At 41.3% G+C, this 117,577-nt stretch overlaps 6 protein-coding genes across 10 annotated transcripts; 5 read left to right on the top strand and 1 right to left on the bottom strand.

The window, feature by feature from the left end:
* The first annotated feature begins 2,557 nt into the window (after nucleotides 1-2,557).
* mob1a (MOB kinase activator 1A) lies at nucleotides 2,558-8,406 on the top strand. The gene is made up of 6 exons (XM_080050089.1): nucleotides 2,558-2,751; nucleotides 3,511-3,677; nucleotides 4,136-4,229; nucleotides 5,530-5,663; nucleotides 5,967-6,130; nucleotides 7,031-8,406. The coding sequence occupies exons 1-6, from the start codon at nucleotides 2,738-2,740 to the stop codon at nucleotides 7,106-7,108; spliced, it is 651 nt and encodes a 216-aa protein (XP_079906215.1). The 5' UTR covers nucleotides 2,558-2,737; the 3' UTR covers nucleotides 7,109-8,406.
* Nucleotides 8,407-10,080: 1,674 nt separating this feature from the next.
* On the top strand, nucleotides 10,081-17,859 carry trafd1 (TRAF-type zinc finger domain containing 1). Of its 2 annotated transcripts, none has more exons than XM_080049182.1 (12): nucleotides 10,081-10,473; nucleotides 11,111-11,159; nucleotides 11,246-11,381; nucleotides 11,921-11,974; nucleotides 12,072-12,489; nucleotides 13,078-13,368; nucleotides 13,458-13,522; nucleotides 14,799-15,059; nucleotides 15,530-15,671; nucleotides 16,183-16,387; nucleotides 16,549-16,606; nucleotides 16,737-17,859. In XM_080049182.1, the coding sequence occupies exons 2-12, from the start codon at nucleotides 11,125-11,127 to the stop codon at nucleotides 16,773-16,775; spliced, it is 1,704 nt and encodes a 567-aa protein (XP_079905308.1). In that variant the 5' UTR covers nucleotides 10,081-10,473; nucleotides 11,111-11,124; the 3' UTR covers nucleotides 16,776-17,859. The 2 variants fall into 2 exon arrangements, with proteins under 2 accessions (XP_079905308.1, XP_079905307.1); XM_080049181.1 differs by having other exon boundaries at nucleotides 12,072-12,507.
* A 1,689-nt stretch (nucleotides 17,860-19,548) lies between these two features.
* Nucleotides 19,549-71,302, top strand: smtnb (smoothelin b). 3 transcript variants are annotated; one of them, XM_080046198.1, is made up of 21 exons: nucleotides 19,549-19,910; nucleotides 33,613-33,770; nucleotides 41,409-41,487; nucleotides 41,587-41,665; nucleotides 42,437-42,516; nucleotides 48,537-48,627; nucleotides 51,875-52,560; nucleotides 53,800-53,851; nucleotides 54,725-55,348; nucleotides 57,525-57,598; nucleotides 65,301-65,486; nucleotides 65,749-65,824; nucleotides 65,986-66,018; nucleotides 66,922-67,101; nucleotides 67,366-67,428; nucleotides 67,519-67,600; nucleotides 67,695-67,865; nucleotides 67,962-68,088; nucleotides 68,261-68,412; nucleotides 69,923-70,100; nucleotides 71,164-71,302. In XM_080046198.1, the coding sequence occupies exons 1-20, from the start codon at nucleotides 19,860-19,862 to the stop codon at nucleotides 70,068-70,070; spliced, it is 3,192 nt and encodes a 1,063-aa protein (XP_079902324.1). In that variant the 5' UTR covers nucleotides 19,549-19,859; the 3' UTR covers nucleotides 70,071-70,100; nucleotides 71,164-71,302. The 3 variants fall into 3 exon arrangements, with proteins under 3 accessions (XP_079902324.1, XP_079902325.1, XP_079902326.1); XM_080046199.1 differs by lacking the exon at nucleotides 65,986-66,018; XM_080046200.1 differs by lacking the exons at nucleotides 19,549-19,910; nucleotides 33,613-33,770; nucleotides 41,409-41,487; nucleotides 41,587-41,665; nucleotides 42,437-42,516 and adding an exon at nucleotides 44,787-44,961.
* Nucleotides 71,303-73,036: 1,734 nt separating this feature from the next.
* On the bottom strand, nucleotides 73,037-75,489 carry selenom (selenoprotein M). Its single transcript, XM_080041248.1, has 5 exons — nucleotides 75,251-75,489; nucleotides 74,434-74,469; nucleotides 74,296-74,330; nucleotides 74,112-74,190; nucleotides 73,037-73,710 (listed from the first exon to the last, which is right to left on the bottom strand). The coding sequence occupies exons 1-5, from the start codon at nucleotides 75,347-75,349 to the stop codon at nucleotides 73,516-73,518; spliced, it is 444 nt and encodes a 147-aa protein (XP_079897374.1). The 5' UTR covers nucleotides 75,350-75,489; the 3' UTR covers nucleotides 73,037-73,515.
* A 3,300-nt stretch (nucleotides 75,490-78,789) lies between these two features.
* inpp5jb (inositol polyphosphate-5-phosphatase Jb) lies at nucleotides 78,790-105,114 on the top strand. Its single transcript, XM_080037796.1, has 13 exons — nucleotides 78,790-79,149; nucleotides 91,405-91,919; nucleotides 93,495-93,602; nucleotides 93,838-93,946; nucleotides 97,993-98,109; nucleotides 101,748-101,923; nucleotides 102,095-102,206; nucleotides 103,327-103,436; nucleotides 103,654-103,861; nucleotides 104,069-104,206; nucleotides 104,337-104,420; nucleotides 104,501-104,605; nucleotides 104,732-105,114. Exons 2-13 carry the CDS (start codon nucleotides 91,417-91,419, stop codon nucleotides 105,053-105,055), a joined length of 2,094 nt encoding a protein of 697 aa, XP_079893922.1. The 5' UTR covers nucleotides 78,790-79,149; nucleotides 91,405-91,416; the 3' UTR covers nucleotides 105,056-105,114.
* A 4,860-nt stretch (nucleotides 105,115-109,974) lies between these two features.
* On the top strand, nucleotides 109,975-114,996 carry mat2ab (methionine adenosyltransferase 2Ab; the record flags this gene model as incomplete). Of its 2 annotated transcripts, XM_080037281.1 has the most annotated exons (9): nucleotides 109,975-110,213; nucleotides 111,000-111,077; nucleotides 111,185-111,307; nucleotides 111,398-111,510; nucleotides 111,636-111,779; nucleotides 111,858-112,076; nucleotides 112,159-112,341; nucleotides 112,462-112,595; nucleotides 113,219-114,996. In XM_080037281.1, exons 1-9 carry the CDS (start codon nucleotides 110,120-110,122, stop codon nucleotides 113,319-113,321), a joined length of 1,191 nt encoding a protein of 396 aa, XP_079893407.1. In that variant the 5' UTR covers nucleotides 109,975-110,119. The 2 variants fall into 2 exon arrangements, with proteins under 2 accessions (XP_079893407.1, XP_079893408.1); XM_080037282.1 differs by lacking the exon at nucleotides 113,219-114,996 and having other exon boundaries at nucleotides 112,462-112,599.
* Between the last annotated feature and the right edge of the window lie 2,581 nt (nucleotides 114,997-117,577).

Genomic DNA, 117,577 nt, shown 5'->3' with positions numbered 1-117,577 from the left:
ATAGAAGCCTTCGGTTTTAAAATTCACATTTATGTCAGAGAGCTGTAAACAAGCTGTCACGTGTTAGGGTCTGTGCCTTCCCTCGACAAAGAACGCTCAATTCAGAAATTGAACTGAACTGGAACAAACTGTTTTTGTAGGCCTAGGCTACTTCACGAAAGGATGGACGAGTGATCCATCTAAATGGCCCCAACTTGTCATTCCCCCAGATATCTTCTGCTATGTGATTGTATGACCTGGTTGAAGACACTTTTGAAGCTGTTATGATGATATGCTGTAGCCTATATTGAGGGGGGCACCCTTCAAATATATGCACTCCTCCCTATATATTTTTTTTAAACCTATTTGTTGCTGTGCTACAAGTAACAGGCAGCCATGAAGGCCTACTACCACCATCAAAAATATTCATTATCAAATGTTAAAAATATAACTACCTTGACCAATGTTTCCATTGTTATTAATACCGTTTCTAATATTAAGGTGCATTGCTTCCTTTATTTATAATCTCTACCATTAAGAAAGGTAAATTGCTAAACTCTTACACTTAAAACTTGACACAGCATAATTAAACATATCACTCCAGAACTGCATGAGGTCTGACACTGTCCTATAATGAATGATAAGTGGAAATCATTTAAGTTTTTTAACCAAATCAAAGTGGAATACATGTTATTGATTGAATATTATCTGTGATAAATACCAATAGACTAATCAATTTAAAAGCTGGTCCTGTGAATATTTATGACAAATGTGAAGACTGCTGCTGTTTTCTTTATTTAAATTACTGTACAAAGCCTAGCTCTCAACTGGTTTTTCCCTGTCAAAATAAAGGTTATCAATCACTTTGTTTTGGTTTTCTGTGGTTTTGTGGTTTCTGTCCTGTTTTTATTTTTGTTCTTTATGTTGTAGTGTACTCTTTCATTGTTGTATTTTGCATCTATTGAGGCATTTTATTTATCTGCCCTGACTAGCGAGTAGGCCTACTTTGGGTCAACTTCTGTTGTTTTTAAATGTGCTATATGAATTAAGTGACTTGACTTGACTTGATTTATGTGCCACCTGTCACCCATCAAAAATTAGTTCAAACTAGTACCTTACTGATTCTATAGTGTTGTGTTGTAAGGACCTATACTTGAAAACGAGATGGGTCCCCTGAAGGGGTTATTCCTACTATTCATCATACTTTTACAACATCGCCGACGCCCATGTGTTTCCCTGAAGCTCCAGTGATGGCATGTGGGTGTAATATACTGCACATTCACAGATAATCTGAAGAAATTGTATCGCATTGTGTATGAAAGTCATATTAAATTATAATAAAGTTAAGTATTAATGAATGCTACCTGTGATTTTATAGAAGGCTTCTTTATTACCAGTTTTTGCAAGTTGCCAGGTAACATAACAAACATATTCAGTATGTTCATTGAGAGCAAGAACAACTTTGAGAATAGCCCTGCAGACATAATTTAAAATTGTTCTCATCAATAACTGAATTCATGTAGATCTCTGAAAAAAAATCATAGAGAATATTGTCAATTTAATGAGATTTCCAGCTAAACCCCTGTTAATGTAGCCGGCCGTCTGAAGCAAAGTGACAGTGGTGTGTTAGAGTAATATGATAGCCGACCCCAGGATATTATATAATATGAAATCGTATGAGCATAGATACGTAGGACAAACAGTGAGCTCGGTCCCTTCCTGAAAAGGGCTTCTAGCTTTTTAATTTTTTTTTAATAGTTTTTGATTATTTATTTAGCCTTTTGTTTATCTTGTAGTCCTTAATTAATGTTGTGCACCATGACAACGCTCTCTATCAGTCCTCTTAACTCCTTATTGTCTTTGTTGATCTATCTTTTTGTACACATTCTTTAACAATTCTAGTCTTGCATTTACATATCAGGTACAAAATTAATATCATATGAAATAACTAATAAAGTAAAATTAGTTATTGTGCAGGCATAATGGTTCATGTCACTCAGCAGTATTTTCATGTTCAATCTACAAATTATCAAAACAATATATTTAGTGTGTAAAAATTACAATATGTCCATAAAATGTTAAGTTAAGTTAAGTCAAGTAGGCTATTAGAATGCAACTCAAGTAAAATACAAGTAGACCTACTTAAGAACTGTACAGTAAGCCTGCTTGAGTATATGTAAACTTTACCAAAAAGTATTCACATATTTTTTAAGTAGTCCTAGTAAATAGGCTAATTATATTGGAGTAAAAGTAGGCCTACATTATTTCCAACTGTAGTTAGTTTCTTATCTCCATAGATTCACTTTTTAGGGGGACCAAGGGCGATACATTGCTTTTGTTGGGTCTGCAGCCCTCATTGTGTTTTTCCTTTTTATCCTGTAGCTACCAAATTCCAATCATATACAATATAGGCTATATGATTATTCGGTGGGCGTTCTATTTGAAATTTCCGACCGGCTGGGGACACGGAAACTCCGACTTCCGATTTGAACTGGAACGCAGCACAATATATTTGCAGGGTGGTAGTAGCCACATGCAGCCGACAGGGTGCGACAGTATGCCGGGCGGGCGTCTTCAGAGAGCCGATAGAGGAAGAGAGCCACTGTGGGTGCAGTTCTTGTTAGCCTTAACGTTACTGTTAGCAGGCATCGCTGACAAAGTAGTTCACTGTGTTTAGTTGTTTAAACAAATTACTTCTGTTCAGCTAAACCAGGAGTTGGAGTTGTAATCGAGACCCTCCGACGACTGCTTCGCCAAGATGAGCTTCCTTTTGTAAGTTGGCAGTCTGTCGCTGGTAACAGCTTGCGGTTAACATTAGCTACGCTCCTACGAAGTTGGACCAAGGGAAGTAAAATAAGACACCGTTACCGAAACAATACCGATCACCGCATTGTAATCCTAGTCAATTCAGGTCAAATTCAAACTGCCTTGTGTAGGGTTATCAGTCGTCTTCGTAACATCATTTATGGGTTGTGTTTATTTATAGGTTCAAAGCTCTCGACAACTATAACTTTTTGTTTTACTAACTTGGCTAGCCTGTTGATGGACGCTAGCTTTGACTGGTTTGCAAGCCCAGCCTGTATTACCACTTTGCCAGTGTTATTCAATTAATACTAGAGCTTTTAACATTATACAGCATCCATGCTGTCTTGAGCTCGAGCATTGTATTCCGTTGCTTACACAGTATGTTACTGTCACATTTCCTATCTGTTGCACTAAGTGGGTAATCGACATAATGTGATTTACATGACACAGATTGTACAGTCACGCTCCTGTCCCGCTGAAAACAAGCTGTAACAAGTCTGCTACAATTTTGGCAGCTAGTTACACATCACGAGTATCGTATTCAGCGTCTAGTTCAAAAGATGTTTACCATAATGCCTTCCTGCAGACACCAGACAGGAAGAAGGCTCCTCACATGTGAAGGCCCCAAGAGAAGCATCTACACGAGCCTTTCAAATGTGTCACTGTCCTGCAGACAGTACGGTACACACTGTGGCTCAGCTCAATTTTTGTGTGTTATTTTTGCAGTGGCAGTCGCTCATCCAAGACCTTCAAGCCGAAGAAGAACATCCCAGAGGGCTCCCACCAGTATGAGCTGCTGAAACATGCTGAGGCAACACTGGGAAGTGGCAATCTGAGGCAGGCTGTCATGCTGCCAGAGGGAGAAGACCTCAACGAGTGGATAGCTGTCAACAGTGAGTGGCTGAATACTATGAACTTGTTTATAGAAACGCATATCAATGTAAAATGCAAAAACATGCATTTTACATTTCGGAACATAAGTGATCCCTGTACAGCGGATGAACATTTGCATCACCAAGTGTCAAAAGAACAAGCTTCGTCAAACAAACGCCACTTAATTGGTAAAATTATTATTGGTAACAGATGGAAGATTGAAAAAAGTAAGCTGTGGTAGTAACATCAGTATTATTTAAATTGTATTTTAGGATATGAATAACGAGAGGAAGGGTATAGATGAATGGGCACAGGATATGCAAATACACTTGAGAGAAAAACAACTGCATTCCCTTTGAATCATATATATATTTATGGATTTAGATAATGTTTTCTAAAAATGCATAAATCGTCAACATTACAAGTGACACTATTTGATGACTGAGAGCAGAAACTGATATAAACCTTTATCTTTCAGCGGTGGATTTCTTCAACCAGATCAACATGCTGTACGGCACCATCACCGAGTTCTGCACCGAGACCAGCTGCTCTGTAATGTCTGCTGGACCACGGTAACAGTCAACACAACTTTTATTTCAAGCATGCTGCATCTTTTTAAGTACAGGGCTTCTAACAGGCCTCTTTTCACAGAAAACATTTTGACATGTGCCAGCAGGAAAAACACAGTGTGAAAAATGACATTAACAACAGCTGAATTTCATTGTGCTGTATGTTTATTTGTTTGTTTTGTGGTCCTGTTATTGTTCACACTGTCAAAACATATCCAGACTTTTTTTAGTTTTAGGTTTACTTGTAAAAGTAGAATATAAAATAGATGGTAGGGAAGTTGCTTTTTTGTCTATGTATTACCCAAAACATATGAATGTAATTATATTATTAGCATATGATATTTGCTCAAGTGAAATCAGGCAAGTTCCACTGAAACAATTGGAACATGTAAGTTGATCGTATGCGTTATCAGCATTTTAGGAATTGGGGAACTTAACTCAAGTGGCCCAAAAACAAAATTTATCAGACAAAGCACTGAAGAATATTGTAAAACGTGTGATGACAGATTTATTTTGGTGTACACAGCAAACTGATAAAGGGCTTCACAACACACCACTTACAGTATTACTAGTATTTAATATTAAGGCACATTACCACACTGCTAAAGGCATTACTTTACATCAGAGGAGTGCCAGGATGTATGGCCTATGACGTGATATACTACTCATCTGTTATTGTGTTCAGGCAATGTTGAACAATTTTTACCTTGGTAACTCGGGCTGGGGCCATTTAACAACACCATATTTATCTCGTTGATAACGTGGTTTAGTTGATTACTTTTTTTTTTTTTCACAAGAAGTTAGGGTTAGGTAAAATGCTGTGTCATGTGTATCAAAGAACCTAAATAGGGTTTCAGATTATGAAGGGGTTCATAAATAGAAAATACATCATCTGCATGTCACATGAGGAAAACAGGAATTAAGCTTTGCTCGTGGTCCCTGGTAGAAGCTGTTTAGTTTAGCATCTAGATTCGGCACTTCCTCTATCCTCGCTCCTGCCAAGACCGTCTGTGGTCAGTCTCTAATCGAGAGGAAGAGGCCGGGGTTCACTTCCTGTTGACATAGCCGCTATCAAGAATATGTCTGTGTAGATAGTTTTGCATTTCCTCCTCTTCTTGCGGCTCTTTTAGTTTTTTTCAAAGCTTCCATCTATTACCAAATTACTTTTTCAGGTCCTGGAAGAATGAGGGCGTATTGTATGTTGAGCTTTCATGTTAACGTCTCATATTTGAGGTCTGCTGTAACTGAAGAATCAAGTCAGAAATATGAGACATGTCGATGTATTTTTGTTCCCTCTCTTAAGATATGAGTATCACTGGGCTGATGGCACCAACATTAAGAAACCGATCAAATGCTCCGCGCCCAAGTACATCGACTACCTGATGACCTGGGTGCAGGATCAACTGGATGATGAAACACTTTTTCCCTCCAAGATTGGTGAGTTTGAAATGGATAAGGAATTCATCCTATATCACTTCCAGTTGCAGCTCTTCATGAGTTTTTTGGGAGCAGTTTCACCTTTTTTTCCCACAGCAAATACGTTGCAGACAGGTCCACTGCATACACAGGTCGAATTACTGTATGCGTTAAGTTGTCCAAGTTGCTTTGAATTTCAATTTGGCAACTAAGCTACAGTATACAAGAACATCTTGATGAACTTTAATCTCACTCTAAAGTAGGCTGCAGCACAATCCTCTCTCTCTTGACATCAGCCTTTTCCACCACTTTCTGACCGCACAGGAGTTCCCTTTCCCAAGAACTTCATGTCTGTGGCCAAAACCATCCTGAAGCGTCTGTTCAGGGTTTACGCTCACATCTACCATCAACATTTTGACTCTGTGATGCAGCTGCAAGAGGAGGCCCACCTCAACACTTCCTTCAAGCACTTCATTTTCTTTGTTCAGGTGAGATTACACTGCCAGTGTGTGTGGTTTTATTACAGCTTCTGTGTATCTAAACTAAGCTTCTGCACCATTCATCATTTTGCACACTTTTGTGATGTTTTGAAAAGCACCATTGTTTTTTTTAAATATACTGTATATATATCTATTATTTTGAATATTCTTCAGATCTCTTTTTACAGCAATTACTTCCACTTAGAAACAGTGTCCTTTACAAGGGGCCATAACATTTGTACACTCTTACGTATCGAGTCAAGTCAACAGGGGAATATGTCCGAAAGTAAAAGAAAGAGAAGAAATATAAAAATAAATAACAACATTGAAAATAATCAATGTAAAAAGAACAAACATTCAACTTAAAACAGAACATTGGTTGTATACAAGTTCATATATACCTGTATATAATCAGGTTTAGTTCTAACGGCACTCCATCACCGTCATTAATGGTGCCCATCTTTCTATGAAAAGTTCCCTCTGTATCTCAACGAATATGTAATTTTTTCCTTAGTGTAAATATTTCTCAGAATTCTAAGCCATTCAGCTTGGTTTGGCGACTCCTTTTTAAGCTCCTTCAAACTCCTGTTTTATTTAATTTTTTTATTGTAATTGTTTTATTTGCTGCTACCAGTAATATCTGTAATAAGTACATATTTTTCCTATTCTGTATCACAACTGGTTTCATCCCTAGAATTGCCATCATGGAGTCTCTTACCAATTCAACATTTATACTTTATTAATATATGCAAAAATGGAAATCACCATTGTTTTAACTGACTATTAGATAGGAACTTAACAGACTGTTAACTAGAGAATAATCTTACGGGGTATAACTTTAAAGACTTGAACACACCTTAAAAAACAATCTGACATTAAATTATTGTTTTTTTTTTCTTCTTCTTGTAGGAGTTCAACCTTATTGACAGGCGAGAGCTTGCTCCCCTGCAGGACTTGATCGAGAAGCTTGGATCCAAGGACAGATAGACACTTCACAGCCTTCCTCTTTAGATGTTTTCTTTTTCTCTTTTCTCCCTCTCTGTGACCTTCTACCTCTATGACTTCTTGTCACAACTCTTAAAATCTGTGCCTTCTTCTTTCCATTTCATGAAAGTTTGTACTGTACTTTTCCTTTTTTCCCTATGTTGTCTTTTATGCTGTCTTTGAGCCTTTTCCTTCCCTATTTTGCCACTCTAGATCATATGAAATAGTAGTGTAGTAATGAATACTTTTCACAAGACTGTGGTGAACAACTCTGCAAGAGCAACCTACTGAATTTTATATTGGACCAAGGACATATGGAAGTTAAAGTGAAAACCAACTTTTTTTCCCTTCAGACATGTAAATACATGCAGTGATTGACTATGGTGACATGCCGTTGTTTTGCCCCACAAAGAAAAACACCTCCTTCGACTGCATGATAGCTTTTATTTGGTCATGCAATATGTTTTGTGCAGAGATATGGTGAATTCAGTGCTAGTTTGGTATCTGCTTGATTTTTATTATTAATAGCACACTGAAAGCTTTCTTAATCATGACCCCATAAAGGAGTTGAATAGTAGAATCATCCTGTAAACAGCAATAATAGTCTAATGTGAATTTATAGTGTTACTGTCATTAATGTTCATTTCTGTGGTGCAGATTCATTGTGGACCATTGCATATTTGATATTTGAATGCTGGTACTTTTTTCCCTTCTAAATCCTCTCCCCACCAATTGGTTATAAGATGATGGCAATGGCACCACAGATGTCTTTTTGAGACTTGGTGCATGTATCATGGTCATTGCATGTGCTTAACTCTGGCTACAACAGCAGGGCTGATTGTACTGCCAGCCTTTTTACAAATAATGCAGCTAATATCGTTAATGAATGTTTTATTTTGACAACATTTGAGCAAGCGACTTGGTCCATAACCTTTTTCATGTTGGACCTTAATTAATATCAGACAATCATGTAACCAATTATGAGCTGTAATGTAACTTGATGCATGACCAGGAACCAACCAATGTGATTTGGTGCAGCAGAGTGTTTAATTTACTTTAATTGCGGTTTACCCACCTCAAGTTGCTAGGGACAAAAATCAAGCCAGCTATTAAGTTAATCATCTTAAGGCATACCAATATATTTTGCAAAGCTAAGTTGTTTTAAATATTTTATTTGAATATATAACAAGTTCTTCTCTTTCAATTTAGTCACATATTTTTGAAAATTATTGTTTTATGTCACCATTTTGTTTTTAAACTTTTGGCATGGAGTTACATTTCATATTAAATGTTAAACAGTTGACTTTACCTTTTTAAATAAGGAACAAGGGCTTTGACATGATTTAAAAGTTTTATATATTTACAATAAATGGTTCAATCATTAGGTGGTCATCTTGCCTGGGAAGAGGTGTGACGACGTTTGTACTGCGTCCAAACAGTTGCTGTAAATAAGATCAGGGTTTTATCTGAACAAAACTGTGCCTTACAAAAAATTAAAAGGTCTGATGACAGTATTGGTAGATCAAAAACTCAATAAACACTGAAAGGACAACTATGTGTTCATTTTCATTGTGTATGCTAGTTAGTGGACTGCAGACTTGTGCAGTGGATATTAATGGATCAACAGTGAAGTACTGATTCTTAAACTCAGCCATTTTCCCTTTAAATAAAACTATTGATTGATTTGAAGATTTAAATAGAAATATATAGTTTTATGATTTTATATTTGTATTATACACTGAACATGCATATGAATGCAACCCTTTGAAATTATTTGAGTTTTTTGAAAAATTATGTATGTGTATGATTGGTCAAAATTAAAATCGACAAGGTAGGAATATCTAGTAATACAGAACATTTCAAATAACTTTTTTCTGATTTGTCTTTAGTAAACTAAAGCCTACTTTGTATACTACACACACTGTAACGTACCATAGTAAAACCCTGCGATACGATAACCCCATGTACTATACTAAAGTAAGTATTAATATAATAGATATACCATAACCAACTATACTGACTTTGAACCTGCAGTGTGTAGAATTTTGGGTTACCCTGGGAGTGTTGCATTCTAGAACTTTCTAGAACTTTCTTGATGATGTCATATTACACACTGCACCTTTAAGCTTGCAAATCGCTGGTGTCATTTCTGTACAAAGATGCAAGTTGTTATAGCTTCATTTATTAAGTTATCACAAACGATCATTTGACCTGTATAAAATAAATAAAACAAAAACACAACTTCCAACACATGACAAGTCACCGTGCCTGTTTTAAAAGTAACCTCAACCCAGAACTGTGCAGGAAAACTGAAATGATGAGCTCATAATGTTCAGAGTAGACCTGAGAACACATGAGATGTTATTCGGATTGGGTTTCAATTCATAAAACCGTTTAAGCTATTAACTATAATCAGTGCAGGAGCAAGATCACACGCAATAATACGTGAAACTACAAAACGTACACATACTTCCGGTGTATACAGGAAATTAGTTAAGGACTGAAATTCAACAATACATATTTCTTGCACCGTTATCACAGTTGCAGAATAAATGTTGGTAATATTTCATAAAGCATTGAAATTAAAAGCAGCAGTTTCAACTATACATTATACAATCTACCATATATTATGGGCACTCGACTTTTTTTTCAAGCGCACGGGGTCGACTCAACCAATCAAATTCTTTCCTGAAAGTAGATGAGAGTGACGCCCTGAGTTTGGGCTTACAGCTCAGCCTCTATAATATGAACGCGTGCTTAAGTATACACCATAACATGTATTGCATTTAGTCACTAAGTACAATATTACAAAAGGTTGAGGTAGGATTTCGATTGGTCGCGCAGATGTTCAAAGAGGCGGGTGGATATGCACGTAGACAGCCTGAGAGGTTTAACTCGGGGCTGAGATTACCCCTTGCAAAGAGGAAACAACGAGCTGTTTTTTTTCCTCTCTATTATAATTTAGGCAACCGTCAAGTAGTTAGCTGTTGTCTACGGTTAATGTCTTGGCTAAGTACTTTCTAGCGGTGAATCAATCAACAAACGATAACATCACAACCTCTGTCCTCGTTTTGCTTTGACCAGGCGGCAGGAGCCCGAATACGGCGTTACATTAACGTTAGCTTCATGACTTATTGGTAAAGAGCCTATAAAGTTAGTTAGCTCGCTAAAATTAATGCTGCGTGATGGTTGCTAACAGTGTAGTTAAAAGCTAAGTTACGTAGCTAACCAAAGGCAACATCGTGAACATTGTCCAACTTTTTCGAGGTGGTTCAAGATGCTTGTTTGATAAAGGTTGACGGGGAACCTCCTTGTGGATCCAGGCCATCGTTGTCAGCTAACGTTAGCTACCTACCTGGAAACGCTGGGTAAGCAAAACCGAAGGAGCTGTCAACCAGATTCCCCTTGCCACATCAGTGGAAGCTTTATGTACTCTTTAGCCTGATTATTAATTTTCCCGTTTTTAAATGGTCTCAGTAAACGGTGCCAGTTCAATTAACTATACTCCAACGATACGGAAATACCTCTTGTTGAACTACAGGGTTTAAATACAGATCAAGTTGTTTAAATGCATTGAATTAATATGACAATAAGACCTTCATTGGTATTAAAGTTTCTTAAAACAGTCTTAAAAATGTAATGACATGGGAAGTAGGATTATCTTTTTGACGTTCCTATTTAAAAATATTTAAGTATTTGGTAGCATAGCCTATAGTATATTTCAATAATTTTTAGTTGCCTAATAATGTCGCATTAACCCAAAGTAATTGATGTATTTTTTTCCATTTATTTCTAGGCTTTCTTTGGCTGTAGAAACCCTATGATTAATCACAAAACCCTTTATAAAGCTACAAAAAAGAAATGTTTGCCTATTATAAACATTAGTAAAAAAATAACAACCAAAATACAGCTAGGTTAAGTCACCATAGCTGGACTTAACTGTGCATGTAAACACATAAACCCAGCTGACTTTGTGTCTTTAACAACATTATTCTGTGTCCACAGGCTTTGGTTAAGCCATGGCAGATGAAAATACACAGTTCTGTGGTAATTGGTAAGAATATATTAAATGTATTAAAGTTAGTTTGATGTGGTGAAAACTGGTTCTCATAATTTCATAACTTTTTTTTTTCTTTTAAGCAAACATGACATTCCAGAAGCTAATTTTACAACCCACGAGATCCACTGTCGAAGAAACATCGCACTGTGTGATGTTTGCCAGGAGCCAGTGCCCCGCTCAGAGTTGCAGGAGCACAAAGAGCAGGAACATACAAAGGTAATATGAACAGCACATATTGAAGACTTAAACACGATTCCTTCAGTAGATGTGCGCTGTCGTTTAAGGGCAGGCCTTATACTAAACAATGGACAAATGTGTTTTCTCTGCATAGCCTGGAACCTCTCATCAATATGTGCATTGATCCTGTGTAACCTCTGCTTTTTTTTAATGTCTCATTTAGTAAAAATGTGCCATTTTAAGTTTGGCTCAACCAAATTTCCACGTTATAGTAACAATAATGCAGTGGGACAGCACAGTCTACACTTGGTCGGGGGAATACTTTTGTGCTGTGAATTTTTTACTCAGATTTTTGACACCATGTTGGGACCACCTCACTGTGATTTATTGCTTTTTGAACAAGCCATTTATTTTTTGCTTAAAGTAGTGCTGTGTTGTCAGTATCTGTCATTTATTTGAACAATAAACTGGCTTAAGAATCTGTGTCAATGTCAAATGATGTTTTAGCAAAGGAACTGGTTAACAAAAGCAACGTCAGACTGAAACTAGATTATTAAGCATTTTCACTTTCATTTTAGATTACATGCAAGTGTGGTTTGAAGATTGAAAAGAATCAAATTGAAGTTCACCAGGTATTCATATTACACTTTTTCTTTCCATATTCATAACTGGAATATTTGACCATCTTGATAAAATTGTACTCCTTCACGATTGTTGTCTTTTATTCAGAGCTCCGACTGTTCTCAGCGGATGGTCCCATGCCAATACTGTGAACTGGAGATTGCTTTCAGTCAGTCCAAAGAACACGAGGACTATTGCGGTACACGCACTGAGCTCTGTCCAAACTGCAAGTGCAATGTAATGTTGAGGGAACAATCGGTGCATCCAGTCTTATGTGGAAGCCTAACGCCGCCTCAAGAAAGGAACAACAGCCGAACAAGTCACAGTCCAGTAGAACCACAGCCTCCTGGGGCATGGTTTGAAGCCCACTCCATCCGAAACCTCCTGAGAGCCCAAGAGAGAGGCCCAAAGAATAATAACCTCAGTGCAGCAGAACAACAGCCCTTCTCCCGGCCATTTGATCACAGAGGCTTCAACACATCAAGCGGACCTCAAGGCTCAGGCGACTGGAAGAATACTTCCCCAAGTAATACATTTAGCCACTGTGAGTTATCACTGACATTTTAATTATAACATGACCTGTAGGGGGAAAAAGTACCCATGAGGTTTTAATTACCAATATGTATTGGCCAGAATGTACCAATTTAACTTTAAAGAAAATACATTTAAATGTGCTTTGGGTAGTATCCTTATAAACGTGCAAAAGTTGTTTACATCTTACTGAAACACATTGTTGGTATCCATAAGATGCATTTTCCTCCCCATAAAACATTTGTAAAGCTGATTTAAGTTAATATTTTAAAGTAATGTGTTTGCAGAAGCTGCGCAAGGCAATATAATATACATTTAGAGAGATTTTGCTGCCTCAACATAAGGCCAAGGATGTACCTAACAGAGGGCCCAAAGAACACATTGAATATATTGCTAACCTTGAATATGTGTATTCAAAGGCAGGAGTGTGCTTAAAAAAATAATTAGGTGTTTAATATGAATGGTTTGTCGACAAACAAACGCCCTACAAAACGGAAATCTCCTTTTTCTCCCACTGCTCTATTTACAGACTGGAGCTAAGTTGCTGTGCTGTTTTAATTGTTTAATTCTTTCTTTTTTGTAGTGATGGAGCAGAGTGATTTTCTGACTAGCAGCAGCAGTAGTAGTGCGTGGCCAAATAGTGAGCTCAACCTGGACGAGGATTCATCAGGCCTGGACTACATGTTGGCTCTCAGCCTGCAGAGTGATGGAGAATCAGTGGCTGGAGGCGTGGAGGGAAACCTGTGGAGCGGTATCTGGGACCACAATATTGGAAAGACGTCCAACACCTCCGTAAACTCTCTGCCAAACAACAACTACCCAAACTTCACTACAAGCACCAGCACTAGCGCCGTCCAAGACCACGACCAAACAGGTAAAATAGTGTTGGGTAGAATATACTTTAAGATATTCTTATCTCACTTTTGTTAATATTGATTTTAATATTTAATATTATCTCTCCAGATACCATGCTACCTTGTGAGTTTTGCGAAGAGCTGTTTCCTGAAGAGGACCTCATTCTGCATCAGGTTAGAGATTGTATTATTCTGGTTACGCTGGTTGTTGCTAAGGGTGTTACAGATTTGTGTTAGCCAACTATAAGTGCTCCACTCCGGACTGCAAACCAACTGTGCTCACAGGATCCTGACGGGACAAAGGAACTGCATTTACAATAAATTGAGAAGTGTCCTAAAAAATACTGTCATGTGTCCCATTTATAGTTTCATAATAATATAATCTTGGCTTTCAGGGATAATAAGGCTCTTCATTTAGTTTCATGGTCACCTCTATAACCATACAAAGGTTGTGTTTTCCAGCTGTCAGAACACAGGGTTATCGTAGTTTACCCAAACAAGGTGTTTTTATGGTAAGGCCAGCTCAGGCAATACTTAAGACAAAAGAGTATATTAATAAAATAGGGAGAAAACAAATGAGCAAATGAGTAATTGAATTGATAATATGAATAATGCCAATAACCGAAAAGCTTGAATGTAAAGAGATAGTTTTCTTATTTTAGTCTATGATTAACTTTTTGGTTGTACCTATTGTCTGTGTGTGGTATCATTATCTAGTTGATGTTCTTTGCCAGTTAACCAATAGACACATTTATTTTCTGGACCTAAGAGCCTGTGATCATCAGTGACACACTAACATCATAATTTAATTCAAGTTCTCCTTTTAGAATTTAGGTTCATATTCAAGTTAAATGTACATTAAATGCTGGAGGAAAAAAACCTGCCATACACAGTACTGTGGAAAAGCAGGTCATATAGTTTGTTGTTTCAGGTGAGTGCATCACATCTGTGACAAAATGAAAATATACAACCAGAACCTGATGGACAGATGAAACCAGCCTAACAGACCTTGTTCAATCTACCAGCTGACTTCAGGACCTGATCATTTTAAATATTTTAATTCCAGCCCTGCTTTCAGTTTTGAGCATACTGTTGGCAAAACTTGCTGCTATGATCTTCTCATTTTGTCTCGTTTTTTTCTTCTGAAACTTATCTGCACACTGTCTCCCTTCATACCCGGATTCCGAATTGTCATATGGATGAAAAACAAAATCTGTTTCTATACAAATCTAATAGAGTGTTAAAGGCTCAGATTTCCTCATGGAATGCAAACATTTGCAGACCCCCCATTTATCTTTATTTTTTTTATCAGACGGTCCACAGTCCAGTCCTCTGCCTGTTTGAACGCGTGGCTGTCATCTTTATCTAGTTAGAATGTGATGACTTGATTTAAAGCAGGTTTAACATTGATTTCAGCATTTCGTATACATTTTTCTTTTCTGTGTTTCAGACTGGTTGCAGCCCTGCCTCTGCCTTTGCATCGTATAGCAAGCAGCCCGTGTCCCCACCAAAACAGGACAGGATGGGCAGGAATGCGCCAGGACTCATGCACAACCTCCCTAATACACTCGCCTCAAACATTCCCACCTTCCCTCGGTCTGTCTCCCCGGCCTCCTACAGTCCACCAGCCAGTCCTCTAGAGGGCGATGTGGTCATTCCATGTGAATTCTGTGGCGTTGCTCTAGAAGAGGCTGTCGTCTTCCACCATCAGGTATGATAGCCAGCCAGTCTAAAATGATTCACATAATGGTGTAGGTTCTTTCAAATTTGGCAGCATAATTGTTAATCAAAATCATTAAACTATTAATAAAGATTTACATATTACGACCTGAACAACCAGCCCATAAAGAAAATGTTTAAATACATGTTAAAAAGAAATATTTGTTATTGCATATTTCTTCTTATTATTTTATTTTGTGAGATCACACTAGAAAATGTTTATCAGTGTGTATTGTCCTAGTCAAAATAGTTTAAATATTGTGTGTGTGTGTGTGTGTGTGTGTGTGTGTGTGTGTGTGTGTGTGTGTGTGTGTGTGTGTGTGTGTGTGTGTGTGTGTGTGTGTGTGTGTGTGTGTGTGTGTGTGTGTGTGTGTGTGTGTGTGTGTGTGTGTGTGTGTGTGTGTGTGTGTGTGTGTGTGTGTGTGTGTGTGTGTGTGTGTGTGTGTGTGTGTCAATATCTAGGACAAATGTGATATGCGTCCTCAGACCGCCCAACCCATGAACAATCTAACAAAGGCTGCTATCAAAAAACCACTCAGCCCCTCTAAAGACACCTTTAGCCAGATGTCTCCAGATGATTTTCAAAGGAGAATAAAGCACCAAGGTAATGTATAGAATTTATTTTATAAAAAAAAAAGGAGTTTGCCAAATAGAAACCAGATTATACAAATTGTGTTTCAAACATTCTCTTATGTCTTTGTGTTTACTGTCTTTTTATTTGTGATATGCAATTGCAGTTGGCGGTGAATCTCTTTGCTCTCAGCCGCACTCCAATGCTCTTTCAAAATGTATAGAAAATAGTGTATTAAGTGTCTTATAGCAGTAGGAAACTATAACTATTGATGTGTAAGAACAAAACACAGACATTAAAAACATGTTAGAATCTAAGTGACCTTTTTTTGTTGTTGAAACTTTGTTGTGAAATTTCTCTTTTAAGAAGTGTTAGTACAACTCTAAATGTGTAGTTAGTGAGCAGGGTTTCTGTGTTAAATTGCATTTTATTGAAACCTTTTTCAAATGTCGCCTCCACTTACTTGTATGTACGAATGGTGGACAAAATATTTATTTTATTTGTGAAGAAAATATTTCTGAGGTTTTGTTGGTGTGTCATACAGGTGAGTTCTCGGAGCAGGACTTTGGGTTTGACAGAGACACGGCACGAGGACAAAGGGACCTGCACAGAGGCTACATTGGACGACCAAGTCAAAGGAAAACGTCCAACTGTGATGTCTCTGTAAGAGACGGACCTCTGTATGGCAGGAAAGCAGAAGGGACATCTTCCTGTGACACTGAGAACTCGGGTTCTGCATCTATAAAGGGGTAAAAGATCAAGTCGTGTGGGGAACTCATTTTTGAGCTTTTATTTTAATTTTTTAAGCTCTACCCAAATAGTTTTAGGACTTCTTTATAATTTCTTGTGCTTTTCTTTTCTTAATAAAAGTAGATTATTAAAATCCAATTTTAATGTGTTTATCCATCAGACAACTCCTACCAGAAAATAAAGAAGTGAAAGGGAACATAAGGAATCCAACGACGAAGGTAAACTTTTTTTTTTTTCTTTTTTTCTTTTACTTTGTAGAATAATTAAAGTATAACAGTGGAAATTCATCTACTTTTCGCTCTAAAGAAGCTCGACATCATTTCTTTCTTTTTTTTTCTTCATTTGCAGTTGCCTAAGAAGCAGAATGAAGAGCAGCAGGAAGAGTGAGAGCAGGAATATCTGGAGAAATACAAAAACCAAATCTCCTAATCTGCTTTTCATTTATCTTTTTGTACACTATTTGGAAATCAAACACACCTATCTGATAAGTGCCTGTGTGAGTATTAGCATCTTGCAGTTTAGATTTTGGATGAATTTTACTATTAAGAGTGAGCAATTCATTTGGTTGATTCCTGCATATTCTGCTTTATTTTGACATTTGTTTCATGTTTGTATGTCTAACATCATAGCCTTAACAGATAAATTATACAACTGATTTTATTCACGCAGAATTTGATTTAATTCTTTTTTCCCTTTTTTTTTGTACTGTACCAGTCGTGTCGTGGCTCATTAAGAACATCAAACATAGACACATGACTATGTCGGTGTGCATTTGTCTAACTTAATCTTTTCTGTAACTTCAGCCAAGGACATTTTGTTTTTCCTCCCTGTTTCATCCTTCATGGTCTTTCTCTATGTTCCTGTTGGTTTCTGCATATTTATGTAACCTAAAGCACTTTTATAGATTATTTTGTTAAAAAGGGCTTGTGGAACAGATATGACAAATGTATGCATCTCTGACCAAGAAAAAAACAACTGTATTATGGAACATTTATACTGTTGACTGTGTGTCTTTCATACTCTTCAGTAATATTTAGTTTGTTTTCTTTTTAAATCCAACTATAGAACTATATATATATGTTGTGTTTCGATGAGATGGCTTTTGAAGCAGAGTCTCCTGTCCAATCGTCTTTTAAATAGCGTGACAAAATGTTGTGTGCTGCTCCTCTGAATAGGATTTAAGATTGATAAGATGTGTTTTGTGCGTAACATAGGCTCCACTTTAGAAATGCATATAAAATTAAGCAAATTGGTGCCACATACGTCCCTTTTAGCTAAAGACAACGTCAGAGCATTTTCCTGAATAATATCTGATCAGAAACCTCATCCAGTGAGGAGGGAATTCAAAGAGATCACCTGGTTTGTAGTATGGATGGACATTAGTCACTCGTGGCACATGGCTGACTATTCTTGTTTAAGAACTTCTGTCTTGATGCTCTGTCTTGTGTGGCAATTAAATGTTTAATGAGGACATTCATGGTTTCATGCCTCCAGTTTGTATTCCGTCATGGTGGTTTCATACCCCTTTGTAAGTCTAGTTGACAAACCATTAACAGAAATGCAGTTAAAGGATACATTTTTATTTTTAAATCCTTTTTTTCAAGCATCCACAACTATTTTTCCTACTTGGACACTTACAGTCTCACCAAAAAAATTTGATGCAGCATTAATCATACATGAAAACCCCAATTAAATATTTTGAATCGCAGAGTTTTGTGTCAAGTGATTTTAGAATTATACACAAGTTCGCATAATGACGGTAGCACCTCGATTTACTTGCAAAACACACCTCTACATGTTCTCCATTAAAAAGAGGAATACATTATATTTATATACATTGCTGTGTTTTAAGTGGTGGCCATTTTAAGTAATCCACAATATCATGTCTTCCAAAACAAACGGCTAGTATGAACGTCACCATAAAACATCAAATTGGACCCCCTTGTCTTTATTAAGCACTGTAGCTACCATTGTATGTGTTTGTTTACTTTCTATACTTAAAAGTCGTATGAATGTAGGGTATATTTTATTCAAATTGACACACTTAAAATGTGTCAATTCTTATTTCCTTATAATTTCCCATTTTTTAAGGGTCTGATTTAATGAAAAGCTTGAGGATTGTGATACAATCAAGTCTTGTGTTTACAAATATTTTCCCATCAAAACGTACTATGGTAAAAGTACTCATTTTGCAGAATGCCTTATTTCAGTATAATGTATTTTTTTTTTGAAACTTTTATTTTAATGATTTTACATTTTTTTCACATACGGACAAAAAAACAGAATAAGTAGACACATACAATACATACACAACCCCCACCCCCCTCCCCCCTCCCTCACATAAACAGACAAGAAATACAAAATAAATAAATAAGACAAAATTATAAAAAAATAAGTAAAAAAAAAATAACTGGGGCAAACCTCATGTCCACTACAAGTGGCGCCAAGGGGGCAGACATTTCAGGCCCCGATGTGCTGCAGCACTGGGCCTGAGCCCCATATGGCGAGGAATCTACGAGAGTTCCCAGACGGCTCGTATCTCAGCCTAGTATAATGTAAATTATATAATACATGTATTTCAACCCTGATGGTGGGACAATTAGTTAGTCCTATAGGCTTATTATACCCTATACACACACACACTCGCATATCTCTCTCTCTCTCTCTCTCTCTCTCTCTCTCTCTCTCTCTCTCTCTCTCTCTCTCTCTCTCTATATATATATATATATATAGGCCTATATATATATATATATATACAGCTATGGAAAAAATTAAGAGACCACTCCAAATGTTCAGTGGCTCATTGCGTGAGTAAAATGAAAATGTGTGGTTTTATTCTATAAACTACTGACAACATTTCTACCAAATTCCCCCCCAAAAGTATTGTCATTAAGAACATTTCCATTAAGTAATGCAGATGAAGATTTAAGAAAAATCCAGACTATTCTCTTAATTTTTTCTAGAATAATTTTTTTTTTCTCACAAATAGGCCTAGTGGCACTCATCACCTCCCATACATGGACGCTGTTTTGCGTGGTTCCCACAGAGCGGCGTGCTTTGAATGAGCGCCGGGAGAAGCCGGAGACGGAGAGGGGCGGGCTTACACCTTTAAGTGGGAATCCTCTGTTCAAAAAGCTGCCAACGTCCCCCTGTGAGAGAGTGTGGGCCTGCTTCTGCTTTCACTGCAACTCAAGAGACGACAAAAAAAGAGGAGCGAAATATGTTCTTCGTGAGCGGGACACGGTTTTATTTTCGTTGACTCAGAACAAGTTTCTGACTTCAACTTCGCTGAAGAACTACCCTCACTAAAAGAAGAAAAAAAGAAGGAAGGAAAGAGAAAAAAGAAGAGATACACATAGCAAAATAAGTTGTGCAGGTGGTAGACCACACGTTGACCGGGGAAACCAGATATCTCCGAGACTCTCCATCCAGACCTCCTCGTCTCACCTGAGCACGACTGGAAAGGTTAACATGTCTGTGGAGAGTTACTCTGCGCTGGATGAGTCCTCTCTCCGAGCCCTGGTGAGTGGATGAACGGAGATGCTATGAACTGAAGTTACATGCGGCTATGGAAAGTTTATCACTGTGATGTTATTGCCAGACTGTATTGTAGCCTAGCCTATAGTTATTGCTACCTGCATGGGAAAGATAGGAGGGATTGTATATGATGTACGCTGGCCAGTTCATTATCTCAACTTTGCATAGAACTATAGCTAGGCCTACATAACATGAAGTACCTTATTGGCAGTTTAATTCCTTACATGGAGTTCTGATAAGGAAAAGTGCTGTGAATTATTTTCTCATTATAGCCTACTGTGATGAGTAGGCTATATCAGTGTAACTTCATACTGCCATGTAGGGGGGAAAAAAATAATTAGTGTCAGGACACTTCTGAGTCAATCCCTCAGGAAATAATCATCAACTTTCCTGAGAGTTGATTATTTGTATGTTTCTGTTCAATGTGTTTTGGGTTCTCAACTATTGGACAAATTAAGACATTTGAAGAGACTCACCTTTAGAATTTTAATGGACTTTTTTCCCCAACTTTTTTTTGGCATTAATTAAATAACAGCTTAATTGGGAAGCAAACATATTAACATTAAGCAGATTAAAGGATAAGGAATATAAATGTTAGTTTCAGATGAAGTATCCCTGACAGTAAGAAGTCAGGTAAGAAGTTGTTCATCACAGCTGCTGCTCAACACTACGGTCATACAGATAATTTTATGGTTTTCCTGTGAGCATAAACTAGTTTTAAAACTATTTGTTGATTAATAAATTAGTTAGATGCAAACAATTTGATAATCAATTTACCATAAGTATTTGACAATAAACTGTTTTTCTCAGCATTATGTAGGTGTAAAAATAATATGTTTTGTCCAGCTGATTGTAAAAAAGACATTTCAAGATATCACTTGATTTGTTATGGCAATTTTATTACTTTCAGTCGCTACCTACACGTTACAATTTATTGACTAACCATATAAACAATTGATGGATTGATCCATGCAGAAAATAATAGTTGGTTACACTGACTTAAGTCAATGTTCAGTTTTCATGCGACATCTTGTGGTAACACATGTCTCTGTTACAAAACAGTGAACGGAAGTAAGTTTAACTTCATTGTAGTTAATTAACATTGACTTATTTCATTCTGGCCTTAACTGAGGTAGACATTATGTCACGTGTGTTGAGCAGGAAATCGGCATTGATAAAGTGTACAGAAGGCTTACTGCTTCACATTCACGTTAGTCATGTCCTAAATATTTCTCAAGGTGAGTAAGTCAGTCTGACACATTTTGACACCTGCAACAGACACATTTACAAGGATGCATGAGTCAGCCTGCCCTTATTTAGATATGGCTACACTGGGTTTGTCTGAATTACTGTGACAATTTTATGCGACAGTTGCACATGAAACATGAAAATACGCTGAATGGTTGTAGGCCATGTGAACACAGCATTAAACTAAATCTCTGACTTTAACTTGGTTTCCCCCCCCCCAGTTGCTCCCCCCAGAGGTTTAACAGGAGGCTGTTTCTGAAAAAACATTCTAATTTCTGAACCTTAATGATCCGTGAACCTGACAAAAAAAAAGGCTGTTTGCTTTGGAAAGAGGCAGTAATGTTTTGTTGACCTGTCTGAGACTATTCAAACTGCATAAATACATCCAGCCAGTTAGTTCCCCAAAGTCTGGACTTGTCTGGCCAAGAGCTGTCTTCACATAAATCACATAAAAGCTAAACTTTATTCACAAGTGACCTTGTAATAGTGGGAGAACAGGAGAGGATATCAAGGAAATCATATTCTTCTCTCAGCATAATGATTTACTTGCTCACTAGACCATTGGTTTCTTTGATCAGTATAGATTTACCAGCTTATTTATACAGGAACAAGGCAAGAAAGAGGGAGCTAATGACTAGAAAGGAGGAAGGGCTTGTAATGGTTACTCCAAATGTTGACAGTGGGAAGAATGTGGACATCTCAGGCTTTTTGCTGGAGCACTGTAGTTTTCTAATACCGTGCTTGTTGTGATTTTATGATTAACTAAGAAGAGCTCCAAAACCTATAGGTGTATTGCTTGTGTTTTTTTATTATCTCAATGGTATTCTATTTCATAGATGCAATAGATGACACTACATTAGACTTGGCTTCATTGTTATGAGAGAAATGGAGCTTTGTGTGAATCTCCCTTTTCTCCTGTCAAAATGCCGGCATTGTCTGGAGAGCTGCGCCAATGGAATAAAACGTGTATCCTTTCAGACGTTGGAATTCACAGTCCTTTATCCTCACGTGACACCGACGACTCAACCCATTACAGAGCTAGATAAGAAATGCGTCCTCCTATTGGTGCTGCTTTCACTGAGCTGAGCTTTTTCTCTTCCAGCTTTCCTTGCTCAGTTGTGACCACCAAGCTTTAAGGTCACACTGATCCCACATTTGAACTGATGATGTTTGTGCTGATTCGAGTGTCAGTGTTTTCCACAGTGAACTTTGTTTCAAAAGGAAACAAACTCTGATTAAACTTGTGAGGTTGCAATGGAATTTATATTGTGCTCCACAGAGACACGAATGGAGCCTGTTTGTGTTTAGTTTAAACGCAACCTAACACCCCATTCTGTGGCTGTCTGGTGTTTTTTTATTTATTTTTTTATTTTTTTTGAGGAGTTTGTGGATTAAGAATTGTTTTTCAGGACACTTCAGGACGTAAAAGCTGATGTACACTCGAGAGGCCCAGGCTTTAATTAAACTGGTAGTAAAGCCGGGTGGTGGAGCATAATTTAACAACAGCCAAATAACGAACAAAACAACCAACTCCAGGCCTTTGTTGTTCTAAACCAACTAAACAGTCAGAGGCTTCTCTAACACCACTAACCCCATGCATCCCTACACTGCTATTCAAAGCCCAGGCTGCCTATTATATTGCTCATTTAATCCCCTCCATGGCAACCAGGAAGAGCATTTTTCTCCTCCCTCGGCCTACACACAATGATTTAAATTTCCACAGAAGTAATCAGTCGCTGTCCCAGTTTCTTTGGAAGGAGCTTAATTTGTTGAAGGTCATTTTTCTCTCAGTGGCACTTCAAGACAAAAGCTGCTGCAGGTCAGCCGGAGGAAACCTCTTTCCAAATCTAAAACTCCAACCACAATCTTTTTAATTTTTAATTTATTTTTTGGGGTTTTTAATTTTTTGGAACAACAAAAACACATATACAGGGAAACACAATCCCTTTTAAAATAGATTTCATCAACTGGTTCCCAGATCTGAGGGTGAAGATATCATCAGTTGTTAAACCCCTAAAAAATGCGGTGTGGCAATGGTTTTCAGTGTGCATATGTCAAACTTTCAGTAGGAGCCAGATGTACAGGTGTCTGTTGTTGTAGTTGTTGTGCACCTGCTAACTTAGCAAAGAATATGTTTCACTTAAGCATCTGTCTGCCGCACCATGGTCTCCCTTCTAATTATGTCTAAACCCCGCCCTGCTGCGCCGCAGCATCAGAGGAATGTGTCAATGTCAGACCGTGACTTCTTACAAACATCATTTTTTGTAAATACAGAAATCTTATTGTCTTTAACAGTTTGCGGTCTGCTAATGCACTATTCTGTCTTTTCATCCTTGAATGGACATGACCGCTGGGGGGACTTCTTCCGGCTGTGGCGCCTGTCAGGCTGATTTTACAAATACCGAATGTCTCGCTTAATGTCCTTTCTCCCTGGTGAGAGAGTAGCATTCACACCGATTCACACATGTTTAAAATAGGGCAATTTCACTCCGTGGTCTGGGCCTCGCTGATCTATGGGACCCCTGGGCTTTTTCGTTTTATAGCTCTCTGGAGCCTTTGTGTATTGACAAGGGCTCAACGGTTATAGTCGGAGAGGAAGAATGGGTTTGTCATGTGGGCTTCTCGGTAGAGTCCCAGATTCTCTGCACCCCCTTGGAGACATGGTCCAAAATGTCAGCCTCATCATCAGCAAGGAATAAACCATAGATAGTAGGAATAAACCGGAGGAATACATAGCTGTTGTCTCGTACATTTTATTTGCAGAGTGATTTACTCACTTGAAGAAAGTGTAATCAAAGCTTTTAAATTGGTTCATAAATGTATTATATCTTAATTTTTCACACACACACACACACACACACACACACACACACACACACACACACACACACACACACACACACACACACACACACACACAGTGTTTTATGCTCCTGACTGACCATCAATAACACACAGCGTTCGTGGTGCACAACTTATATTTTTCTACTTCTGCTGAGCCTGTCATCATCCTCACAGGCATTTACACCCTTCACATTACCACAAAGCATTTCCCCTATGATTTAGGTTTGAAGGTGTCGGCTAAGATATAATGAAGAAATGGGAACGGTTCATTATTCTATGCATGGCCATTGTTTCCTACTAAACGGTCTCAGTAGCAGTTATCTACGCTGTTGCAGCCACAGTACCATCACAACTTGAAGAGCATTTGAGTTACTGCCAGCAGACTTCAGACTCTGACACCAAATATCCAAATACAGGGGCCAGGGAGCAGAGAGATAAGAAGTCACTCATTTGTTTGTGTGATAAAACGGGAAACTTTTGTTACTGGTTACTGCTATAAATAGCCCATCATTTTTGGCTCGGGAAGGATGAGAAATTAATAGCAGCGAGCTTTGAGATGATGATGTGCACATAAGGTCCAGCAAAATTCTATTTTTGGTTGGCGACCTTTAAGCAGTTCGCTGCTCTGGGGCAATAACTCGGAGTAAATGGAACACTCTTTCAGATTTTTACAGCACGTTTTAAAGTTGGAAACACATGCTGCCGTTTGAATATGAGGAGCAGTTTTTCATGAATAGACAGGAGGACACCAGGCAGGCGCTGCTTTATCATTTATAATGTCATAAAATAATTATGTGGCAGTTTTACGCTCAGCACAGCAAAGGTTTGTTTGTAATAAAAAGTATGAATGAGGTAATGTGATTACATTCTGCTAAGTGAAGTTTGTGTTTTAGGGTTTAAAGCATTACTGGTAATTCTCCTTGTCTGTGAATAATCTAGTTTTGTAGTGAGGTAATAATATCTTACCTGCTTTTTGTGTGTGATATATAAGCACTTTTAACAGATGTGCCAACACCCCCCCAGGCCCATCGATTTATTGACAGTCACTGATTTACGCATGACAAGGTGACAACGTACACATGTAGTATGCCCTTCAGAATGCTACTTAAGAAATTAATGCGAATAGGGTGCAAGGCTCCTTAAATGGGTCCTTCCTTGTACTGTATGTAAACCAAAGTTATGTTTAAAGTCGGTGTACATTTACCAAAAACGCATTGTGTGTAAGCAAGTGGTCTTACAAAAACTAAGGATATGTTTACAATCCATTTTGGCTTCTTCCTCACTGACTTTCTTGATGCATTTCTATGTTTTTCTTGGCACTTCATCACTTTATCCGACTTTTATGATACAAACGAAATGGGACAGCAAACAGAAACAGAAAACATTTCTCCACAATGCTAGTATTGTATATGTACCTTTTTAAAACATTTTTTTTAAAGAGATATTGAACATGAGGAAAGATGCGGCGGAACCAACCAAGTGGTTCCCAAGGGAGGCGAAAGAGTTACAGCTTGACAAATAGAGACGACAACACCAGTTGCAGTAGAAAGAATGAGCTCAGTCAAACATTACGGAGCATTGAAGTATAGTCTCTACATACAGTATATTCGGCACTGTCAACCAAGGGGTGAACAAATTTTTGCAAGCTTCAGAAATGAGATAGGCTCTGCTGTCCGAACTGCTGGTCTTTAGGTCTAAGTGATCCAGCAAAGAGGATTTCTGTGAGCGATCTCCATCTGTCTGGATCATCATTCTGCCAAATGGAAAAGGTCTGGATAAGGGATCGAAGGGAGACTTTTTATCCTCAGTCTCCTTCACTACCACCAGGCGTCTCTGGCTAGTGAAATCCCACTTAGATTTAAGGCGCTCAGAAGAGTTTTCTCTTTCTTTTCTTTTTTTTTGCGACAAACACATGGTTAGTTTTCCAGGTGTTTTAAACTCAGAAGGAACACTTACCAGATGTGGACAATCTGCTTTGTGGCTACTGTTTCAGTGGTCTACATGCCAGATCTACAATATCCCAACACAAGCAGACCCCCCCCCCCCCCAACTTGTTCAGTGGCATCATTTCAATAATTGTTATCATGTTTAATTTGTGCCAAATGATGAAACCTCAAACTGAAACTTGGTTAATGCCTACCCTGAAATTAGGAAGATGTGTTCCTCTTGGGGGGAGAGACAGTTGTGACTCTTGTCATTGCAGAGATGCTATTAAGATTCCTTTTGATGTTCAGCAGCACCCATTTACTTTACCCAAACACAGATTCTTAGCTGTAAGGTTTTTAATAGCAGGCATTCGGTACAGCTCCCTACAGTCTTTGGCTTTACTTTGGAATACAAAGGTGTGGCTCTGTTTATAGATTGAAATAGCGGGCAGGAAACGGCATGCAGCCATGCAGGATCCAAAATGTTTTGTGGATTTCTGCCAAGTCACATATCGAATTAAACCAGTCAGAGACAAAGTTAAATACACATTTTACCAGATTAGGAAAGGATTGTACTTTTTAAAATGGGGGAATAAAAAGGTGAAAGAGAGAGGGAGAGGTAAAGTGAAAGAGAGACAGAAATGTAAAAACACTGTGGTTCTGGCTTTTTCTACATTGACTCCCCCAGGAAAGAGCCATTTCCTGAGATCTACTGGAAATCGTCCAGCGGATGTTGATGTTTTGCTCTCCAGCCCACTGTTAATGTTGTGGCATTCTCAAGATATAACCAGCTGATCTGTTAAATTTAGTTTGGCTTTGTGTGTCTGTCAGTGCGCGTTGTTATCGTAAATGTGGATTCCTAGAGTCAGCATGGCTGGCTCTGATGGATGTATTAGAACAAACTGTTTGTGCTCTGAAGTGCCTCCACCCGCCCTGTGTTTCCTCCTGTGAGACAACCCCTTTCACCTCCAGGCTCATCTCTCATTACACTAAAAGAGCTGGTCACGCAGGGCTCCAGTTTGACCAATGTTGTCCCATATTTGGAGAAGATCCATCCCGCTCTTGCTCCTGCTGTGTCCTGTGTCTGCTCACTCTGAAAAGCATAATACACACTTATCTTATTTATGAAAGCCTCATTCATACTCTTATCAGACCTTCTGCTTATGACCACCAAGGAAAGGTATGGATATACTGTACTAGCAAACTGGACAACTCCTATCCTCTGTTGGTTTCCAGATTAATGAGCCTTTTCAGAATTGTTTTGCCTACGTAGGCTGATGTAAAGAAACACCTTTGATGAGGCCTGCTCCCAAATGTGGGTCACAGTTGTCCCTGCAAGGCTGTAATTGACCTGGATCCTCTCTGTGGCCAGACCTGATCTCCAAAGGACAAGGTGTGTGCGTGGAGCCAGGCAACTGAAATGGGCCAAAGCATTTTACGGAGACAGTGGATCCGGCCCAAGTGGCGTTCTACTGTGTCTGATTTTAGTCAAATTAGAGTAGTCAGATATGTGACAATGCTGCAAGGCTGGAAATGACTTTGACCTTCAGCACAGAGCTGAAAGTTAAATATTTAGCACTTTAGATGAGAACGATCACCACATGTGCACAATCAAGTGTGTGACGATTAATCTGTGCGCATCCATGAAACTCATCTATGGGTGTGTATAGTGTATGTGTGTGAGGATATTTAGAATATATAGTCAACATTCAATATTTTGACTGGAACATAGTCCACTGCATTAATGTAAGGCTCTCTAGGATCATAAGTCGGTAACAACACTTGTGTTCAGGTCTGTCTACAATGCATCACAACAGACCTAAAGCACATTGTTGATGCATGTACCCCCCTCTGACCCACATGAATTCTACCATGTGTCGGTTTCTTTATGCCTGCTAACTCAAGTGTAAAGGGGACACTGTTTTCCCAGGTCTAGTCTGGGCCTCTGTACTACCATGCACTTATTAATAAAGGTTAAGCCTTCCCACACGTGAGGACACGTTGCCACACGTGCACTGAGCAGTCATCTTTCCTTCTGCCTGTCTTGTATATTTCACAGGTACTCCTCTTTTCCTTTTTTTTAACCCTAGACAATAAGGGCTCAGTGTGCACTGTAGCACAATGTGTTTAACCTCGAATATGGTTTCTCTTTGTTAATTTTTTACAGCCGAAGGCCGACTGAAACTCGTTCTTTTGAGATACCAGGAGTCCCATGCCTGTTTACAGATTACTGTATACTCCCATTTTTCTGTGTGTGTGTGTGTGTGTGTGTGTGTGTGTGTGTGTGTGTGTGTGTGTGTGTGTGTGTGTGTGTGTGTGTGTGTGTGTGTGTGTGTGTGTGTGTGTGTGTGTGTGTGTGTGTGTGTGTGTGTGTGTGTGTGTGTGTGTGTGTGTGTGTGTGTGTGTGTGTGTGTGTGTGTGTGTGTGTGTGTGTGTGTGTGTGTGTGTGTGTGTGTGTGTGTGTGTCGGTCTGCTGTACGCATGCATTGTATTCCTGAGGCGTTGAGAAATAATTTATAGGCTTTCAACTCATTCAGATTAGAGTTTTGCCTCGAAGCAAGGCAATTAAGATATTTGCGAGTGATTAAAACATTTTTGAACTTTCTCACCCTTTCACTCTCTCTCTCTGTTGTTTATTTGTGTCTGTCTTAATGTCTGTACCAGTCTGGCTTCCTTAGTGGCAGCTGGTAATCCACTTCAGCTCCTCTACCAGCGGTGTCCTGTGTGTCCTTATAAGGGCAAACTCACTTGTGTGCTTGACACAAATGAGTTTAAAGCACTGATCCGATCTGCTGCCTGGCTGCACTCTAACCTCGGCCTGGTCTGGAAATTATTACTACTGTAGCCCCCTCCCCATAGCTCTGGCTCATACCTTTTCATGTGGACTCACGCGTAAACACACACATTTCTTAAAGAGAGTATACATGATCCTTTGTGTCAGGGAATTTTCTCTGCGCGTCTTAGTTCACATAGTACAAAGTTTAGTGTTAAGTAAAACAGCAGCCGAGCAAACGCGACACCCACTGGGAGTCAAAAGGTCAGAGCTCAGCCTCAGGGGTCTCAGACAGGTGTGTGTGTGTGTGTGTGTGTGTGTGTGTGTGTGTGTGTGTGTGTGTGTGTGTGTGTGTGTGTGTGTGTGTGTGTGTGTGTGTGTGTGTGTGTGTGTGTGTGTGTGTGTGTGTGTGTGTGTGTGTGTGTGTGTGTGTGTGTGTGTGTGTGTGTGTGTGTGTGTGTGTGTGTGTGTGTGTGTGTGTGTGTGTGTGTGTGTGTGTGTGTGTGTGTGTGTGTGTGTGTGTGTGTGTGTGTGTGTGTGTGTGTGTGTGTGTGTGTGTGTGTGTGTGTGTGTGTGTGTGTGTGTGTGTGTGTGTGTGTGTGTGTGTGTGTGTGTGTGTGTGTGTGTGTGTGTGCGTGCGTGTGTGTGTGTGTGTGTGTGTGTGTGTGTGCGTGCGCGCGGAGGTTATCCATACACTGGCATTCAGCCCCAGTATATGAGAAATCTTAGCTCAGATATCACGTGTTTTATTAACATCAATGTTTTATTTGCATTTTTTTTTAAGATATTTTTTGGCATTTTTCATGCTTTTATTGATACTGTTTAAGAGACAGGTGAAATGGGGCAGAGAGGGGAGTGACATGCAGAGAACGACCGCGTGCGGGAATCGAACCCGGGTCTGCTGCTGGGCCCGGCCCGGGGGGGCCGCCCTACCAACTGAGCTAAGGGTGCCCCGTTTTATTTGCATTTTGCTATGGATAACTGTTCCGATGATAAGTAGAGATTAGAGGATGGAAATGACGACAAATCAGAACTTGAACATTATTTGCTTTAGCCTCGCCATACCTGACTCTTTTCACTTCCCACAGAATGTACGCCTGTCTCAGGGTAGTTCTTACAACGTCTGTGTGTTGCTCAGCCGTGTAAGGCAGACCCACAAAAGCTGACCCTATTTTAATTACCTGAGGAAACTTGAGCTCATGCCAACTTTGACCACTTCTGAGCCTGTTTTCATGTGCAGCACAATAAATGAAAACCACCCTCTCAAAAAGAGAAAAATAAATCTGTTGCTCTCATGTGTGGCAGATGAGTTCAGAGCGGGTTCCATGTCCTCAGGAGTGTGCTGCCAGCTGGTTTGGATTACTGCTAAAACAGGAGCGCTCTCTAATTGAGTGTGATTGATTGAGCTGCTTCTGTCAGATGTCTTTGGATAGGATTTGAGGTTTTTGACTCCATAGGAAGATGCCGGTCGGCAGGAAGTGACTCAAAGCGACCGGCACTGTAGTACTACAAGCCCTAGCAGGCCTGCTTGTGAAATACTCACATTTTTTGCTTTCAACTTCTCACTGCAGTACGATTCCCAAATAAGGAAATAATAATTTTCTGTTTTGTACCAGTGAGTAAGTGTCTGCCTTCAAGTCCCAACTTTCTACAGTATTGTTGTTTCTCTCGTCCTCACCCCATCAGTCACAACCACCTCCACCATCCTTGTTCTTATAACATCGCATCACAGCAGCGGAGTCAGGTGGCCGCCCTCACACCTGTCTGTCGGCCTTGGTTAGCACAGCTGAGCAGACTGCACCTCCCCTCTGCCGTCATTACAGGTGCTGACAGCTCAATGGATGCATAATTTTCAGTAAAACATATTCCCTGTATGTGACCTAATTGTTATGTGTTATTTCTGACTCATACGTCTGTTAGCAGCAGGAGCAATACAGCGTGAAAAGCTTTCCGTCTGGGTTTTAACGGCCGCTCTCTGGGTCACAAGGCTGCTGTTGTTTTGAGCCACAGTGACAGTTGGTTACCCAGAGGTCTGTGGTCTTGGTTTTGAAAAATGCCTCTAGGGTTGGTCAATACAGTATAAGGTGCTGTCACTGTTTAACTTTATGGATTGCCCCCCCCCCCCTCTGCTCCAGCTGACACAGTTCACTCTCTGTAAAGTTCACTGTCATATAGAGGTTTTGTCAAATGGACTCTGTTTCTGCACGAGTGTGTGTTTCCGTCTCTGCTACTTTAACGGCTGTTCTGTTTTCTTTGGCAGGCGACCAAGTTTAAGGTGTGTTTTATTTGCTTGTGTCACGCCCTGCTCATTAACTTCCTGCGCAGGGAAGTTATTGGTCTACGCTTTTTTTTCCTCCTCTTTTTGAAAATGTAAAGGAAAAGTCGGTTACAGCTGTTGGCTTTGTGCCAGCAGGACTGGCCACTTGAATTTAGTGTACACATGCTACTGTGCACTGATTGGTCCATTTCAAACTTACTGGGTTGAAGCAGGTAAAAGTCAAATTGCTGATGTGCACATGTAGGGATTGTTTTCACATCTCACTACCACATGATGACTTTATGCCCCTCGCTGTGCAAAGATTACTGAACCTGATTTGGACAGTCCTGCATTCCATCACATGCTCAGAGTGTTAAAGTGATATGCACAGTAGACTACATTTGGCAAAAACGTAGCCTATTATGTTTAAAGTAACTGTTTTTGAGTGGAGGCACAGCCTTGAGGCTTGTTTATATTTTAATAATGAATAAATATTTCAATCACTGCTAAAACTTGGCAGCGTACTGGCCGTATATAATCACTTCATGACACTCATTCAGCAGTGAGCTTGACAGTGTGGTTACAGAGAGCTTCCTCGAGTGTTTGGTCAGTGCGTGTGTTTGTGTGTGTAGGCCCGTGAGAAAAACACTGGACAATAACAGAAATAAGCCAGTGTGTTCTCATTTCCTCAATCTTCGCGTGACATCCTTGCTTCGGAATCAAAACCTCTCCACTGGCACATCTCCTGGTCATCGTATCATCTCACTGCTTGATTGGACCTAAACCCAGTTCCTGATCTGCATTTTTCACTACCATCTCTTTCCTTATGAGTCAGCAGGAATGTGAGGAATGACCTGCACGAGGCCCGGTCCTTTCCCATCCAGCTCTCATCTGCCCATGTTTAGGCATAACCAAGGCATGCAGCTTTTCTTTCCTTTTTCCCTTTTTCTTACTTTGTCATCCATTCTCCCACTCTTCTCCTTCTCCTCTTTCCTCATATGCTTTCTTCTTTTCTGAGCACTTTCTCCTCTTACCCATTATTTTCAGTCAGCTCAGCACTTTAGATTTCCACAAATTATAGTATATATAGGCGAGCTCTTCTGAGCTAGCTCGGCTCGGCTCAGGCTGCATATTTTGTCAGGCCACAGGGAAAACCTCAAAACCACACGAGCCCATTTCATCTCTAGTGGGACCCCCCTCTCTTCCTCCTCCAGGCGCAGCAGGGGGACACACAGCAAGCCCCCCTTTCAACCCATCAGGGTGTGACGCTTAGCTTTACAACCACATCCAGCTCCCTCTAGCTGTGAAAAACAGTTGGCGTGCAAAGCTTTGTGTCTGGACTCTACAGGTTCTAACTGCAGCAGAAAACCTTAAAGTGTGTGTGTTTGTGTGCGTGAAGTGCATCAGAAAAGCCTGCCAGAGGGGCTGCTCATCTCTGCATGTGTTGACAGGTTCCCGCTGTCGGCTAAAGGAGAGATCCGTTTCTTGTTTGACAGGAGAGTGCTCCCCCTTTACCCTCCCACGCTTAGGGCCATCGCTTACATGAAAGCGTCCAGCTCGCCGACTGGCATGTCGGACGGCAGGCGTGCTCTTGCTCACCTTAATTACTTCTCTTTGGCTTGAAAAAATAAACCTTTTAACAAATAATCACAAAAAAATTCTCCAGGGAGTTTTTTTTAGGTGATTTACTTCAGCATCATCCAGGTCTATGGGGCCTCGTGCAGCCTGGCAACCATTCAACCAAGATGAGTTACAGCCAGCGAAGAAGACACCTGGGTGCTAAATCTGAACTGAACACTCTGCTTTCCTACAGCCGAGCGCCAGCTGTTGGTGTGCCTGTTTCTCATCCTTGCTCAGGTGGTCCTGTCTTTTCCCATTAGTGAAGTCAGATCACTTGTCATCACGAATGCATAAACCGTTCATCGGCCTTGCTGACCCTGTAACTCTTCCCACACATTCAAAACCAATCTAGGCTCGTCAAGTCTAATACGGTCTGGATGAAACACAGCTGAATGATTACTCTGATAAGGTTACCATGAATAGGTTACCATAATTAACAATATTATCTTTCTCTGTGCTAGAGGCTCAACTCTGAACCACAAATGTCAACTTGCTGGTGTTGCTACTAAAGTCAGTGGGAAAATCCCTCTGGGGACCAAGATTGTACAGAATTGTATGGAAATCCATTCAGCAGTTGTGGAGATATTTCATTCCGGACCATAATGGTCTCTGGACCAAAATAACAAATTTGCTTGAAAGTGGATTCCTAAACTTTTGAGGAGTGTGTTATTTTCCTTGTTTGACAGGGTTAATTAAAGAGGCCAAAAGACGGCCACTGAAAGAAATGAGAGCTAAAAGCCCTGCAGTTCTGCTGTTATACCGGCCTATACTTACACTGAGAACAAGGCTGTGACCCTTTTACTGTAGCCAAAGACTCTTCTGTTACTGTGTGGCTGTATTTCACATCATTCCTCTGTGGTGTAATCTCTCACAATGCAAATATATGAGTGCCAAGTGGCTAATCTTTGCGAGCAAAATGTCTGCCGTCCTGTGTGGCCTCCTGCTGCGTCAACACACTTTTAACAACACCCTTTTCACACTTGTCTTCTTCATGCCCTTTTTTTTGTGTTTCATGTGCAGCTGGATGGAACCATGGATCTGGACGAGAGGCGCCTCATCCGTTCAGCCATTCGGGACCTGAGGAGGAGAGAGATCGAGGACATGGAGGCCGCTTTGGCCAGCAAGAGATTTCGACCCACACGCCTCAAACAGCAGGAGGACAAGGAGAACCAGCACAGGTAACCCTCCCCCCCTCCACACAGGCCTGCCTTAACCTGCCACTAGGCCCCGGCCTGGCTCATGATAGGCCCCTGATCTCCGTACACCCCCCCCTACGAAGATTAGGGGCCTATCATGAGCCAGTCAATAATGTATTGTTTTAAATGACAATGTTCGGGGCCTTTTTAGATCAGGGGCCTATATTGAGCCAGTAAAAAAAATAAAAAATAATTATTATTATTATTTATTTTTTTGATAGGCCCCTGATCTTCGTAGGTCCTGGGGCTTCAGTCCAGGTAAGCCCGTGCATAAAGGCGGCCCTGGGTAGATGCAGGGCTCACTAATTGCCTGATGGGTTCCTTTACGATGCATTCCCCCCCGACAGCGTACCCTCGACCTACCCCAAGTACCACTTGTTAGGTGCGTTTACAAGCCTGTACCCGGTCTCCGCAATTAACGTTTTAACTATACAATCCTATTAATTGCAATCAGCGGTCTCAAGTTACCTCTGGAGTCAATTCGCCTTTTTGTGTTTTTAATTTTTTATTATAAAAGCATTCATCCATCAAAAAAATGCAATTGAAAAATAAAAGAAAAAAAATACAATTCTGCTCATGCAATTTTACACCATATATTCATTAATTATTTAATTACGTCACTTAAATTTAGCACCAAAAAGCAACTTACCTCTATTCACTCATAATTTAGTCATGTCCGATATAAAACGTTTGGTCAATAGACAACAGGCATCCTCACCTTTCCTTTGTTGAGAGCTCTCTGAGTGAATAGAAGCCAGAAGTTAAGGTGTGGCTGGGCTGGAAATGTCCAGGCCTCGAGCCGGGTCAAAAAGTCCTTCTTCTCCCCTGGTTCACGTCGGGTGTCACCATTTTGTTAGGAAAATATTTCTTGTTCTTTTACCCAGAGTTGAAGAAGGAAAAACAAGTAGAAGATTTATTTCAAAGCTTAAAGGTTTATTATCTAAACTGAGTGAGCAGAAACATGTAGGCCTACATGGAGCTTACTGGTTCTCAAAAGGCGTCCCCAGTAAGACTGAAGATAAAATGGTGAGATAGTGTTATATGGAAACAAATATATTATATCTGATTGGTTGACTATGTGTTAGAGGTTGGCCGTAGACGTTAGGCTTGGCTACCCGATAACGTCTTCTTCTTGCTGGTCTTCAAAAGATACATTTCATGGTTTACACTACCCTGCTCATAAGAGAGGTGAAGGGAGGGTGCGGGGTCGTTGCTAGGCCGGTTGTCATGTGCTGGCACATCCCACACAAATAGTTCTCCCCTGACCTTAGGCAAAGTATCTACTGAAACGGCCTGCCTCTGTATATACAGTGTTTGTTATGTGCACTTACAAATGGTGAATGAATGTGAAGTTAATAAACATACAAAAGTGTATAAGTGTAAAAAGCACAAGAGTATAAAATTAAAATTATTCTCACAAAAAGCAAGGGCTGTACACCACAACTAACTTTCATACCATTCAAAGTTTAATAGAATTATTTTTACAGGCTAATGCCAACTACCCAATAACAAGTAATAATAAAAAAGTTAAAACTTCTGTTATTTAATTGAACTGTATCTATTTATTGCAACACCACATTTTTTATATGTTTGATCGTGGGAGGAAACCGGAGCACCCGGGGAAAACCCAAAGAAGGTGTAAATATCATCCCTGATTAAAGGTGGAGTCAGGAATTCCAGAGAACACTTGTTGATATTTGAACGCGACTTGCCATAGCAACACCAGTCGTCACTAACTACCTGTCCAATAGGATTGTTGTCACTAATGTCACTAACGCTGCTTGTAGCTGATTGGTTAGAGAAGTGTTGACGGTCTTGGTCCGTCTCCCTTTGTTTACATGCCTGTTTACGGCGCCTGGGCTGTGTCTAAACACCTAACTTTTTTCATCGCACACTAAGTACGGACAGGTAGCGGACGGTGAGGTGATATTCACAGATTTTGACGAAAAGGATTTTGGATTAGAATCGCTGACTCCACCTTTAAGTTGGAGTAGACATGCACCTGGATGGACTAAGACCTTCTGTTTGCTGTTTTTACAATTATTTGCATCTGGCATTATGATGTGATGTCTCTGGCGCAGTATCCAGAATTTTACGACTAAACCAGAAGCACAATGGCTTAATCTAGACGTTTCCTAGGAAGCCTGAGGGTCCTGAAAACAGTTCTTTGATTTGCGTTGCTGATCCAAGGCAGGGACGGAGGCCTAGCATTACAATTAGGTGGAAGAGGAGGACCGTAGAATGGAACGGGAGGGCTATGGTGAGACACAGGGGTGTTGTGTGGACAACAGCTAGGCATGGGTTGTGGGGTACGACCATATACTATTTGGGGAGAGCTAGTTTGGTTGGACATAAGGGGGGTGAGAGGAAGACCGTTGGACATGGAGGTTGTAGGAGGACAAGAGTTGGACATCGGTGATGTAGGAGGACTATAGCCTGTATAGGGAGGGCGAGGGTGGGACGTGGGTGATGGGTTGGACTTGATTGGGTAAGGAGTAATTGTAGGGCTAGGGTTGGACACGGGCGGCAGGGGATCATAGACTTGAGGAGGACTAGGGTAAGACATGGGTGGGGTAAGAGGAACACAGATATGGGTAGGACTAGAGTGGGACATGGGCGGCTTGGAAGGCTGAGGATCCAGAAGAGCCCTCATTTTCGTAGTGACATAAGTGCCCACAATATAACCAAGCGTTAAGAGGACCATGTTTATCAGTGGGTGTTGTGGGTATGTATGTGGAGATAGAGAATTCAATTTGATTTGATCTCTCAGAGAAATCCTGTAGAACAACCAAGCAGGTTCTATCTTCAAAGAAGACTGAAGAAGACTGAAAAGATATTCTAAACAAACAGAATGTTGGAACCAAGTGATGCATCCAAGGTCATGTGACATCAAAGGACAAGTAGAAGGGGCGTGGTCTGTGTGAAAGAGAAGGAGGAGCTAAAAGAAAGAAAACAAAGAATGCACACAACTGTAGTATATTATAATGTGATAATTCACATTTAAAAAAATTTTTTTTGCTTTGTTTGAGCTTGTAGGAGATGCACTATATTAGCAAACATCCAGTATTTAAATAACCTAAAAAAAAGGAAGAACGCAACGCTGCAACGCTGAAATTTCCTTTACAATAAAGTACTCTATTCTAAAAAATTTACAAAAAGTATTTCATCAATACCATTAAGGAGACACACAATTGGCTACACTTCAATACAGTTAAGCATATCATCATAGTAGCATTCCCAATATCAATATAATACCGTGTTAAATCTTTGGTGTATGTTTCCAGACAACTTGAACTCTCCTCTGAAGTAATTCAACTGAATGTATACAAAATCTGTGTCCACTAAAAAGAAAGACAAAATCAAGATCAGTCCCTCTTTGAAATGGAGTAATTTAATAAAATGGATGATACAGATTTAAAAACTTCAGATTAATTTCACTATAATGTATTGAGCATTGTCAAAAGGGGTTGTTACAGTGGCTGCCTATACTGTATGTCCAATATATGCTGATTGGACATTAGGTATGACTACAGAAGTAATTAAGATTATTAAGGACACGATTAGCTAAATCAGTGAGAAATCGATTTTCAGACTGGCATTTTTACAGTTGTTAAAAAAGAAAGTTATACAAGACAATGACAATCGTCTTTGATTTAACTGGCAAACAGAAAAATGATGACTAAATCACACTGTATTTGAGTTTTACAGTGTAAAGCCTCACACAATAGTGAGTGTTTGTTCTTATCTCATCGAATAATTATGATTAACTTATTTATATTAAGTTATATTAAAAAACGAATACAAATAAATGCACGGAACGAAAAGGCAAGGCCGGATGAAGTGCTATTAAGGCAAGCATTTCACACCTACTTTATATCCTGAGCTTAAGTTGTGGTAATTATTTCCAGAAACACATTAGAAAAGTTCGAACAATGTATACATTTGGAGACATGTCGGGCGTCATTGAGTTCACTTCTTGTATGTTGCAAGGTGTTCTCAGGAAATATTGAGTCTTTGGATTTGAGCTGTGCCCTTGTAGATCTACAATAGCCTGGAAATCCAGACCCTGATATCTTGAACGATAGAGGGTCTGGCGACGATCAATAGTAATTTCCAACTCAAGGGGCGGCTCCTACTCGTGCATTTCAAATGCCACTGCACGCAGTTGGATAGCACTACAACCAATCAGAGCGATGCACAAGGCGACGTAAGCCCCTTTCGTTTAGCGAACAGCTGTTAAACTGTTAAATAAAACGTTTGCCGTTGTCGGTCGGCAAAATAGAACATTCCACTTACTTGCTAATGAAAGATTTGAGTGCCGTCTTCCAAATCGTTAAGGGTCGAGGCCAAAGCAGTCTCAAACTCACACAACATATCCGCAGCCATCTCTGATGTTTACTATCACGGCTTCGACGTCGCATGCACGTCACTGTCGTCATCCGGTTACGTCCTCCCCAGAGCACCATATAAGGGGCTCTGGCGCGCCCATATTAGATAGAACCAATTGAAACGTGAGACCCAGATTTCTGGTCTTCTTGATAAGCTTCAACGGAGCGTGTCCAGACCAACACGCGCAGCAAATTTAATTTGCCAGCGCCTAGTGGCAGGTCTGGGAATGCCAGGCTAGATCTACAATGGAAAATTGAAAAAAAAATAAAGAAAATGTTATATTGACAAATAACTCTGTTAGCATTGACTAGGTGCACAATAAAATAATAACTTCATTTGTATAGCACCTTTAAAAACTGTACAGCAGAGGATATTGAAAGCACATACAAATCGCACATACAACCATATACACATCATTGTAATAGTGAAAAAAGATGGAGCTGTTTTAAAGGCCAAAAAAAAGATAATCTTTAATTGTTGTCAAAATCAGAGAATATCAACTCACGATCCGCTAGCTGTCCATACTGTGTGTGAGCTAAAAAGAAATCTGGTGTTCACAGTCTAGGCTCTGTAAACGGGCAGATTGCTAGCTATGGTGGGCCCCCTTTGTTTTCATACCCTTTGTTTACATACCAGTTTACAGAGCCTACGCTGAGTATTCACACTGGATTTTATTTTCTCAGCACACACAGTATGTACAGGTAGTGGATCATTTTGAGATATTCACTGTTTTTGACGACAAGCGTTCTCCAGAATAGCAGACTGCAACTTTACTCAAAATGTGTTAAATCAGCTGTTAAAGCCTGTGATGCAATGAGGGCGAACAAACCTGAGCAATAGCTACGCCAAAGGTCTTCCTCTCCAGTGCGTAATTGGTAGCTTCATCCAGTGCCCTCTGTGCCAGGCCTGTTGCCACCTGGAACACAGTTAGTAAACATCATACACACAAATACACTTTGACCCCCTTTTTTCTTTTTTATAATTTACAATATGTAAAAGCTACTACTTGTAGCAATGGAATATCAGATTTTGGGATATTCCAAATATTGGAATATCCCAAAATTGCTTAAACATTGCTTAAACATTTGCTTAAACATTTGAAATGACTCACTGGATGCCCAAGGGTAGTCGTTTGAATATTTGTTTTTCTAAAATGAAATAAGAGGCTCCTCAGCCATCCTTCCCAAGTATTTCTTCTTCTGTGCATCACTGTTGGCTAAAATAACAGGCATTTGCTGTGTGGGAGAAAAAAAAGTTAATTCTAACTGCATGACAACTGTTATCTATCACACCAGCATGTCAAGACACCATACACTTTAGCCCCCGAGGAGCTCACGGGATAACTTAACGGGAATTAACTAGTCACGGTGTTATCTCTGGTAACATTATCAATGGCGGCCCGTTGGCTCCACACAACACGCACACACACACACACACACACACACACACACACACACACACACACACACACCTGTCGTAATGACAATCTGCTACAGTCGAGGTGAGCTTGAGATGCTGAGAAAATAGTCAGATGCACGCATTTCTAAACTCCAGAGGGGAAAGAGAGATGTCTGGAAAGTTAACATTAGGAGAACTAAAAGGGACAGAAAACTGCAACCACAGTCAATTTTCCATTTTCCATTGAGCATACGTATTTCAATACTTTCCCTTTTTTTAAAGTCTCTCCTTACGTAAGATGTCATGATTCTAAGTCGTGAGAGTCAGATTGATGTAGTTTTTCTCAGATCGTTTGTTTTTCTTATTTATCGCTTGCTTGGCCTCCTCTGTGTTTTTCCAGCTCAGTTCTACAGACTTCACACCCCATCCATTCAGCTGAGGAGTGTGGACAAACTGATAACTCAGTTCTTATGCCACTTTTGCCATTTTGTCAATAAACAAGTTTTTTTTGCTGGCAAACTGAATGAGAAACAGGATGAACTGGCTTATCTTAAACCCTCTTGATGTTACTGTAAACAATGTGATTTTCTGTATTTTAAAGGGGCTTCGAGGAATATCATTCTTCTTCCAATCTTGTTACTTTTACTCAAAATGTTAGATGATGAAATTTTTATGTCTTATTTATGTAAGTTGGATGATCAATGAAAACTTAAGCAAATGTATCGCAACTGAACTTTTCCCTCGTTGGCTCTTCTTGGTAAAGAAGTCAAATCTTATACTTTGAGCAGAAATTACATCAAAAATCCCACATTTTTCAGATTTTACCTACGTATTGTGATTTTAGAAGCTGCGGCTGTTAGCTCATCAGCATCATACCAAATTTCTACATTTACAAATACCATAAAGCACCTTTTGCTCTCCTTTGCCAAATTATATTTGAGAATAAAAGCTGTATTGGTACTTAAACAAAAAAAAAGAGCCTCGTACTTATGCCGACCAGGATGATCTGAGTGTGTTAATTAATGAATGGACTTGAGCACAGCAAAGATTTGTCCAGTTTAAGATGTGAAGGGGTTACTTCACCTTCTCCTGTCCCTCTCATTCTCTGTGACTGTTCCAAACCAGTGGCCAAGCCTAATCAATTCCATCCATTGTTGCTCTCAGATGACTCTGGTTACAAAAACAAAGCATGTGCCTTGCTGAAGCTGCTTGTGGAAGCATACCTGCTGTAGCCAACGATCGACACACATCTATACACATACACACAATAAACCCAATCTGGGAGGTTGGTTATCCCATGCCTCTCTGTGGTGGAATGTGAAATATTCCACTCCAACTTGCCACACATCCTTTAATACCAACGGCTGGAGCAAAGCAGAGAAAATGAGAGAATTGGAGGAGCGTATGAGTAATAGAAACCAACATAAAAATCAAGCAGTAAAATGGAGAAATATGAGGCTGCAAAGAGGGAGGATGAGAGCTGCCTTTTCCAGACGCTGTGTGTCATTGCTGTCACATCTCTTATGCCGGAGTTTCAGTTTTTCCACGCTCGACTTGGGAGAGTTTTCCTCTGATTGGTTTTCTCCCGGCAAAGAAAAAAAACTGTGTGTTATCTTTAGATGTGTCTTCTGCTACCTTTCACAATACACAGAGAGGCCTCAATGGAGTCAGTGAAGCCACCACTTTCTTTTTTGATATTTCAAGCTATTAGGATTTCTAGGTTGTTAATCTTAATGAACCGGCATTATAACCACTTCATTCTCTCTCTCTCTCTCTCTCTCTCTCTCTCTCTCTCTCTCTCTCTCTCTCTCTCTCTCTCTCTCTCTCTCTCAGGTCAGAATCCTGCGACAACTTGGACGACCTATCACGCAAACTGCAATCAATCCAGGACGTCGACGAGCTCACGAAAATGGTGAGCATTAATGGACTGAAAATCATGAAATCTGGTGGTGTTCATGGTTGCCCTTGTCTCGCACTGAAAGCTTATGTGTGTGTGTCTTCTTTTTCGAAGCTCCGTGCCGCCAGCGAGTACGAGGAGAGGAAGCTGATCCGAGCAGCCATCCGTCAAATTCGAGATGACCAGCAGCAAGGTGAGTCCGGCTGTTTGATCAAATGGACCCATCTGTGTGTGTGTGTGTGTGTGTGTGTGTGTGTGTGTGTGTGTTTTGAATATAATACTTGAGCTGAAACTTAAAAAGATTAATCATTTAACCGATAAACGAAAAATTTATAAACTTGTATACAATTTCGAAAAAGGTTGTTTGCTAAAAAACATGTCGCATTTTGTAACTGATTTCCCGGCAGCCAGACTCAAAAAGATGTAACTCAATATTCTGAATATGAGTTGATTATATAATATGGTGGTCTAGACACCACTGCTCCAATCTTGTTCTTTGGCATCGAATTCTGGTAGTTAGAACTGATTGGCTTTATGAGGGTGCTTATCGTTTTTTTAAAGACAACTGGGAAGTAAATGCACATTGTTACTGAGTCTGTTTGTATGCATAATTGATGTGGGAGGGATGGAGGCCACAGACAGCGTGTCTGTGGTCAATACGTGGCAGATCTACCTATGATGCAGGTTCAGATAGGGAATTCCTGTCATTCCTTTGCGCCGTCTGGTCTGTGTGTGAGGCCTTTGTCACTCTAAAACCTTATGATGAACACCAGACTACTACTCATGTGAGGCCATGTCAGGACACATCAAATTATCTTGTCCTCTCTCACCTTTTAACTTGTGTCCCATCTGTGTTTGCTCTTCTCCTAATTTCACAAATGACCAGAAGTTTGACAGCAGTTGACGAGATAATGAGTTGCCTGCTTCATGCTTATTATTGTCTTGTCTGTGTGTGTGTTTTTAGGGACTGTGGAACGGGGCAAAGCTCCTGGATGCTGCCTGGAGCCTGAGAATGTGGAGCCCCAAAGCAGCATGGGAACTAGGGTGAGTAAAGACAAAATGATAGTAATAATCAGGATGGGAGGAGAAAATGATAAGACCCTGTTTTAGTCCAAATGTCACATAACGGCTGATGCGTGAACCATCTCAAGCCTGATTCTCACTCGTGTCGGCTTCCAAAAGCAAAAAAAAAAAACGATCACACACCCACACACAGACCAATTTGTGGAGTGTGTTTGCATGGAAGCAGGGACCACTGAGGTTTCTCTGCTGCCGTAGTGAAGAATGCAGCAAACAACAACAGGCATTGTGACCTGAATCACACACTGTGTCATGCTTCTGGGCTACGCTACACCACACACACACACACACACACACACACACACACACACACACACACACACACACACACACACACACACACACACACACACACACACACACTCACTCACTCTTTGGCTGCCACGAGGCAAGGAATGTGCTTTTTACATCCTCATCAGGTTTGGCAGGAAAAAGGTTCTTGGAACCTTGTGTTTAGTGGAGGCAGTAAATTGTTTTAGATGGGGACAGGCCTCCAAATCTACTGTCGTTTTGTAGCTTTTCACACAGTAGCACGCTGAAATGAAAAGTTTAGAGTTGGAGTGTGTGTGAGAGAGACAAAACAAAAGGTTAGAATAATTTTAATACTCCATCACATGTCTCTGAATCCTTAGTCAGTCACTCTGTAAAAGTCTCCTCTCAGTTGTATCCCACAGCTGACTGGCCCTCTAGTGGATGATAACAGACGGTGTTTTCAAAGTTGAACCAAACTTTTATCTTTTCCAGCGTAACAGATTGAGTTTCATGGCTGTTGCAGGGAACACGACGTGACGACGTGAAGCCGACCTGTTAGTGGGAGTCTGCCAGGGGCCAGATACTATCTAATCTGCTGTGTTTGATCACAGCTGACTTGATGAATGCCCCGGTTTTGCACTGCATGAGATTTCTGTGGAGCAAAAACAAAGTTAATTCTTGCGCTGTGAGATCATCGAGTTTTATCGTAACTCGAAAACTTTTGTGTGATGGAAGTAGACGAACACTTACAGTTCTGTATGCACGCTTTGAGGAAAAATTCAATCAGTCACATTATCAGATTTCTGGTGCTTCATGTGAAAGCGACCATTTTTCCTGCCATATTGATAAAAAGATAGAGAAATTAAATGGCTGTTGGTATCAGTTATATTATTTGTTGCAGCCTGTGCTTTGCTTCCATGCATTCTTTTGTGTGTGTGCGTGTGTCTGTGTGTGTATTGTCCTAGGATAGGAAGCGATGACAGCATGTTAACGTCACAGGATGCTCTTAACATTCAAGCCTTATTACCTCACTTCCTGTAAGACAGCTGAGCGGCGCGATGCCCAGGTGCTGTGATGGATGAGGGAAAGGGGTTGGAGGTGTTGATGACGATTGAGGAAGTGGGAGTAGTTCAGGCAGATATAGACAGACAGACAGACAGACAGACAGACAGACAGACAGACAGACAGACAGACAGACAGACAGACAGACAGACAGACAGACAGACAGACGGTCCTCCAGCTGTGTCTCAGCAGTGTAGTCTGCGTTGGAATGGGGACGTGGCCAAACACAACAGCCACCAGCAGCAGCAGCGGGGCTCCTTCCACTCACATCACAGCAGCGGATCTCTTTTGAGCTGCACGCAATTGTCCCGTGGCAGATGGAGGTCCTAGATAGGCCTCCACAGCGCACACACACACACACACACACACGCACACTAATTGCCTCTGTAATTAGTGGATTATTGTAGCTGTTCATTTAAAAACATACAACCTTTTTTCTAAAGTAATACGGCCGTTGGAGAAATGAAAAAAAAGGCTATCAAAACAATGGCAAAGTGTGTCAGGAGTTAATGTGTTGACCAGGCAACCCTTTAACCTGTAAGGAACGTGTGTGTGTGTGTGTGTGTGTGTGTGTGTGTGTGTGTGTGTGTGTGTGTGTGTGTGTGTGTGTGTGTGTGTGTGTGTGTGTGTGTGTGTGTGTGTGTGTGTGTGTGTGTGTGTGTGTGTGTGTGTGTGTGTGTGTGTGTGTGTGTGTGTGTGTGTGTGTGTGTGTGTGTGTGTGTGTGTGTGTGTGTGGTGGGGTTCAGGGCCCTGTTGTGACAGAATGGGAGGGAGGGGAAGTGAAGGGAGTGGCTTGTCGTGTCTGTGTGGTGTTGGTAGTGGTGTGCATGCGTGTGTGAGTAAGTGTGTATGATGTGGCTGAGGGAGTAGAGTGGCAGAGTAGCAGACGTCCTGACTCTTAGAGGGTTACTGGCGAGAGAGAGAGAGAGGGAATTTCAGTGAAGAAAAGGTAGATTTCATTCTGATTTGTTCTACTGTGTCACAGACCAAATGCCTCTCTGACTTTGGCCATTTAAACATCTTTCCTCATCGATCAGCACTTTCTTCTGACTGACAGAAGAATGGGACGTACCTGCCTCTCTGTTTGCCTTTCAGGTTTGTGTAAATATTGGTTTATTGCTGAGTTTACAGTATATCATTGTTTTACACCTTAATGATGCATGAAATGAAATAAGGTCATTGACATGTGAAAATGTACACAGCAAATTAAAACCAATTAAAACCAATATCCAATTTTTGAATATTGAATTTATTGTACTTTAAATGTATTTAGTGATTTAAACCTGTAGAGTGTCTCTTTGAGGCTACAGGTTAGCATGCCGTCTAGGTTTGTTGGGAGAGGTCAAAGGAGAGAGGCTTTTTAGATATGAGTTTAGAAAGTGAGCTGGTGGGGAAAAAACTGATATAATTTAATCCCATTTGAAAAAAAGTCCAGAGAGTAAGCTTAGATTGGCATGTGATGATGTGCAGTAAGTAAAAATGTGAGTGAAGCTCATGGCTGTGTTTTTTTTGTGGGCTCCCTCACTCCACACTTGAGTGTGTGATACTGAGATGATTGCTACTTTATCCCAGCTACTGTATTTCAGTTACTGGAGGTAAGCCGAGTGTAGTTCCTCAGGCTGCAGTAATGGAAAAAGACCTATCAGGGTTTCTTCTCTCTTCCACGTTGAAGCAAGGAAGACCCTCATATGGTCTGACCTTACTTTGCCGGTGGAGTGATAGAATTAACTTTTGTGGAAAACTGGAGCATTGGAAGCCGGTGTGTTAATCTGCAGTTGATCTCAGATGTTTGGGCTGGTTGGTGAGGGAGGTGTGCTCCTCAGCGCCGGCTAAACCTCAGACTCATTGTTGTTATTTTTTATTTGTTGGGGGGTTGAGGGTTCAGAGGAATCCAGATGGCCCATGCCTTGCTGTGGTCACAAGAGAGGACAGTTTGCTTTTGTGTTTACTGGGTTGAGCTTTTGCCGTTTTAGTCCAACACAAACAGAACCAATGGGATGAGTGATGGTGTCACTGTCAGTGTTGGGTTCCACTCCGTCAGGTCTTGACTGTTTCGGGCCAAAGGGAAGCCGCTACTGACAGCAGCATGGTGGCTGGCAGCAGGTCCCAAGCTTTGGTCTGAGTTTCAAGCACCACTTTATATTCTCCTTTTTTTCCTCTTCCTCGCTGTCTGTGAGAAATATGCTCCCTGTGGTTTGCTGGGAGCTGTGAAATGATGGCTGCCTGTCTGAAGCACGAGAGGGAGAGGAGGGGGAAAGAATCGGCTCCCTCTAATTGTGTTTTATGGCTCAGGCACAATTATTTCCCCCCCGTGACTCTTTGATTGAGTGACTCCACTCGGAAGGAGCGTTCCCTTTGTGTGTGTGTGACCTATTCGCATTGTTTCTCTGTAGTGCCTTCAGTCTTTTGTGTTGTGTGTTTCCCCCAATCTCATCAGACACTGTAATCACTCATTAAATGAGCGTTCCACTACATTTCTGCTCTCCACTGTGCTGTCACAGTCCCAGACCCTTTTAAGTCCCAGGATTTGTCCTGCCACTTGTTTTTTTTTGCTCCGAGTGGAAATAAAAAGTGGAAGGAAAAATGATCGGAAAATTGAAGCAATAAGTCACATTAGTATTTAATTTTTCTTACTTCTTTTGAAGGCCGTTTTTTTCCTTTCACAAACAGAGATGTATCTCTCTTGGACGATTCTAGCCTCAAAACTTTGTTGAAACATTTTTTATTATTATTATTTTTTAAATATATTTTTTGGGCATTTTTATGCTTTATTGATAGTGCAGAGAGACCCGGGGGACATTTTTATTTAATCTTTAAGAAAATTGTATTTAACGTTATGCCGTTCCAGATACACCTTTCCTTTTTGTGCTTCCTTCTCCCGAAACAGTGTTTGATTACGTTTTTCTTTTCAGTGAATGAGCCTCTTGGGCCTGTAATCTGCTCAAGGTGGGGAAGGTCACAGTCAACAGAGCAGAACACCTCAAGTCCTTTCTCAGCTCTGCCTCTCACTGGTTTTCAATTTGAGTAAGCCTCAGTGTCACCACATTCACTCTCTCTATCTGATCACACACGGCCGTGATCTAAAGCCTTTTAAAAACACAAAGGTGGGACTCATGAGATGTTTTTTCACACTGTATCTGCTGCTGACAACTGTGCCAGTCTCCAGTGTAGGATAACATTGTTTACACATGGAAAAGTGATTGTGGCGTGTGATTGTGTGGTTGGGTGTGTGTGCTTTCTTTCCTTGCTTGAAAGCTTGTGAATGTTTTTTCAGAAGCTTTTCTGAAGTAATAGTAGGCGGTAAGTCACTACTATTATATTTTCAGTATGTAAGGTCATGCCCTGTATATTTTCTCAGGATCCACCCAAAACTTGTATTGGACTGTTCTTAACCCAGATTCCTCTTGTTAAAACACCTTTAAGGGCGATGTGCCTTGATATGGTTCATCATTTCAAATGAGCTATAGAATTATGGATACCACCGGTAGCTTTTTCCCCTCCAATAGAAAAGTTTGCAAATCCTCTGAGTGGTGTGTGTGTGTGTGTGTGTGTGTGTGTGTGTGTGTGTGTGTGTGTGTGTGTGTGTGTGTGTGTGTGTGTGTGTGTGTGTGTGTGTGTGTGTGTGTGTGTGTGTGTGTGTGTGTGTGTGTGTGTGTGTGTGTGTGTGTGTGTGTGTGTGTGTGTGTGTGTGTGTGTGTGTGCTTGGAAAAACCTTATTTATGCAGCTGACTCTCCCGTGGAGTTGCTCAAAGGCAGTTACCAGAGGCCCAACAGTAGTGCTGGCATCTTCATCTTTCCCCCCATCCAGTCCTCCCCTCCACACCTATCTTTTTTCCTCTCCATGTGCCAGCACTGCTGCTTCTGCTCTGAGATCTCCAAGTGTTTCTTGAAGGACTTAAAGCTACCCATGGAAAGAGCATTGAACTAGGGCTGCAACTAACGATTATTTTGATAATCGATTAATCTGTCGATTATTTTCTCGATTAATTGATTATTAGTTTTGCTCCGTAAAATGTCAGAAAATTGTGAATTTTTTTAATCAATTTTCCAAAGCCCAGGTTGACGTCCTCAAATGTATTGTTATGTCCAAAACAAACATAGATTTCAGTTTACTGTCAAAAGAGGATTAAAGAAACCAGAAAATATTCACATTTGAGAAGCTGAAATCAGAGAATTTGTAATTTTTTTGTTAAAAAAATTACTCGAAACGATTAATCGATTATCAAAATAGTTGGCGATTATTTTAGTAATCGATTAATAATCGATTCGTCGATTAATCGTTGCAGCTCTACATTGAACCATACTTTGACTGTATGTGTTGGCACTTTGGGCACTCCAACGTCTCTCTCTCGCTCTCTTGCTCACTCTCCCTCCCTGTCATACAATGGAAAATAAAACATATCTTTACTTTTCCAGCTGGCCAAACATGTTGCTCCTCTTGGCTTGAGCATTTGACCTCGACCTCCAACAAAAGACTCTAGTGATGACAATCTGACCCCAAACAGACGGTCGAAGGAAAGGGTTTTCACTCTGGGTTTGATCAGGGGAATCGGGTGGCAGTTTGAAACCTGACGACATTCTGCATAGAGAAATTAAAATAGAATGATTTATAGAGCTTTATTGAAACGCAGTGTACATGTGACTCCTTTCTTTTTTTTCTCTTTCTACAGGACACGGAGCGGGAGGGTCACAGTGAGCGAGAGCGTGTCAGATCTCAGATACGTGAGTTACGCAGCCAGCAGACACAACAAAGCAGAAAAGGTGAGTAGTTGTTCCATCTTTGGACTGAATACCAACGCGTGATTTCTTGCACGCTTCAGACACTTTCATCGTGTTTAGTAATGCCACACTTTTATATACTGTAAACATTCACTTAAAGGTCGGATTTGGGTTAGGCACTTGAAACCCAAAGCCAACACTGACCCACCTCTGTTGCGTGTTCGTTGACTGCACACAACGGTCTTCATGCAATTTCCTCTTCGCTGCCTGTTAAAACAGACGACTAAAGGAGCCATTCTCCTGAGGTGGCGGTCAACAGGTCATATTAGTGGAGGCTCTTTAGGCTCCTTCATTGAACTTTATTAACTGTTAGGAGTCACTCACAGCCGTAAGCTTAATGACTTCTGCTTCTTTAGCGTGAAGTCATTTCATTAACCACTCTGTGAGCCAAACCGTTAATAAAGCAGTATGAATGCAAGCCTTCAGAGGGGAATGAATGTGCTTCGTTGACATGAATGGGTGAAACTTAGCAGGCACAGAGCTGATGATTAATTAATCGCTTGTAAAATGTCAAAAGTGCATTGTTGACAAGTCATAAATGTTGTTAAAAATGTGCCTGTAGCTTGTTAACTTCAAACACCTCTCAACAAATTATTAATTGGACAATCCCCTTCATATGGGACGTCAAATTCATCTTTGGCTGAAAATAAAAGTGTTTTTCTTCTTTTATTTATTCCTTGGCTGGTTGACCTGACTTTGGCCTGAGGCTGCAGAACATAATTGCGTCAGTCTGTGTGGCCTGTTTGGCCTCCGGTGTCCTTCTCATAGACCTAGGTTTGGTGGTGTGGTTATGGGAAGCAGCAGAGGTAAACCTAACAGCCACACCTCTGCTAAATAAAGCTGATACCAGAACCCAAGGAAGACCTAGTTGACTTGGCAGAGAAAGTCCCCACTGTTCCTGATTTATCCCTGCCTTACAATTTAAACCGGGGTGAAGTTCGGGTGAAAAATAAAAAAGACCATCATAGAAAAGCAAAGGAGGAAGGCGCCTTTTAAACGGGACACCAATCAACATAGACAAGGAGGTTTGTGGTAAGGGAAGGAGGACAGTGCAGCCGGAGTGGACCGGTGGTGCTTAAAGGGAGGTTGTCTTTTACAGCAGAGTGAAAGTGGCAGAAAATAGGACATTGACCAGGATGATCAGCGGCGGGTCTTTTTGGTCTTTGAACATAGCACTAACACATACCAACTTCTTCTTTGACAAAAAAAATTCTTGTATTTGAAAGGTTTACCTCAATGACCACATGTCCATCTGTACTGCATTATAGTTCAAACTGTAATTGACAGAGATGTGATTTAGAAAATGAAATGTTTGCAGTGAATTGTGTTCTGGGCCTCAGGACCAGGCCGGATAATAACATTGTACAAGTCGCTATTGAAGTTAATCAGTGTGATGGTTCACAACATAGAGGTCGGGAGCACTCATATGGGTCACTGGAGGATTAAGAAAACACAAAATGATTATTCATTATTTCTCAACTCATTGTCTGAAAATCCAGAGAATTTGAAACCTAGTAAACTCTGGAAACTATTCAAATGAAGCAGTGATGTTTTAACAGCTCAGACGTTTGCAACCTGTAACAAAAGAGTAATCATTGTTTCAATACTCCATTTTCTTTTAAGTACCAGTACATTTACTATACAAACTTGTCTTAAACCTGTTAAACCAAAGCACAGGTGTGATGATGAATCCTTGTCAACCTCAGTTTATCAGTAGGCGAGGCAGAGTTGGATAAACTTGGTTTGACCCGTTCACACCAACGTCAAACATGAGCTCTCTTCCTCTCTTTCTCATTCCCTCAGTGTAGAAAAAAGTATACAGAAAACCGTTGGTCGGTCGGCCTTTGTTTGTGCTCTATAAATTGACTGGCACTAGAGTGAACAAGTGCAAGCTGCTTTTTTTTGATAGCTATTTCAGAGCAAACAAAGTGAGCCTCTCATTACGCACTATAGCACTGTGGGTTTTCCCAGAAAAATGGCTGCACAATGGACGGGATGGCCTCCCAATGGCAATAAATGTGAAGAACAACGAGAGTTTGTAGAATAGGCTATGTGTTTTGGCTGTCACTTCAGTTTCAGTTGAGCAGTAATTTAGTTTGGGTTGAGTGCATCATTGGATATACAGTAGACACTGCTGACAAGTGAACCATTCATGGTGTTACATGTGAGAATGGCAGCCCATTTATTGTGTATCATAATTACATTTTATATTCTGACTGGACTGTATTATGTAATCACCTGTTCTGTTTAATCAACAAATTGTTGAAACAACTTTTTTTTGTTGTTGTAGGTTCTTACGCAATAATGAGCAAGTTAAACAAAAGGTTTGAGGTTAGATCCGATCGGCTGCTTTAAGGGAAGCTATGAATGTCCAATTGATCCTGTTTTTGTTTGAGTTTGCTGCGGCTGCTGGTCAGACCTCTTAGATTTGGTTTGTAAATGACAAGCATTGCATACTTTGACAACCCCATTTGGTTACAGAGTTGGTGCAAACAGAGGTCATACTGAAGTGTTTTTATGCCTCAGCGTGTGCATGGGATGTGGGAATCTGATACACTCTTGGTTTTCTCGGCTTCTTTTAATCTGTGGTACATACACAACCTCAGATATTCCAACACTTAAAACACCATGGGGTGTTGGGTAGAGACTCTCACTCTCCAGGGGGAGAGACTTTCACATTGTTTGTAGTGTGGTTTCCTGAGGACAGAAGGAGAAGTGAAGGAGCTTGGACGGAGGGGAGGGGAAGTACTTGTCCTAGTCTCCATTTCACCCCCACTTCCCCCTCGGCTTCTTGTACTCTCTTACCACCTACGGTTGTGCCACAGGCGCGTTTCTCTGTAGTCCTGACCCCTCCTCCTCCTCTACGCACATCCACCACCAAGGCAATCTCACAGATCTTTCTCAGGAACTGAGGCCAGTCTGGAGGAAATGCCTACATCCCCTCATGTCTCCACGTGCCTCCTCTGTGATCCTGAGGGATATTTCTAGCCCAGCCTCTTGCAGGGGCCCCGGTATCGCAGAACTATTTCATTTTCATCATTTCAAACTCGAACTTCACCACCTACCTACCACTTCCTTTGCTCCTGCACAGTAACACCCTCTTCCCTAGATCACTACTGATGTGAGAGGAATAATAGAAGAAACATGAAAATCTGTTTTTACTCATTCACAAAATCCACATGAAATGCACGTATCGCTCATCTTTCTTTTTTGTGTTTTTCTGTTGCAGGCTCCAACTCAGGCATGGTGCTGGTTCTAGATCAGCTGGTGAAAGATGATGGCTCAGGACCTCTTCTGATCCAGCCTCAGAGAGAAAGTGTGAGCGCAGAGCCTGACCTGGTCCTGTCTCATCGTCACAGGTCAGAGTCCTCAGCTTCAGACCGTAGTGTGACCTCGGTGCTCTCCAGGTCCAACCTGGATCCCGTGGCCTCAGAGAAGAGCCTGGACTCTGGAGCCTCCGACAGGAGCCAGAGTCCCTCCCAGCGCGGTCGGCTGGACTCTGGGGCTTCAGAGCACAGCGTCAGCTCCCAGTCCTACGGTAGACAGAGACTGGGCTCAGATGTCTCAGACTCCAGAGTCAGACCCCGTCTGGGCTCTGGGGCTTCAGACAGCCTTTGTCTTATGTCCAGGAAACGGACGGACTCAGTGACCTCTGACCAGAGTGCGAGTATGTCCTCTGAGGAGAGGGGTCCAGTGAATGAGGTGGAGGTAGCCACCAGTGGTTCCACTTGCAGCACAGATTCAGAAACCGAGGGCAGAAGCCAAGATCCAGCCAGCCTGCATTCTCTGCCCGAACAGGACCACATGGTTGACCAGGAGCAGCCTGATGGGGCGCTTGTATCTTCCGTGCGAAACTCCGCAACCGGCCTCCTTAACGTCAGCGCTATGGGAAAGAATGACATCCAGAGGAAAGAGGTAAAGTGTACAGTCCTTTTGTCAGATGAATATCTGTTGTCTTTGATTGAGGAATACACAGACTGGTGAAAAATAAAAACCTGAAGAAAAGAAACAAATGCAGCTTCCTTACATGGGAGGATGAGCCATTGACTGTTTTGATTCAGCCATAAAATTATCAAGGCTTCAGTCAGTCATACTAAGTAAAAAATATTAATTGCTCCTGTAGTTACTACAGACTTGTAGAGTCTCTGGTAATGAGCATCGTATCTATTCTGGAGGCTTATCAAGACACTTAATGTTGAGTTGTATTCTAATGATCACCCATCTGTATGTCAACAGTCTGAGCCAGCCATATAGCATCAATGCTGCACAATGTTTATCTGAGCTGCACCACTAGAGTGGGATGTTGAGCTACATATAGTAGTCACGGCCACATGCAGCAACTGTCCAAGCTCTTTGTCCTGTTTCATTATCCCTGACAAACCCCACAACACTTCATTCTTCATTGACACCCAGTTCACATCGGCATCCATAAACACACCACTCTGAGCTCCTGTTGTGTGCTGTTTAACTTTTGTTACTTGGCAACACAAACAAACAGTGCACCTGAGTGTCTCTGCTTTACCTCTATGACATGTCATCCTCACCTGCCGTCAGAGAGCGATGGCCAGAGTTTACGAGCCAGAGGTTCTGTCTCTCTTCACCCCACAGAACAGGGAACACACAAACGTGCAGAGCTGCTGTTTCTCCAGGAACTGTCAACTGTTGAGCTATATTTTACATCTTGGGGCTCGGCTCGCCAAGACGCCATTGTGTCGCTTCTCTAAATGTGTTTACCCAAGGCTGGCCTCAAGCTTCTTTTATTGTTCGCTGCAATATACGCTGATGCTCTGTCTCCTCACAGTAATGTAAACACTGTGGGGCCCATCATGGCCCCACTGCCAAAAAAAGAACAGAGGCCCACTGCTTCACTCCAAACACAAATGTTACATAATGAAAACACCAGTGTGTGTGTGTGTGTGTCTGCGTTCGTGTGCGTGCGCGCATGAGTTGTCATCACAGCCATCCAGGCAGACTCCTGCACTTCATGAATGTGTGAATGTTCATTGCTGCCCTGTTAAACATGGGGCCGTTCAGTACAGCAGCTCTGTGCTTGTCAATCTAGGCACAGGGCATGTTAACCCTTATCTTCTCTACTGTTTGTTCTGTTGCTGCCTGTTTCACATTGTCATGTTTCTTTGTTGTTTCCCTTTTTAGATAACAGTTAGCAGTGACCTGCCCCTCACTCAAGCCACAGCAAAGGCACCTGGTAGGAAACTAGTCCAGCATCATCACACATCAATCGTTCTTTAAGACATTTATCTTAAGAAAACATTCATAATTTCCAGCCTTGCAAATGTGAGGATTGGCTGCATCTGTACTTTATATCATTGTTAGTCTTTAGTCATTGTTAGTTTTTTTTATGGGGGGGAGGTTGATAGACTAAATGAGTCATTGATTAACTGTTAAAAATAATGATAGATAATAAAACGTTCTAATAAAGCTCTAATCTCTCTGTCTAGTTTATGGACTGCTTATTGCATTTGTCGTCCTTATCAGGGGAAGTTAAAAGTGTGTGATATCATCTCATCAGATGGTTCAAAGCCTCTAGGACTCCAGTGTACGGAGACAAACATCCATTAGTCTGACCGTATAGGGCCACTCACTGGGGAGAGGGCATGTGATAAGATGCAGCATTTTCTCTCTTAAAGCTCTTTGCTGTGTCCACTCTGCTTTAAAATGTGGTTTTCCTCCCAGACAGCATTTTTTATTTGTTAGAATGAGTTCAGGGAATATCTTCTAATCAAATCACTTGTGGGTTTTTTTCTGTTGGAGGATCCGTTCACATTATCTGACCGTATTGAGGATCAGAGAAAAAAAAATCCTTGGGAAGAAGAAACATGTCCTGAAAAGTCCAGACAAATAGGAGCTGAAAGATAGTTAAACGAGAAAGGTTAAGTGAAGCAAAACAAAGGGGCTCAAAAAGAACCGAGACAGGAAGAAAAGAGACTAGAAAGCAAGATACTTTAACTGTGCTAAATTGAGCCTGAAGACTTAAAGGGATCAAGGCTCTGCTGTATTGAGAATTGATTGTTTTTTGTTTGTGATTTCAACTCCCCCTCCTGCAATTATGTCTCAACAGCGCCTGAGAAGAAAGATGTTACGCTGGAACAATTCAACCGCACCAACTCTGTACGTGATAGAATGCGCAAGTTTACAGAGCCCAGCCCGAGCCCAAATGTCCCCGCTTTGAAGAAAACTCCTCTAAGGAACGGGACGACTTCTGGCAGCAGCAGTAGCGGCAGCCGGACAAATCTGTCCAGAGCTACCGATCTGTTTACACACACAGCAGCAGCATCCCTCAGCACAGCTGGAGACAGGCCAGCGAGGCCACGCGGGGAATCCACATGTCACACCTCCGCCGCATCACAGAGTCAGGCCCCACCTCAGTCGAGAGGGGTGCTGCCTATCAAACCTCTGTCTGCGGCCGGCCAATGGCAGAACTCTGTGGGCGGGACGAGACATCCAGCTGAAAAGGATGTGCACGCCTCCTGTAACTCAAAGGAAAACGGGACCCAAGGGAGAGCAGCTGGACAGCAGGTCACCCAAGGAGAGGCAGACCCAGACATGAAGACTTTCCTCACCATTGAGATCAAGGATGGGCGCACCACCACCACCTCATCTACGTCCTCTCCTATGGGCAACATCGTACCCATCAGCAACATGGCCCCACGCCTCACCACTAATGCTCTGGGGCAGAGAGCAGGTAAGCGAGCATCAACCTTACAGCCACAGCAGCGCTCACACTTAAACTCTGTCCGCACGCTCAAATAACACGCTTAACGTAATGCAGCATTTCACAAAGTTTTAATTCATGAACACCATGTCTTTGTGTTTGTTTAGGTGAAACTTGATTGTATTGACCTTTTTTTTAAGCTCTCTATAGAGTTGTTACAGCATGCCAAATAGTGAGCACTAATCTTAATGTAACACCCTTATGTCTTTCCTTGCTAAAAATCAACCCTTGGATTACAATGGAATCACAGTCTCCGTGGGAGGTGACCGGTACCAAGAATTCAGTCACAAGTGGGATGATGACAAGGTTTTTTTTGTGAGGCTAAACAAGCAATGCACATGGATGAGCGGGGATAGATGTCGTGGCTGTATATGAAACAGCATGATTGTACTGATGGGTATTTGTTATAGAGTGGGCATTGCTGCAGTGTGGAGGGGGTGAGGTCAGTTTTCAGCAGAAGAAAGTATATTGGTACAAAGGAAACAACAGTTGGCTGCTGTGTGAGACCAGACAGAATAGCAGTACTGTTACATTGCAATTGAATAATCCTGCTAACCCACAGAGTACTGTGTTTCATTTGTTACATGCTGCAGATATTTGTCTGTCCTCCCCTTTATCTAAAATCACACGCAACTACTTACATAATTCATTTGATAGTCCATTCAAAACTTGTCCATTGAACACATTCCTTGATAAGAGATGAATACATAGAAAAAGTCATGACTTAACCCTTGGTTTTAGACACAGTGATAACCTCTGTTTGAATGTGGCTGGCGACAATTTGTCTCCTTCCTTTTGTCTTTATGTTTCCCATCTCTCTCTACTGTCTAGAAAAGTTTTCTGTTTACCTGGCTGAAAACTTGCCCTGATGCCCCTGTTAACACTTTCAGATATGCAGTGTGTTTAGTGGTAAGACACACAAGTATTGTGTCAAAAGTGAGGAAACATTAATGTATAGTGTTTGAAAACTATTTACTGGATTCTGTTATAACATTGCAAGATGACAGTGACAATGGGAAGAGAGAAAGAAAAAGACACACGACAATCATCCCTGGTCAGTGCCTTTACCTCTAGTGCATAACATGAAAATAACTTTGAGTAAAAAGATGAGTGTCTGTTTTTTCTTAAACTAGTGAAACTTTATCACAACAGCAAAATTCAACTTTTATAGACTAAAATCTGTATCATTTTGGTCAGTTCTATAAAATCACAATATGCGAGGGCACACTCAGATAGTGTGAGTTTCTGGGTTGTTGCTGGCCAGTGTCCTTAAAAAAACAATGTTCCTGTAATGTAATGTTCAAACTCAACAAAATACATATCATGAAAACGGTACCAGAAGGGATACTTTATTACCATGAAACAAAGAGGTGAATAGCATGCATCTGTTTCAGAAGCAAATCTGCTCCAGTGGCTGATACAGTCTGTCCAAACAAGATGTCTTAAGTTTCAGCTCTTCCCAGCAACCGCAACCTCCAACCCAAACAATTTATTTAAGAATCAAGCTGGACCTGTTCGATTACAGCCTCCTCACCTCTTGCAACTAACGCCCCTCCACTCCAGCAGGACACTTCCCGGTTGCCCTACAGGGCTGTTTCACAAGGGTCACACTGTTTCTTTTCAGCTCAATTTGCATCAATGGTTTCAAGCTCCTTTTTTGGAAACCTGCCTGTGTCCCGCTGACTAAAAGCAGGAAAGGATTTTATTTTAAAAGCACCTACAGGGAGTCTTAAATGTCCAGTGTGGTGCTGGCGTGCATCACTCAGGATTTATGGTAGCTTTTGTGTGTGTGTGTGTGTGGATTGGGTCACAAGGACATGCATGTGCTAGCGTACTCTTGCAGGAGAATGAAGAGGGCTGTTTATGTTAAAGGTGGCGTCATCTACATTTTCTCGCTCGACTCTCATAGACATGAGTGTGTGTTGTTTAGGACACTATGGCAGCTTATATAACTGACTAATGGCTACCACCAACACAGTGCAAGCACACCTCTCAACTGCACACATGCATATGGACACGAGGAGCTCTCCTGGCTTTTTTGGATTTTGTGTTTATTCAACTCCCAGCTGTCGACTACACCTACCTGAATTTAAAGGTTTATTTTAAAAATCCATTTACATTTGTGTCTTTACTATTTCTGTTTCAGAGTTGACCCTCGGCCTCAGAGCAACGCCATTCAAGATCTCCTCTTCCAGCCAGTTCTCCGGATCCTCAATCAAGGTACAAAACATAGTTACAGTTTTTATAAGTCAAAGACCAACATTATGTTTTCCTCTTAATTCAGTCACCACTGAAACATTTCAATTCCGGTGTTTTTTTGTTTGCATTCCTGTCAAAGCAATTGCATATTAAGGCCTGTAAAACATTTGAACCGGGACAGTGTGAGACGGACAGAGTGTGAGAAAAGGAGGGAGAGGAGAGAAGAACAGTGTTTATCAAACACAGAGTGGGTAGCCAGTCACATCTGTCCTTGTACGGTATGTGAAGGAGAGAAGAGGGATAGGGAGGTCCTCCTGGCCTTCCCTTTTCTGTCGGCAGTCCATGCCCACTGATATATATCTGAGTAGTGTTTCCTAAATCACACCTGTCTGTCTTCACGCGCACTAATTACTGTCCGGCTGCATTAAAACAAATTTTGACATTAGATCTTCATCGCGCCTTTTCTCAGGGGGCTAGAACCTAGAGATGCAACGCTCTTGCCTCTCACTTTGCGCTCTCCAAAGGTTTAAAGTGTTTGGAGTCTTTTGCTGGTTTTTGATGGTGGAAAGCATCTGCTGTGAGATTGACACAGTGACCTCGGGGGTTTGGAAAACCTGCTAAACTCCTGTTTGCTTCATTCCTTAACCTCTAAGCTCCTCCATTAAAGGAAATGTCCTGATGAATGGAGAGTGGGGGTTTGAGAGGGTGAGGAGAGGAGAAGCGGTATCCTATTTAATCTGTAATGGCTATGTATTCCAACCCCTGTGCCGAGCGCGGTGGTCATCTCATTGTGTGATCAGGGAGATGGTTAATTAGGGCTAAGAGGAGGCTCCGCAGGGCTGCAGGGTGGATTTAAGGGTTAGAGTTCTGATCTTTGTTCAGACTCACAATCACCGGGACAGGCACGCAGTAAGTCTTTCTTGTAGAAACGTTTACAGGAGATGGGGTTTATACTTTATACTACTCGGCTGATTACCATAACAGCATGCAGGTAACTTCTTTGTGTGTATGAATGCTAACGTGCGTCGTGTAATATGACTACAACATGGTTTGTTCTACATTTTATAAAAAAATATAAAAAAATGTAATTTAAAAAAAGGTATGTTCTTTTTATATATATTATTTACCTCACAGTATCAGTCACTTTTTCTAACAGCAGCCCAAAAGCTCACCATAGATTAAAGTCGGCTTCTTGTGTCTGTCATTAATCATTCATTTAGCCTTAAGTAGGTATCATCCTGCTAACTCTGTTTATACCCATAACTATTAAGAATGAGGGTTAAAGGTCACATATTATGCTAAATGCACTTTTTAAATGTGTTCTAACATATCCATGGGTCCACGGTGTGCCTAGACTGCCAAAATATAAAAAAAAATAACAATCTCTCCTTTTCTCACTCTCCCCCTTTCTGAAACCCCCACCCCTCCCCCCCAATATACTCCAGTCAGAATTCTCCTCGTTTCTGACCTCAAAAACTGGAAAGCCAGAAGCTTCCACTGTGCAGCCCACACCCCTATTTCTTATTGGTCCACGGCCCTGACAGACAGAGGGCGAGGCGTATCTGGCTTCGCTTCCAGACAGGGGGCGGGGGGAGCTCAAAGATTGTATATTTACTAGGGGAGCTGCAGCTCTTTTTAAAAAAATAGGCCATTGTGAGTTTAGCTGAACATCAGCATAGTACAATAAATTATCTGAAAGTTTTTTTCAGCAAACAATTAAAGAAAAACGTATTAGGGACCACTAAGACCATATAATATGGTCTATAATAGAACCGAAAAGTGTATAATATGGGAGCTTTAAGCCACAGGCGTCAACACTGGCTGCAAAATGTAAAACATCGGGCATGATTGCATGCTCGCATCACTAGGCTGTGTTTCACATACATTGCTTATCCAAACAACTGCATCTCCACAAACACTGAGTCTGAGTGACTTGGCTAATGAGATTGTGAAAACAGCAACAGACACTGTTTGTTAACATCAACTGCAGGGAGGCAGCTTGGTTACCTTCAGACTGATTCAGAGACCACCTGTTCTCTGACTTTCCCTGGATAAGTAGAAGTTAAAGGTTCTGTGAGAGGAGGTGACATTTTAGGGGAGTTTTCATATTAAAGTATATATAAACATACCCTTTTTTCACAAGTGCGTATGATCATTATAGCAAGAAGTGTGTGAGGATATCCATGCACTATGTGTTGTAACAGGAGTTTGAATAAAGTCTTCCTGTTTAGTGTTGTTCATTGTTTACCGACCACAGTGGTTCCTGTCTTGGACTCTGTTCTGCTTGGGTGGTCTGGGCTTCTCCCCGGTGGTCCACATTTAGCACTCGCAACCTCCACTATTTCATTAGTGGTGTTTTTTTGAAACTCCAATAAAACATGTTGATGCTGATCAAGTCTTGCAGTGGATTCCCTGAAAAAAAACGATCTATTTGAGAATCAATAGAGAAACGTTTTACAGGAAATAAAACATTTGATAGGACAAATGTGAGTGATTGAAAGCAAGACTAAGATAAACTTAATGGAAGATGCTTGTAGTTTTTCAGGGCTCTGGTAGGAGTTCTTTCAGACAGGTGAGACCGGCAGGGGATTATTGACGCCTCTTGCTCCAAGTGATCACAGCTGTTCGTGCTCATCTCAGCTGTCCATCCATGCCGACCATTGCATCTGGCCTTGAACACAAATATAAATAACGCCTTAGTTTTATAGCCAGGGTGATGACAGAAGAGTCAGTCTCTTTCCTGTTGTCAGAGATTAATGCCCTTACTATGGGTCACACTGGTAAAGCGCTGCTGCGTGAACATGGACACACAGACCCAGAGTCAGTGACAGATTGTCTCACTGTCACACTGAGGGTTAATGACCCCATTGTTATCAGGCCGCTGATTCATGACACATGCTGGTTACCCAACCAGTCCACATGTGTCACAGATTGAAGCCTGGGGCAAACTGGGGAGAAAATATGAGATATCTGATGTCTGAATATGCTTTATTGCCATCTCTTAGATTCTTTTTAATCATTAAAGGAATCTCAATTTGATATGGTAATAAAGTTCAAACAGAGATTTTAGTCTAAAGAAGTAATTTAGCAAATATGGAATAAATCATTATGATTTATTCAATGTTTGCCATATTAGTTCTTCTTAACTGAAATATCTGTATGGCCTTATATCGGAGCTCTGTTGGAATCTACAATAAATTGTGTTTTTCAACTCTCTTGTAGCCGTATAAGAGTGAGAAGAGATAAGATTTATTCTGAATCACACCACTACATCAGTGTCTGACTTATAATAATAATCAGAGATACAGACATATATACGGTACAGTACATGCAATATACTGTACATTGCCTGTGTACCTTCTAGTCATTTTTGCAGTTTGGGTCTTTGTACATGAATTTGCTTTACTGTGGGTAAAGTGCTTCAGCAATTTCATGGTAAGAGTAGAGCAATGTCCTTCTTAGGTTCTGACCCACTTTCTTTGCTGCCAGTCTCATTTCTCTCCACTCTACCTCGAGTCGAGATTCTTTCTGCGAACTGCATTGCTTACCTGTAAATCCCTGGAGAGACCACTGTTGCCTTTTATAAAAACATTCTCCGCTGAGTTCCTGTCCTGATTATTTTAATCTTAGATGATTTATACACTTTTTTATGTGTTTTTGAAGGATATTAATATTGCTATATAGTCCCTGCATTCAATTTATTATGTACAGATATTCAGTGTTGTTAGCAGTGTCATGCGTTAAAATATGATAGAACCTGTAATTCTTTTGTTATGCCTGCCTTATGCTTTCAATCAGAATGCCTTCAGAGCAACAGCATGTACAGTACTGCTTTATTCTTCTATATGGACTGAAATGTGCCAATAAATCTTCAGTAGGCATTTAAGAGATGTACCTGAGCATCTTACACTATGAACAACATACACTCTGACTTCTGTCAACACTTTTGGAGAGCTCTTAATTTAACATTACAGCACTTGAAGCTTCCACATAAGCAGCAGCTGGGCCCCTACGGCTTTGTTGGTAAGCCTAAAACAAAATCTTGGAAGGGCTGAGATGTCCTTCCCAACATCCTTGCCCAGGGCCTCAGAGAACCGGGTCCCAGCTTGCGCTCACTGGTCGATTCTGATCTGTCCGGGCTGTAAACACTTTGTCCTTCATGGACTGATACTGCCTTGAATCACAGTCATGCAACATAACTGACCTGATTAGCCACGACTCATGCATTTGGTTAGGAAGCGGTTAAAAGAGGAGTGAAACAGTAACGTATGCCTCTACTCAGCGAAGGCCTAGAGCCACATCCAAACCCTCATTGCCGGCCAATTGATGTGTGAAGGACAAGGCCTTTAAATAAAAGGAAAGTTGAGGGAGGGGTGAGGAGTGTGCTTTTTTTCCCCCCTCCGGCCTCCACAAGTGACCCAGGACTGACTGGCTCAGTGAAATAATGGCGGGCGGGAGATAAATAGACATACAGTATACATAACACCTGGCAATAAGGGGGTGGGTCTATCGCTGCCTGGGAAACGGGATTCCTTGGATGCTCATTGGCTGTCAGGGTGTTGGCTATGCAGAGGGAAGATTTTGCTGGGGGTATAAAGGACATGCATTGTTTTGGAAGGTCTCTGTGGACAAATGGACAGAGAGGAAACCACATACACTCAGATCTAAGGCAAAGGCCACAACATTTAGATTTCTCTGGTCATATACCTATATTTACATTTTGAGAATACTTCTGTTAATTCCTATGCTCAAAGGACCTTGGCCGGTGTAACATCGAGTGCAGTTGTTCCGATCATGCCTGGAGTCAACCTGGATTTCCTCCCTGCCTCACAGGCTCAAGAGGCCTTTGGCAGTCCAGACAGTGCTTGTGCCGAGTCTGGTCTGGAGGAGGTGATTGGTGATCTGCTAGCTCAGGAGGAGGTAGAGGATGAAGATCAGTTTTGCAAGGGGAAACTTGAATCAACGTTACGGTGTGCAGTGGGGGAGATCCATACTGACCTCCAGGCCTTTGGAAAGCAAGTGGATGCCCGTCTGGAGGACGCAGCAGCTGTGGTGGCTCCTGTGGCTGAGGCCCTTGCCAGGCTGCAGGAGGAGAACCTGAGGATGAGGATTCAGCAAGAAAGGCTGGTGAGGCAAGTGGAGGCCCTGTGCCAGTTAATGGGGCTACCTGATCCCTTGCTGCATGTGCAGCCCAGCAAGGAAGGCTCACTTTCAATTATGTTTGAAATCAAAACTCCATCCAGTGATCCTCCAGCCTGCACACCCCAAAACACTGCAACTGAAACATTACATGACACTTCATCCCGCATTCCCCAAGATTCACCATCCATTGCACCTCAGGACACTCCAACTTGCACTTTTCTGGATGCAACCACAAGTGTACCCCAGGAACCTATATCATGCCCCCAGGATTCAGATTCTGTATCTTCCGGGATAAGCACACTTAAGAATTCAGAGCCTTCACCTGAATCTCACACGCCAACCTTTGCAACGCGCCGCTCCCTCTCTGCTCCCTCTCTGATGGCTGACATGTCTTTGTGCCAGGACAGCACGGTACTGCACGTTGTTCATGGTTCTGATCATGACCCCTTTTAATTCAGATATGCTGCTTGAAGAATGGGAATGTATTTTTCAAGTCTTTACAATAAGCTGGCCATGAGCTTTTAAATGCCATGCCAGTGATACCATGTGTTCTGCTCACGTACTCGTCGACATACTGTTCCATCTCTCTTAACATGTCATTGGCTATTTGGCTTAAATCTAACTCTAGATCCCCACTTCATTTTAGAAAAGCTTGACTATTTCAGCTGTCAGTCAATTTGGAAAGATTGCTCTCATGTGAAGGACTGCACCGCAATCTGTCACGAGGTATTCCAATACTCTAACACCATGTGTGTGGATCGTGTCCTCACTAGCACTTGTGTGTGTCTGCCTGCAAGTGTTCTATTGAGCTGATACACTTCCTGGTAAAGGAAAAAGCGACTACATTTTGACAGTAACAGTGGCTCCAGTCTTCAAATCCCACCTTCGAAATATCCATAATGTTCACTTTGGCAGCATTAGAAGTTTAATATAAAAGGAGCCATAAATGAAAAGGTTTTAGTTATCTGGCTTCAGGACAAAACTTGATTTTTAGGTTTTACATTCCGAGGTGGAATAAACGCTATACATTGTGAAATGCCAAACCAAAAGCTGAATCGGTGACTGTGTGTGTAAGGACAGACTGGTGACATTTTGAAGGATATTGAGTATTCCCACCATTACCTTCAGTTAGTCAGCCAGTCTGAGTTCATATTCGTGTCTAATCCTACAAAGACAGCTGGGTCTGCCAATCATCTGCTCCAGTAAAGCTGATGGGTTTCTCTTAATTGTTACTCCCCTTAGCATAGAGATGATTGTAATAACGCGGTTGACTTTATCCGACCATTTATTCCCCCTATGCCTTTCTAAAACATTGACTATTTCTCCTATGCCAGTTGTTCACAATTCTGCTGGTGGAGACTATTACAGTTCTAAATGCATTATAACCCTTCTGTCAGTGCAAAACTAAACAAAAAGTGATTTTTTCCCCCCCCTGCTGGTTAGGTTATCTGGGATCTCCTCACCCTACACACATTCCCTCATTGCCTGAATCAGAGGCCCTTGTTTGGCTGTGTTGTGTCCCAAAACATTCCTCATCGGTCAAGTGCTTCTCAGTCCAGTCCGTCCCATGTCCAGAAAGTCTTAAAGTCAGTGGCCACCCGTGACCACACAGCGCTGTGGCTGTGCTGGGTGGGCACTGTCCCTCCCCGGTGAGACCCAGCCTAGCTGTGGCCTGCAGGGAGGAGGGCCGGCCGGACGCCTGTGGATAGGGATGGGGCCAGCTGTCTGAGCTATATCTGGACTAGGACTGTTACGACAAAACCGTTAAGGCCGTAGCTAGATCCCATAGTCTGCCACAGGCATTCAGTGCCACATGAACATTTAGGAGGTGTTCTTTTTTGTCGGATTTATGGTCACTGGTCAGGTTTACCTTTATGAACTATGACGTTTATGTTTGTTATCATTGTGCTCTACCTCCTCTTCACGTGCTGCTTCACTCTTTACTTTTGCTCCTAGGCTCACCACTCCTTCTGTGGTGTACTTACCAGATAGTTTATATCTGCTAATGCATTGTTCCTTGCTTCCAGCCATAATGCTGTGCCGTGCCTGTCACATAAACTCTTGGATCACAGCGACTCGGTATCATTAAGACCCTCAGCGTGTCAGTCACACTCCACGAACTATGCTAACAGTAACTTGGCAAAGTTGCTCTTGCTCTCATGTAATAACCGTCACCCTCTCTGCCATGAAAGGCAGAGGGGATGGAAGAAATGATGAGATATGGCAAGTGGGTAGTCTTGGAACAAAATTAAATGATTAGAATAAGCCTACTTCACACACTCAGGCCTATTATGGCTGCAGTGGGTTTAAACTTAAATCATTTTGTGCTTATATGTCCTAAATGTCTGCAAGCCTCAGTTGTGTTATTTTTCCCACCTGTTTTCAGAAGTGTACAACTGAAAGCTTGAGCTCCAGGTTAGGGCTTCAGCTTGCAGGAGCTCTAAGATGGCAATGCACGAATGCATGGATCCCTACGGACTTTGCGTTATGAGGCTAATCAATGTAACTGTGCATACTTTTGCATGTCTGCACCTGTGTGCTATGGCTCACTGTGTGTGTTTGTGTTATGTGTCTTGTGCAGATGGAGACAGAGCCTGTTGTGGCCTCTGAGCCAATGCTTTCAGCAGGGCCAGGCTTCCAGGTGGCGTGTCACGTACCAACCATCCCAAACGGCTCCAGCACTCAGACCAAACCAAACGAGCGCTCTGGAAAACTGACCACCGAACAGCTGGACGCTATAGAGGATGAAGAGCTCCTTGACAAAATGGTATTAAACACCCAAGTTACATTGATGGATTATTAAGATTTAAAAGCTGCACTTTTTAATGAATACAGCAGCATCAGTCATGCAGAACATTTCTTATCAACTAAATCTCAACAGCTTTGTGAGGATATATTTGGAAAAGACACAGCCAAAGACTTTAGCTTTTTGTGAGGAATGACCTCTCATTGTTTGCGCGCGTGTGCGTGTGTGTGTGTGTGTGTGTGTGCGCGTGTGTGTGTGTGTGTGTGTGTGTGTTTCTCCACAGCTCGATGAGTCAAAAGACTTTGAGGAGAGGAGGATGATTCGACAAGCCATGAGAGACCTTCGCAAGAGGAAGAGAGGTAACAGCATAAAGAAAGCCAATCTTCTTTCTGTTACTTTAACCACATGACATTTTTTGCACCATTCATTCATTCATTTGGGGGGGGGGGGGGGGGGTTTCCTTTTTATTTCACAAACTATCTTGCTATTTCCAAATAATTTCTATCCATTTTGCTCTCAGAGGCCATGCTGGGATGTACTCAAGAAGAAATAGGTAGGGCAGGTTGGTGTGCAGTGTGCAATAACAAAAGATACTTGCCTGCTTTTGTTTTTATTGTGTGCACCATCCTGTCATTGTCAAACCACTACAATTTGTATCACTGCCTATCCCTCAGATCTCTGTGGTGGATGATGACGGATATTTAGAACTTGCATGAATCCTTTTATTTTGTTTTAATGTGGATTGTTTCACACTCACCTACGCGTGCTGCAACGTTGTTACTGAAGTGTCTACCACATTTTCTGTTTTGCATTTAGCAATCACCCTATGGTTTTACCAGGCGTCTGGTTGCTTTGCGCTGACAGTTGAACCTCCTAATTGAATTTCCAGATCCGAGTCAGCGCAACAGATATCCTGTAAAAGTTCAGTGAACTCAGAGGCACAGAATATACAAAACCCTTGCCCTAAGTGCCCTTACCTCTACAAATAAAGCAACAAAAAATATATATTCTAAAGCTTAAATGTTTTAAGAATTAATGTATACCATTAACACTGCACAATATGTGTTATGGACCATGCTTAAGTTAGGGCTTCACTTGACACAGCCTGCCTTCCCCAGGGGACATTCAGCGTTTGCTCTTTTTGACCTGTGATGTTTGTGCAATACATATTCCTTGACAGCTTTTGGCTCGGCTGCGAGCCTTTCCGAAGGCAGGGGTGTTTGTGTGTTCAGATGAAATTTACGGTGCTGTGGAAAGAATGCTGAAAATGCATCGCCTTAAATTTGGAAGCCTCAATTTAAATCCATCTGTGTGGCAGTCTGAGTTCCCGTCTGTTTGTTTGGGACCCTATCGTCTCTCTCCTCTTCCTCCTCCCTATTTTTCCACTGACATCATCTCACCACCTTTTCCCCGCCACCTCTCTATCCCTCCGTTCCTCTCGTCTCTTCCTCCACAGATCAGAGAGAGAAGGAGCGCGAGACTCGTCTGCAGGAGTTCCGGCAGCAGAGGGAAGAGCGGGCGCAGAAGGCTCGTGCTGGAGTCGGCGCAGGAGAGGTGGTGATGAGGAAGGTGGAGAAGTCAGCCGATGGCTCCAGTCTCAGCCAAGTCACCAAGACAGATCGATTCGCACAGTCCGGTACATTTTTACATTTCTGTACTTTCTATAAACCCCTTTCTTAAATCTTTTATTTAAGTCACCTTAACAAAGAAACAATTCCTATTTTCACGTTAACTTGTTATTCATAATTCCTAAAGGCATCTTGGGAGGAAAAATAGGAGATAAGGATAGCAAAACATAAAAGTAAACGGTATAACAGCAAATCAAAACACTGGTGGTAATGTAACGGACCAGGTCCAATATATATATAAATAATTCAAAGTGTGTGTTTGTGTTTTTTAGATAATGGGAACAGATCAACACGCAGCACTGTCGTCGAGTCCAGTTATGTCCAGAAAACAGACAGTGAGTCATTTTTATTATTTCACTCTCTGGCTCTCATACAATAATGTACTGTGTAGTCCATTGCAGTCACTCACATGTTTATTATTTCAGGGGGAACAGTCCAGTCCAAATCATACAGCTTCTCCTCTTCCACATCCTCCTCTTCCTCTAACACAAGCAAAAAAGTGGGCAGGTGGGTTATGAAGCATCAGCAAGGTAATGACATCACATTTTAAAACCCCTTACACTTTGACCAATGAACTTGCTTCACATGTCACTGCCTTTAGTGTGTTTGATCGCGAGGACGACGCATCGTCTCGCAGCGGTGGGCTGGCCGCCATGGAGAGGAAACAGGCGGAGAAGCGCAAGGAGCTGATGAGGGCTCAGACTTTGCCGAAAACATCCGCCATGCAGGCCCGCAAGGCCATGATAGAGAAGCTGGAGAAGGAGGGAGGCGGGTAAGGATAAACAGAGAGGTATTGCTACCAAAGAAAGAAAAGAAGCAGCGGGTCAAAGCATGTAAATATTAACACAAAGCTGACTTTTTCTTTTAGCCCTGGGAATCAGGCTGTCGCCAAGGTAAACAAGGTTCAGCGTTCCACCAGCTTCGGTGTACCCAACGCAAACTCCATCAAGCAGATGCTGCTCGACTGGTGCCGCGCCAAGACCCGCTCGTATGAGGTGAGCCAACCTGCCACAGCCAGCAACACTGTCTGCTTAGTGATCATCTTTAAAGTCCGCTGGTGAAGCTGTAGCTGAGTTATATTGACAACTTCGGCTGTGATATGGATGTATGATTCATCACTCATCTGTCACTGTCATCCATATCTATTCCGTTTGTCTTCTCCCTCAGCATGTAGATATTCAGAATTTTTCATCCAGCTGGAGCAATGGGATGGCGTTTTGTGCCCTGGTGCATAATTTTTTCCCCGATGCCTTTGACTACGACTCTCTGAGCCCCAGCAACCGCAGGCAAAACTTTGAGACGGCCTTCAACAACGCAGAGTGAGTCCATGCTAAAACCATGTTTTGTCCAAGTAACGTATCCACTAACCAGGTCAGTTCTGTTATTGCTGTCAAGTTTTGACCGCACCAACCGACTTTGTTGGATAAACCAACAGCAGCGTTTTATTTTATTTTTTTCGTTTCTTTTTTTTTACTTTGCAGAGAAAATGTGAAGAATACAATGAAAAGTCTGCAGAAGGAGCTTCTGCAGACTTTTCTCTAAAGTTTAAAAATAAAGCCATTATCTTTCACCTAAGGCATTCGTGGAGTGGAACAAATCAAACGAGCCAATCCAATTTCTCTGTGCTGCTCCATGCCCAAACCAAGACGTTTCCCTGTCTTTCCTGCTATACTGATTCTTTCACATTCTACCCTCATTCCTCTGTTAAATCCAGTTTGAGCCTTTTATTCAGTGTTGCTCATCCACCCCTGACGGACAGAAACCATGTGGAAGGCTCCTGGACTCATGTCCGCGTGTTAACTTTCCATGTCTCTCCTAGGTGTATCGAACCACCTCAAGGCTGAGCGAGCCCCCTTACTGCTACTACTCTAATTACTCCACCTTTAAACCTCCGCCCTCCATGAGCAAACCCTTCCCAAACCACCACCAGGTTAAAAAGAAACTGATGAGCTCTCGTCGGCTTAATTTTTCCCTACTTCTTACTCCCATCTCCTATCCTCTCCTTTTCTTCTCTCTCAGTCCCATCCCTTTTGCATCACACCATTCTCAGCTGTGATGCCTCCCACCCACTTGTGTGTGTTCACATGCACCTAGTAGGAAAATGTCAACGCTGATTCATATTTTGTACTCTCAACACCGGACTGCCACACAGCCACAGAACCCGTCCTTCCACTTTTTGTTGCACTATCACCCCCCCCCCCCCCCTTATCTGGAATCCCAACACACACATTCACACACACCATTCTGCGCACCAGTGTGTTTTTAGAGTCACCATAAGGTTGTATCTTTGTGTGTTTTTGTTGCAGAATCCTTGTTGTTTTTTTCATCGTGTCTTATATTTCTGAGGGAACATAGATGTATTTAAATGGTCTCTTGTCTTGGTGCACGGAAAAAAACAACAAACAACAAAAAGGTTGAATGAGTATCACGTGAAGCTCATTTGACATTTTGTTTTGTCTTATGTGTGTGTGTGTGTGTGTGTGTGTGTTCGCCACATACTGTACGTATCATGATGTTCATGAAGCATGTCAACTCATGGATATATCTGTGAACACAGAGAATGTAATGTTATTGTTTCTTTGTGTCTTTTCTCTCTCCCTCTGTCTTTTCACCCTGAAACTTGTTCTCATTTGGCTGCTCACCGCTTTATCTGTTTTGTTTTTTTATCTGTCCCCCCTCCCCCTCTTCCTCATTCCTGTCTTTCCAACACTTTGTCCACTATCTCTGTCCTGTTCCTTGTTTCTTCTTATCTGTACTCCCTTGTCCTCTACTTTCCTTCCTCTCCTCATCTCCCCCTTCCCCTACCCTCCCTGCCGGGTGCGGGCACAGGAAACTAGTGGACTGTCCTCAGCTGTTGGATGTGGAAGACATGGTGAAGATGCGCGAGCCGGATTGGAAGTGTGTGTATACGTACCTGCAGGAGTTCTACAGGGGTCTGGTGACGAAGGGCCTGGTTAAAACCAAAAACTCCTCCTAGAGTCGCACCCCACCCAAAACTGAACCCATGGTGAGAGAGGGGGGTGAGCCTACCAGGGAACCACGCTTTGGTACTGACAAACATACTGGAGGGATGGAGGGACTGTGTATCAGTTTGTAAATCGGGTTTTATAAGTAGTTGGTAGGGTTTTTATCAAAACGGGCTGCTTCAGAAAACTCCATTATCTGGATATTTGATCCTTCATGTTAACCTGAAGCTACTGAGATCCAAAGTACCAAACATGGTGTGTGTGTGTGTGTGTGTGTGTGTGTGTGTGTGTGTGTGTGTGTGTGTGTGTGTGTGTGTGTGTGTGTGTGTGTGTGTGTGTGTGTGTGTGTGTGTGTGTGTGTGTGTGTGTGTGTGTGTGTGTGTGTGTGTGTGTGTGTGTGTGTGTGTGTGTGTGCATAGCCAAGACTATGGCTACGGCAGAGAGCCAGGACCAGCAGTTCAGCACTTTAAAAGGAACTGCTGCATCTCAATGTTTCAAACTGAGGAGTCAAGAAACAAAGCAGAGAACAGAGAGGAACAGAGAGGCTGTGTTATCCACTGGCTTTTTATCAAGCCCAAGTTTACAGGTGTTTATGCACTTGGCTTGTAAAGCTTTTCTAAAGACACTGTAATAGTCTCCTGTCTGCAGTTTTGTTTAAATAGCAACAGATTGTAGGATGTTGACATGTATTTTCTCATGCAAGAGATCTAGCCTTGTGCTGTTGTGTAGGACGTCTTAGTCTATAGTATGTGGAGATAATGCCACCCTGTGGTCGCTCTCTGCATAGCTCACATTGGAGGTCTGTGTTCCTAAAATTGTCTATTGCAAGCAACACACTGCAAGTTTGTTTACAAGGAGCTTTTAAAGGGGACTTCCACACAGTAGGAAAATGATTTTTATTTAAATAAATAAAGAGAATAACTGCAACATGTGTTCCAGAGTTGGTGAGTGCAGTAAATGTTTATGAGAAAGCACCTGATGGATTTTTAAAAATTACATTTGAAGAGGTTGTTCTCCGTACTCCATCTCTGGTCCTCTCTCCCATCCTAAATGTTCATCCTCCTCTTTCTCATACACACCGTCTCTTTTATGCCTGTCCCTCAGGACCTATGCCAACTGCATGCCTCTGGTGGAGGTGGAGGACATGATGATCATGGGTAACAAACCCGACTCCAAATGTGTCTTCACCTACGTGCAGTCTCTGGTCAACCACCTGCGCAGATACGAGATGTCCATGGGTCGGCCCTGTGACCTCTGACCTGTGATCAGTGAGTGCTCAGCCTCGTCATTGAGTCTTCACCTGATGACTGCCTTCACACTGACAGGCTGCGTCACAGAGTTGCACATCTCTGACGGACAAGTTGGGGATCCTGTGTTTGTGTGTGTGTCAGTTTGCTTATTATTTTTGTTGGCAGTGGTGATTTGTATTCATTTCATCCGTTCTCACAGTCGTTTACTCACAGTCGACCTTTCTTACTGAGAGAGCGCCAAAGTTTTTCTAATACTTTTTAAAACTTTTAAGTTTTAGAATGTTACTGTACGTCATCTATTTTTTTTTCTTTCTTTTTACTCAAACTCAGTTTTGTACCAGGTCATATTTTACATGCAGTGGTTGTGTCATGACAATAGTACTGAAAAACATGTTGAGTTAGATTATTTATACTTACATTTTCTCTGCTACAGTAATCTAATTATTGTAATTTGCTTGCATTGCTCTTGGTAATTCTACTGAAGAGGAAAAATGTACGCATTATTTGATGCATTATTCGGTTTTAATTTCGGTACTTTTTCCATTTTTTTAAAACTCGGGTTGCTTGCTAAGTTATTCTCATGACGATGTAATCAATTAGAATATAACTATTTAATACATGAGCACAGAGATTTTCTATTTCATGAGTTTGGTTCTCTCACCATTTTGAACTATACAATGAAACTGAAAGAACATTTTACCATTCTGCATGACTGTGTCATCCTAAGATTGTTCTAACCGCTAAACTGCTTGCAGTCCATCACCTTTTTATTCAGGTAGAAAAAACAAGATGAGCAGGTTGCTGTCTGATTTCATACAGCTGGATTGAATCATTATTTGATTTTTCCTACAGCTTGACTGATATTATGTTCAGACAACCTCACAGAATCACTGCCTTGCTCTGCCAAACACACTCGCACACAGCCATTTTAGAAGGCTACTTATTTATGCTTGAGTAGATATTTTTTAATGTATTATTTTGTATTTGGTCAGTGTGTACATTATGCTTTGAAGAGTTTTGTTCTAAAGTGAGTCAATAGGCTCATGCTACCACGACGTTCTGTCAAACAAACGGGTAACTTTTTGGAAAAGTTAACGGGCCTGAGGAAAACCAGCTATCTGTTTTAACATGATGAATCATGACTGAACATAACTGCCATTTGTATATTTTACGAAATGAAATCAAGAGAAACAAATTTTAAATGTTTTTTATTCTGCTTGTAAAATTTAAGGTTCCTTTTTGAAAATAAGTTTTAAGTCCGATCAGATCTGACTTGATGAAACTTATGTTAAAGCTCTGTTTCACTAGAGTTAAGAGACATTATTTGAGAATAATTCTACTGCTGCCAACTGAAAAAGAAAAAAAGATGCATTTTTTAAAGCAGTGAGTGCTGTACATAAGAGTTTAAACACCCAATTACATGTTTCTGTGCACTAGTCAAATGTGAGTTGAAATTATACAAATTTTAGAGATGAAATTGTTTGTGGGGGATTATTGCTCTGAAACGTCTAATAAAACAAACATTTTCCATACCAGATTATTCTTACAGTGTCAACATGTTTTGAAGTTTGCAACATGTCAACCAAATTGCCCTTTGGAGACAAAACTATCAAATTCAATGTCAAATCTACACTTTGGAGTATAAAAATAAATGAACAGTCAACTCAGCAAGCACCAGGGAAGATTTTTTTCAAATATTTTATTTTCTTCTTTTACAACCCTTACACTAGAATCCTCTTGTGTGTAGCAGTCCGACCCACCAGAACATGTAGCATCAGCCTCAGGCCAGTCAAAAGGGTTTTAACCTGAGGCTTCATTCAGTTTCACAGCAGGTAGGGAGCAATCAGACAAGAGAACACAAGTGAGGCAGTCGACACAGGATGGGCAAAAAACACAAAATGAAACGTACACACTTCCAGTTTTTGAGTTGGCGGTAGAGAAGCCCCCACAAAGCGACGTGTTATTATTCGAGTGAAACAAAGACAACAGCAGAAACAATGTGTGCATACTCAGACTGTGCACCTTTTACAAAGGCCTTTTGCTGATGCTAAGATGTTGTCCCTGCCAAAGGGCTGATCCATGATCTACTGGCCTTATTCTGAAATGACAGGCGTTTATGTCACCAACTGCAATAACCAGCTGGCCGTGGAGCAGTTATAGGGCGGAGTGGTATGGCGAGTTTCCTACTTTTTCTCTTCTCTTACAGTTATAGGTCAGAATGCTTGACTTCTGCGTCGGGCTCTGAGGAGGCTTTGTGCTCGTCTTTGAACGGTGTGTCTTTGGCAGGAGAGAAGCGAAACTCCTCCGGCACCTCGTCCTCAGGTTGCTCCTTCATGTAGAAGCCAAGCTTCCCCAGCAGCATGTTGATCTCAGAGCGGCTCATGTCAGACAGAGCAATCCTCTGTGGAAAATGATAACTCCAGTGTAAAGGTACTTTCAAACTGCAATTCACGTTTTGTCCACAGTGATCGTCTTTCAGTGCAGCAGAGTGTAGTTGTGAGGTGTTTTTATGCATTTTGAAAGCAATGGGAGGTTAACTTTGAAGGGTATAAAAAATGTGTTGTAAATGCTAAACTTCTTTTCATAAACCTGTTTTACAATTGTGATTAAAGCCCCTGTGTGTAGGATCCCATGGACTGTTCACTTCCACAGAGGTAATCCCTGGATGGGCTGAAAGCAACATAAACACCGATTTACATACAATATGACATATAATCACATTCAAATTCTACATACAGGGGCTTTAATATATTGTAAAATAAGAACTATGCACATATAAATGCTCTGAAAACCAAGACTTACATCCAGCTCTTCATGGTAGTGGTTCAAGAGGACAAGCTCGGGGTCGGCCCCAGGAATGTGCTTCATCACTAGGTTGTGGCTGAGGTATGGTGGTCAAGGAGTGAACATGGTAGTTTTTAATTTTCATTTTGAAAGTTCATAAACAGACATAAGAAAACAGCAGTGTACTTGAGTCAAAGGATACTAAAGAGGAATGTCCTGGGTCACAAAGGCTTTAACCTGCAGATAGAGGTGAGGGTTAATGTTTTTTCAGTCTGCTTCTGACACTGACTCAGTGTGTTGTATTTGTTCCTGTTGATCACACAATTGGAGGGTAACTCACCTCTCGGAGCCTGTTCAGCTGTCATCCGCCACATGACTGGAAAGAGACATAACATGGGACACAGGAAATGGTTAGAAGCACCTCTCACAATATAGGACATCATCTGGATTAGGAATAAGATAACTAACATATTTATGGATTTTTATACAGAAGCTATTTGCTGCTTTTAGTGGCTTGATTTCTTTTTCAAAAGCAGCAGAGTAAGTCCATCTGATGTACTAGTACCACGGCATTGTTGAATCCTTTGTTCAGAGCACAGATTTGGGTTAGTTTCTGGGAAGAATAACCCATTTGTATGGAAATGTGAGCTTCGGGTATTGAGTAGCATGGTGCGACAATAGCCACAACAATAGCAGCAGATAACATGCTTTTCATCTGTGATGCTGTCAGGGTGCTGATTTGGTGACACCTTGGGGGAAAGGTGCAAAAAATTAAGAGATGAGTTACAGGAACTTTTGTGGTGGGATCTGTCCTCAAGTTACACAGTCCAAGTCCCATTTTCAGCTAAGGCACTTTGTTGCGTATTTAACGGATTCTACATTAAAATATGATAATAGCCTGTATTGTCTAGACAGCCCGCGTCTTTAATTGGATACACTGTTCAAACCATATGGACCTATAAAGAAAAACGCATGGAGAACCATTTTCTCCAGGAGGATCTCACGCATGCGCCCCCAACACGGAAATAAAACGCATCCATTCCCACAGTTTGATCACATTAGATCCGACTCAGAAAATGTTCTCACAGCCTTCGGTTCCGAGTCATAATCAAAATTAAACTCAGGAGGCTATCATGAAGGCTACGGTATTACTGTACCTCGACCCTCGCTCTTGCCAGCCCGTCCAGCTTCTTCAGGTCCACGTCGTAGGCTGAGGCGCAGTGAAGTAAACTGGCCAACAAGATCACCCACATCATCTTTCCTGGTTCAGATCGAGAACCGCCGGGACTCTTTTTGCTCTTGCTCAGGGACCTGCACTACCTGCAGATCTGTGTCTATAACTACGCTGAGGAGAGGAGAGATAACGATGATGTGGTGAAGCTATGTCACTTCCGGACCTCTTGCCACGTCAAATACCCCCCCAGGGAAGCGGAGTGGGCGTGCGGAGGGCGCTCATTGGTTATCTGCGAGATCTCTTTAATCCCACTGATTTGATATGCAATATATGGTTATACTCGCAAAATATTAAAAGGAAAAACATTGGCAACTTTTTTCAAATTTATTGCATGCCCATTCGGGAGCCCCACAGGTTTTTATTTTTTTTAAATGAAAAGATGATCTTTACTTAGTTTTTCTGGATTTTGAGGTTCTGCAAATAGATACTCTTGGTGTGTTTGGCCAAACCTGTCATCTACTTCTGTTTCTATAGAAACTACATTTGTTTGGCTTGGAAAAAAAATTCACATTGTATTGTATGGTATTTGTTCAGTGTTGCGGTAAAGACTCAAATGTGTGGCACATTTAGATGAAAAAATCATATAAATAATCAGTAAACAAAAATAATAATTTGAATATGGTGTTAAGTAATATGTATATTAAACAAATGCATTTGAAATAATGTCATATTTTGATTTAATTAACTAATTTTATGTATCGCAACATTGAGAACACAGTTGAGGGACATGAACAAACGTGGTGTTTTGGACCCATCATTTCTTTTAAATGCTTCATAAATTGCATTAAATCACATTATTTAATAATATTTTTTTAAAGTCAAGGTGTATAGTAACACTGTGTTTATATAATCAAGCATCATATGACAAATTTAACATAAATCCCAAATTTCACAGCTGGGACTTAAAAATGCCTGTAGTTTTAGAAACACCCATATATTTAACATTACTGCATAATTAGTGTGAAGGAATGTACAGCCTATAGTTAATATTAATGTTAAAGATTAATAGATCATTTATGCCTGTATTGTGTCTATCTCTAAGACACTAGTTCAGCCTTGTAGCCTGTTGAGACACATAGACCAGCTGTATAGATAAATCTCATCTCCCTGGTCTCTACAATAAGATTGATATGGTTCACTGTTTTCAGCTCTGACCCAAAACATTGGTACGCTTGGCGCCCGAGCCGGGAGCTGTTAGATAGCAAGAAGTTAATATACTGCTCTCAGAAAGTGTCTGTCAGAACTGAATCGCATGTCACCCAAGTTGCAGTCCGGTTCTACTTGGCCAAGCCGGTAATAAATATTGTTTCATAATTCATCCAAGTCTCCTGAAACATTCTTCCACCTGAGTTGTCCTTTAACCTTGAAAGAACTTCCTTCACAATTAGGAGTGTTATAAACTGGTCTTGCCGGTAACAAGTAACAGTCCTGTCAAGAAATAGATAGCCTATATTTGCCACGTTGCATGATTTCACTAATAGCATACGGATGCGGTATAATTAACACATTTGTGTTTGGCATAAAAACATGGGGGACCTGAGCTGAGTACATTGTCAAAATGATGTTTGTGTCACTTACCTGGATGCAGTTATTGACCAAATTTCTCAATCTAAGCATGTTTATATATATCCAGTTCATGTCAGAATCCAATGTCAGCATGTAAGGGTGAGGCAACACCACAAGATTACAAAATGTCAATATAAAGGAACTAATGGCACACATCTGACACAGTGTCAACAACATCTGGACTTTACAAGCTTTGCAGAGGCAGTGGTTTTTGCAGGGCTTCTGGATTATTATATATTATAGGCTATTGTAAAGTGTGTGGACCAGTTGGAGCTGTCTTGGAAGTGGAAGAGTTTCAAAGGCGGTTCAGAAAATGTGAAATTGGATCTGAATTCCGTGAAGGGATTTGATGAAGAGAGTAGCAAAGTAGGATACAGTTTTTGACCCATTAATTGTATAAAAGGCCACAGGCATTTACATAAGAAGTCTGTTGAGGTACCCTCAGGTGCAACATCTCTTCCATGCTGTGCCTCAGTATAGAGGTGTTTATGCTTCTCGGATGTAAACTGTCTTTATTATAAATAAGTATAAATCTTTATTTAGACTTGTTTTATGTTGGAAATATAACAATATGTTGTGTTATAAATATATACGTATAGGCCTATATTGAAACAAAAAAAGCTACTGTTTTACTTATAAGCCTAATCCTGGATTCATTCTGAAGAACTTCCAGTCCATGTATCAGGTGTCAAATTATTGAAACTTCATTTAACCACAGTAACAGGGGCATATTATTTATATTTGTGCACAGTCCTGATAATGTGCCCATTGAATTTAGAATCTACTCGCATTGCTAAAACTGTGACATGTAACTTTTAAGATTTCTGCAACAAAAAAAAAAGATTTTCCTACTGCTAAACTCACTCACATCTGGTCTCAGACTTAAAACATCTATCACATTCATGTTTCCTGGCATCTGCTCTGGACTTGTGAGTCTGTCTGTCCTAAATCTTAAATTTAAGAACCATTTTAGATGTTAAACTATTCAAATAAATCAGACTTAATTTGACAAATCACTGAAGTTCAAAACATTTACAAGTGACTAATAAGTTGTAAGACAAAGAAGAAATATGAGCAGTAAAACAATGGAATAAGATGAGATAAAAAAAATAACTTGATTTCCCATGAAACATGTGCCATACATAGAAAGTATAATATAGCCTATAGCTTAAATTGTACATGGTAAATTTAAATATGTAGACTAATTGAAAATATAATAGGCTACTCAACCTTGATCTCGGTAGCCTATGTTACTTTTGCTAAATCAATTCTAAGGGGAGCTGCCTAATCTTATAGGCTAGCCTAGGCCCCAGCTATGCACCAAAAACAATGATATCAGTTTTTTCACATCAAAAGTGTTAGCCTTGGCCCTAGGGTATTTCTATTTAATTGGAAGGTAAAGGCCCATATACTGCCATTCAGTCATTCTGCCATGCGCTTCGCGATCCACTAGATGGCGGTAGTGCTTCATCATAAAACCTTTATAGAAAGGTCTACTCACCTACTATGGAATGGTAATGTGGCTCACCCTCAGTAGCTCTTATAATAGGTCCATTAATTTGCCCCGTAGACTTCCTTCAGCTAACGTAGCCTTCAGTATTTGATAAAGTTGTCGACTCGGGGCACGAGCATGGACCTATTATAACAAGCATGTCCATGATTAAGGGCACGAACGTGTAGGTTAATGAAGAGCGCCGTCTGGCAAATGGCAGCCATGTTTGTAGGCGTAATTGCGGCGATACTTCCCCCCTTCTACCTGTAGTTCTTTGAGCTTCAGACTCGGACTTTACTGTAATCGTCAGCTGCAGACAGTTGGCAGACAAGAGCTACTCGTTTACGGAAGCGCGCGCAGTCTCTCTCTTACCGACGTATTCTTTCATTTGAAGGGCACGGAGGACAAGGCACAGGACACAGGCGTGCACGTGCTGCTGCTGCTTGTGTCTTTAAACGGTTGTGTTTCTGAAATGTAACTTGCCTCGCGAAGCTTTCTCGAGCATCGCTCCAAACCCACCTGCTCCTCCAGTCATCACATCTCCCACTGTGGAAGGAAGGATTCAGGGCGCTGGGATGCCGATGGTCTCATCCGGGAGGCGACTGCAAAGGAAAGTTCAGTGTGTTTTGGGTTGACGTTTCTCAGAAGGGGGATTCTTGTACATTAACACCTTCCACCGAGGCTCCGGACCATCACGTTCTCTGCAGAAAAGGTTTACTCAAGAGCCAGCTGTTAGAGCCCCCAACACAGGAGAACCAGAACAGGTAAAGGTGATGATTAATAAGCTACCTGCGTTTTAGAATAGGTTAGGCCTATATAGGCTAATAATAATAATAATAATAATAATAATAATAATAATAATAATAATAATAATAATAATAACATTGTCTTGTTTATTTATCGGCAACAGTGGTAGTTTGGCAACAGCAAACACACTAATTAACAATACAACATGAATGCAAAATTGTTGTTTAGGTATAGCTCATTTGTTTTTTCCCAATGAAAAAAATCTGTGTCTTGGATGTCTCTACACAAGAAGGAGTATTTATTATGTCGTTATACAGCATCTGTTATTGTTTTAGTTGTTTTTAATGAAATTCCATGATAATTAAGGATAAACATATCACAATCACAGTTTTCTCACCCCTTTCAATGCTACAGAATCATAATCAGATTAGAAATGTGTACTGACTCTGATATCTTCCTCCCTCATCTCTGAAAAATGCCCACAAATTCAAGCTCACTCGGGCACCCGTGTGTCTGAGCTCATAGCTGATGGCAAAACACTGAATTAAAATGACCTTCATACTCTTTTTCAGCCTGAAAAAATTGTCCTTCAAATCGGAGTGTAATTAGCCAACGCCAGAATCTGTATCTGCTTCTGTCTTCTTTCAGTCGAGACATTAGTAATTTCACAATATGTTAATATTTACATCGACCACAGGCCAATAGTGTCCGTCCGCTGCCTTGAAAGTGTACATTGTAGAACCAGCGTTCGAGTGTTTACATAACAGGTTATCAAATAAAGCAGCCCTGCAGGATGCCGCTTCTTAGTTGGCAGGCATATTTGCGTTTTTATCTGTGGTCAGAGGCAGTCTCTCAGATAACTGACTGTTCAATTTGTAATTGTGACCTACTAAGAATGGGTCACATAAACCATATTCTTTAACCTTACATTGCAATGCATTTCTGTACTCAATAGTCCTACATTGCGGTTAGATTTTCTACTTCATCTTGTGATAATTCAATATAATTGGTACACAGAGGGAGAGTTTAGCTGCAAATTTAAACATTTGTAGCTACACTGGATTCCTAAACGATGCATTTTGAAGGTGGAGTCAGCGATTCTGGCAAATGCTTGTTGTCAAAATCACTTTGTCAATATTGTTATTATTCCTCTGACTCCACCTTTAATTGCCGTAATTGTGACTCACCTATCAGGGTTATTCAGTAGTTACGGCAACTATTATGCTGTGAAGCAGCTGTTGCAACTTTTCCTTCTGCACATTTCTTTCAATCTTACTTACAAACCAGTAGCTGAGCAGAAACATTTGGTCAATGCACCAATTTCTACAGTGCACATGCATTGGGCCCGTTTCACATGCCAATCCAGGCGTAATATACATTTTCATGGTATCTCATCTTTGTTGTCATTGGATTTGATTCCAGGTTCCTTCACAGACTGAATGGGAATGTTTGTCCCAACTAGGGGAGAGTGGCCTAAGTTGTGCCAGTGGGGAAGTCGTGCCACCCCTTGTTTCTAGAAAACCATAGAAGAAATTGGAAATGTGACCACATATCTAAGAGCCATCCATTTAGCTCATCCTGTAAAGAAGAGAGAAACATGGAATAAAATAAGCACATTTAAGCTTTTTTTTGCCTTTCAAAGTAAAATTTCCATGATCAAGGTTTTTTGATTATTGTGTCTGAACAATTATAGACACGTTTGAAAACATTTGACACATTTTAGTGCTTTAGTATGCTACACTTTGTGCCTATATAGTTAGCAAGATGTCAGCCCTAAACTGCTGCATCATGCTTATTATCCAAAATTCTGGGGTTGGGGTGATTTGTGCCAGAGGGCCTGGGGTGAGTTATAAGTAAGTAAAATGTATTTATAAAAGCACATTTATAACAGTTTGCACAGTCCAAAGTGCTGAACATAGTGCATTCAGTAGGTAAACAATTAAGGTAAAATAACAACCAAAATAAAAGACATAAAGCCCAGACATCCACATATAAACAAAGATAGTAGTGCAGAAGATGGTTAATGGGAAGGAAAAACCAGGGTGTACAAATGGGTTTTGAACCTTGATTTAAAGGCAGAAATGGAGGGGGAAATCGCATATGCCAGGTGGCAGTTGGTTCTACAAGGGCGGAGCAGCTAGTGCAAAGTAAATTTCTGAGAGTTGTGCCATTGGCATGGCTGTATACGCTGGTCACCAAAAGAAAGTGATCATCTACAGTAGCTCAGGAGAGACTGACATCTCCATTCCACTTAACGACACCACTGTTGAGAGTTCAGATGGCCAGAAAGATGATGGTGACTTTGTCATTGTGAGCTTTGCAGGTAAAACCATTAAATCTGCTAGGCCTTGTTTTGTCAGGTTTTCACAAAATGGCAGGCAAGAACCCAATAGCACGACAGACAACAGTTCAGGTGCAGCAACAAAGTTTTAATAATAAGCAGAAGTCAAACCAGGTAGTAGGATAGCACGGCAAACAAGTCCAGTAGGGGCAGGCAAAAGAGGAATCCAAGGTCCAAAGGGTGGGTCAAAACGCAAACAGGCAGGTAAGCAGGCAGAATCAGAATAGGCTGGAATGCTGGAGAGCTACGTGAACACGATAGACAATCTGGCAGAGAACTGAGGGAAATGGAGTGGTATGTACAGTATACTGAGGGGCTGATTAGCTGATGGGGAGCAGGTGAGTATGGGAAGGCCAGGTGAATGCAATTAACCGGTAGTGCAGAGCAGGGGGGAGTGGCCGGGTCTGAAATGACATGAGTTAGAATGGAACCCAGACATGTGAAAAAACTAAATTATGGCTGAAGTTGTGACAGAACCCCCCCCCCCCCTTCTAGGGACAGCTCCTGACGTCCCACCAGGCTGGTCAGGATGGTCCCTATGGAATGTTGTTATGAGGTCAGGATCCAAGATGTGACGAGTCGGCACCGACGAACGCTCCTCAGGGCCATAACCCTCCCAATCCACAAGGTATTGGAGGCCCCTTCCCCATCGTCGCGACTTGATGAGACGATGAACTGAGTAAGCCGGCCCCCCCCCCCATCAATGAGCTGGGGGGGCGGCGGGGGTCTGGAGGAGGGCTGGAGCTGGGACTCTTTAACGGGTTTGATCTTGGATACATGGAAGGTGGGATGGATCCTCATGGAGCGAGGAAGACGGAGACGGACTGCAGCAGGGTTGATGACTTTACTGATGGAGAACGGACCCACAAACCTAGGAGCCAACTTCCTAGACTCAACCCGGAGTGGTAGGTCCCGTGTAGACAGCCAAACCTTCTGACCCGGAGTGTAACCGGGTGCAGGGATCCTACGGCGGTTGGCATATCTCTGGTATCGATCGGACAAACGCAGGAGAGCAGCACGGGCCCGCAACCAGGTGCGCCGACAGCGCTGGATGAACACCTGGACGGACGGGACACTGGCTTCTCGCTCCTGCTCAGGGAACAATGGAGGTTGATATCCTCGAGAGCACTGGAAAGGGGAAAGCCCTGTTGCCAAGCTTTGAAGCGTATTGTGAGCATACTCCACCCATAGGAGCTGCTTGGACCAGGAGGATGGGTTCTGGGATGTGATGCAACGCAAGGCAGTCCGGTGACAAAGTCGATAGAGATGTGGGACCACGGACGACGAGGAATAGGCAGTGGCTGAAGAAGGCCGGCAGGGGCATGGCGAGCGATCTTGTGCTGAGAGCAAACACGGCAAGCAGCGATGAACTCCTTGGTGTCCTCTTCCATGGTGGCCCACCAGAGCTAGGGTGCGCCTAACCCTGGATGACAGGCAAGGCGAGAAGAATGTCCCCACTGGAGGACCTGAGATTCACAGGCACATACAGACGATTATCAGGGCAAGCACTGGGAGCCGGGTGGTCGGCCTGAGACTGTTTTACCTTGTCCACAATGTCCCAGGTAACTGCGCTGATGACCATCTTAGTGGGGAGGATGCTCTCAGGTTGTGTGGGAAAGTGTTCGGACTGGAACTGACGGGACAGGGCATCTGGTTTGACGTTCCTTGAACCTGGGCGATAAGACAGGGTAAAATCAAAACGATTAAAGAATAACGCCCACCTGGCCTGACGGGAGTTCAACCGTTTGGCTGCCAGATTGTACTGTCAGGGCTTCACAAAATGGCAGGCAAGAACCCAATAGCACGACAGACAACAGTTCAGGTGCAGCAACAAAGTTTTAATAATAAGCAGAAGTCAAACCAGGTAGTAGGATAGCACAGCAAACAAGTCCAGTAGGGGCAGGCAAAAGGGGAATCCAAGGTCCAAAGGGTGGGTCAAAACGCAGGCAGAATCAGCTGGAATGCTGGAGAGCTACGTGAACACGATAGACAATCTGGCAGAGAACTGAGGGAAATGGAGTGGTATGTATACTGAGGGGCTGATTAGCTGATGGGGAGCAGGTGAGTATGGGCAGGCCAGGTGAATGCAATTACCCGGTAGTGCAGAGCAGGGGAGAGTGGCCGGGTCTGAAATGACATGAGAGTTAGAATGGAAACCAGGAAAACAGACATGTGAAAAAACAAAATTATGGCTGAAGTTGTGACATGTTTAAGAAAATCGTCCTTCAATCGTGGTAAAATATTTACTTTATTTACTTTAAATTAGGGCTGTCAAATTAACACGTTAATTTCGATTAATTAATCACAGAAAAATTAACACGATTAAAAAAATTAACGCAGATTAATCGCACTTCTATATTGCCCTTTGACCCGGTGCAAAAGAGGTGAGACAATAGCGGAGCTGCACCTGTAGTTTGCGGACACGGCCCGCACGGGATTAAAGAGTGAAGAAAGAAGGCTCTATGGACGTTTTATGGGCTGCTCTGGGCAAATAAGCAAGAAGGTATAGGAATACGTCTTATGTTATTCTCCGCAGTGTCTGTGCATTGATTTAGTGGGTGCCTAATTAACAATGTAGGTTCAAAACAACTCTCAATCTTCCCGTGTCTCAATTTTGTTTGCTAGTTGCGATCGTCTACAGCAAACGGACACCCGCCCCCTCTCACTCTTCCTAGCATATGCCTGTCTTTTTTCCTCCTTTGTGTGTGTGTGTGTGGGGGGGGGAGGGGGGAATGCTATGCACACCTGTGTGGCAGTGCAGCGCTGTCTGTTGTGGGAGATAGACAGTCGTCATTTAGCCTGCTTGTTTTTTTTCCGGCGCTAGTAGTTCAGAGAGAGAGAGCCGAACGGGAGCCTATACAGTTGTTTATGAACAGGCATACAAGTGTCATATAAGTATGCGATTAATTTAGATTAATTAATCACAGAGCCTGTAATTAATTAGATTAATTTTTTTAATCGCTTGACAGCCCTACTTTAAATAAACCTTAAATAAGTGATTGTCTAATGGATTTGTCTTGCATTACAGTTTATGAGATATATATCAATGGCACAATTTACCCCATGGTATTCTCTCCAACGGCACAATTTACACCACACCGGGGGCAAGTTGTGCCACAAGACAACTTTTTTTCCGAAAGCTATATTTCTTCAACAGTTTATTCCAGATCCAAAGTTATTATTGCCAGGGATGCACAACACCCTGAAATATATGTACATATTTGAGTTGGAGACATAACTGTCAAGGCCTCACTTTAAAATCACTTTGAGTAAAAAGTGGCACAACTTAGGCCACTCTCCCCTACTTGACATTGTGCAATTAATGCATTTTGATTATTTAGTTAACCGGATGATGCTTTTTCATCACAACATTTTTCTATACGGGAAATCTGTTAAGCAAAATGAAGCCTATAAGTAAATGTTTCCATTTGCCTGATTTCTTTAATTGATCATTGACAGCATCTGAAACTACATCCAACAATATAATTTTGCACGGTAGACATTATTCTGTATGCTGTCAGGACATGTCTTCAGTGTTACACTGTAAGAACAGTCATGTTGACATCCTCCAGCCCTGGTTGTGACCTGATCAGGGAGATTAGGCCCCCTGGATACTCATTGGCACTAGGACCTGGAGGAGCCTTATGCAGCTGTGGAAGCAGCTGCCGGTGTCCTTTCTGTCTGGGTCATCATTAGTATCCCTGTCAGAGGGGCATATGGCCCTGGAGACCATGAACATGCCATTCTACTTGGCTGTAATTCCAACATCAAAGATGATAGATAGATATATAGATCCTTTAATAATCCTTTACAGGAAATTACAGTGTCACAAACAGCGTATGGACAGACATAACAAACACACATTCCCTCATAAACTAAATCAACATTGAACATACACACTACACAAAGCTGCATGCAACAGGCTGCCGTCTCACCGGCGCCATGACGCCCCAAACCCTTGCATCGCTGAAGAGGTGGGCAAAATATGGTCAACGTTATGGTCAAAATTAATGTGTCGGGGGCCCGCTCCGGTGGTGTAGTGGATAGAGCGTGTACCATAATGGCTCCGGCCTTCGTTGCAGTGGTCACGGGTTCGAGTCCAACCCGTGGACCTTTACTGCAGGTCATCCCAACTCTCTCTCTGTCTCCCCATTTCAACTCTGTACTGTCAAATAAAGCTTGAAAATGCCAAAAAATATATTTAAAAAAATAAATTACTATGTCAACATACTGTAAGGCAGAGCCGAGGATTTAAGATTTTTTTTAAATAATTCAATGTGAGGATAAAGATTACTTTCTTTTACATTAACCCTTGAATAAGAAAGAAACTGAATATGACTCCTGAGCCTGACCTTTTCACTGACTTGGTCATCAGAAAGTCTCTATGTTGTCAAATAATCCCATCAAAGGAGCCAAGAAGGTTGGCTACAGCCTGCTGTTTGGGTTACACTACATCCTTCCTGGCTCTCTCGGCCCTCATCCCCCTGAGGAGGTTACATGTAAACACCATGACACATCTATTATTATCAAATCATTCCACTCTCTCCCTGATGAAAGTGAGAGGAATAAGAAGTGGTTAGTCCATCGTAACTCTTGCCGGAAAGGCCAATATATGGTGGTACTTGTTCTGTTATGTTATGTTATGTTATGAGAAAGATTAACTGCACTCACTTAGATTTGGGCATGGAGAAAAAATCTGTAGTAAAGTGTTTCCCGTAAAGGTGGTGTCAGTGATTCTGGAGAATGCTTTTTGTCAAAATCACTTTCTGTCAAAATCAGTGAATATCTCTTCACGATCCGCGATCTGTCCGTACTGTGTGGACCCTGACATCAAATTCAGTGTTAAAGCTCCCATATTATACACTTTTCGGTACTATTATACACCATATTATATGGTCTTAGTGGTCCCTAATACGTTTTTCTTTAATTGTTTGCTGAAAAAAACGTTCAGATAATTTATTGTACTATGCTGATGTTCAGCTAAACTCACAATGGCCTATTTTTTAAAAAAGAGCTGCAGCTCCCCTAGTAAATATACAATCTTTGAGCTCCCCCCGCCCCCTGTCTGGAAGCGAAGCCAGATACGCCTCGCCCTCTGTCTGTCAGGGCCGTGGACCAATAAGAAATAGGGGTGTGGGCTGCACAGTGGAAGCTTCTGGCTTTCCAGTTTTTGAGGTCAGAAACGAGGAGAATTCTGACTGGAGTATATTGGGGGGGGGAGGGGTGGGGGTTTCAGAAAGGGGGAGAGTGAGAAAAGGAGAGATTGTTATTTTTTTTTATATTTTGGCAGTCTAGGCACACTGTGGACCCACGGATATGTTAGAACACATTTAAAAAGTGCATTTAGCATAATATGTGACCTTTAATACACAGCCTAGGCTCTGTAAACGGGCATGTTAATAACTGGTATCTAAACAAAGGGCCCACCGTAGCTAGCGACGTGCCAGTTTTCAGAGCCTAGGCTGTGTATTAACACTGGATTGTTCTTCAGCGCACTGGCAGTACGGACAGGTAGCGGATCCTGAGGAAGTATTTACTGATTTTGACTGCTGTATATTTTCCGGCCTTTACTCAGAAAAACGGCGTTGGTAGTGGGTTGATGAAAGAAGACGCAGTTTGAGGCAGATGAGGAGGTCTTCAGGAACAATTCTTTTATTTACAACAAAACTCACACTGCAGTCAAAATGAAGCCAATAAAAAGTTAAAGTGTTTGTAGCCAAAAACTAATAGAGGTACATGCATAAAACAAAAAGCTACGAAGAATTGCTAAAAACCTATCTCTTCCTGAATTGTGGTGGCCTTTATTCTGCAAATCTAAGTGAGTTGATTGGTCCTTAGGTCAGTAAGCTCCACCTCGCCTAATACCTAGGGGGCAAAACCCCTTTTTTTGGAAAAACAGACATGGAGCGTTGTAAAAGGTTGTTCACCAGAAATGATATCCAGGATCTTCCAGGATCCCAACCTGGGTGGACAACCTGGTCAACTAGCTGCTGGAAAGCTACAGGGGGCCGACATAGAGCAAATCAGAACCACTGTTTAAGTGAATGGGGGTGGGCTAATAGGGATTTTTTTTAAACTTATAGATATCATTATGAAACTTTGCAAGTTGATTACTGACATTAAAACAACAACTTTTTGTATTACAGTATTTTCCAAAAAGTTTGAATAAATATGAAAAATCATCAATATCTTACTAATGATGCGTAAATTTGCATATCTGCAAAGCCCCAAAATCTAGATGTTGGACAAAAGCAGGGTCAATTTGTTTTTAAATTTTTAAAACAAAACAAGTGTCCAACTGCCTGAAGCTTTTCCTAATCACAGTTCAAATTTGATCAATAACCCATGTAAAATGAATTTTTTACACTGTTTTTTCCAAGGGAATGTCTAGCCGTTTCCTAAAATACCAGCTGGAGACTCCAAAAGGACACTTTTGGTCCATAGCACATGAAATGTAACTGTGTAAAAAAATAATTTTCTATGGGTTATTGATCAAATTTGAACTGTGATTAGGAAAGGCTTCAGGCAGTTGGACACTTGTTTGGTCTTCAAAATTTAAAAACAAATTGACTTTGTTTTCTTCCAACATCTAGATTTTGGGGCTTTGCAGATATGCAAATGTATGCATCATTAGTAAGATATTGGTGATTTTTCATATTTATTTAAACATTTTGGAAAATACTGTAATACAAAAAGTTTTTGTATTAATGTCAGTAATCAACTGGCAAAGTTTCATAATGATATCTATAAGTTCAAAAAATTCCCCATTAGCCCATCCCCATTCACCCCCATTCACTTAAACAGTGGTTCTGATTTGCTATGTCGGCCTGCTGTAGCTTTCCAGCAGCTTGTTGACAAGGTTGTCCACCCAGGTTGTGATCGTGGAAGGTCCTAGATGTCATTTTTGGTGAACAACCTTTTACAACGCTCCATGTCCATAAAATCACTTTGCCCCCTGGGTATAACTCCTGATTGGTGGACCCTAACTAGCTCTGACCTACACTGTCCAGAGGACATCTGTGTTAATCAATCCCTGGAGGCGATATCTCGTGGGGCACTAAGAAGTCTGATTCAGTAACTTTAGGACAATCCCTTTAGCCAATACATTAGCTATTAGACCTTCACCTTTTCCCCGAGATATGTTTTCCCTCACCAGATAGTCACTCCTTTTGTGTGCAATTTGAATGATCTACAGATCTGCCTGCTTGCTTCATCAACTTAAGCAATCCACTCTGCACACACATATACCCACGAGAGCTGCTCCAGACTCCCCTTATAGTTAAGTATGTATGTAATTAAACAATCTCCTGATTATCAGTAATCTTAGAATGTGTCATAACGAAATACACTACATGACAAAAAGTAAATTTGACAACAAGCTCTCCATAATCGCTGACTCCACCTTTTAATATTTAAACGTGCACATCTGCATGTGCTGTTTCCGGCTGAATCAGTGTTGGTATATCACTACTTAGTTTGTCCTTTGTTGTGTAATCATCACCTACACACTGTACGTCCCTGTTCTCAGCTATTTTTGTGCCATATCAGTGGTTTGACCATGCTCTCATTCCCCCTCTCATTCTCTAGTTTTTTCCCTGCATGGACCCGCCCGTACACACTCATCAACATTAGCGCTGATTCTGATCTATGTCCAGTTGTTGTGACTCCGGCTGCTGGGACTGTGGCACATTGACGTCATTGATAGCGACTGTGAGGTGGTTGGCTGAGGGGAACAATACAGAGCATGTCGCCCAAAGGGGCACAAGTGTCAGCCGGAATAAGAGAGGAAAGGAATGAAAGGATTTTTAGGTCAGTAATGGTGTTATAGGCGCTCAGCTTGATGTGAAATGAAAAATATAGAATGGGATTGAAACTAAATTGGCGGCATGAGAAACTCCGTGGCCATGCAGCGGTGGATGGTAGGTAAGATGGAACAACAGAGTCTGGGAAGATGTGGTGGGAGAAAAGGATTAGAGAAATATGACGATAAGAGAGAGGGAAGAGGAGGAATTAAAGCTTGGGAATATATAGACGGTGCCAGAAGGAAGTGTGAAAGGATCAATTTGAGAGACACATTCTGCAAAGAGACACAGTGTCACTGAATGGGCTGTCTCTCGCTCAGCTCTCTCGCTTCCCTCGGCTCGTTTTGCAGCCACCCACTCCCACGTGTGCCCATTCGCCCTTCCACTCTCCTCCACCCATCCAACAACTGAATGCCATACATGGACCATAGGAATACATTATGCCTAACCACTCGCCAGCTTATTGGACTGAAAGAGCAGCATGTTGTGTTGAGAACAGAGGCAGCTCTCCTCTCTGCATGAAAGTGATGACCTCTATCTCTTCAAGGTCAAGTGAATATCATCTGCTTCCGTCCCAAAAGCAGATAACCCTCTCCCTATCTACTGACCAAGAGTATGGCCATACAGTACAGGGCGTCATTTCAACCATGCAGCCAATTTGATGTGTTATTAACCTGTGCACCTGATCCTCTTACCCTCCATAAAGATATGACTCTGAAATTTGTTTTGGATACGTCTCACAGAAATGTTTCACTTCTACCACTGCTGAACGATTGGATCTAGGTTGGTCTGCTACTGTGTTGTGCCCAAATCAGCTCTTTTAAGGCTCACACATGCCCACATGCACAACAGCATGTCTACTGTACGTGTTTTTTGTTTGTTTGTTTGTCTAAAGGATTTAACATCTAAAAAATACTTGCTCGCTTTTATTTTGGTGTCATCTTTGCAGATGAACAATTCATGGATTTTCCATCGACTGTATGATCATATTTTTCAACGGAAGTTGAATTTTTATAAATGGATATCAGCATTATAACTCAGTTGTTGATTCATTCTTTATCAAAACAGTTGCCTCTGATGTGAAATACTTCACGTATTTTGCTTTTAAAAGAGAATTACTCTTATGTTTTCATATCAATTGACAGCTGAGTTAAAGCAAAGCACAACATTTATGTCCATAATACGGTAACTGAATGAATGGCTTACATTGCTCCTTTATCTCCTTCCTCTGCTCTCATGTGTGGCTCTGATCTCTCTGCAGCTCCATCTATGTGTTGTTGTTTTTTCCGAGCTGTTGACTTTTGCTGTTCTGGACCGTTCAGCGGTTCCTCATGTTAGTGTGTGGCAGGTGCTCTGAGCTGATATAAACTGACTAACTGAGCATCTCCCTGGTTACTGGAGAACTGGCTGCCAGCTGAGGCACAAGAAGAAAGGATGATACACTCTCCAGGCTTATTTCTTCTCCAAATCTCTTATGTTTCTCTCCCCGCTCGCTTTAGCTGTTTTTAAATCTATTTTGTACTGCACATTCTGGAGTCTGTATTCTTAAATGTGTTTTCCTGTCAATGCGAGCAGCTGTATTCGTAATTTTTCAAGGCCTTGAGAAGGCAATGATGGGATCATGCATGACTCACACACTTGTCCTGCTGGGTCAGTAGGGTCCCATGACTCATCAGCCCAACTGCTTTGTCATTTGTGGAACATGCTGTTATATTATGCTGTCCAGTGTTATTCGTTGTAGAGATATTGGGGGCGGGACCTGATAAGCCTTTGGCTTCTTCCGTCTCCCTTCGGACAACACAAAGTATGATGTATGAATATTTGCAAGATAAATTTTGTATTGTGTGGAATTGTCCGAAAGAATAATAAATAAATATTCTCTCTCTACCTTTATAACCCCTTTTTTCCCTTATCATTATTTCATTATTGTATGGTCACAAAGAGTATGCGCTTTGGTTCCGATACTTGCGTGAATCCCTCCATATTATTCTGATGCTACACAAGAATGTTTTCTTCAGGGTTAGTTGTCTCAGATGTCCTGTATGATAATGAGTTAAATTCCTAAAATCCAAACACAATGTGCATATTGAAAATGTTAACATTTATTTTGTTGTGGTTTCTTGTCCCAGAAAACCTTCAAAATGGACCAAGTTAATCTGAGCCAAAGCCAGATGCAAGAACACAACCCAAATGAAGCAGTAACTCCAAATCCAGCTCCAGCATCAGATACAGCAGCTTCAGCCACAGATCCCCCTGCGGGCCAGCCTGCAGCTCATGGCAGGCCTCGACGGCCCCAGAGAACGGCCAGAGTGGAGGGCTCTGTAGATATCAGAGACGAACCCGTAGCTGAGCCCAAAGCTGCACCCACTCAGGAGGCTAACCAGGACGTGTGCACTGCTGATGGGATCGCGGCAAGTCGCCCCAAACCCTCTCGCACTGCAGCAGTCAAACCCTTAGGAGAGCGCACTGGGCCCAGCATGAAGGCTGGCCCTAAAGGCCCAGGCCACCACCCTGTAAGGGCTGCCTCAGTCCCCCATGCACCTGCCAGCAGGCCTTTGCCTCCACACCTGAACCCTCATGCGCAGAGAGCCCTCTCTGTCGCAGGAACAGCTGACACTCAGGCCCAGATTGTAGAAGACTTCAGGCAAGTTCCCTGATTTGTGTGAATGTATCTCAACATTCCTGTCTCAGCAGCACGTCTCCATATTGCTTTTCTTTCCCAGGCGGCTGAGGCTCAAGGAAAGCCAGGCACACATGGCATTTATTTATATACCTAAGACAATAAACACGACAAGACTGCATGAATATAGCAAACATGTTGTCGAACTGTGTTGTTTGCGTGGATCATACTGTTGTTATTTTGAACATTAATCTCTTCTACTTATTTTTTACGAACTCAACAAGCAAATCAGCTAATAAAAACAAATAAAGTCTCTTAATAATATAAATTTCTCATGTTTTGTCAGGATTCATAATATTATAAATTTTTACATAAATGGCCCGTAAAAGTTTTTTCCCACCAAATGTTCTTTCTTATCAGTGGGTGTGTCTCTAACCGCTCCCTGACCTACTTTTGAGTAGTGAATCATTACTGTGAACTGGATTACTGGATGTAATTGTTTGCTGAATCAGTTGGGTAAAATGCAAAAGAAAAAATAGGCTTAAGTCCTAAAAGAATTGTTTTGCATGATGTGGCTGGGGGAAGGGTCTGTTGTAAGTGGAGTTTTAATGATAACACCGCCAGTGCAATGAGCACACTGCTTTTTATAGAACATTTAGGGATTTCTATGGGGGCCGAACCTAAAGTGCTTTGGAACAACTGTGCCTTCGTCCTATATCCCTTGCCACTACCTTAATAGGGCCAGTTAACAGAGAAGAGCTGCATATTCATTCACACGTATAACTCTGGAAATGTTTGACTAGTTTCCCTGACAGCTTGCAAACATTTGTAACCCCCTGGACAGGATACCATTCTATCCAAGAGTGGACATCCTGCATTTATACAGATAAACACAGCCTCAAGTTCACATTTGTATGGGTGATTTATTTTTTTCAAACAACTTACATGTCTTCACACTGGTCCATAGTTGGTGTAGCTTTCAGAGCCAATGGATTCCAGGACTTATTGTTTTAATGGGGTATTGCTAGCTACTATGCTTCCAGGCTGCCCTATTATATAAAATCACGTATAACCACATAATGAATAACATACAAAGTGTGAAAACAATTAATTGTACAACCTTTGGCTTGGACCAATACTGTCTGGTAAGTGCCCTAATTTATGATGCTGATTTAATAAAACGGAAACTGTAGCTGCTAGAAAAGAAGACATAAAAATGTCCGGATCTACCCTTTACATAAAGCACACAGCAGAAGACATTCACGTATGTTATGCCCATCCTGACGCAGACTAAAAACTAGGGGGCCACCAGGGTAAAGTCTGGGTAAAGTCAAGGTCGAATAACCTGGACATTTGTGTTCACAAATACAAGTCATCCCTGTAAACTCTAGATCATTTCTGAGTCATAGTTCATGTGTGAAAGGGCTTTAAAAATTGAGAGAAAGGACAGTCTTATCAGCGTAATAAGGATAAATATGATACTATGGGATCCATTAATACAAAGGTTTCACTAAGACTAGGTTATGACACTGAGGTATGAAGGAGAAGAGTGTTTCAAATGATATTACAACCATTATGACTATCACCTTTTTCCAACAGGGTGCACATCATCACTTGGAACGTGGGTTCGGCCCAGCCACCTGATGACATCACTGCCTTGCTGGGCTTGAACGTGGGGGATGGAAATACAGACATGTACATTATCGGGTGAGTCATTTGTGGTGCAGCAGTCATCCGGTTTTGTCCACAGAAGAGTGTCCATTTAGGTTCCCATGGCCCACATCGACACTGCAGACCCCTAATGAGTCAGACTTCGAAATGATGTCTCTTTCCTTGTGGCTACGATTTCCCTCAAATTATTAAACCACTGTTACATCATCAAGACTCCTATAATCAGCTCAACTGATATATTGTGTGTTGTTGTGTGTCATATTTCTTCAAGGCTGCAGGAAGTGAACTCCATGATTAACAAAAGGCTGAAAGATGTCCTCTTCACAGACCAGTGGAGCGAGGTCTGCATGGAGAGACTCAGCCCCTTTGGTTATGTGCTGGTCAGTAATGGCATTTATTATCAACACACATGCACACTCTCCCAGTGATATGCTAAACAGCTTCGATTCATACCGTATGGCATTACTTGATCGCTGATGAGATCTCTGCTCTGTGCTGCTGTTCTAGCGCATCTTGTTCCCCGAGCAATGGATGGGCTGATGATGCCTAACAGGCGTGTAATGTCAGCGTATCTGCCATCTTCCCCTGTCTGTCGAGATGATAATGCAAAGTCAAGCTCCTATCGACTCTCTGTCTCCCCCTGTGTGACTCGATGCCTGCCTACTTGCCCCTTTTCTCAACCATACCAAAAGTGCAAAGGTAGTAGGCCTATACTAAGGGTGTATTCACACATGGAAAGTCCGTTAGTTCACTTGCTTTGGTCCAGACCAAATAGAATTTGGATTTTTTTTTTGTTGGTGTGGTCCACTTTCATATTGCCCCTTTTGCAAGTGAACCAGCATTACGAAGCAAAACCACACGTGATCTGAGGTCATTCATTCATTGGACAGACATTCTGGGGTGGAGAGAAGCAGGAAGAACGAAGTAAAAACTGCGAATTTATCATTGATATAATATGGGGTTAAAAATAATAAAAATGCCTACATCTAGCCTATATATAAAGAAGAAAAACATTAAATTATTGTTGTTTTATATGGTTATAATATGTAGCCCCATGACAATGCCACGTTATGTGGCTTCTAGCCTACGATGTGAAAGATCATGTTTACTGTATTTTTGCAGCTGGACGCGCGGCTCGCGTGAAGAATAGGCTCAAGCTGAAACACAGCTGATTAAGCTGTGTATCAGCTGGGTGTCAGTTCGGCGCAGTTCAGCACCAAACTGACACGGGGACTGTATTGACGGTACCGTTGGGAAGAACAATAAAAACACACACTTCATGCAAAGCGCAGCGTGAACCTGTTGGCACTGTAGGCTACGGGAGACGCTCCTCTCCATCTGATCGCTGAACATATCAGCATGTGTACGCCGCACGCGTCATTATCAAATGTAATATTTTAGCTGGGGGCTCCCGGTCAAACCACAACTAATCTTCCTAACAATGGCAACACTTTCCCATAATGTGAAGCTGATGGCGATTTATTTATAAAGAAAAGAAAGAAAAGGTGCAGTGCTTCCTGTAATTGGGTCGGATCGAGTCCGGCCAAATTCACACCACAAACGAACTGCAGCAGAGTGCGTTTTGAAGCGCATCGAGACTACCTCTTCAGCTGGGTCTCGGAGCGTTTGTTTGGTCCGCCCCCGAGTGCGATTGCTGTATTCACACCTGTCTGAAAGATGCGCACCGAAGGTGGAAGTGCACCTGAGTTCGTTTCAACCGAACTAAACACAGCATGTGTGAATACACCCTAAGACATGCAATAGGTTTCATGTAATGCACATTTTGAATAGGATGTAGCAAATGCTTCCTAATACTTACTGTATATCAAATAAGATATCAAACATATTTAAGTAAAATAACCACGGGTAAGGTGATACATTAATAAAGAAGTCATCATATATGTATAATTTTCCCAGGGGGGCGCTCGGGGTGTAGTGGTTGGAGCGTGTACCATATTGAGGCTCAGTCCTCGATGCAGTTCAAATCCAGCCCTGGTCGTTCTATGCATACATCCCCCTCTCTTCCCATTTCAACTCTATCTCTGTTACTGTCTTATAAAGGTGAAAAATACAACAACAACAAATATCTTGAAAAATAAATGTTTAATTTTCTATGCGTTCTGTATTTAGCTGCGCATACCGTGGCTGTGGTTGGTATTCGACTGGCTGCATGTGAAACGATGCTTGACTCTGTTGGCATGGTGAGCCAGAGAATGTGAATCAGCCGTCAAGCTGAGAGAGCTCTACCAGAATGCTGTTTTATTTTTGGATCACGTTGTTGTCACTGTTGATGGGTCCCTGACAATGAGACTGATGCTGTCCTCTAGCTATCTCACGGCCCCCTTTGTTGGTTTAAGTCTTGTTTAAATCCTCTCGATGTGACCTTTTTGTGAACCTACTGTGTGTGTTAATGCTGTGACCAGGTTAAAGGTAGAGCCAGCAATTCTGGAAAATGCTTGTTGTCAAAATAACTTTTTGTTGCTTGCTAGATTTTGACAAAAAGTGATTTTGACAACAAACTTTCTCTAAAATCGCTGACTCCACCTTTAAGGGAATGTGTGAGTTGGAGTTTGTCTTGAGTAGTAAGGAAATACATGTTGGTGTCAATTAGAATCTGTCTAGTCGTGACTTGGTGGACAGATACAAAGTAACAAGACACGCCATCGTTCTTTCCACTCACCAAGACTCATTGTCAGGTTCAGTCTGTAACTGCCGCGAGCACATGGACGCTTTCTCTAATCAGCCCTTCGCTGCAGAAACACAGGGCCAATAAGACATCTTTTCCAGCTATTCACTGCACCGTTGCTGATTGTCACCATTATTTCTGTTTAAGTCAGCTACGATTTAGATGCATGTGTTAGCAGAAACTGTTTTTCTTTTTATTCTATCTCTCATTGCAACATGGCACTCTATTGAATGTGTTGCAGCAAGACATTTTGTATGCAGTGGGTTTTATTGTCTGGACCTTATCTCAAAATATGTCAACAGAGCATTTGATTTACTATACTGTGACACAGCTAAAAATGCATTTAAAAAAAACATAATAGTTTTGTAACATGTATTATTAATTTTGGGGTTAGCATGCGAACATGGGAATAACCTTTGAAATTCATAATTCAATTTAATTATTTATTCACAGAATGACAATAAATCAATGTAGCTTCATCTCTTTGTAAAATCAACAAGCAATTAATGTCTAATGTAAATACTGTGTAATAAACAGTGGGAGAGGATGTTTCTGTGGTCGTTAGTATTAGGGACTGGAATGAGTGGGCCGTTATTTTGACCAAATTCCCAGGCTTCCCTGTTAAAATCACACTACTTACTCACAGCTAATGTATTCAGTCATGTGTGTGCTTCACAAGGTCAAACATAGACCACTGCACACATCAACTCTCTCCTTCCCTCTCTCACTCAGACACACTTGTCTTTGAGCTTAACCGTCCTTTTTTATTCTAAACCAAAATGTAGCATGACAGCCTTCAGGAGCGCTTCTGATTTTCAATGGTGTTGATAAGAAACGCATCTCAACCACAGTGCGTGCAGGCAAAGGTAGATTTTCTCAGACTTTACACACAGACAGGCACCCACACATACACACTGACTGTCATTGTCTGTATACACTCACACACACCACTCTACGGTTCAGTAGAAACCATTATGCAACAAAGTTATTCAAATAGCCATTTCGTATAGCAAAAAGGTCTTATGTCACATGGAGATGTGTGCCTCCATTACTGCCCACAGGGCATTTCATGCGGAGTGTGATCATGCTTGGGCCTGCAGTTGGGGGTTGGGATGTGTGGACCACTGGAAAAGCGAGAGAGAGGGATGAACATAAATATCTGGTGAGGGGTTTGACGTAGCATGCAAATACCTCTTGACAAATGCACGTGTCAAGGCCCTGCCCCTTTTGTACACTACAGAAATGTGTGTATTTTTTATACCAGTGGCCAACAAACTTCAAAATCTGCATATCATAATGTAGCATAACAAGAAGCAAGGAAAGGTCTGACTACCAAGTGCCTGCAGTGTGTACATCACGTTTCCTCTACATAGTGGTTTATTGCCACAATGAGGGTAGACCACAAGCTATGGCCTGCTTAATGTGCAGTGCTTCGTGTAAAGCAGCGGGAAGGCTGGGCCAACAGGCTCTTCTAGGCGAAATAGAAATGTAAGTGGGTAGAAAGAGGATGGAGAGGGAGAGAGAGACAAAGAGGGGAAAAGAAAGTGTAGCAGCAGAAATGGACATACAGCACAGTGGGGCTCGGCTCAGAGAATTTGTTTATTCAAATGTTAGTACAAGTTACTGTTACTCTGAAGTTTATAGATGGTTTCTATAAATTATGCAAAGCACCTGCTGATAACTGTCAATGCACCTTTTCATTTAATCCTTTATGTGTCTCCTCATCTGTCCTTCCCTCAGGTGACCTCACAGAGGATGCAGGGTTGTTTACTGCTGGTCTTTGCCAAGTACTTCCATCTGCCCTACCTCCGCGGAGTCCAGACTGAAACCACCCGCACGGGCCTGGGGGGTTACTGGGTGAGACTGCTACTGACACCATTGTGTGATCACCACTGAGTCATTGAAACCCTACACAAGCTGAGCTGTACATGTAGGAGCGAGCAAATTTTGCATCGCTGTCACTGATACCCTGATAAAGATCCAGACATGGGGGGCTCGAGTCACATGACTTGACTCGAGTCAGATTCGAGTCGCAAATTTGAGGACTTGAGACTTGATTGACTAACACTGATAAAAGACTCGACTTGACTTTGACTTGGTCTTCATGACTTGAGACTTGACTTAGACTTGAGACAGATGACTCGAAATGACTTGAATTTTTAAAAGTTAGATTTCGTTAGAAATTATGTTTTATTCTGAAACATGATCGGGTGATTTTACAGTGCAATGCACGCAGCGCGCTGCACGGACAAACAGCGTCATCAGGTCAACACAGGAGCAGCAGTCATGGAGGCGGCTAGACCAAGAATAATTCACGTGAGCCTCCCACACGCTTATAACCCAATCACAGTAAATATGTAGCGCCTTCTTCCCTTCCCTTTTCACGTTGTAACGGCCCCGGGAAGTCTTGTAAAAGAGAACTAAAGTAACGAGCGTTTCCTGCAGCGCTGCTGCCTTGATAACGCACGCTTCCTTATCGAGCGCCCTACATCCACGGACTGTAGGCTTTATAAAAGCATCTCTGTGAGACTAAACAGCGGTTATGATGTAGCCTAGGCCCATTTGATGCAGTTCGACCTTCCACGTTCACCGGCTCCTTCCGACAGCTGCAGCCGCCGCCCCCGCACCGACAGCACAGCAAACTGCCCGTAATGACAATTCGCCCCCCAGTATGAAAAATATATTAATCGGGATAAATCAAAATGTGATCCTGCCATAAAATAAAAGGTGATATGATATTTTTGCCATAGCGCAGATCATTGCCCTGTTTTATTTTAAATGCATTATGGGCATTAAGTGTCTGTTTTGTGTAAGTATAAGCCTGTTACTATTTGCCTTTCTTGTTTTCCATGTTAAAAGTAAGCTACTTGGAAATTGAAAGTAGCCTAAATGTGGTTGAAAGAAAAGGAAAAGTGCGGTGTTGATCATATGTGATAGATAAGGGGTCGCTATTGGATGCAGACATTATGAGATTCGGACCTTCGCTGTAAGAAAATGTTGTCAACTGGACCCATTTCAATTTTAGTTGAAGACCCCTCGGTCAGACCAAGAATAATTCAATTGTAGTTCAAGGCAAGGCAAGGCAAGTTTATTTATATAGCACAATTCAGACACAAGGCCACTCAAAGTGCTTTACAGGGGCAAGATTAGAATACATAAAACACATTATAAAACATTTAAAAGCGAATAAAAGAAGCAAATAAAATGAAAATTGCAGGTTAAAATGGAAACAAAAAAGTCTTCAGACTCGATTTAAAAGAACTGAGAGTTGCAGCAGACCTCAAGTTCTCTGGGAGTTTGTTCCAGATTTTTGGTGCATAATAACTAAAAGCTGCTTCTCCTTGTTTAGTCCTAACTCTAGGGACAGTAAGTAGACCTGTCCCAGATGACCTAAGGGCTCTGGACGGTTCATAACGTATCAGCATATCAGTAATGTATTTTGGCCCTAAACCATTTAGTGCTTTATAAACCAACATCAGTATTTTGAAATCAATTCTTTGAGTGACTGGAAGCCAGTGTAAAGACCTCAGAACTGGGGTAATGTGATCTACTTTTTTGGTCCTAGTGAGGACTCGAGCAGCAGCGTTCTGAATTAGCTGAATCTGTCTGATAGATTTTTTTGGAAGGCCTGCAAGGACACTGTTACAGTAGTCAAGTCTACTAAAGATAAATGCATGGACAAGTTTTTCTAAATCTTGCTGAGACATAAGCCCTTTAATTCTTGATATGTTTTTTAGGTGGTAGTAGGCTGATTTATTAATTGATTTTATGTGTTTCTTGAAATTCAAGTCGGAGTCTACAACAACACCAAGATTTCTGGCTTGGGGTGTGGTTTCTAACATAACGTATGTAAGCTGTGCGCTGACTTTTAATTGTTCATCTTTGGCACCAAAGACAATTACTTCAGTTTTATCGTTGTTTAATTGAAGGAAATTTTGGCACATCCAATCATTGATTTGTTCAATGCACTTACCCAGTGCCTGTATCGGACTGTAGTCTCCTGGTGATATGGTTATGTAAATTTGTGTGTCGTCTGCATAATTATGGTAGCATAATTTGTTCTTATTCATAATCTGAGCTAGTGGGAGCATGTAGATGTTAAATAGAAGAGGGCCAAGAATGGAACTTTGGGGGACCCCGCATTCAATATTTGTCCGCTCAGATGTGAAATTGCCTATTGACACATAGTAGTCTCTATCCTTTAAGTAGGATTCAAACCAGCTTAGTACAGTTCCAGAAAGTCCAACCCAGTTTGCTAGTCGATCTAGTAATATGCTGTGGTCAACTGTGTCAAAAGCGGCACTGAGATCCAGTAAAACTAAGACAGAACTTTTGCCACTGTCTGTGTTTAAATGGATGTCATTGAGGACCTTAACCAGAGCAGTCTCAGTGCTGTGGTGTTGTCGAAATCCTGACTGGAAGACATCAAAGCAGTTATTCATTGCTAAGTAGTTATTTAGCTGTTGATAAACAGCTTTTTCAATGATTTTACTTAAAAATGGTAGGTTAGATATGGGCCTATAATTTTTCATGAGTGATGTATCTAGATTGTTCTTTTTTAGGAGTGGCTTGATGACTGCTGTTTTCAGGGCCTGTGGGAATACACCTGTCTGAAGGGACATGTTGACAATTTGTAGAACATCTGAGGCCATACAGCTAAAAACAGGATTATGTTGTCGATGACGGTATGAAGAAGAGAACTGTGGAATGCAGGTCTTTTAAATGTAGAAACTGGGTTAGATAATAAGATTTTTGTATGACTTGACTTGTGACTTGCTTGACCTGAGCAATGACTTGACTTGTGACTTGCTTGATTCTCACCACAGTGACTTGGACTTGCTTGAGACTTGAAAGTTATATGACTTGAGACTTGCTTGTGACTTGCACATTAGTGACTTACCCCCACCTCTGTAAAGATCTGACGGACACTCATTTTCCACTACAGTTCCAACACACCTCTACTGTCTGCTTTGTGAACTGTGTAGGTTGTTTGCTTTACCCCAGAACTGGTGAGGGTGTTCTGGGTTTTGTCTCTACCAGGCATATGATGGTAATCTGATGCAAATGACATTAAACACCCTTATACACTAACAACCATCTTATCAAGACGTGAGACATATAACTGTTCCATCCAGTTATATGAGATTAAAAGATAGATGTTAGTATCTGAAAGCTAGCTTCAGCTTTTTACTGAAACATTTATTTTGTTTTTCTGGGTCGGAGCATTTCAGAGAACAGCGTGAAGAAATACGCAGACTCATCCTGTCCCCCTACTGTGCACCTCAATGTTAGCATTAAGAATTGATGATCACTTAATGAGTAAACAGTTTCTCTGTGGCACAGACACACTTCCAACACTCTATACAGTAAAAAAATAAAAATTCACTTTTCCAACGCTGACAAGATTAATTGACTTCATTCATTTAATTTTGCTTCAGTGTCAGTAAGCCTCTCTGAATATTGTTTAACTTCCACTCTGCTTGTCGGTGTTGCAGGGGAATAAAGGTGGTGTGAGCGCCCGCATGTCGGTGTTTGGCCACACCGTCTGCTTCCTCAACTGCCACCTGCCGGCTCACATGGAGAACTCAGATCAGCGCATGGAGGACTTTGAGAGCATCCTGCAGCAGCAGCAGTTTGAGAATCCGGCTGCCGGCGGGGTTCTTGACCACGAGTAAATATGGACACATGGACAGTATTACATGTCTGTCTACTAAGCAGTAAAGAAAATGATAATGAACTCTTATTGTGACAAACAACCCCAGACTTTTTATCCATGTTGTAGCAAAAGTCATTGCAACAATACTTGCACTTTTTTGAATTTATGTAATGACTTTTTTTACAGTGTGGTGTTCTGGTTCGGGGATCTCAATTTTCGCATCAATGACCTGGATATGCAAGTGGTAAAATCATCCATCGACAACAACAAGTTTTCAATGTTGTTGGAAAAGGATCAGGTAAAAATAAAGGCTTTTTAATAACAATACAGAGATAAAAGACATTGAAAGTGAATTTAATTCCTCTTTGGTCTTTTCCCCTAGATCTGCTGTTGTTGTTTTATTTTATTTTGTACATGATTAAATGTCTTCTTTCTTGATAGTTGAGCTTTGCACTGTGTAGGTAACTGCCACTAGAGGGCAATAGAGAAACACTGTTTTTTATAATAGATAGATTGAGAATTTTCTTTTAGGCCTCATATTGATTTTATTAGAAATCAAGTAAATTTCAAGCTTAGAACATTATATAGGTCAATAAATTGTTTCACACTTAAAGTAAGAAAATATATTGTTCAACAGTTATTATTTCCCATTATTGATTACGGTGATGTTATTGATCAGAATACCGCAGATACACATCTACAGCCTTTAAATGTAGCTTTTAATAATATTTGTAGATTTGTTCTGAGGTGTCCTTATCAAACACATCGTTGTTTTATGTATGATCGACTCAAGTGGCTTCCCCCTGACTTGAGGAGACATTTTCATTGGTTGCTTTTTGTCTTTAAATGCATTAATTTTGATTATCCTGTTTATCTCAAGCAGCATCTAGTTCCATTTACTTCATCATATTCACTCAGACACATTCAACAACCTTTTTTTGTTGTCCCTAGAATTTTTAAAGAAGTTGGGAGACGAGCATTTAAGTTTAAAGCACCTTCGAACTGGAATAATTTGCCTTTTTCACTTAGATCAATCACTTCTTTACAACGCTTCAAGATTTCTTTGCTTATTTATCTTAAATCACCTTGCTCTTGTTTTTGAATGCGCATATTTATTTGTTTTTGTTATTGTTTATTTAATTATTTTCATTGTTGCTATTTTTGGAGAATTGTGAGAGCCTGTGTATGTACTGTGTGTGTTTGTTTTGAATAGTTAGTTTTTTGTATTGTATTTGTATTGTATGTTTTTTTTCTTTTTTTTGAGGACCCCCTCGAAAACGAGATGATACATCTCAAGGGGCTTATCCTTAAATACATTTTTTGAAATGAAATTAAATGAAAAAAATAAGAGCTGCCAGTAAGTGCCAAACCTAAATCATCAGTGAGTGAGTGATGCCTACTAATTCTCATTGTTACAGCTCAATATGGCTAAAGGAAGTGAGACAGTGTTGGAGGGTTTCCAAGAGGGTCCACTGAAATTCCCTCCCACGTACAAGTTTGACGTTGGAACAAATACATACGACACAAGGTTGGTGTTGCCAGAGGCTGCTGTTATATATTCTAGACCACTGACCAGACACTACAGAGGCTAACTCAGTACTACTTGTGCTCTCCTCTCTGAAAAGTCCTCACTATCTGGGTGAGCCTTGAAAATGCATATTTTTTTCTCTCCATGTACCGGTATTGATTTTAAACAAGATGTTATTTTTTTTCTCTTGCTCAATCTCTTTATGTCCCCCATCCAGTGGTAAGAAGCGTAAACCAGCTTGGACCGACCGAATCCTGTGGCGCCTGAGGGCCAACGCAGCTACTGGCAATAGTGTCAGCGCAGGGAGGCATAGTCCCATTACAGGGCTGACCAGTGGGACCAAAGTGACACAGCACTACTACAGGAGTCAAATGGAATACACTGTCAGTGACCACAAACCAGTGTCCTCCATATTTACCCTGCAGGTGACAAACATTGTTAAAATTACTTAAATACTGGGGAGATCTGCGCTTCAGTCAAATACAGTTAAAACTTACAGTATTACAATTGGTGCCAACTTTTTACATTTAACAGTTGAAACAATTTTCATTCGGTATTATCATTTGAGTTTCTCTTAGAAACCTTTTGTATTATTGCTCTGTGAAAATGCTTAAAGTGAATATTCTTCGTAGTTCCCGTACAAGGTGGATATTCCCCTGGTCACACTCATAGTGGAGGATGAGTGGAATAGTATCGCTGATGCCATAGTAAAATTCAAACTGGTGCCCAACTTTGCGCGCAGCTCCTGGGACTGGATCGGACTGTACAAGGTATGAAGCCTCAACTCTATTGGCCAGATAACATGTAACGTTTGAGGAATTAATGTCAGATATGCGTCAGGAGTACCATGACAAAATCATGATCAAGTAGTTACTGTGTGTGATGTTGCTGCCCCCCTAGGTGGGTTTCAAACACCATAAGGACTATGTTGGATATGTGTGGGCCAAGCAAGAGGAAGCTGATTTTCAGCGACAAGAACTCCAGGTAATCTGGATGCATGCTGAATTCTCTTCTGAGATAATTTTCTTTCACATTTAATAAATGTCTGACTACCTGTTTTCCAGGTAACCTTTACTGAGGAGGAACTGCCCAAATGCTCAGGAGACTTTCTCTTGGGTTACTATAGCAACAACATGAACACCATTGTGGGTGTAACAGAGCCATTTCAGGTAATCATAACTATGGCACTGCTTTCTCAAGGTTAAAACAATCCAAACGCATTCTCTCTTGGAGGGGAAATTCTCCATATACTACCTCTTCCATCCCTCTCTTATCCTCTTTTTCTCTATCTTTAGATCCAGCTTCCCACTTCAGGTCTTGACAACAGTTCTTCAGACAGCTCTGACTCCAGCTCAGAAGATGACGGCACTGTGAAGACGAGCTCAGGCAGCCCCAGTCCACACAAGAGCAAGCACCGCAGCCATCGCAGAGGCAGCCACCACCGATCCGGCAGCCCCGCGTCGATCAATAGGAAAGAGCCCGAAGATGTCACTGATGGTGCTCCATCCAGCACAACCACAACTGAGAGTGAGTCCAAAGAGCGTCCAGCAGAGGGCAGCAGCAGCCAGGTGTCTGCTGCGGAGGAGAAGGAGAAAGACACAGGGGATTCAGGGGTGTGATGCAGAAATCTGAGTCCTGCTGCTGTCACAGGTCACATAGCCAACTGTGTGTCTTTTCATTCAATACATCTCCACACTGTATGTTTTCTGTAATGAAAATATACAATTTCTGATGCCATCCTTTTCAGGAAGAGCCATCTGGTTTGTCCAGTAGGCTTACTTTGCCTTGAGTTGTTCTGTTAAGCTGTACACATCTTATATTTATATATTTTTTTGTTTGTGTCCGTTAGGTGTGGACAGTACAGGGGAGCTGACACCTTGCATTAGGAAATACTCAAGGATTTATGGTCATGTAAAGTAAAAGAGTAGTAAATTAACGTAATCATTTTAAAGAAACCATCTTCCATGTATTCCACTTTGGTTTTGAAACTCTGCTAGGATGTGCAGTCATGTCAGCAAGTGAGAGTATGACATACTTTACCAACCAATCACTTTTCTTTAGTTGTGGAACATGCATGTATTATGAAACTAATCTGCTCAGACCAAGAGGACCATAGAGACGTAGAGAAAAATGCATTATATGTCAAAACATCCTATAAAGACATCACCATCTATTTCAACAATCACTCACATAATTTGTTCCTGCAAATCTGCACATGGATTTAGCAATGCAATTTGACTTGGTGGTTATGTTTTATGGTGCTGTTCCGATCTGTTTTGGAAATTCAGGATGCATTACACTGCAACACGATACATAACTCACATGGAGCATGTCAAATCCACCAATGAGAATAAAGTCCCTCCAGGTTGCATAAAGGGCAGAACTAAAGCAGGTAGAGATTGGGGTTCAGGGGGCTCCGGTCAAAAGTCATGGCAGCAGAGCAGCACACGTCAGTGAATGTGAGCATGAGGGCCTTTAAATAGACCGCCAAATCAGTGCAGTGGGATGTGATGGGTGTGGGAGGCTAGTTGACAGCTGACACCGCATAGCGGTCTTGCCAGAGCTAGTTCATTATTGGCCATTAATTCTACTTAGCCAAGTACAGAGGTAACAACCACAGCGAAATCAGACCAATGTGCAGCATATTGCTTTGACATACCTTTATGTGACTAAATTGGCCTTATATATCTTTCCACAGCAGCAAAGTTACTTTTTTCAAATAATTTACCCAGAGAACAAAAATTACATTACATTCGTTTTTTCCATGTAGCGATTAGTTTACATGATGTTTTCAACTCGTACACAAGTAAAACGCTGACTGATAAAAGAATGCTTTGCATTATACTGTAAGTAGTAAAATACAAAGCCTACATGTTCCACTGTTGTGAAATATCATAATGACAATGTGATTTTTCAAACAAGTGAAATGGTCCTATCTAATAATTATAATTTCTTTGTATGATTTGACTTTTTCTTTCTCCTTCATTTCAGCACTGCTTTACTGTATTTGTTGTTGTTTTTTCTCTAGTTCAAATACTCCCTTATTGATCCTGTCGATTTACTGACAGTGGTGAAAGTCAAAATAGTTGTGTTGCATTGTTACAGCGTGACCTCGGATGCACCATCTTAGACACTTTGTACTTTTGGGCTGTTATTGTAGGACAGTGTGAACCTTTTTGTAGCTATAACCTCAGTGTGTATGTCTGTAATCAGTTTTTGTGTGTATGTGTTTTTATGGACGTATGCTTGTGTGTTTTGGATGGTGAAGAGCGTGCGTAGCTAGCTGTGGCAGTGAAAGGGCTGTGACTGTGTTTGCATGATTTGGTGCAGGACATACTATACATTCCGGTACTGTGATTTTTGTGCAGTAAAAGTGCTGTTTTTGACTCCAATTTGTTATAATTGTGGCTGTGAAAATGGTTAAAAAAAAACTGGTGAGGACAGTATGAAATTTTAACTTCGGTGTAAGTGTTAGATGAAGAAAATGCAGGACAGTATGCCTGCATGGATCTTAAATTAATTTAAACATTTCATAGTGCATCCATGTATTTTGTTGTATTGGACCTCTGTGTAGAGTAACTTGTTTAAAAAAATTTAAAGATTGTATGACTTTGTCGTACTTTAGGTAATGTAGATAAGTATGATCCGTCTGTAGTTATGACAAGTGACTATCTATTGTGAAATGTTAATGAAAAAATATGCCCTGTCTACAGAATGTTATGTTTTGTAATTATGTGGCTAAAATAGAAGAAATATGTATGTAAAGGAAAAATATTAAGTATGGTAGAATATAAAAAAAATATGAGACAATCTATGCCACAAAGATTATTTTACTTAAATTGTGTATTTATTTTCTTAATTAACTGTTGAATGAGCCTGAATTCTGCTGGCCAGTGAGGGGGCATTATTTCAATGGAAATGTCCAAATAATATTACAGAATATTGATAATTATTTTCTTTTTCTGTTTGGAACAATGAAGAGAGAATCTGAAATCTCCAGTTTCCATTTTAGTAAATTAAGATCTATTGTTGCTTTTATTGTCTGAAGTGTAGATTGTTTAGTCTACAGGTCTTTGTATATTTGTGGGTGAACCTGACAAAATATGTTGCCTGTGAAATATTGAAATATGATAATGATTTATCTCTGTCAAACCATCTGATCAGTAAGACGTGAAGGTTTTGTAGGGGTTGCTTGCTTTGTTGTCCAACCCAAAAACTAGTGCAACAACACTGTCCAAAGAAATAATAAACTCCCCTTGAAAGTGTTGCGTCTGTATATTTTCTATTGAGTTTTTTCATATTTATTATTGTTATTGCTTCATAAAATGGGTGATCATGTTATAAAAGATGTGTTTGTTGTCCTAGATAACGTCAGAGAACCTATGACTGGTCTAAAAAAAAAAACAAGTTTATGGATTAAACAAGGGTGGTGGCTTTGAAAATGTTTGATCAAGGTGGAATGACTACATGTGGTTGCTTTAAAGGATTAACATATTTACCTGAGAATGCACACCTGCTAAACAAACAATATACAGAAATGTGTGCAGGCTTTAAAGTTTGTGTATGCAACAACAGGGTACATGCTTATTCTTTAATGTAAAAGAGTTTAACTTTATTCAGTTATACGCATTATTAGAGTGGATATCAAGTCTGTTAATATTCATCGTATGGAATGAGGTTGCATGTTATTTCTAACTTTCTAAAAAACATGGGTACAAACATAAATAACAGGACATCCTGCAGAAGGCAACAGCAGGTGCATCTTGCATCATGCTTTTGCCCTCTGAAAAGAAAGTGTCCACAATGCAAATTCATGGTGACTGTACCGTTCTGATGCAACACTGGACAGGGATTGAGCTGCTTGGTTTAGTGACACTAAACACCATAAGCCCAAGTCACATCACTTGATTAACTGACTAATATGATACAGAATGACAATACGAATGACCCATGCAATATGTGTGGAAAGACGTGGGTTTTGTTTTTGTTGTTGTGTTTTCCTTAAAAATGACAAAATCAAAATAGCCCATTTCGGCCTCACGTTTGATTTCACCATAAGGAGATAAAAAAACAGCATTTAAATAAACCTTTGATTTATGACGCTCCTAACGTATTGAGGAATGAATTTATGACGCTCCTAAAAGTACCTATAACAGCAATTGTTATCTGACCTTCAGAGTGACTGAACACTGACTTCAATAACACCGACATTACACCACTGTGTTTGTATACTGCAGGTCAGCATTCTGTGACATGTATTTTAACCAGTTACATGTATCCTGAAAATAACAGATATTCACAATGAAAAACAGAAACCTCAATGTCCCATCTTCAACTTGTAAATCAGATTCTGGATTCATTTTTGTTTTTGTTTTGTGTTTTGGCTAAAATGTGAATATGTGCTATGTTCTGCAACTGAAACTTGAGATACCCCTCCATTTTAAAAAACTCTAAAGTCTATCTTTGGGGCTATACCCAATGTGGACCTGTCCTTGAAGATACATCAATAAAAAACATGTGTTGCCTTAAGGTAGAACATGTTCATCAGAGCTTTTGATTATATTACATAACGGGGCCTGAAGGGAGATGGAAGCTTTTAGCATTAAGTATAATCAAGTTACATTGAGATATAAAAACCCTAGCCTCTGCTCCTCTCGGCAATGTCCAGTTTTCATTTAGTTGCAAATGCATTAGGTTCATCTGGATGTTTCACCAGGAAAGCACATGTTCTGATGTTCTCCTGATAGCTAAAATTAATACAATTTATCAAAAATGATTATACCATTGTTAGGTTATACCAAACGTTAACAAATATTTCTAGGAAACACTTTTTTTGTTGCCTATGGTAAAATATGCCAAACATAAACACTGGAGAGGTTTTCCTATTAAGACATTAAAAAACATTTTTTTTTTTAAACACATAAAATAACAAATGGCTTATGTCTGACTACTGAAATTGTAGGCCTTTTAACTCTAAATGTATTGTACTTGATATACGCTTGAAGACTGGTCATAACCTCATAAATACAAAACTCACTAAAACAAACACTGCACTGTTGAAAAGGGGAATGTTCCTGTATAGGCCTACACATGACAGTCAGCCCTACTTTAACTTGCTTGAAATACTAGACAACAACATGATCAGTGAAGGTTGGTCAGGTGGAGGACCGTCTCCTACCAACCTATTATCTACACAGGAATCAATCACAACAATAAGTTATCAAGATTTTAATTTCAGATACACTTTTTGAAATTGAAGTTTGGATAGCCTATTGTTTAAGGTTTGGTATGTAGAACTGATCAATGTTTGGAAATGAACACTTTAAGCTGTTTGTGTGTGGTAATGGTGGGAAAGGTTATGATTCAGCTGTTTTAAGTAAGTAAATAAAAACCTTTATGTTTACAGTTTGGCAGAGTTCCTAACCCGTGCAAGATAAAAGGTGCTGATGCTCTAACGACCCCTCGATAGGCTCAATGGTATGGTCCACCTCCCCGTGACGTCAGAGCGTCTGACTTCATAGAATAAATAGTGGAGCTCTGCGCCATGAGGCTCACGCGCGACTATCAATAAAGCGAGAGACTGGGGCTGTGAGGGCAGCGAAAAATAGCCGAGGCACCGCCACAGACAAGATACAGAAGTATTGACACCGTAACAGTTTTACATCTCGTACCAGCCGTAAACAATGATGAACGGGCAGATGAACGGTTTCCATAACTCCCTCATTGACGAGGACTGCTTCTTGTTCACCTCGGAGTCGGTCGGAGAAGGACATCCCGGTAAGACCCGACACAACATCCTATTAATTCATGTTTTCATTATCAATTTCCTATGAAATTAGCGTAATTTATGCTGTTTCTATCTACGACAACGTCTGTCCGTCGTCCTGCACAATTCCACGCTGTACTACATTAAGAAACTGAAATCGACATCGGTGAAATTTGAACGTTACGGCCTTTTCCGCTCATTAAATGTTCGCTGGGCCGGCTTCATGCGCACGCGCTACTAGCTAACGTTAGCTCGCTAATCTTTGCTGAATAGGGGGTGATGTCGCGTGTCTGGTTTACCGACAGCAGACATACCAGTGCTCACATCAGACGTTCTCCATAAACGTAGCTTCAATTTTCAACCTTTTCACTAATCACTACTGTATACTACTTTTAAATTGGATCACGTTTTCCTTAGTATGCCGAGTTCACTGCGACTACTCATGATCCACGCGGTGCTCTATAACCATTCAGTCTGTCACCTGCTATCATTATCCGTTGACCTGGACAAAAGCGTACGACAATGGGTTATTTTATTTTATTATCGGGACGTTACTGCCTCAGTGTTTATAGTGTGTGTGTGTGTGTATACATATTTTGATGTAAACGTTTATCATGATTGCCTTTCCGGCTTATTGCGCGCGCTCTTTTCCTCACCACATGTGCACATGTTGAAATGGCGACTGTTTAGAGTCCCTGAGCCACTCCCACCAAGCTGGATCTGGACTGGCGGTGCTAACCTTCACAGCCTGTTTTTGCGCCATTCTAGTGTTTCATTTAATTGTTCCTGTTTTACAGACAAGATCTGTGATCAAATCAGTGATGCGATTCTTGACGCCCATCTCAAGCAGGATCCCGATGCCAAAGTTGCATGTGGTAAGACATTTTTTTTTCTCCATTATCATGTCTGTTCGCTCAGATCTGCTGTTTATATTGACAGTTAAAATTTGGTGTTTTCCTTACACATCTTTTTTTTACCTCAGAGACTGTTGCCAAAACAGGAATGATCCTGTTGGCAGGTGAGGTGACATCGCGTGCCACAGTTGACTACCAGAAAGTTGTTCGTGACACCATCCGCCAAATAGGATATGATGATTCCTGCAAAGGTGTGGCACGATCATGTGTTTCTAGCTGTCTGAATTTTTAAAATTCCTCTGACTGTTGTCTTGATCACATGTCTTCTGTCTCATGCACAGGCTTTGACTATAAGACCTGCAATGTTCTTGTTGCCTTGGAGCAGCAGTCTCCTGACATCGCCCAGGGGGTTCACGTAGACCGCAATGAGGAGGACATTGGAGCCGGGGACCAGGTCAGTGTTGGATATGAGCGTTTTGGTCTGCTCTGTGTGTACATCATTTAGATTGCTGCTCTTTTATTATCTTTAAAGAATACGTGGGCCTTTTCAACATTAAGTAAATGGATCTTTCTCTACAGGGCTTGATGTTTGGATATGCCACTGATGAGACCGAGGAGTCTATGCCGCTCACAATTGTCCTAGCCCACAAGCTGAACGCCAAATTGGCAGAGTTGCGTCGTGATGGCACCCTTCCATGGCTCCGTCCAGACTCGAAGACACAGGTAGAACTGACATTTATTTAATGCTAAAAATTCTGTATTTTTGGTGGGATTTAAATTAAATGTGTACATTCATTGCAGGTCACTGTCCAGTACCGCCAGGACCGTGGTGCCATGCTTCCAGTGCGTGTGCACACAGTTGTGGTTTCTGTTCAACATGATGAGGATATCTGTCTGGAGGAGATGAGGGATGCCCTGAAGGAAAAGGTTGTCAAAGCTGTTGTTCCCTGCATCTACCTGGATGATGACACCATCTACCACCTGCAGCCCAGTGGCCGCTTTGTTATCGGAGGCCCACAGGTAAATGTCGGCGGTTGTGGCTTTCATAGGCTATTCCGCTTGTGAGTTGGTTACCTCTGTAACCTCTGATCTTCCATCACAGGGCGATGCTGGCCTGACTGGACGTAAAATCATTGTCGACACTTACGGAGGCTGGGGAGCCCACGGAGGTGGTGCCTTCTCTGGGAAGGATTACACTAAGGTGGACCGCTCTGCTGCTTATGCTGCACGCTGGGTGGCCAAGTCTCTGGTGAAGGCTGAACTCTGCAGGAGAGTGTTGGTCCAGGTGAGTGGTAGTCAATACCCATCGTCTTCACTTACGTGAGCAGGGATGCAAGCGTTTCCTACCTTTTTTTTTAATTTATTTTTATTTGACGTATTCTCAATATGATGTGTGTTATATTAGGTGTCCTATGCAATTGGAGTTGCCCATCCCCTCTCAATTTCTATTTTCCACTATGGGACTTCCAACAAGAGTGAGAGAGAGCTGCTTGACATTGTGAAGAGGAACTTTGATCTACGGCCTGGAGTCATCGTCAGGTAATGTAATGTATAACCCCTGAAGCCACCTGCTACGCAATGGAACTGCAGCTTCAGGCTCCTTTCAGTTTGCCGTGCCTGGTTTTGTCAATTAGTTCCCATACTATGGATTTGGAGTTCATTTTAAAGTATTGTGAAACTCGGGGTTAACTCTGTAATGAACAACATGTTGTGTTGGCGCTCTGAGTAATTACATGGCATATTGTGGAAAGTTACATGTAGGTTTTAGTGTGCAAAAGTATTCCGACTATAAAGGCGTATTAACACTTTATTAGGGTAGATATTTATGGAATCAGAGCTTAAAGGCTTCATTACACAGATGCATGTCCTTTGGTAAATTGGATGAATGTGGTTTCCATCTGCAAGCTGCAGTCAACATGCTGCTCAGTGATGAGTTTGGTTGGCAGGGTAAGTGTCGAAGCTTCAAGCCTTTCCATCTTCACCAGCTGGTCTAAAAAACCTTTATTTATTTTTTATATATGTATTTATTATAAATACCCTTTTTATTTTGTGGCTCTCGACACCCCCCACCGACAAATGTGAGCAATTATGCTGTGAGTAGATCTGTGTATTTTACGTTGCTTAGTGAGACTGTTGCTAAAAATGTTGATTATGTATTCCAGGGAGCTGGATCTGAAGAAACCCTTGTATCAGAGGACTGCAGCCTATGGCCACTTTGGCCGAGACTCCTTCCCATGGGAGGTGCCCAAAAAACTCAAATACTAAACCTGTAAAGCTTTTCCCCCCCAGGCCTGTTGGTGTATACTACAGAGAAGCCTCCAAGGTTCCAGGGGTGAAATGCACTTATCTCTCATAATGGTATCAATCCCTTTCTCACTTCACCTCCCTCCTTTTTTCTTGTTACTGTTTTTTGCTGGTTGCAGTATCATACTAGGTCATAGGAGGCATGCCTCAGAAACTTGATGTTGAAGAATTGGCTAGGTTTCCATGAACCCATGCACTGTATTACTTCATGTTCTCCCACGTTTTGGGCTTCCCCAGCTTCTTGTTGTGATAGACCATGAATAGCAGCGTCAGTTGTTCTCCTTTTGGCATTCCACACTTGTCAGTATCATCAGTCTTGTATTCAGTGTCATGGTGGCAGCATATTAGGCTATATGCGATACTCCTGTTAATTTACTGGTGCTACTGATGTAAGGAATCTGCTCAACATCTTAAAAACGTTCAAGTCTATTTAGAAGCATTATTTGATAGTCTGAGGCTCCTCTGATCTGACTCCTTCCCAAACAGGTTTAGTGTATTTTCTAAACATTCCTCCTTGTCAGTATAGGTAATTATTTCCTGACCTTTTTTGTTAGCTTTATTCCTTTGGCTTTGTGGAGGACACTAGAATGGTACAATTGAAATTCAAGGGTTGTAGCCGTTAAAAAAAAAAAAAAAATGCTATGCATTGCAGGCTAAGGGGTAAGCCAAATCCTAATTATTCAAGCTCTCAAATGAGCAAAAAGCCTCAGATGCCCCTACAGACCTTTGCTGTTTTCTGACGTAATACAGAAAAGTCAGAAGCTGCTATGTCACTGCTCTGGTCTGCGGAGGTAATGGTTATACTTGATTGTGATGGAAAGAAAATTATTTGTGCATTCACAGTGAATTTTAAGGGTCCTTTTTTTTTTAAATGTAGTTTCAGTTGCTTTTGTATGGTTTGAAGTGACTTAACTCCTAAGTATATTGATGGCAGGTGTAGCTACAGAGAAACCTGTTTCCCATCTTTAGCCTTGAAGGAGTGTCTTTGCCACAGATACTTATTGACTAGGACTCAAACCTCAACACTATTTATTTGTTCTCTGAAACTTGGCGTGGATACAGAGAAGCCGAAGTTTCAGAAGGCAGCTTAAAACACACTTAATTGATGAATCTTGAATTCCTTTTTGACTTGATCATTTTCAGTGTTTTGCTTGAGGCTCCAGAGTGTTGTACAGAAAAGCTTTGGGCCACCTCAACAGGCCACTGTCAATGACTGTTTTACACCTTTTTTAATTTTTGGACTATAAATCTTATTTTTAGATGGGTCAGTATTTAAATCCTATTTAAAATGTCCGATGCAATTCTTTGGCTTTTACTTAGCCCCATGAATGGAATGGCAACATTTGGTTGGTGTAGTACAGAGAAACCAGCCTTGTTTACATGGCCATCCCATATGTGGAATAGTTTAAAGTTGAAGTTTTGTTCCTTTTTACCATTCGGAGGTCATCCCCCCCGCTGGCTACAGTAAGTGTAAGAGTGCCTTTTCTATTTCCTCTACCCCCCCCCCCCCCCTCTTTGCTGTCCTCCCCGTCTACCAACATGCGTTCAACTTCCAGAAGAACAAGTAGCTCATTGTATTATGCGTCATCTCTTTACTGGGTAGTTTCCTATTGCTCTGTAATAAACTACTCCTTTCAAAAAATCTTGATTCTTTCTCTTTTGTTCATTGTTGTAATTGGAACTTAATCTAAAATGGACACAATTGGGAACTAGAGATGTTATACTTATCACAATCATTTGTTTTAGCATATGTACGCATCCTTCAACCTTGTTACTTTTACCAACAAGTGGTAGCAGCCTGGGTCCATGCCTTCTGTGAAATCAAAATATCTAAAATATACATTTTACATAATACATTGTTGATGAGCCACCAAATGTAATACAAACATTGGTATGGATCTACATCAGGGGTGTCCAAACTTTTCACTGAGGGCCACATACAGAAAAATCTACGAAGGGCCGGGCCACTTTGCAAAAATAACACATTTATCATTCAGGACATAGCTGCTCTGATGTTTAGTTTCATAGTGTCTTTGTAAATTGTAATCCTTCTTCACGGCAACACTTTACTTGCACATTAAACAGATATATTCCCCCTCTTGTTAAATGCCATTGATACACCCCTCGAAGGGTGGTCCAGGGGTAGTTTTTAAAGTGAAATGCATGAATCTGGTGCACTTTGAGAGGGGAAATTAAGAGACTAAAGCTGAAAATTTTATGGAAAAAAAAAATGGAGACACTGTCAGATGAATTAGAAGCTATTGGAGAAGGACACATGGATTTTCCATAATATTAATTTAAAATATTATGCAGGGTGCTCTTTTATGGGACATATTTCTCTAATATAATGAGTGCATTTAAATTATTTAAAAATTAAAAGGGCCATATTACATTATATTTTTTAAATATGCCACGGGCCAATCAATCAGTTGACACACCTGCACTAGTGGGTTAACTAAGAAATGCAAAGGGCCATATTGCATTATATTTTTAAAGTCGGCTGCGGGTCAATAAAAAGCGGGCCATAGTTTGGACACCCCTGATCTACATCAAATTAGGCAATAATGTTCATTGTGCTACAATCTATATTTCCAGATTGCAGTAGTCATTCTGCTTTGTTTATTACTCCCAGACTGGTTTCCAGTTTTACCTTAAAAAGTTTTAAGTGAAACAAATTAACCACTAACAAGTTCAGGCAATGCTCTCTAGTCAGTGCCTACAGGCTGTAGCTGTAATTGCTAAGTTGGTATGTTGCCTAAACCCACCACCTACACATTGTCGTTGATACCAACCAATTAGTTTGTTAAAACAAATATGTATCGGTCCAAGATAATCAAATTTTTTTTTCTACTTCCTACAATGCTAGCATATGTTTAATGCACATCCTGTCAAAAACGCCTCTAGCATCAAATCCTATTCTAGCAAATAAGTCTTAATACATACAGTATATGCCTATGTGCTACGTCAGGGTTCATACTGTAGATCTACAACTATTAACATTAGTCACTTCTCCATATAAGAAAAACCACAAATAGAAAAAAAAACGTTTACTTTTCAAAACCTCTCCCACATGAAATAAATAGCTGATATTTTATAAATGATGTATTGAGGTACCCTCTGAAAGCTGGACCATCTCATTTCAGGAAGTACATCACTACAGTTACAGTATATCAAGCTATGAGAAGTATTCATGCTCAAGTAACATCTTCGATTTCAGACCTTAAATCTTGTCTGCAGTTTCACTACAGCAGCTGTGCATTTCCCCCACCTCTATATTTAACTTTGCATGGTGGGGGGTTGAGCTGGGGTTACACTTTCACAGCCTTGAATGGCCAAGTACTCCACGCCAGAATGGCAGCAGTGAAGGTGGCTATTGCATTGGAAATTACACTGGGTGTCATAATAAACCTTTCAGAAATTTTCCTCAAGAGAGCAGTGCACCACAATAAGGCTTCACTCAAATTTGTGAGTCAATGCACCATCAGGTTTGACACAAGATTTAAGTTTCTCTGTAACGAGACAGAAAACAGTGAATTCTTCCCACAGCAAAGAGCCCAGAGGGCACCACCACCTGTTCTCCGCTTGACATTTGAGGCCAAACAAACACCATGGAGACCAAACAGAGCATGATATGGACACAAAATGTTGTGGACTGAAATATAAGGTTTTTTTGTTGCTCATACTTTTCTCATAGCCAGTTGACACTAGCGAGCAGAGCAGTGTAACAGTGAGAAGGGCAGTAGTAAGATGTTGTTTGGTCAAGGTCAGAGGGGTTTCTTGGAGGGACCTGGTGACAGCTGATGCCATACCTGTTGGAGCTTGCTCTTGATCTACTGTTCTTTAGCAGGAAAGTGAAATTTGAAGCCAGGCTTTTGCTCTACTACTTTTAAGAAAGCTGAAGTTGTATAAGTGTCTTTATGGAAGAAGAGATTTGGAGAACAGAATTGCAATACTTGCAGCCCTTAAAGAGGGTTGGTGTTTAAAATCAGAAGTAAAGATTAAAAAAGGGAACAGATGATGTAAGATTTACTACGTCTATGTACGTGTGTAGTTATCCGAATCTATCTTTAAATAATGTTGCAGTAGGTCAGATAGAAGTATGATGTCTAATTGGATGTAAGTAGAAGGATATCACACGTTACAAGTAACATATAAGGATACATATTTTTTTCTAAATACACAACTGTTTGCGTGCCTGCCTGTCACCACAGGTCCAT

The sequence above is a fragment of the Ammodytes marinus genome (genome assembly GCF_949987685.1).
Source record: "Ammodytes marinus genome assembly, chromosome: 2".
In the NCBI taxonomy this organism is placed as follows: domain Eukaryota; kingdom Metazoa; phylum Chordata; class Actinopteri; order Uranoscopiformes; family Ammodytidae; genus Ammodytes; species Ammodytes marinus.
Note: the sequence above shows the minus strand (reverse complement) of the source record. Positions and strands in the feature narration are given on the sequence as shown.

What these genes read in the sequence shown, in the direction of transcription:
- trafd1 (XM_080049181.1), top strand. Translation starts at nt 11,125, where the DNA reads ATGGCAGATGAAAATACACAGTTCTGTGGTAATTG. An exon ending in AAGTAATACATTTAGCCACT is followed by an intron (nt 12,508 to 13,077) that starts GTGAGTTATCAC and finishes TCTTTTTTGTAG; the next exon opens with TGATGGAGCAGAGTGATTTT. An exon ending in GGTTCTGCATCTATAAAGGG is followed by an intron (nt 16,388 to 16,548) that starts GTAAAAGATCAA and finishes TTTATCCATCAG; the next exon opens with ACAACTCCTACCAGAAAATA.
- mob1a (XM_080050089.1), top strand. An exon ending in ACTTTTTCCCTCCAAGATTG is followed by an intron (nt 5,664 to 5,966) that starts GTGAGTTTGAAA and finishes CTGACCGCACAG; the next exon opens with GAGTTCCCTTTCCCAAGAAC. An exon ending in ACTTCATTTTCTTTGTTCAG is followed by an intron (nt 6,131 to 7,030) that starts GTGAGATTACAC and finishes TTCTTCTTGTAG; the next exon opens with GAGTTCAACCTTATTGACAG.
- smtnb (XM_080046198.1), top strand. Translation starts at nt 19,860, where the DNA reads ATGTCTGTGGAGAGTTACTCTGCGCTGGATGAGTCCTCTCTCCGAGCC. An exon ending in TCGACGAGCTCACGAAAATG is followed by an intron (nt 41,488 to 41,586) that starts GTGAGCATTAAT and finishes TCTTTTTCGAAG; the next exon opens with CTCCGTGCCGCCAGCGAGTA. An exon ending in AAGAGCTCCTTGACAAAATG is followed by an intron (nt 65,487 to 65,748) that starts GTATTAAACACC and finishes GTTTCTCCACAG; the next exon opens with CTCGATGAGTCAAAAGACTT.
- inpp5jb (XM_080037796.1), top strand. Translation starts at nt 91,417, where the DNA reads ATGGACCAAGTTAATCTGAGCCAAAGCCAGATGCAAGAACACAACCCA. An exon ending in CAGATTGTAGAAGACTTCAG is followed by an intron (nt 91,920 to 93,494) that starts GCAAGTTCCCTG and finishes TTTTTCCAACAG; the next exon opens with GGTGCACATCATCACTTGGA. An exon ending in TGTTGTTGGAAAAGGATCAG is followed by an intron (nt 102,207 to 103,326) that starts GTAAAAATAAAG and finishes TCATTGTTACAG; the next exon opens with CTCAATATGGCTAAAGGAAG.